General features: G+C 39.4%; 1 protein-coding gene and 1 long non-coding RNA gene across 2 annotated transcripts; one reads left to right on the top strand and one right to left on the bottom strand.

The window, feature by feature from the left end:
* Positions 1-58369: 58369 nt before the first annotated feature.
* HERPUD2 (HERPUD family member 2) lies at positions 58370-104634 on the bottom strand. Its single transcript, XM_061165378.1, has 9 exons — positions 104333-104634; positions 103722-104132; positions 79953-80030; positions 76519-76632; positions 73857-74011; positions 63786-63908; positions 60511-60834; positions 59703-59820; positions 58370-59241 (listed from the first exon to the last, which is right to left on the bottom strand). Exons 2-9 carry the CDS (start codon positions 103866-103868, stop codon positions 59080-59082), a joined length of 1221 nt encoding a protein of 406 aa, XP_061021361.1. The 5' UTR covers positions 103869-104132; positions 104333-104634; the 3' UTR covers positions 58370-59079.
* Positions 104635-104726: 92 nt separating this feature from the next.
* Positions 104727-136396, top strand: LOC133072286 (uncharacterized). Its single transcript, XR_009696682.1, has 3 exons — positions 104727-105050; positions 136040-136238; positions 136316-136396. It is a non-coding gene; the product is annotated as an uncharacterized LOC133072286 (long non-coding RNA).
* Positions 136397-144179: the final 7783 nt, after the last annotated feature.

Below are 144179 nucleotides of genomic sequence, written 5' to 3'. Positions count from 1 at the left end.
ATTCCCAGCCTGGAGAATTCCATGGACAGAGGAGCCTGGCAGGCTACAGTTCAGGAGGTCGGAAAGAGTTGGACACGACTGAGTGGCTTGCACTTTCACTTTCTGGTCACCTCAAGGTCTATAAGCATTTCTCCCTTTTGCCTGGAGCCATCATGTACCACTGCTGAAGAGCATTGTAAGACAAGAGGCAGGTTAAGAATGAGGAAATTGTGCATTATATAATAGCCAAGTGCATAGAAGGCAAACACCTGATATTGGGCTGAGAGAGTAGCCTCCTGCCCTCTGGCTTCAAGTTTCCATGTGAAGGACATGACTCTTGGCCTCTCCTTCACTCCCCAGCCTGAGAAGAGCAGTGAACTATTGGACTGTTTAATTTGGATTGAACACTTGTCTGCGATTGCATCTGTGCAGAGCTCTGTAGAAGTCACCAACAGCAGAAGGCACTGCTTCTCTTCTAGGTTTCCTGGAGAAACAGAGCGTTGGCTGACAATTTCTGTGAGGCACCTGGATGAGCTCCACTTTGCACAAAATAAATTTACAATGGTAGTCTTTATATGCACCAAGAATTGACTTCCATTGGCAAATATACTGTGTGCCCAGGATTTGATTTTGCCCAGAAAAGATTGACAATAACAAGCACACATTAACTGAATGGGATTTGGAATACTGAAGGAGCCAGGGGAGAAATATTCAGAAGGTATTCAAGCCTTTCTCTGTGCTGGGCCTTGAATCTTATGTACATTAAGACCATCTCATCTTCACAATAATTCCATTTGACAGTTAGGGAAATAGTGTCAGATTAGGCAACTTGCCATGATGGCACAGGTGAAAAGAGGCAGAACCTGCATTTGAATGCCTCAGGTCTGTCGAATTCCAAAGTTCAATTGCTCAACCAGTCAGCTGCACTGCCAAATGGTGAGTAATTTGTTTCCTGCATTTTCTATTTGCTTATAGTTCAGCCCTATGTCAGAGCAGAGAACCCATTGTCAAGGAATAGCAGAAATGTTTGAGTTTTTACTTAGGAGTTCAGAAAATTCATAGGATCTGGTAGGATACTTTTATCTATTGCTCTGTCTAAGGAAGATTTTCCTGAAATCAAAGCTGTTGCTGCTTAGGGAAGTGGCAAGGACATGGGCTTTGAGCAAGACAGTCCAGAGTTAGAATCCTAGCTCTGCCTCTTATTAACTGAGTGACACTAAGCAAGATTGCTTTACTTCAGAGTCTTAGTTTCCTCGTTTGGAAAATGGGGCTGATGATGCCATGCCGGGCTTAGTCACTTCAGTCATATCCAACTCCTTTGCCATCGCATAGACTGTAGCCCACCAGCCTCCTCTGCCTATGGGATTTTTCAGGCAAGAATACTGGGGTGAGTTGCCATGCCCTCTTCCAGAGGACCTTCCCAACCCAGGGATCAAACTCATGTCTCCTGCATTGCAGGCAGATTCTTTACCACTGAGCCATCAAGGAAGCCCATATAAAATACCTACATGGTGTGGTATATACCTACATGCTATAGTATGCTCACATGTTGTAATATACCACAGACTGTATACTATAGTCTGCCTTCATAATGTTGGTTCTCTTCCTTACTTCAAGTTGTGAAAATTATAGAAAGCGATCACAATGATATAGCTTGCATTCCAAAAACAGAAATTAAGAGTGTTGTTCAGTCACTAAGTCCTGTCCCACTCCTTGCAACCCCATGGACTGCAGCACACCAGGCTTCCCGGTCCTTCACTATCTGCCGAAGTTTGCTCAAACTCATGTTCATTGAATCGGTGATGCCATCCAACCATCTCATCCTCTATCGCCCCTTTCTCCTCCTGCCCTCAATCTTTCCCAGCATCAAGGTTTTTTTCCAATGAGTCGGTTTTTTGCATCAGGTAGCTAAAGTACTAGAGCTTCAGCTTCAGCTGAATAATTACTTCCAATAAAATATTCAGGTTGATTTCCTTTAGGATTGACTGATTTGATCTCCTTGCTGCCCAAGAGACTCTCAAGAGTCTTCTCTGGCACCACAATTCAAAAGTATCAATTCTTTGTTGCTCAAACTTTTTCATGGTCCAGCACTCACATCGGTACATGACTACTGGAAAAACCATAACTTTGACTTAAATAGATCTTTGTTGGCAAAGTGGTGTCTCTGCGTTTTAATATGCTGTCTAGGTTTGGCATAGCTTTCCTTCCAAGGAGCAAGAGTCTTCTAATTTCATGGCTACAGTCACCATTTGCAGTCATTTTTGGAGCCCAAGAGAATAAAATCTGTCACTGTTTCCACTTTTCCCTCTTCTATTTGACATGAAGTGATGGGACCAGTCATGTCCAACTCTTCGCAACCCCACAAACTATAGCCTGCCAGGCTCCTCTGTCTTTGGGACTTTTCCAGGTAAGAACACTGGAGTAAACTGCCATTTCCTACTCGAGGGGATCTTTCTGATCCAGGGATCAAACTTTCATTTCCTGCACTGACAGGTGGATTCTTTACCACTAGCACCACGTGGGAAGCCCTTGAGAGAGGATACTAACAATTCAGAACTGTCCAGAGGACCTAAAGCCAGGCTTCTTTCCATTCACATCCCAATGAGTATCAGTTCCTTATCAACTACTCAGGAAAATTTACAAAACCCAAACCTCACTGGAGGCATTAAGCATGATAGACAGTTTCCTGAGATGGGTCACAGTGATCCCTATCTCCAGGTATTCATACCCTTGTGTAATCCTCTCCCCTTGAGTATGGGCTGAACTTGGTGCTCACTTCTAAAGAATAGCAAACCACAAAAGCAATAGGATGTCATCTCTGAGATTAGGTTAAGAAACTGCAACTTCCATCTCCCTATTTTTCCTTTTCCCTTTCCTTCAATGTCTATTCCTTCTTCCCTTTGGCAAATATGTTTTGGCCATGTCAAGCACAAATCACAAACATCTCTCCAGTTTTGCCTCTCCTGGCTCTAACAAAGCTCGTGGATAGAGCAGGCAAAAAAAAATTGTTTGCCTTACAGAGTGGGTTACAGAGGAGACAGTGAACACTCAGGATGAATATCTGACCCTGCTGCACCCAGGGATGGGCTTGGGCTGCTCCCCAAACAAGCACAAACTCCATGGCTTGTGTGCTTCAGCATAAAAGAACATCAGATCCTTAGAGAAGTTAATGCTGCCAGTGGACAATCTGGAGGTGTTAACCGCCATGTCTAGAGAAATTAGATCCCCTGGACTAAAATTTTCCACTGAGAACTTTTTATAGTTTCTATTTCCATTTGTAATTATATTTGGGAAGGGTGGACTTAACAGATACTTTTGAGCTAGAGATGTTTTACTTGCTCATGAATTAAATAAGGGTTTTATCCTACAGCCAAATTATTAAAAAATGTCTCAGGCAGGAAGAAAGCCAAGTTCTACCAAGACAGAATTTCTCAAGGTCTTGGAAGCCAGTGTCTGGTTGAAAATTTGCTACAGCCTCATTTGGGGCATTCAGATAACTCTGACTATACCCTGATAGGCTGTTTGAGTCATTATCTCCCCTAAGAAGATCCAGTTCCAAGAGCAGGAAATTAAATAGCTTATTTTAGCCAAGAAGACTGCCGCAAATTAGCTAACTCCATTAGTTTCATTGCAGTGCTTATCTCACTCTGAAGGACAGCCTTGGGGCGGCAAAGCAGCTCTTAACTGCTGAGAATGGGGGTGGGGACTCCCGCTGCATTAAGGCACAGACTCAGGAGTGTCTGCAGAAAGGACAGTGCCATTAGGTGTCCTAAATGCCACCACTTTGGGTTCAAACAGGATTCTCTCTGATAATCTTTAACAAATCCATGAGCTCTGTGAGGACGAGGATATTATCCTTTATCTCTGAGTATATTCTAAGGTGTCCTGTTTTCAACTAAAGCCAAATTTTCTAACCTCTGAAAAGGGGGTGACAATAATCACACACTAGAAGCTGCAGAGAACATTATAAGTTATGCGCCCAGAGTCCCTAACATGGTTCCTGGCATAAGTAACCACTCAATAGTCATATACTTAAATTAATGAATAAGTGAATATTGCATAAGCTATCATGGAGATAAAATTAACCTTAAAGAAATCTTTATTTTTGTGTGTGCTATCTGTGAGACACCATTTTTAATGGACAGAGAGCATCAAAATATGTAGCAGAGAAGAACAATGTTTTTGCAACCTGCTCTACTAATATAAAATTTAATAAAGTAAAAATAACTTCTTATCATTATGGCCACTTTACAGGTGAGCAAAATGAGTATTTCAGGGGTTAAGTAATTTGCTGAAGCTATTCACAAGTATACAATAAGGTTTTCATAATTACATGAGTATCTGTTGAGTATATACTATTTGCCAAATACTTTACATACATTAGCTCTTTTCCTATCTCAGCAGCCTCATCTTGTGCTATGGGCTATTAACGCCACATGACAAAGGAAGAAGCAGAGGCTCGGAGGAGTAAAATGTTTATGATCTGTTAGTGGCAGAGCAGGGACTCACACCAGATGGTCCTGGTGGCAAAGTCCATGTGCTTCATCCCAACATTGAGCCATTAAAGCATATACACCTTCTACCATAGGATAAGAACTCCCTGTGAGGGTGTCAGTCTCAGGAAACAGGATGGGTCATATTCAGTTTCATGTCCTTCTCAGGGCTGGCACAGTGCATGTCTACAAATAAGAATTTGAAAAATATGGCACCTATTCTCTGCTCATGCTTGGGAAATGCTCTGCAAGTCTCTTATATAAGGTAGCTGGCATCTGTTGAGGAAGTGTATTAGAGTTCTCCAGAAAAACAGAATCAATCAAATGTGTGTGTGTGTGGAAACAGATCTATTTTTAGAAATTGACTCATACAATTATGGTGACAGGCAAGGTGAAAATGTACAGGATGAGCCAACAGGTTAGGGACCCAGGAAGGGCCAGTCAGTCCTCAGATCCAGTCCCAAGGCCATCTGCTGGCAGAATTCTCTTTTTGCTTGGAAAAGTACAGTCTTTTGTTCATTCAGGGCTTCACCTGATTGGGTGCAGCCCATCCACATTATGGAGGAATATCTACATTACTCAAAGTCCACTGATTTAAATGTTAATCTCATCCAAAAACACCCTCACAGAAACATCTAGAATGTTTGACTACATGGCTGGGCACCATGGCTCAGCCAAGTGGACACATAAAATTACCAATCATAAGAAGTTAGACAAAAACATTTAAAAATATGCACATGGATCCATAGCTCTGCCTTCAAGAGACAAGCAGAGGACATACCATACTCTCTGACTGGCAGAGTCCACTTATGTACCAGATACTACTTTTATTGGCAATGTTTTGTGATGAAATGTACTGAGAGTAACTGATAAAGGTACTGAGAAATCATGCAGGGTTCCAGACTGGACAGTGACCCTATGGCAGGGAAGCCCAAGGAGAAGCAGTTAGATGTCTCCTAGGAAGAAATTCAAATGATGAGGCAGGTCATGAGTCTGTGTGGGTGGGCCCCAAGAGGTCACACACAGGTGACATCCACTAACTCACAGGATGTACCCAGTCTGGAGTCTGACATGGGTTCATAAGCTTATTGCTTTTTCAGAACACTAGAGAGGTTCATCTTCTCAAGCAGCACACATAAACTAAGTTCAAGAGACCAATGTGAAAACAGGAAAGTTTTTCTTTTTTTTTTTTTTTTTTTTAATTTTTTTTAATTATTATTATTTTTTTTTTTCCAGTGGGTTTTGTCATACATTGATATGAATCAGCCATGGATTTACATGTATTCCCAATCCCGATCCCCCCTCCCACCTCCCTCTCCACCCGATTCCTCTGGGTCTTCCCAGTGCACCAGGCCGGAGCACTTGTCTCATGCATCCCACCTGGGCTGGTGATCTGTTTCACCATAGATAGTATACATGCTGTTCTTTTGAAATATCCCACCCTCACATTCTCCCACAAAGTTCAAAAGTCTGTTCTGTATTTCTGTGTCTCTTTTTCTGTTTTGCATATGGGGTTATCGTTACCATCTTTCTAAATTCCATATATATGTGTTAGTATGCTGTAATGTTCTTTATCTTTCTGGCTTACTTCACTCTGTATAATGGGCTCCAGCTTCATCCATCTCATTAGGACTGGTTCAAATGAATTCTTTTTCATGGCTGAGTAATATTCCATGGTGTATATGTACCACAGCTTCCTTATCCATTCATCTGCTGATGGGCATCTAGGTTGCTTCCATGTCCTGGCTATTATAAACAGTGCTGCGATGAACATTGGGGTGCACGTGTCTCTTTCAGATCTGGTTTCCTCAGTGTGTATGCCCAGAAGTGGGATTGCTGGGTCATATGGCAGTTCTATTTCCAGTTTTTTAAGAAATCTCCACACTGTTTTCCATAGCGGCTGTACTAGTTTGCATTCCCACCAAGAGTGTAAGAAGGTTCCCTTTTCTCCACACCCTCTCCAGCATTTATTGCTTGTAGACTTTTGGATAGCAGCCATCCTGACTGGCGTGTAATGGTACCTCATTGTGGTTTTGATTTGCATTTCTCTAACAATGAGTGATGTTGAGCATCTTTTCATGTGTTTGTTAGCCATCTGTATGTCTTCTTTGGAGAAATGTCTGTTTAGTTTTTTGGCCCATTTTTTGATTGGGTCATTTATTTTTCTGGAATTGAGCTTCAGGAGTTGCTTGTATATTTTTGAGATTAATCCTTTGTCTGTTGCTTCATTTGCTATTATTTTCTCCCAATCTGAGGGCTGTCTTTTCACCTTGCTTATAGTTTCCTTTGTAGTGCAAAAGCTTTTAAGTTTCATTAGGTCCCATTTGTTTAGTTTTGCTTTTATTTCCAATATTCTGGGAGGTGGGTCATAGAGGATCTTGCTGTGATTTATGTCGGAGAGTGTTTTGCCTATGTTCTCCTCTAGGAGTTTTATAGTTTCTGGTCTTACATTTAGATCTTTAATCCATTTTGAGTTTATTTTTGTGTATGGTGTTAGAAAGTGTTCTAGTTTCATTCTTTTACAAGTGGTTGACCAGTTTTCCCAGCACCACTTGTTAAAGAGGTTGTCTTTTTTCCATTGTATATCCTTGCCTCCTTTGTCAAAGATAAGGTGTCCATAGGTTCGTGGATTTATCTCTGGGCTTTCTATTCTGTTCCATTGATCTATATTTCTGTCTTTGTGCCAGTACCATACTGTCTTGATGACTGTGGCTTTGTAGTAGAGTCTGAAGTCAGGCAGGTTGATTCCTCCAGTTCCATTCTTCTTTCTCAAGATTACTTTGGCTATTCGAGGTTTTTTGTATTTCCATACAAATTGTGAAATTCTTTGGTCTAGTTCTGAAAGTTTTTCTTAAACTCCATTTCTTAAACTCCAGTTAATAACTGCCATGAGCCAGGTTGATCTTCTGCAAGTAAATCAAATGACCCTGTTCAAAACCTTCAAATAAATTAAAGTCAAGGAAGTCTTTGCACTGCAAGTTCTGAATCTGGATTCTACCTCTGTTTCTGACCTCATTCCCTAACACCTGCCAGCCACTTTGTACGTGTACTCAAGCCAATATGGCTTCTTGCTATTCTTTCATCATGTTATCCTTCTGCATCCCCTCCGCAGGGCAATTGCCTCCTTGCTGACCAGCCCTTTCCTTCTTTCAGCAGGTTTATAGATCAAGGAACTAAGTATGGCCTCCAGTCAATAACCATGGACAAACTGAGGTCCGCACTCCAGCATCCTATAAAAGGAATCAAATTCTACCATCAACCATGTGGGTGAGCTGGGAAGGGCACCCTGTTCCAGCTGGGCCTTGAAAGGACAGCAGCCCTGGAGACACCTTGTTTGCAACTTTATGAGAGACCCTGAGCTAGAGGACCCAGGTAAGGCATGTCCAGATTCCTGACCTGCAGAAACCATGAGATGATATATGGGTTGTTTTAAGCTGGCCAAGTTTTGGAGTAATTTATTACAAAGCAATAGATAGCTAATATATCAAGTGATTTAAGTGCTGCACAGTTTTTCATGTGAGTAAATATGGTCCAGAAAACAGAAATAATTAAAATCAGTTCCAAGCTTTACTAATATTTTGTAAAGAAAATGAAGGCAGGAGAAAAGACCACAGAAATGATGTTATAAAGGAGAAGAAGCATAAACATTTCTTGTATTAGTCACGGTAAGCTAATCTGAGAACAAACAACCCTGAATTATCTTGTTTTTAAAAGTCTTGTTTTTCCTCCTGCTAAGTCCAGTAGTTAATGACTATCTTCCAAGAGTAGGATGGCTAATCATTCTAGTTTTCTCAGAACTCGAGGGCTTCACAGGACATGAATGCTCTGTGCTAAAACCAGAAAAGCCTCAGGCAAACCAGGATGAGTTGGTCACCTATCCAAAAATGACTCCTTGAGCCAGCTCAGGTTCTTCATTGATTCTTCCACATTTATTCACACTCCATTAGTGAGAACTAATCACATGGCCCCACCACAGACTTCCTGATGGAACAGTAGATAAGAATCCACCTGCCAATGCAGGGAACATGGGTTTGATCCCATCCGGGAAGATTCCACATACCTCAGAGCAACTAAGCCCATGTGCCACACCTGCTGAGCCTGGGCTCTAGAGACTGTGAGCTGCAACTACTGAGCCCTCGTGTAGCAACCTCTAAAAAAAAGCCCACGTTCCTGCAGCCCATGCTCTGCAACAAGAGAAGCCACAGCAATAAAAGCCTGTGCACCACAATAAAGAGTAGCCCTCACTCACGACAACTAGAGAAAGCCGCGTGCAGCAACGAAGACCAGCACAACCAAAAATGAAAATAAATAAATAATAGTCACATGGCCCCACCAGATGCAAAGAAGCTGGCAGTGTTGTTTAGCTGGGTCTCTGGAAAGAAAAAATGGGTTGATGAGCATGTCACCAGTCTTTTTCCAGTGCCCCAGCTTCCTGTGGAGTCTCAAGGGTGTTCTGAGAATGCATATTTGCAGTTAAACTTCCTCTCACTTAGTAGGCCACCTTGACATCATGGAGTGGCCATTAGTATAGTCGGTCAGTTATCAGAGATAAAGATTCTCTAATGAGGGAAGCCAGCTACAATAAGAAGGAACCATAAAACAAAGAAGGAATAAAGGAAGAAAAAGGGATAAGCTGACCAAATCTCTTTTCAAGTCAAAGAATCAAAAAGCGATGACTTACAGTTCTTGCCCCTCTCCTGAAAATTAAATCTATATGCCTATGTATGTGTATAACAATTCCTAGGTGTAGAATAATACTTGTTAGTGGTAAAGGGAAGGTTTACATTCTCAGATGATAGAAGTCTTGCATTAAGAAATACTACTGCACAATTGAGACACATTTTTTTAAAAATAATTAAAGTTTAAGATTGAATTTTATATAGTTTTCCAGAAGAATCTCTTGCCTGGGTTATGTAAAAATTTTCCTCCAAGATGGGAGATGCTGCTTAATACAGTTTCGCCTGGTTCCCCCTGATGGGACAGTGTTAGTCCCCATCAAAGAGTTTTGACAACAAAGGTATTAATATTACCAGAAGCTAAAGTAAAGACCAGTTAAGAATCTAGAATCCAGAGAAAAATTCTATCAGCAAAGGTCTTTGGGTAACTGTTGTTGCCAGATTGAACTGGTTACATGATATGTGACCGAAAGTATCATGGTTCTTTGAGCTCAGGACAAAGTTCTTGAGGTCATATCAGAAGGGGTTAAGGTTGAAAGAGGTTTCAAAGATCAGGGACAGAGGAATAAGAAGACTAACAATTATAAGACTAGTAACTACTATACATTTGCTACCATGTGATGGTTTTCCTGCTAATGTTTGCCTACCTACTATACACTCACTTCAGTCTGTGGTTTATCCAAATTATTGTGTCTTTGGCCTCCTCCAGCTTAACTATCTTGGGGAAACTAAGGTGACACAGTGGTAATTAAACAGCTGTGAGGAAATCAGTTCCTGCTGTCATGGGGTAAAGATGCCCCAAAACACTGCTTTGGTTTCTGGGGTATACTCAGTTCAGTTCAGTTCAAGCCCAAATGTGGAAAGAAGCAGTAGCAGAATGCTGGAAAGATCAAGCTCTTTTCACAGTGGAAGCTTCAGTGGCTGGTTAGCACAATTCAGCAAAGTGAGATGATAAGGAAGGGGCAGTCAATGCAGATGAATAAATGACTCCTTCCATGCAACCCTTTATCTGAATTTGTCAAAAAAAAAAAAAAAATACTTGACAGGAAATACATAACTCTAAAGTAGTAGCCTGATACATTTATTAACTATAACTGAGTTTTCTAAAGACACAGCAGAGTTAATTCAGTGTTCATGCTTAGAGGAAGACTTAAATGGCTGTCCCCTTCTACTATTTAAAATTTAGAAAACCAGAATGTTCCTGATGAGAATCAGATAGCTATATCTCTTGAAGAAACACAACTAGAAATATGACACTAAATGTCTACCTGACCCTGTTTGGGTACCATTTTGCAAATGGTGAGTCAGGTAAATATAGCTAGTCCATGTGAAGGCACTAGAGGTAAAAATTCTCAATATCTAGTGCCCAAACATGAGCAAAGATGGTGAGACCTGGTGTGTAATTTGTCTGCTAGTTCAGACCTCTCTTCTAAATAAGTTTTAAACTTGATTAAGATACCTGAAATACATACTATACAAAGAACTATATACACATTTATCTCTTTATCAACTATCTATGTATTTATCTATCTATGTATCTATCCATGTTATTGTAGGTTAACTTAAGCACAAATACATACAATTACAAAGTCAAATAGTATACAAGTCTAATGGCATCATACTTCTGGAATTATCTACCAGTCCTTATCACTAGGAAATGTTGCCAGGCTGAACTGGTTTTCAGCTATTACCCTCTGGAGACAACTGACAATGTTTGAAGACATTTTTTACCATTACAGGTTGGGGGTGCAGTGTCACTGGCATTTCGCGTGTAGAGGCCAGGGATGCTGCTAAATACTCTGTAGTGCGGGTTCTTAGTTGCAAACTACAGAATCAACTCTACTTAGTTTAAACAGGAAATGAATCTTTTCAAGGCTATCAAGCAGCTCACAGTATTTCCAGGGGAGTCAGAGAGTCAGTCTTAGAGCGAAACAGCTGGAGTCGTGCCCAAACACCAGTGCAACAAAGACACCACAGACACAGCATGGGTGCTTTGCCACCACCTTCACCAAAAGATTGAGTCTAGCCAGCCCTGCTTTCTCTTATTGATTACTTCTGAATCGGAATTTCACACGGTATGCCTAGTTGACAGAAATTGAAGTAATGCCTTGCAATACATGATGGGGCTATGGAAAGGATGGAAAAGCAGCTAATTTGTGGATGCATGACATGATAGCCAGTTTTTAAAAAGCATAGCGAGTAGCACAGCTGTGAGACTGAAAGCCAAAGGAATTCATGATCACCTTACTGTAACTGAAATAATGATTTATTATAAAGAAACACCACATTTAATTATTTATAACAAATATATATTAAATAAAGTGTCTATAAACAGAGACACTCATAAACCAAGGTTTTGTATTGAGCAGTTGATGAAAATGTGATGAGAGGCTTGCAAGAGTCCCACTCTGTATTTCCGCTGGAAGCAGTGATTCCTTATTCACTAGTTCAGTATTTGTGGCAACTTTAATCACTGCAGGTGGTGATTGCAGCCATGAAATTAAAAGACGCTTACTCCTTGGAAGGAAAGTTATGACCAACCTAGATAGCATATTAAAAAGCAGAGACAGTACTTTGCCAACAAAGGTCTGTCTGGTCAAGGCTATGGTTTTTCCAGTGGTCATGTATGGATGTGAGAGTTGGACTGTGAGGAAAGCTGAGAGCCGAAAAATTGATGCTTTTGAACTGTGGTGTTGGAGAAGACTCTTGAGAGTCCCTTGGACAGCAAGGAGATGCAACCAGTCCATCCTAAAGGAGATCAGTCCTGGGTGTTCATTGGAAGGACTGAAGCTGAAGCTGAAACTCCAATACTTTGGCCACCTCATGCGAAGAGTTGACTCATTGGAAAAGACCCTGATGCTGGGAGGGATTTGGGGCAGGAGGAGAAGGGGACGACAGAGGATGAGATGGTTGGATGGCATCACTGACTCTATGGGCATGAGTTTGCATGAACTCCGGGAGTTGGTGATGGACAGGGAGGCCTGGCGTGCTGCGATTCATGGGGTCGCAAAGAGTCAGACACGACTGAGCAACTGAACTGAACTGAAATAAGGCCATAACTACTGCAGATAATGAGAACCACTGCACCGTAGGAAGAACCACTCAGAATCAGCTTCACCCTAAAGTATATTTTCCTGATGGTATGTAGTTTTCTGAAGGCACATCCAAAAGGCTTACTGAGTGTCTGGTGGGAGGGTCGCTGTAGAGGAAGAGAGGAAGTTCCCGAGAAAGGGCATGTGGGAGGAACAGACAAGCTCCTCCCACTCCCCAGGAAATTATGATTCAACGCAGAGGCTCCTGGAGTAGAAACCCAGTGAATGATATGCCAAAGATCAGAGAGCTCAGTGACCATGATGCTTATTCCTCTGATTCAGTTCTGACTTCAGCTCTGTCTTGTTTGCACTTGCCCCACAGTTACAGAAAGCTTTCCTTGTGACAACCTTTTGCAGTCAACAATAAGGTATATGTTCCTCATGCCACGGTTACACTAGCCATGTCAACTAGCCATCAACTGTAACTCCTGGAAAGGACTAGCACCACACAATGTGATTCAGCCTGAGAATATTTTAGAAAATGGCCAGGCTGACAGGCAAGCAAATTTCTGCCAGCCAATCGGCCGCTCTAGAGTTTACAGCCTTTACAGACTCACTCAACAAAGAACAACATTTCTCAGTCCCAGAAAATATACACAGAGTATATGTCTGGTAATATTAATGTCAAGGAAACAGCAATATTTATTGAGCACTTCCTCTGTAACAAGCAATGGTATCAGTACTTAACTTGCTATAATTTGTAGAGCTTAGTGTACATCAAAGTCAAGTTAATTAGAACAGCATTTGGAAGAAATGATCTCTTTGGGCATAGAAGTTTCTTCCATATTGATGTAAATTTAGGCAGTGTTATTTCTGATCTCAAATTAGATGTGTGTCATGGCAATAGATAACCACTGAGGGTTTAGCAATGATTGTATTACATTATATTTGTTCATGGAATAAATATTTCTTAAGTGCCTGTTTTGAGAAAGAGGGAAGGTTGGGTCCTGAGCACACCAAGTAGAACAGGGTCTCTGCCCACAGGAATTTACAGCTGACAGAGAAAAGGATCGCAAAGTAAAATGACTGAAAAGAAAGCATCGTACCTGTGAGAAGTGAACTGTAGACATGTTGCTATAGAGGTTCAGAATAGGGCAGTTTCTCCTGCAGAGGAGGCACTGGGATGGCTGTCAGAGGAGGGGATGTCTGAACTATATGTGAAGAGAGGGCAAGGAGGTGGTAGAATGGGAGAGAGGGAGCAGGGCTCAGAAGGCAGGCAGCTTCTGGGGAGAGTCTGTCATGGAGCAGAAAGCCACACAGCACAGGAGGAAAAGAGAGTGTCCAGCATTTGTTATGTTTCAGACCCTGGGTTAGGACTAGGATGCAGAGATAAGGCTCCTGTCCTCAAGCGGCTCATGCTCTAAGTGGTGCTTCTTGAAGTGCATCCTCAGTGAGATAAGAAGCATTGTCTGCAACAAAAAGCAACATGTCGATTCCTTATTAAGTCTGGATAGGCAACAAGTGAGCTATATAATGAAGGAATTTGACTTACATGACCAGCAGCAGGCATGCCGTACTTGGAGCTGTGCTTCTCTAGAACAACAGCCTGCAACATGAGGCTCGGGCAAGAAGACATATGGGCAGAGAAAGAGAATATTTAAATGTCCTCTTATATAGAGCTGCAGTCTCTAACTGACATCTTTGGGGCCAGATGTACTTTGGATTTTCCTTTGGATGTCTTAGAGGCAAAATGGTGCACATAGACTAAGTATAACATAACACAAGCCATTAGGGCAACACCCGCTCATCAGACACATGAACATTCCTGTAGCAAAATTCATGACTGATCCTCAAACAGCATAAACAGTGACTCTAAAGTCTTTCATCAGCAGGGGTCGGGTTTTGCTGCTGTTGGAAGACAATTTTCCTCAGATATCTTGGCATTTCTGCACAATCCAAGTCTTCTGAACAAAGTCATTGGTGAGCTATGCTCAGAGATGACTAAAACAGCAAACATGCTTTGGGAGCTGGAGACAGTGAGTGCATTTGATAAGGAGAATGTCTTCCTCCCTGAAGACATTCCAGGATTGTCAAGCTTCCTCAGAAATGTCCCAGGGCAGTAAAGATATTGTCTTCCTCAGGGACTCCCGAGAGAGGCAGGCGCCATCCTTACTATACTCCCCATTCCTAGAACTTGGGCTCAGCAAAGTTAACTAACCTGGCAGTCCCACTACCAAAAAGCAGTGGAGCTGGGTTGGAACAAGATTCTGCAGGGTTCAGTCAGATGCCCTGCTTTGCTCTCATGCACTGTGCTTAGATGAGGACATGCCAAAAGCATCGCCTGCCGTGGAACCTTATTTAAGGCAAATCTCTTAACTGCTCTGACCCTTTTTCCTTATCTGTAATACATTTTCACTTCTGAAAAGTATGAGAATTTGGCAAAATGATCTTGAGATGGTGCACAGTGAGATATTCTAAAAATTAAAAGGTGATATAAAATGTAAGAGATTATAATTCATGTCACTACAACCATTGTGGTCCTAAAACACACAAAATGGGAATGAGTAAAGTGACTTCTAGCCTCGCCACTACCTCCCATAGTGGCCTGCAGAGGCCCAGCAATACCCAGGAGCCCTGCCTCGGTGGGGTACCAGCCTTGTCCCACAGCACCCCCAGGGCGTGGCCAAGAGACAAGGGAAAGGAAGCTTTGGCCTTGCAGAAGCAGAACTCGACCTGCTTCCCGCTTCCTTCATTTTAAAATAGTGAAGCTCTCCCTGAGTGTGAAAGGGAATGCTGTGGAGCTGCTGTGCTTTGATTTTACCCAGAAATTAACGAGGAGAAGAGCAGTTCCAGAGCCTCTCTGGGTAGGAATGAGGACTGCACACTTAATTCCCCTGACTTAGCTAAACAATCCCCGTGGCCAACCTCATGGAATTTAGAAAGAGTAAATATTTTTTAGAGGTCAAGCAAACGATTTTGTTTTCTAAATACATGCTGACATGGGGTCTGGGGAAGAGAAATACAGGTTCAGATTAGATCTAAGGAACAGAAACTCACATTTAAGCCCCAGCCATGCATCAGACACAGACAGAGCTGGGCATGCACACTGTTGTCTCCTTACTTCTCTCTGTAGCCCAGGAAAGAATGACCATCACCCTCATTTATTATAGATGAGAGAGGAAAAGCTCATAGAGGTTAACAGATCTGTCACAGACATGTGGATGGCAAGTAACAGACCTGGGGTCTAAACCCATCTTGCCCATCTCCAATACTCATGCTGTTTCCTGGTCACTCTGCTCAGCTGACTTTTTAAGATCACTGATGACGAAAAGAATAAACACACTGTCATGCTGGTGCTTCTTCATGTTTGGACAAAGCTTCTTTTCCTTTGGCTGATTAGAAAATTAGCTCCTTAAGATAATAACATGGTGCTATTGACTTTCCCGTCTCCCCCTCAGATACTAATGAGCAATGCCTTTAGAAGTTGACATAGATGTCCCTGCTTTGCTATCTTTATTCACCACTCAGTTGCTATATTCAGTCTGCACCTACAGTGCTGCTGAAAAGTGGAGGATGAACTGAATTTAAAGTGAAAGTGTTAGTCACTCAGTCATGTCCGACTCTGTGACCCTGTGGACTGTAGTCTGCCAGGCTCCTCTGTACATGGAATTTTTCAGGCAAGTATACTGGAGTGGGTGGCCATTCCCACTCAGAGGATCTTCCCAACTCAGGGATCTAACTCAGGTCTCCTGCATTGCAGACTTATTTTTTACCATCTGAGCAACCAGGGAAGCCCAGAGCAGATCAGTCAGTTATCAGAAGCAGCACCCTTGAACCAGGGTCCAGCTTTGGTGACAAGTCAGAGCCCCCAGGAGGAAGCTGGGCTCCTTCAGTGACAGTGGTGGCTCACTGGCCTCCAGTCCCATAACTCAGAAAGTGACAGGCTTCCTCCTATTCATGGCCATATATACCTCTGTTCACTGACCACCCCCCGCCTCAGATTTTTGTTGCTGGGACTTGTGTTGTAAACCAGCATTAAAGGTACAGAGTCTAGTTTAGGCTTGAAATTGAAAGGGAGATTTGAAAAAGGTCTGAAAAAAAATATTAAATATTATTAAAGCATTCAAAAACTGAAAAAGAAAGAGGTTGGGTAGAGCAGAGGAAGAGAGAGAGAAGGAGAGTGAATGGTCACTGTCTAGAGAAAGGGGATGCTGTTGAAACACAAACTCTTTATTTTTGGATGTATTTTTGTTGCAGAAAATCCAAGAAGACATAACCTTTTTATATCATTGGACATTTACTATACAGTGGGCACTGGTTTGGCACTCTACCTACATTATCTGGAATGAGGTCTCCTTATAGTAAACCCAAACTGCACACCCGTTGATGCCTTTCGAGAGAAAAGAGAGAAATGCAAATGAGGAGGAAGAGTGGGGAAGGGAGGGAGAAAAAGAATGGGCTAGGCAGGTAGCTGTGAGCATGCGTGCTCTAGTACTGTGTTACACAGGGAACTGACGTCATAGCACCTTGGCCTCACATCCACTCTGCAAACGGAAAAGTAGGCATGAGTCTTCCCCTTTAAGAGATGGGGAAACTACAGTCCAGATAGAGTCACGTGGCTAACAACTAGCTCTCAAACTAAGATTCCAGAGCTGAATGGACACAAAAGAATTCTGATAGGGCAACCAAGGGAATTACATTTCTTTCCTTATAAAATAACCATGACACTATGGCAACATTGAAGTTTTACTAAATAATTAGGATTGTTGTTGTTCAGTCACTCAGTCATGTCCGACTCTTTGCTACCCCACGGACTGCAGCACACCAGTCTTCCCTGTCCTTCACCATCTCCCAGACTGTGCACAAACTCATGCCCATCGAGTCGATGATGCCATCCAACCATCTTATCCTCTGTTGTCCCCTTCTCCTCCTGCCTTCAATCTTTCCCAGCATCAGGGTCTGTTCCAGTAAGTCAGCTCTTTGCATCAGGTGGTCAAAGTATTGGAGCTTCAGCTTCAGCTTCAGTATCAGTCCTTCCAATGAATATTCAGGATTGATTTCCCTTAGGATTAACTGGTTTGATCTCCTTGCAGTCTAAGGGACTCTCAGGAGTCTTCTCCAACACCACGCTTCAAAAGCATCAGTTCTTCAGTGCTCAGCCTTCTTTATGGTCCAACTCTCACATCCTTACATGACTACTGGAAAAACGATTGCTTTGTTGTTAAAGTAATGTCTCTGCTTTTTAATATACTGTCTATGTTTGTCATAGCTTTTCTTCTAAGGAGCAAGTGTCTTTTAATTTCATAGGTGCAGTTACTGTCTGCAGTGATTTTTGGAGCCCAGGAAAATAAAGTCTGTCACTGTTTCCATTGTTTCCCCATCTATTTGCCATGAAGTGATGGGACCAGATGCCATGATCTTAGCTTTTTGAATGTTGAGTTTTAAGCCAGCTTTTTCACTCTCTTCTTTCACTTTTATCAAGAGGCTCTTTAGTTCCTCTTTGCTTTCTGCATTAAGGTGATGTCATCTGCATATCTGAGGTTATTGATATTTATCTTGATTCCAGCTTGTGCTTCATCCAGCCCAGCACTTTGCATATTGTATTCTGCGTGTAAGTTAAATAAGCAGGGTGACAATATACAGCCATGATCTACTTCTTTCCCAGTTTTGAACCAGTCCATTGTTCCATGTCCAGTTCTAACTGTTGCTTCTTGACCTGCATACAGGTTTCTCAGGAGGCAGGTAAGGTTGTCTGGTAGATCATTAGGATGCTTGCCTTCATTATGAACTCTATACTCATATTCAGTATAGACAGTTCTATGTTTTGATTCCAGTGTACATGGAACAATTACCATGTACTGTAGTACCAGTTCTAGTCACCTCATACCTATTAATTTGCATATTTTATTAAAGTTTAAGAAACTCAGATCATGTGCTATCAAATGGGAGCTGGCAACTGATCCTCAGGGCCAAGGAGACCTTGAACAGGGTTGTATAGTTTGGAGGATGAATATCAAAATGCTTCCTGGAGGAGGTGCCAAGACCGTATTAAGTCTACTCTCTTGGCCAAAAAACCTTAAGAACCAAGATCTAGAACCAAAAATGGGAGGAGAGCTCAGGAACCAGGAGAACTAAGAGCTGTCTGGAAGTATTCTCTGATTAATAGATGAAGGATAAATTTGCATCCTTCTGACCTTTATTTAACCTGTTCCAAGTACACATGGGATGAGTAGACCATCTCTGACACATTTTAGCCTGTTGAAGATCATGTTTTTCATCATACATTACTAATTTACCACTTTGGCTTCTGTCCAGATCTCAGTGCTATGCCTGGCATATGGTAAGCTCTCAATAAATACTATATGAATAAACAACTTTTTAGTGTGCCCAGGGATTGATGTTTCTAAATTTACAAACCCTGTCCCCCACCTGAGTGGAGGCCACCTGAGTGGCCAGCTGGCATTTCAAGATGACACCTCTGTCTCTGTTAACCAACAAGACCCCCAGTTTGAAAAACATAGACTTCCCTAACCAGGAAGTCATGTCTGCATCAGCACAGGATAGCTGGGCTCTCCTTTTAGAGAAAGTAGAAATCTCAACAAATGGCTCCCGAGACCTCATCCTTTATTTTCAGGGAGAAAAATCTCTTTCACAAAAGTAAAAGCCTGTGGCCAAGCTGTAACCTCACGGAGGTCATCAATGAGACAGCTCACCCTAGAACTTAGTCTGCAGTTCTGAGCTCGGGGTATGGAGAGGCACTCATGGAATTCAGCCCAGATATGCATTTCCTTTTATACTGATTCCCTCTAACTGCTGTAAACCAGGTTCCCAAGTTTTATGCACCAATCTTTCAAAGCAGATTCCCTCAAAAATTTCTAGTGAAAAAAAAGAAAAGAAAATTCTAGTGGTGAAAACAAAGGAAAGACTAGAAACCTGAGAAGGAAAGAGAAAATCCTGCATGAGTAAATCAGAAACATGGTCAGAAACCAAAACCATCCAGAAACTGCAAATATGAAAAAATATTTCCTCTACATTTTTAAAACTACTCTTTGCCTATTTATTTAGATCTTACCTTCTTCCAACAGACAAACTTAAGTCACGTACACATACATATTTGCTTCATGAAAATAATAATGAGGTAGAAATATGTATTGTGTTTAAAGACTGCCTGGGTTCATATTCTGACCAGTGCTTTAATCAGCTATGTGACCTTGGGTTGATGCCTCTGGCCTCAGTTTCCTCACTTTTAAAATAGAGATGGTAAAATAGCTACCTTGTAAGAATGTTGTATGGACTGATCCCATTTGAGGCCCAAGAGAAAATATATTTACCTATATGACTACCTATTAAGTACCAAGATTGTAGTAGGTATTTTTTCATACTTTAATATATCTCACAATAGCTTATAAAGCTTATTATTATTCATATTTCATAGATAAAATACTAGAAGCTCAGAGAGTTTGAGTAATTTGACCAAAACAACATAGATATTAAGGGCAAGGCAGATATTTGAATCCAGGTCTTCCTGACAGCAAAACTTCAAAGTTGTAGACAAGGTAGCTTCCTAGGTCCCCAGACATCATGTAGCAGTTCCTTGTTCTCATAGTTATAGGTGATCAGCCTTCCCCCAAATGCTCAACAACCCCCTCCTATGAACTCTCACAATGCAGAGACTATTATACATGTGGGAGAGAACATTTAAATCTAATGCCTGAGTCTGAGTTCTCTTCACTTAAGATATTAAAAAATATACCACATTGGTAAAAGCAGACTTTATACAATGCCAGAAGATCACAAATATCACTGAAAATACCTTCCTTTCACAATGCTTAGGGTTTGCTTGTATGACTCAGCCTGCATTCCAAAAGCTTTGGTTTGTTGCACTGAAATAATTCATAGGCTAATACAGTGCAAGATCATGTAACAGTACTCAAATGTACTCAGTAAATGACACATTTTACTATTGATTCACTTTATCTTCAAAACAACATTATGAGATATTTGTTATCTGCATTTTATAGATGAAGAAACCAAAGCTTGGACAATAAAGCAACTAAATAGCTATATTGATTGCTGCATAAGAAATTTCCCCAAAAACTTAGTAGCTTAACACAGCAATAAACATTAATTTATCTTCCACTGTCTTTGAAGGTCAGGAGTTAGGAAATAGCTTGGATAGGGGTACTTCTGGCTTAGGATTTCTCATAAGTTTTCAGTCAAGCTGTTAGCTAGGACAGGCTGACAGAACTGGAGGATTTGTTTCCAAGGGGGCTCACACCCTGGTGCTGGTGTTGGTGGAAAGCCTTAGTCCCTCCCAGTGTGGGGCTCTTCATGGGCTGACTGAGTGCCCTCATGACATGGCGATTGGCTTCCTCAGAGCGAGCTATATCAATCACCTCAGATATACAGATGACACCACACTTATGGCAGAAAGTGAAGAAGAACTAAAGAGCCTCTTGATGGAAGTGAAAGAGGAGAGTGAAAAAGTTGGTTTAGAACTCAACATCCAGAAAACTAAGCTCATGGCATCCGGTCCCATCACTTCATGGCAAATAGATGGGAAGCAATGGAAACACTGACAGACTTTATTTTGGGGGGCTCCAAAATCACTGCAGATGGTGAGTGCAGCCATGAAATTAAAAGACGCTTGATCCTTGGAAGAAAAGTCATAACCAACCTAGACAGCATGTTAAAAAGCAGAAACATTACTTCACCAACAAAGGTCCATCTAGTCAAAGCTATGGTTTTTCCAGTAGTCATGTATGGATGTGAGAGTTGGACTATAAAGAAAACTGAGTGCCAACGAATTGATGTTTTTGAACTGTGGTATTGGAGAAGACTCTTGAGAGTCCCTTGGACAGCAAGGAGATCCAACCAGTCCATCCTAAAGGAAATTGGTCCTGAGTATTCATTGCAAGGACTGATGCCGAAGCTGAAACTCCAAATCTTTGGCCACCTGATGCGAAGAACTGACTCATAGGAAAAGACCCTGATGCTGGGAAAGATTGAAAGCTGGAGAAGGGGATGACAGAGGAAGAGATGGTTGGATGGCATCACTGACTCAATGGACATGAGTTTGAGTAAACTCCAGGAGTTGGTGATGGGAAGCCTGGCGTGCTGCAGTCCATGGGGTCACAAAAAGTCAGACATGACTGAGCGACTGAACTGAACTGAACTGAGAGGGCATTCCAAAATGCAGAGGGCAAAATGGAAGCTATCCATTTGGTTACTCACAGCATCACTTCAACCACATTCTGTTTGTTAGTGGCAAATCTCTGAGTTCAACCCACATTCATCGAAGGGAGAAAGAAACTCCATTTTTTTAGAGGAAGTATGTCAAAGAATCTATGATATATTCTAAAGTCACCGCAGAGGCAGAACTGGAATTCTCATTTATCCCTTTCTGACTTTACAACTCCAGCTCTTTTTCTGATAGCCAAGGTAAACAGACACCATGAATGTTTCCACGGCTTACCTCCTCATCCATGATAGACATCATAAGCAATCCCAGTACTCATACTGCTGAAGCTCAGCTTGGCCTAAGTATCTCTCTCACACCATGTGCCAGGAAATCACCACTGATCATTTCAGAGTAAGCACACAAGTAGAAATGAACTCCATTCCTGTCCTTCCCTGTCCTACCATACTTACATAGGAAAACCTCACAGGTGTTGTAGGTTTGAGCTATCTTAGAGTCCCTAATCTTGAGGATCACCTCTTGGACTCTCTCTGAAACAAGATTTTTAATAATGAACCCCTCTCACAAAAGTGCTTGAAGGAGGAAAATGCTTTAGGAAGCCTCATTTATTCTAAGCTTTAGAAAATCCTCCAAATTCCGTAACTTTACTGAAACTGTGCAGACACACCCCAGTAATGCATTTATTCTCTAATGGCAGGAGGAGAGGATTATATTCAATATCTACAGTGTTCTTTACTTAATACAGGTGCTCTCACCCACAGGTGCACATTGTAATCACCAGAGCCAGGACCTGGCCCCAATCTCAAGAGATTCCGCTATGATTGATCTGGGGTGCAGCCTGAGATCTGGGGACTTTTCATAACTCCCCATGTGATCCTAATGTTCAGTCAGTTCTGAGAATAACTGATTTAACACTTCATTCTCATTGCCAAATAAGTGTTCCCACTGTGTATGCATTAAGGCATGCCACTTTGTAATGACTAAATGAACATATTAAAAGAATTTGGAGTGATTGGCCCCAGGCAATATTCAAAATTTACCACCATTTTTCAAAATAGCAATCTCAGTTTTTGAGTTTAGATTGTCTTCCTTCTGTAGTTTTTCCTATCTGTATTAAATGGACAAACCCACCTGATTCAATAAAAAATCCAATTATTTTACACTTTTATGTGACTTTAACATTTTTCATAAGCATCTCCCAAACCCCCTTTTCCTCACCCAGTGCTCACTTCCAATCCATAATTCTTCCCAATGTATCAAAAATATGAGATCACCTTAGAGCAAATGTAAAATTCTGTTGATATGGGATTTTATGATTTGTTGTTGTTCAGTCACTCAGTCACGTCTGACTCTTTGCGACCCCTTGGACTGCAGCATGCCAGGCTTCTCTGTCTTTCACTATCTCCCCAAGTTTGCTCAAACTCACATCCATTGAGTCGATGATGCCATTCAACCATCTCATCCTCTGTCACCCATTTCTCCTGCCCTCAGTCTCTCCCAGCATCAGAGATATCATGGTAGTTTTAGTAAATACTTTTCTCTTCCTCATACAGTCAACTCTTACTTTCCTAGATTAACAAAGCGAGAGAGATTAGCCAGATAATCTAAAAATACCATTTTCCTCTCAAATATCACATCTATCCTAAAAAAGATATATTTTTAACTGAGACATTTTCATTTTTACATCTTAGCCAAGACAAGGACCAACGATCACCATAAGATGTTGAAAGATTCTGGGAATGAGGGCATGCCAGCAATCCCCTGAATACAGTTTCTACACTTTATTTCACATTAAAATCCCACGCCAGGCTGCATCCCATAGAGCTAAGTTAGAATCACTGAAGGTAAAAGTCAGGCATTTGTACAGTTTGTAAAAATTTCCCAGGTGATTCTAATGTGCAACAAAGTTTGGGAACTACTGTCTTAACACCTTACTGCTTAATCTTTATGGGTCTGTGAGCAAAATAAATGTTCTACATTTTTAAGCTACTTTCAAGGGAAAAACACCTACTCAGATGGGAGATATTTGTGTACCAAAGTTTATGTACTGAGCTAAAAACTGTGTAACACAGTGAAGAACTTGAAAAATCCAAATGTCTCTTCATTTAGCAAGATCTAAAATTCAAGCAGAACATATTATTTCAATAAAGTATTACCTATTGGATTTGGAAGCTAAATAAAAGTGTAGTTTATCAGTGTGTTCCTTTTTCTACCTTTACTGTAACTGACTATCTAAATGTGGCATAACATTCACAACTAAAGGTCAAATTAAAATTGATACCAAGAACTGGGTTTTTAATCATAGAAATAAATTGTGTTTATATTGTACAGGATAGCCATTTATTAGCTTAGCACAAAATTACATCTATACCACTTTTTTCCTTTCTTAATCTTATACTACTTCCTTGTGATGTCATTTATTAGCCAGTTTAGATCATTAATTTTTTCCAGTTTTTTTGAAAATAATTGACATACATCTCTGTATAGGTTGAAGGTATACAGCATGGTAGTTTGATTTACAAACATTGTCAGATGATTACCAAAATAGGCTCAGCTCATTAATTCTTATATGGCATCCTTATTTTTTAATGTCTTAACAGGGATTTTAAGATCCCTTAGGAGAAGGGATCATGTAAATCAAGTAATATTTATTGAGCATGTACTATGTGGCAAGAGCTATATTAGCCCATCAACAGGTTTTTGTGTCTCCTATAGCTATGTTTTTGTGTCCCCTATAGCTATGACAGAGGATGAGATGGTTGAATGGCATCACCAACTCAATGGATATGAGTTTGGGTAAACTCTGGGAGTTGGTGATGGACAGGGAGGCCTGGCATGCTGCGGTTCATGGGGTTGCAAAGAGTCGGACACAACTGAGCAACTGAACTGAACTGACTCATAGCTATGTTATTTAATTTGCAGTTTACAGTCAATAGTAAGACCAACTTAGTGGTCTGGCCATCTTTTTATTAATGACAGTATAAAACAGAAGCAAATAAAAAGAAATAGCAAATGACAGCATATTAAGGATATACTCTCATATTAAGGATAAGTTTACAGTAAATGAAATCTTCAGTTGTGTGTGTGTGTGTGTGTGTGTGTGTGTGTGTGTGTGTGTGTTGAGTCTCAAAGCAGAATATTTTCTCCATTAGAGAGATTCGAAATATATTGGGATAGAACAGTGTTTTGTGCATCATAGTGTTCCGTAAATAGTTCTCGATTAAGTAAATAAAGTCAAAAGTTCTAGAAATGGGGTTTTGGTTTGTTTTTGTTTTGTTCTAACCTGTTAGAAGTTCCTCTGGCTGAAAACAGAAATCACCTTGTAACTTTGGTATTCTTTTGGCTCTGAGCACTGAAGGGGCCTCTTTTTCATTTGTAAATATAATGGACTGAGGCCCCTGCAGGTAGAGGAGCAGGCAGGATGTCTGTGGCCTGGATGGCTCATTCCCTCAAACCCTTTTGGTATGCAGAGATGGTTTCTGGACCATGGACTTCTTTGTCTAGTGTCAAGAAGACTCCTGGGAAAATAAGAAATGAACACATGACTCTGTCCATTTGAGCTTCAAAAGACATGGAATGGTCCCAGCCAAGGTCCATGGCTAGCAAAGGAGAACTCTCCATGAGGCAAGAGGCGTCTGGACAGGTTTGGAGCCCCCAGGATAGAGAGGACCTCCAGCACAGCCAAATGGAGGAGATTTTGACATGAAGAAAATGTGCTTTCTGCAAAAAGAAGCTGATGGAACCTTAGAAAAACAAGCAGAAAAATAATGAAGATATTAATATCCCAAAATGATCTTTTAAAATGCATACTAGTGATTTGCAGGGTAAAGCTCTGGCACTTTTAACTCACTAATAGCCACTAATTGTCTTCCACACTCTGCATCCCTGATGATTGTGATTAATGAGGTCATTTATTCTTGTTGTTATCCATATGACAGAAATAACATATACAGCCCATTTATACTCTGAATTCCTTCAATGGCTTCACTTCACTGAGATGAGAGGAATGTGGCCATATTCAGAGATGGCCAAGAATTCTACATAGTGGTTAGGTCAGATGAACCACAGTATTTCACTGCAATGTATATAAGTTTGAAGGCTGGAAAGACACATATAAATTGAATCACTTAGTAAATATCTGGGTGCTTACCATATGCTAAGCACAAGAAAATAAAATATAATTTTTTTTTCATTTATTTGTATTAGTTGGAGGCTAATTACTTCACAACATTGCAGTGGGTTTTGTCATACAAAAATATAATTTTTTATACCATGAAATTATAATAAAGTTCTACCCACATTGAAAGTGAAAGTTGCTCAGTCATGTCCAACTCTGTGTGACCCCATGAACTGTAGCCTGCAAGGCCCCTCTGTCCATTCAGTTCTCCAGGCTAGAATACTGGAGTGGGTAGCCATTCCCTTCTCCAGGGGATCTCCCCAACCCAGGGATCAAACCTAGGTCTCCTGCATTGTAGGCAGATTCTTTACCCTGTGAGCCACCAGAGAAGCCCAAGAAAACTGGAGTGGGTAGCCTATCCCTTCTCCAGTGGATCGTCCCAGCCCAGGAATTGAACCAGGGTCTCCTGCATTGCAGGCAGACTCTCTACCCACATTAGTGGTACAACTAAGGAGGCCACTAGTTGCCATATGGCTTCAAAATGGTGAAATTCAGAGCAGACATTAAGATAACGTGAACAAATTTTAAAATGTTACTTGAAAACACAAAATATCACAAAACGAGAAAAATCTCTAAAGACAGACTTAAGAATAAGCCACCAACATACTTGACTCATATCAAGACAACAGACCTCAGACAGAGGTTATCTGAGCAACCACTTATATGAGTGTTTTGATGGATAAAATTTATAGAAATGGGTAATCATATATCTCTTATGTTTCATTCACAAAATATGTAGAGGCGGAAGGTAATATCTGACATCCTTGCTTCTGAATTGGGTCATTACAACATCTCCACATAATTTTCTTTCCAAATCAGTGTTTACATATGTTTTAATAAGACAACCTGTGTTCTTCATAGTTTAAATTGCAGTGTGGATGTTCAGTGGCCTCCCTTTAAGCAAGAGGCAGTAATCTGACAGAAGGCTTTTCTCACTGCAAAAGGAAGAAAAGTGTCTTTGTGGAATGTTTTTCTCATTCATTATCCTCCCCCTCTGCAAACTACCATTTGCCAGGCCTGTAGACTTTCTGTGATAAGCAGGAGTGCTGTCGTCAGAAATAGGCTCCACAGGACTGAAAAATAGCTTTCTTGTGAAGGAATAACTTCTTGCTTTTACAGATCTGAAGAAGGGTTAGGAGAAAGATTTGATGAACACTTTTTAGGCTAAATTCCACTTGGAAAAACCAACTTTGGCTTAGATCTTTGTTCCTCAAAAGATGGAAGGTTTTATTCTTGTACAGTATAAATTGTGGTCTTTCATCTTCTCCAGGGAAACCAAGTACACATTGAACTATTTTATTTTTATTTGTTCATATATCTTAAGGTTTCAGTTTCTTTGAGAGTTTTTATTTCTCATGGCTATTATCTTTTTGTTCTGGTTATAATAATTAGAGATACTTTCAATATTTTGTGATTTCAGTTTGACTTGAGATCCATATAAACTATACTCAAAGTTCTTCACATCATTTCAGTGTACATGAGAAAAGGCCTAGGACTGGAGACCAGGCGACCTGCATTCTAGTTCAGCTCTGTCTCTAGCTGTCTGTATGATCCTGAGCAAGTCGTTTAGCCTCTCTGGGCCTGAGTTGTCTCATCTACAAAACAAAAAACTTAGAGGAGGTGTTTTCTCCTCCTTTGGATGTTTAGTTAAACCTCCTTTAGAACTAATTTTAGGGCTAAAATTGTATGATTTTGGTTTTTAAGTGTCTCCCCTGCAAGACCTTTGTGCTAAAAGTTGCACATTAGCTATTCACCAAGTATTCATAGCCCCCTTCTTGCATGCTTTCCTCAGTCATGGGCTGAAAATCTAATATTCTTGATATTCAAACTCCTTCGTGCTTAAATGGAATGGACATGTAGGCAGGTTCTGGTCTATGATGTTAGTCAAAGTCTCTAGAGGGAAGTTCCAGAAAAGCTTTTTTAAAAGAATAGGTTTAGCTTTAATGTCCCCACCCCTTTTCACTCCCGCTTCTATCTTCCTGCTTGTGATGTTGACAAGAACCTGTAACTGCAGCCTGTGACTGTGAGGCACAAATACAAGGACAAAGGCTATACACTAATGCTAGTGGAGGAAAAAAATGAGAAGAGTCTGGTTTACAAATGCATCCCTGAACTATCACACCACACCTAGCTGACCTGCATTACACTTCTTGTTGCTTGAAACAAATAAATCCTCTCCTATTTAGAGCACTGTTAACTGGGCTTTCTATAAGCTGTAAATGAATGCAGTCATAATAAACCTTAAAACTAATCAGTTCAGAAAAGTAGGGATTTTAGAACATACCTCGGTAACTTTAGAGTTAATCCTCCTTCTTAGAATCAGTTTCCACTTTGTAATGACTTTTCTTTGCCTTTGCTTAGCACTTCTATAACTCTTCCTCAGCATCTGGATCCTCTACCCATCCCCTTCTCCCTCTATGATGTGCTCCCTGCCTCTTCCCAATAAAGCAGATCACAGACTCCTCTATGCCACCACCATCCCTGGCACTTTCCTCTATTTTTGCCCATATCTCATTTTTCTGGAACTTATTTAGTCAAGCTTTCTCTCTTATTAAAACCAGATGTCTCTAGAGGGTAGTCAGCATGTCTTCAGTTCAGTTCAGTTCAGTCACTCAGTTGTGTCCGACTCTTTGCGACCCCATTAACCGCGGCACACCAGGGCTCCCTGTCCAACACCAACTCCCGGAGTTTGCCCAAACTCATGTCCATTGAGTCGGTGATGCCATCCAACCACCTCATGCTCTGTCATCCCCTTCTCCTCCTGCCCTCAATCTTTCCCAGCATCAGGGTCTTTTCCAATGAGTCAGCTCTTCGTATCAGGTGGCCAAAGTATTGGAGTTTCAGCTTCAACATCAGTCCTTCCAATGAACACTCAGGACTGATCTCCTTTAGGATGGACTGGTTGGATCTCCTTGCAGTCCAAGGGACTCTCAAGTCTTCTCCAACACCACACTTCAAAAGCATCAATTCTTCAGCGTTCAGCTTTCTTTATATTCCAACTCTCACATCCATACATGACCACTGAAAAAAAACCATAGCCTTGACTAGATGGACCTTTGTGGGCAAAGTAATGTCTCTGCTTTTTAATATGCTATCTAGGTTGGTCATAACTTTCCTTCCAAAGAGTAAGCGCCTTTTAATTTCATGGCTGCAATCACCATCTGCAGTGATTTTCAAGCCCAAAAAAAGTCAGCCACTGTTTCCACTGTTTTCCCATCTATTTGCCACGAAGTGATGGGACCGGATGCCATGATCTTAGTTTTCTGAATGTTGAGCTTTAAGCCAACTTTTTCACTCTCCTCTTTCACTTTCATCAAGAGGCTTTTTAGTTCCCCTTCACTTTCTGCCATAAGGGTGGTGTCATCTGCATATCTGAGGTTATTGATATTTCTCCCAGCAATCTTGATTCCAGCTTGTGCTTCCTCCAGCCCAGCATTTCTCATGATGTACTCTGCATGTAAGTTAAATAAGCAGGGTGACAATATACAGCCTTGACGTACTCCTTTTCCTATTTGGAACCAGTCTGTTGTTCCATGTCCAGTTCTAACTGCTGCTCCCTGACTTGCATACCTTACACAGCCCTGTTTATCCCAAGTATGGCTTTGAACCTGGTACATAATAAATGTTCAGTAAATGGCAATTTGGTTATTCCATTTTGACTGAGTGTGTTAATTTATTAATCTTATAATCATTTGACAGACTCACTGCTTATGTGGAAGTAGCTGAGGACCACTGGATTTCATGACGATTGTTCTATATGGAGACTGTATAATTCTTGATAATTCTGTCTGGACTGCATAATTGACACTGTCATTTACCTCTAAATGCATTATACACTGAACTTTCAAAAGGGGTTTCTTTGCAACAGCAAATCTGTGTCTAACTCAGCCAACTCTCCCCCCTTTTCTGATGCAGCAATAGAACTGACCATGAATTTATTAATTTAAGGGAATCAAAATATGTTATTAAGGTCCTAAAACTCATGGAAATTAAAAACAGGGAGCTTTTCACAAGCAGTGCTTAGTAAACATTTTTTATGCCTGGAAAACACGCATTGTGCCTTTCCTGGGACAGTGTTTTTACAAATGGAAGACATGACAAGATATCAATTCATTCTGATCTATTGATTTCCTTGGCATAGCACAGAAAGAAGACATTCAGAACTACAGATTGTATGTGTGTGTTTAAGTCAAGAACTGACCTAAAGGAAAAAAAAAAAAAAAAAGAAATGACCTAAAAAGGTCAAAAAAGTAACTGGGATATAATAGGATTGTGTGAGATTACATTAAAGCCTACAGTTACTCAGTTTATTACAGTTTGCTACGAACCACTAAAATGTCTATCTATCTAGGCAAATTGAAGCTAATTCAGTTATGCTTAAGAATGCTCAGATAATTAATATTTTAGTGGCCCTCATTCACTGAAGCTATGGATAAAACATGTCTTCTCAAGGGAAGTGAGTTTCCCAGTGAAAAGCAACATGGTTGAGAAGAGTGTTCTGAGACTAATAATTCACATACCAAATTCACAATTTGGGCTACAGTTTTTACCTGTATTATTATAAAATTAATGAACCAGTTGGTTTTTTTTGGGAAATTTAATCACCTTCCTTTTCTACATAAGTAAATTTATTTTAAAAAGAATTGCAAATCTCTATTATACCACAAATTTAAATAAATAAATAAATGACAGATGAGGGAAAGCTTGCCCAGCTTTGGACTCTATATTTATGTATATTAGGGATACTATTCTCTACTAGGCTCTAAGTCAGAGGCCTGTTGTTTCTTTTTTAAAGTGAGATAAAATATTATGGGCTTCCCCAGTGCCTTAGTAGTAAAGAGGCCACCTGACAATGCAGGTGATGCAGGAGACACGGGCTCGATCCCTGGGTCGGGAAGATCCCCTGGAGAAGGGGATCTGCAGTATTCTTGCCTGGAGAATTCCATGGACAGAGGAACCTGGCAGGCTGCAGTCCATGGGGTTGCAAAGAGCTAGACATGACTGAGCACATACGCATTTGCAGGGAAATGTTACAGAGGTGAGAGGTGTTAGAAACACACTGGTATTAACCTGAGAAATTTTCATTAACATAACAGTAAAGATAATTAAAAAGGGAAAATTTTTCTTTTTTTTTTTTTTTTGAAATTTTTCTTATAATGTTATTTTACATTAGGTCCACGTGCCATGTAAAGTCCTTTAAAATACCATCTGATAAGTACATCCTGTTAGTGTTAGTCGCTCAGTTGTTCCACCTCTTTTTGACCCTGTGGATTGTAGCCCAAAAGGCTCCTCTGTAAAACATGCATAACAAAGTACCACAATGGCATCCAGTTAGAGAACAGAATGTCATAATTTTTTTTAAATGCACACTGAAGTGTGAAGATATCTGTGGTTTTTTATGTTTTTAAACAATTCAACTCGGCTAGGCTGAACCATATCTCCCAGAATTCCCAGAAATATTTCTGGTTAAGGCACATCTCAATAGATACTTTATGTGAGATTTGGAGGGTTAAAATGAAGCAGCAGCCATTTTTATTTTTATGCCCAGACTATTATAGGAAAACTAGATAAAACTAATGGAATTGCTTCTACCCGAGAAAATAGTGATTCAAAAGTAGTATCTCATTCCTGGAGACATTACAGAGAGTACCACATAGGAGCACTTGAAAGATGCAAAGGTGGTGATTCCTGCCCATCCATCCTCAATCATCCCCATTCAGCTCGCTGATTTGGCCTGTGCAGTAGAAGAATGACAGTGGATTAGCATAAACTTAATCAGGTGGTGACTGCAATTGCAGCTGCTATTCCAAATATAGTGTTATTACTGGAGCAAATCAACAAATCCCTTCATACCTGATCAGCTGTATTGGTCTGGCAAATGCGTTCATTTTTCTCTTTACCTGTTAGTCAAGACCACTAAAAGTAGCTTGCTTTCAGCTGAGAAGGCCAGTAATTTTCTTTCACTCTCCTATTTCAGAGGTATCAACTCTCCAGCCCTAGTCTATAGGGATCTTGGTCACCATTCCCACTCTGCATGATATCATTCTGGTCCGTTGCATTGACAATATTTATGCTAACTGGATCTGTTGAGAGGAAGTAGTGACTACTCTAGACCTGTTGATAAGATACTTGCATGCCAGAAATAGGAAATAAGTCCCCCTGAAAATCAGAACCCTTCGACCTCAGTGAAAAATTGAGGGGTCCAGTGGTCTGAGGCATGTCGGTATATCCCTTCCAAGGTATATCCCTTCCAGGATGAAGGGCATATTGCTGCATCTGTTCCTTCCTACCACAAAGAAAAAAACACAATCCCTAGTAAGTCTCTTTGGGTTTAATGTATACCTCATTTGGTCATGGTCATGTTATTCCATCCCATTTACCCAGTGATCTGAAAGGCTCCCAGTTTTTAGTGTGTTCCGGAACAACAGGAGGCACTACCATAGGTCCAGGCTGCCCTGCAGGCTCCCACAGGCGTGGATGGTACTTGAGTGTGCTGCAGCACCCCATCGTCAAAGGGAGGCCGTCTATTTGAGATGGCTCTCCAGCAGGTCCTAGAGGCCCTAGTGTTCCACGAGAAATAGTGTCCCCTACCCCCACCCCATTGCTTTCTCTCTCTCCCCCCACCCCATTGCTTTCTCTCTCTCTCAACCCACCCATATGGCCTCATTAACAGCATATGCTTCCCTACACCAATCAGTGGGTCCTTGTCAATTCAGCATGGCTTTTCTGGGTCCTGATGGCTGATTCTGGAGGTCAGGGCACCCTGAGAGTACTCCAGCTTCCTTCACTTCTTTTTATCAGAGCTGAGTTTGTCAGTGGATTTACATTTTTCCTGAATCAAAGGGATAAGCTTTTTACCAACAAAAGTGTATCTCCTGCCAGACAGCCAACTTTTAGCTGAATAAAAATTTCCAAATGAGTTCTATGTAAAAGTATATGAAACATCTATGAAAAATCTGACCATGGCTACACATGTTACTGACCCCCAGAGAGTTGAAGGAAGTCAGAGCCTGACCTCAGGCCACCAGATATCATAGTCACCTCCCTGCTCACCTTCCTGAGGATAACTTTCAAGGAAGAGTGTCTCAGAGGGCCATGGCCCAATATGGCCTGGAGCCCAGCCCCAAGAGTTCCCTTGTAGCCACGGCTCCACCAGGCACTTGACAGGCTCCCCACAGCACTTGACAGGGCTTCCCCAAGTGCTCTGCCAGGAACTGAAACCAGCAAAGAACAAGGGGACACAAGGAGAAGGGAGGACAAATTGAATAAAGAATTCACAGGTAATGTCTTGCTAGGAAATTTTGTAAGTCTCTGTCCTTAGTCTTTCCAGTCTTATAAATCCAACTGCTGACTCAGCTCTCCACGTGGCTAATAAGCACCCCACATGTAACAGAAATCTTGATTCACATCTCCTTTCCCCAGACCTGCCCCACCCCTGTCTTCCTATTCTTAGGAAACAGCAGTTCAGCATGAAAACCTTGGAGTCAAAATCACTACCATGGGGCGCTTGTGACACAACTGTGACTTGGGGGTGGGGGGGTAGACCTAGAACAAGAGGGGATGTGCGAGCATGGACGAGTGTGTACTCTAGAGTCGGACGACCTGCATTCACACTGGCTAGCTCACTCACGAGATTTGTGCATGTGGGCTTTGTACTAACTTGCCACATCTAACCATATCTAACCTAACACTCTACCACATCTAACCTTCAGGTTTTTCCCGTGAAACATCAAGATCACCATAGTATCAACCACCAAGGTTGTTGTGAGAATTACACAACCTCAGCGTGGCAGTTGTCCAAGGTCAGCTCACCTATGGCACTAGAAAGTGAGCCAGTTTCTGCTAGTTCACTGTCTCCTCCCTAGAGTCACGGAGGCAAGACAGAATTAGAGCTACATGATTAGCCACCTACAATGAGTTGAGTAGCATCAGCAGGAGAAATGGCACCCTGGGGGTACCCTAGAAGGTCCCTCTATAATTATACTTGGATTTATAAACTTGTATAGATGTGAGAGTTGGACTATAAAGAAAGCTGAGCACCCAAAAATTGATGTTTTTGAACTGTGGTGTTGGAGAAGACTCTTGAGAGTCCCTTGGAGAGCAAGGAGATCCAACCAGTCAATCCTAAAGGAGATCAGTCCTGGGTGTTCATTGGAAGGACTGATGTTGAAATTCCAATACTTTGGCCACCTGATGGGAAGAACTGACTCATTGGAAAAGACCCTGATGCTGGGAAACATTGAAGGCAGGAGGAGAAAGGGATGACAGAGGATGAGAGGGTTGGATGGCATCACCGACTCAATGGACATGAGTTTGAATAAGCTCCGGGAGTTGGTGATGGACAGGGAGCCTGAAGTGCTGGAGTCATGGGGTCGCAAAGAGTCAGACACGACTGAGCAACTGAACTGAACTGAACCAAACCCCAAACGTTCATTTGTTTATTCTGTCTTCTAACTGTCACGTTTCCAACTACAGCTCCTCTCAGAGTGGTGCACACCCGAGCTCTCCACAGTGCTGTCCCCTTCCAGCTCACAATAGGTTTCTACACCCTCCTCTTTGTTCACCATGTCACTCAGATATGGATCCTCATTTAGGGTCCTTGACTCCTTCTATACCTCTCCTGGGGCCTTTGTAGTTTCCTAAATGGATGTGATTTGATTGATTGCTTATTAAAATCATTGTATTCAGATGATAAATCCAAAATTATTATGACTTCTGGCTTACTCCCAACAGTGAAAGAATTGTATGTGTGTGTGTGTGTGTGTGTGTGTGTGTGTATTCTTTTTTTACTTATTTTTTTTTCCATTTATTTTTATTAGTTGGAGGCTAATTACTTTACAATATTGTAGTGGTTTTTGCCATACACTGACATGAATCAGCCATGGATTTACATGTGTTCCCCATCCTGATCCCCCCTCCCACCTCCCTTCCCATCCCATCCCTCTGGGTCTTCCCAGTGCACCAGCCCTGAGCACTCATGCATCCAGCCTGGGCTGGCGATCTGTTTCACCCTTGATAATATACATGTTTTGATGCTATTCTCTCAGATCATCCCACCCTCACCTTCTCCCATAGAGTCCAAAAGTCTGTTCTATACATCTATGTCTCTTTTTCTGTCTTGCATATAGGGTTATCATTACCATCTTTCTAAATTCCATATATATGCGTTAGTATACTGTATTGGTGTTTATCTTTCTGCCTTACTTCACTCTGTATAATGGGCTTCAGTTTCATCTATATATTCATTTTTAAAATATTCTTTTCCATTATGGTTTATCATAGAATATTGAATACACTTCTCTGTGCTATACAGTAGGACCTTGTTGTTTATTCATTCTATGTATAAAAGCTTATATCTACTAACCCCAGCCCCCAACTTCATCCGTCCCCCAATCCCCTCTCCCTTGGCAACGACCAGTCTATTCTCTATGTCGGTAATTCTGTTCGTGTTTTATAGATAGATTCACTTGTGTCATATTTTAGATTCCACATATAAGTGATATCATATGGTATTTATTTTTCTCTTTCTGACTTACTTCACTTAGTATGATAATCTCTAGTTGCATCCATGTCACTGCAAATGGTAGTATTTCATTCTTTTTTACAACTGAGTCGTATTCCGTTGTATATATATACCACATCTTTCTTATCCATTCATCTGATGATGGACATTTAGTTTGTTTTCATGTCTTGGCTATTGAAAACAGAGCTGCTATGAACACAGGGATGCATGAATCTTCTTGACATATAGTTTTGTCTGGAAATGTGCCCAGGAGTGGAATTGCTGTGTCATAGGGTAATTCTATTTTTAGTTTTCTGAGAAAGCTCCACACTGTTTTTCGCAATTTACATTTCCAATTTACATTTCCACCAACAGTGTAGGAGGGTTCCCTTTTCTCCACACTCTCTCTAGCATTTGTTATTTGTAAGGTTTTTAATGATGGCTATTCTGACTGAAGCAGGGCAAAGGCTAATAGAGTTTTGCCAAGAGAACGAACTGGTCATAGCAAACACCCTCTTCCAACAACACAAGAGAAGACTCTACACATGGACATCACCAGATGGTCAACACCAAAATCAGATTGATTATAGTCTTTGCAGCCAAAGATGGACAAGCTCTATACAGTCAGCAAAAACAAGACCAGGAGCTGACTGTGGCTCAGATCATGAACTCCTTATTGCCACATTCAGACTTAAATTGAAGAAAGTATGGAAAACCACTAGACCATTCAGGTATGACCTAAATCAAATCCCTTATGACTATACAGTGGAAGTGAGAAATAGATTTAAGGGACTAGATCTGATAGAGTGCCTGATGAACTATGGACGGAGGTTCGTGACATTGTACAGGAGACAGGAATCAAGACCATCCCCATGGAAAAGAAATGCAAAAAGGCAAAATGGTTGGCTGAGGAGGCCTTACAAGTAGCTGTGAAAAGAAGAGAAGCGAAAAGCAAAGGAGAAAAGGAAAGATATTCCCATTTGAATGCAGAGTTCCAAAGAATAGCCAGGAGAGATAAGAAAGCCTTCCTCAGCGATCAATGCAAAGAAATAGAGGAAAACAACAGAATGGGAAAGACTAGAAATCTCTTCAAGAAAATTAGAGATGCCAAGGGAACATTTCATGCAAAGATGTGTTCGATAAAGGACAGAAATGGTATGGACCTAACAGAAGCAGAGGATATTAAGAAGAGGTGGCAAGAATACACAGAAGAACTGTACAAAAAAGATCTTCACGACCCAGATAATCACGATGGTGTGATCACTCACCTAGAGCCAGACATCCTGGAATGTGAAGTCAAGTGGGCCTTAGAAAGCATCACTATGAACAAAGCTAGTGGAGGTGATGGAATTCCAGTTGAGCTATTTCAAATCCTGAAAGATGATGCTGTGAAAGTGCTGCACTCAATATGCCAGCAAATTTGGAAAACTCAGCAGTGGCCACAGGACTGGAAAAGGTCAGTTTTCATTCCAATCCCAAAGAAATACAATGCCAAAGAATGCTCAAACTACCGCACAATTGCACTTATCTCACATGCTAGTAAAGTAATGCTCAAAATTCTCCAAGCCAGGCTTCAGCAATACGTGAACCATGAACTTCCAGATGTTCAAGCTGGTTTTAGAAAAGGCAGAGGAACCAGAGATCAAATTGCCAACATCCACTGGATCATCGAAAAAGCAAGAGAGTTCCAGAAAAACATCTGTTTCTGCTTTATTGACTACGCCAAAGCCTTCGACTGTGTGGATCACAATAAACTGTGGAAAATTCTGAAAGAGATGGGAATACCAGACCACCTGACCTGCCTCTGGAGAAACCTATATGCAGGTCAGGAACCAACAGTTAGAACTGGACATGGAACAACAGACTGGTTCCAAATAGGAAAAGGAGTACGTCAAGGCTGTATATTGTCACCCTGCTTATTTAACTTACATGCAGAGAACATCATGAGAAATGCTGGGCCGGATGAAGCACAAACTGGAATCAAGATTGCTGGGAGAAATATTAATAACCTCAGATATGCAGATGACACCACCCTTATGGCAGAAAGTGAAGAAGAACTAAAGAGCCTCTTGATGAAAGTGAAAGAGGAGAGTGAAAAAGTTGGCTTAAAGCTCAACATTCAGAAAACTAAGATCATGGCATCTTGTCCCATCACTTCATGGCAAATAGATGGGGAGACAGTGGAAACAGTGTCAGACTTTATTTTTGGGGGCTCCAAAATCACTGCAGATGGTGATTGCAGCCATGAAATTAAAAGGTGCTTATTCCTTGGAAGGAAAGTTATGACCAACCTAGATAGCATATTAAAAAGCAGAGACATAACTTTGCCAACAAAGGTTCATCTAGTCAAGGCTGTGGTTTTTCCAGTAGTCATGTACGGTTGTGAGAGTTGGACTGTGAAGAAAGCTGAGCACCGAAAAATTGATGCTTTTGAACTGTGGTGTTGGAGAAGACTCTTGAGAGTCCAACCAGTCCATCCCCTAAAGGAGATCAGTCCTGGGTGTTCATTGGAAGGACTGAAGCTGAAGCTGAAACTCCAATACTTTGGTCACCTCGTGCGAGGAGTTGCCTCATTGGAAAAGACCCTGATGCTAGGAGGGTGGGGGCAGGAGGAGAAGGGGACGACAGAGGATGAGATAGTTGGATGGTATCACCGACTCGATGGACATGGGTTTGAGTAAACTCCGGGAGTTGGTGACGGACAGGGAGGCCTGGCGTGCTGCAATTCATGGGGTCGCAAAGAGTTGGACACGACTGAGCGACTGAACTGAACTGATTCTGACTGGTATGAGGTGGTACCACATTGCCGTTTTGATTTGCATTTCTCTAATGCAAGTGAAAGTGAAATAATTAGTGATGTTGAGCATCTTTTCATGTGCCTGTTGGCCATCTGAATTTCTCTTTGGAGAAATGTTTATTTAGGTCTTCAGCACATTTTCTGATTAGGTTTTTTGTTTTTTTTCTGGTTGAGTTGTAAAGTTGTTTGTATATTTTGGAAGTTAAATCCTTGTCAATTATTTGTAAATATTTTGCAAATATTTGAAAATATTTCCTCCAATTCTGTAGGTTGTATTTTCATTTTGTCTAGAAATATGTTTTCCAATTTGATAAAGTGTCAGAAATAGATGTACTATCATTTAAGGATCAAGTTCTTCCATGCCATGTCACCCATTGATGAAATAATCATTTAAATATATGTGAATGATGGAAAAATATTTAATGATAGGTCCAATATAATATATACATTGTTTTGAAATGTATTAGTAGGTTAATTATATTTTAAAGCTATAGTTAAAATATTTATATTTATTATTATAAATGTGTATATATCCAAACATAGTCATGAAGGGTTATTAGTAAATCTTTCACTGAAAATTGCTACATAAATTGAGTAAAACTAGAAGAAGTTTTTCCTGTAAAAAAATGACTGAATATTCAATAGAATCTGTGCTCCTTACAGTATTACATTTATCTACACACTATCTTTACTCCAAAGGCCCCAAGGAATTAATTAAGATCACTAGCTAAGAGGGAATTAATACTATAGTAAATACTCCTTACTTTTCCAACATAAGTACAACTAGAGAAATGGAGGAGTCTGTGATTAGACTAAAACAATGGGACAAGACCTGGATCCCTAGAGCAGACCCACCTGGACTTCAGGACATGTTTTTCTGGCCTGCATTTAGTCACCTGCCAGCTTCTTATAAAGCCTAATTTTTTCTTTCATAATTGCCTATATCCCACTTGACTGGGACATCGCATACAGAGACAACCATTGTGTCATGCACAATCACTATCATGTCAGATCATTCAACAATGCACCCCACAATCAAAGGAGCAAGAAGTACTGACTTGTCCAAGTGCAAATGATACTCTCTGGACAACCTCCTGACAAGCAGAATCTCAGTAATGGTGAGAATCTCAACATCACAGATTAATGTCCTGTGACCTAACTTTATCTGCCCTTGACCAAAATTGAGAATTAGAGGGAAAAAAATCTCTGAAAGCCATCAGCTGTCACTAATGGCACAACCCTGATGTTCTACTAAAGATACAATTTCACAGAACACCAACGTTAGATGCGGTCACTCTGGGACCATGATCAGTTCAGTTCAGTCGCTTAGTCGTGTCCGACTCTTTGCGACCCCATGAATTGCAGCACGCCAGGCCTCCCTGTCCATGATAGAGCGAGCCAAAAGTGAGACTCCTCTGAAATTATGTCGGAGTACAAAAGCAAGGATACTGAAACATGCAAATAATCAAATGTCTCCCTCTTTCAGCCAACATGAATGACCACTGCCTTTTTGCTAATTATACCTGTAGTTCCACTCCCTTTCTCTCTCATCTCCCAGGTAAAAATTATTGCTATCTAAGCACAGATTTAATATTACTTCCTGACAGTATCCAATCCAGAGAAGTCCCCTGCTTCTTTAAACACTCCACAAAATCACCTGACACAAGTTTAAATCCCGAGTTACTTCCTGGTGTGGGCTTCTTTGTTGTAGTGAGTAACACAGGCAAATTCATTCCACTACAGACATGCTCTTTGGGAGCTGTGGGTAACATTAACTAATACCAAGAAATACTTTGAGTTCTTTGATCCAAAAATGATCAAATGTCCAGGGAAAACAGAAGAAATTACAAGAGGAAATAACAATTATTGCTCACTAGACATGCGCTTGGAGAAGGCAATGGCAACCCACTCCAGTACTGGATTTTCCAGCCTGGAAAATCCCATGGACGGAGGAGCCTGGTAGGCTGCAGTCCATGGGGTCGCGAAGAGTCGCACACGACTGAGTGACTTCACTATTACTTTTCACTTTTATGTGTTGGAGCAGGAAATGGCAACCCACTCTAGTGTTCTTGACTGGAGAATCCCAGGGACGGCGGAGCCTGGTGGGCTGCCGTCTCTGGGGTCACACAGAGTCGGACACGACTGAAGCGACTTAGGAGCAGCAGCAGACATGTGCTGGAAGGCATTTACACATGGTGGCCTTTATCTCATACTGTGACTCTGATTTTCTGCATTCCCTCACAGCCCCCATTGCAATCCATCAGCAGGCCCTCTGAGCTCTAACTCACAGAACACCTCAAATCTGACCACTTCTCATCCTCATACTGCACACAGGCAGCCCAGCCTTCCTCAGCCACCACTTGCACTATTGCCATAGCCTGTGGAGGGATCTCTGGACCTCCGTTCTGGCCCTGAGTCCCCTCCCACTGTCCATTTGTCTCACCACCGCCAGAGCGAGTTTTACAAACAGGAACTACATATATCTATTTATATGTGTGTGTGTGTGTAATATTGAGTTTATGAAAAGATGTTTAATCTCAACAAGCAACTAAACATTTTGAAGTTAAAATAGCACATTGTACAATACAGTACTTGGCACAAAGTGACTACTCAAGGAATATTTATTGTATACCTGAAGAAGTTTTTCATCTAACAATTGGCAAAGATTTAAAAATAAAATTCATAGTTATTGGCAAGAGCTCACAGAAAGGGCACTCTGTATACTTCTGGAGATATTGTGCATTTTATCAGGAAATTTGTCTCTGAAATGTCCATATCCTTTGAGCAAACACTTTCATATTTAAGTTTCTTATTTAAGGATTTAGTTAAGGATGTGCACAAAAAAAGCTCTATTTACAGTAGTCCAGGCATTTTAAGTAGCAGTTTAATCTTTAATGTTCAAGAAGGATGTTCTTTAGGTTATAAAAATTTATCATGGAATAGAAAGGGCTATTTTGTTGTTGAGGGTTATATTTGTTCCCTATTGTTGCTGTAACAGTTTGCCACAAACAACACAAATTTATTATCTTAACAGTTCTGGGTCCCAGAAATGGGTCTTATTGGGCTAAAATCAAGGTGTCAGCAGGACTATGTTCCTTCAGGAGACTCTAGGAGAGAATCCAGTTCCTTGCCTTTTCTAGCTTCTGTGTTTCTTGGCTCACAGATTTTTCCTCTATCTTCAAATCCAATAGCATATCATCTTCAAATCTCTAACTCTGACCTGCTCATCTGCCTCCCTCTTCTGTGTGTGTGTGTGTGTGTGTGTGTGTGTGTGTGTGTGTGCTCAGTCACTCAGTCGTATCTGACTCTTTGCGATCCCATAGACTGTAACCTGCCAGGCTCCTCTGTCCATGGAATTTTCCAGGCAAGGATACTGTAGTGGGTTGCCATTTCCTTCTCCAGGGGGTCTTCCCAACCCAGAGATCACATCCAGGTCTCTTGCATCTCCTGCATTGGCAAGCGCATTCTTTGGCACTAGCATCACCTGGGAAGCCCCTTCCTCTTTAAAGGACACTTGTAGTTGCATAGGCCTACCTCTATAATCCAAAATAATATCCTGATTTTAAGATCATTTGATTTAGCAGCTTAATTCTTTCTATAACCTTAATTACCTCTTGCCAGGTAACATAACATAGAGGTTCTAGGGATTCTAATGTAAACATTTTTGTATTACCATTACTGTGTCTATCACATGGAATATGAAAATTTTGATCTCCTTCCTAAGCAAATCATGACCCTTCCAATCTATAGATGAGTCCTCAAACTTCAGAGGAAGGCTAGAGACTGTGGTCTCAGACTGCAGACAAGGAACAAGACTGTGCAGCACATCCAGAGTACCTTCATCACAACCATAATCATGGCGGGTGGATCGGCATTGTTCTTACTGTTTGAAATCCAAATATTCAGGCAGTTATGGTGGCCTGACCTGAGCCCAAGTAGACCTCTGATGCTCAGACCCTAGGTTGATATACTTGAAGCAATCAGGAGGGGGAACAAATCAGACAAGTTCCTAGACCATCAGAGAGTCAAAGTTGGAGAAACAAAGTTCAAACATAAAGTTTGTCCAGCAAAAGTAGGGCTGATGCTGTGAGACCAACCAATAGCAGAAGCCAAGTATAATAGAGATGGAACTAGAATTTAGCATCAAGAAAGCGAGCGCATTGAGCTAAAGTACCCACAGTGACTATTTGCCAGTTGCCTTCACTGGCAAGTCAGACTAGCTTAAAAGTACAGGTTTGGTTGACATCATTTTTATCAGATGATGTCTCATTTTTCTCATTTTTCAGAGAAGAAATGTAAGCTACGTCATTGTTTTGAATTATTTTCATTTTATTCCCACAAATTGAAGACTTTCAGTGGTTAGAAGATGAAACTTTGGCCTTATGCCAAATAGTAATAGTACTCCTAATGTAGAGGCAGCTTTTAAAGCTATGGGTCACCTCCCCTACCTCACCCCCAGCTTCTTTGCAGATTACTTATTTGTAGTGTGTACAAAACAAAGGTAAATGAGATGGAAGCCTGCATCTTTATGCACACCGCCCACACATTTCCAAGAATGTGTACTGCACTGATCCCCCTTCCATCCAGGTAGCAACATCTTTTTTTTTTTTTTTTTTTTGCTGCAATAATGGGATTACAGTGATGAAGGAAACAGAATACCATCAGAGTGATGCATGAAACCTCTAGTTTATTTCACTGTAGCTCAGAGAAAAGAGCTTTAGTGTTCAGCCTTCTAACCAGTATGCTTCCTAGATTCGAATGAGTGAAGAAAACAAAGAACTACAGCTAACTTTAGGCTAAAATGTGGAGGGTGGGAAAGACTGTATAGACTAAAGGAAGAAAAGCACCTTGGCAAATTGTTTTTCCCAAAAAAGGATCAAGCAAACAAAGCCCACATTTTTATTGTAAATGATAACTTGGTACCTGAATACTAAAATTCTTAAGACTTAAGAGGCAAGAACCACAAGTTACTAATAAGCTAAAAGAAAGCAGGGCATGGTGGAACCACCTCAAGACTCAGTTGCAGACATTAGTCTCCTTTTCCCTACCTGCGAACATGTGTTCGGTTGGTATGAAAAAAATAAATTCTCTTAAGTCTGACCACAAGCTAAGTTAACAGAAGAAACATTTCTTTTGGCCTCAGCCCTCTGCCTCATCCCAGTGCTTGCATTTCTCACTCAAAGCTAAACTCAAGGGCAAGACTTCTTCTTGTACCACGTCAAGGAAGCAGTGTTGAAAGCAAAGTATTTGATTTTAAGAAAGGAAGGCCTGTTCTCAAGGCCTAAACATTCAGCTGTAAAATGTGTAAACCGTGTCATGGAATTCTGGCTGTGGTATGTGTCAAGCTAAGAAAACAACATGCCGTCTCACCACTCTACATAACACGGAAGTACGGAGAGGCTGAGATAGATAAATACATACACATGTAGTTACTCATGATATTAAAATATGGGAGCTGCTGGGGAAACTTGGCTGCTGAAGAATTAAAGCTGCCATTGTATAAAAACTATGCAAATGTTGGCTTGATATCATCATCTATTGAGCAGTGGTTATAAAAATATGTTTACTGGGAATTATCAAGTTAAAGGAATATCTTGTTTTTCCATGAGACAGGCTTCAGAAGTAGATGTTTGTAAATGAAGTCGTATTAGGCATCAGTTCAGTTCAGTTCAGTCGCTCAGTCGTGTCTGACTCTTTGCGACCGCATGATTCGCAGCCCTCCAGGCCTCCCTGTCCATCACCATGGTCCCATTTAAAAAGCTTTTGTAGCACTCGTCGCCTTCTACCGTGGTCTATAATTTACTTATTTGTTACGCTTATCGTTTATTGACTCTCCATCTCACTGCACCATGTAGATCTTTGCATATGGTGGCTGCTACCACCACTACTACTGCCCCTGGCCCAGAACGCAGCTGAAACTTCAACCCTGAGGTTTCCTATTCCGTATCTGCAGCTCTCTCCTCTCTACCACGCCACGCTCAGGCCCAGTGTGCTAACTCTACCACTCGGTACCCTAACGGTGTGACAGGGCTATTTGGTTCCCAAACAGGGAAGAAGTTCTCCCTCTCACCAACTTCACTGCATAACTTCAGCTCCTACTTGGTGCCCATATAGACATGCCCTGATTTACTCTTTCAACCTGAAAATTCCTCAACAGCTAATACCTCCTGGGCACTTACTATGTGCCAGCCACTGTCCTGGGTACTTGGGATACAAAGATAGACAAAAACTTCTGAATTAATTCAGCTTACATTTCTTCAGTGTCCATTGAAACTGATCCTGTATCCAATGCCTCTCTATAAATTTACTGTTTAGCTACATTTAGAATAAGCCCCACATTGAAATGTCAACCTGACACCAATTTTTGGTGGTTGCCTTTTAAGATACGCAGGCAATAGAGCCTGTAGCACTCCAGCTCTCTGGGGTTTATATTATATCTTACTTTACATTTGCTACAAATGCAAGTGCTCCCCTCCCCTAGGTCCCTGAGAAAAGGATCATTGAGTGCAAGTGTCACAGGTTCTACAAATTCCGTTGTCATTTCAATGAGACTTCTTTTGCACTGCTGGAGTAACCCAAATGCCAAATTGAATTATTACAGAATTCTGAAATAAATCTCTTAATCCTTTCAGAAATTTCTGTCAATCTGCTTCCATCTGACCATACTGGTCCATGATCCAGCCCTGTGGAAACTCTTGCCCAGGCAAAGCATTGGAGGTTTTTAGTTGGAGTGTAATTAATGTGCCAAGTCATAACTATCATGAAAATATTTCAAAAGGTCAATATAATGATAAGCTTTCCCTTGTCTCTTTCTTGAAATTCTTCTCCCGCTTAAACCAATTGCCTAAGTCACTTAGAGACCTTTAAACAAAATGAAATCCTAATGATGTCTCTGCCATGAATAATTAATTGTTCATGTACAATCTTCTCAACAAAATCCATCCTCATTAGATTAGAGGTTTCCTCAAGATATGTGAGTTCATTATGAACATTTTTACCTCCTCCTTGTGTCTTTCTTTCTTTGTCCATTTTATCTGTGTCTGTGATCTGAGATTCCATCACCCTGGCAAGCCTCCAAAGAGAAATAGTTGTCAGGCAATTAAGGACCTTTGAGAAGTGGTAGAATCTCTTACTATTTTAAAACATGGTGGCTTAATTGAGAGAGTAACAACAGAGAAGGACTGAACTTACTCTGGAGGTAAGGGCAGTTTGTTCTTTTCAGAGGGAAGAGAAAAGGAGAGTAAGGAAGGTATGTTTGTCCACCTTCTTAGGAACTGACATTTTATCCATGAGTCTTCTGTCTTTCTGACAAAGCTTTGATGACTGGAAAGCCTTGAGAAGAAATTGGCATTGTAACAATAAAACATCTTGTACTTTCTCTTTAGATGATGAAATGCAAGGTCATAGACACAATGGGAGAAATTTTAGGGGTCATCTCGCGTTCATTTGACAACTATGAATTCTGCTCTCTGTCACAGTTCAGCCACTGAGCCAAAAGGAATCTTGTCCCCATCCCATTCATAGCCCTGCCTTTTCAATCTTCCCTCTTCACCCATAAATGTGTACAATTCTTCCAACTGTATTTCTGAATTGTCATATTTATTACAAGTGTGTCTCAATGTTTAAAACTAATCTAAATGAAGAAAAGGATATCATCTATAATTCAAGCATGTTTTCTGTTTATGTATTTATACATTTCTATTGTACATTATGTCTAAATTATTTCTCTTTTTCAAAGTAATGGTCTAAAGAACACTTAGGGATAAGATGAACTTGGCAAATGCTGGATAAAGCTTTTTGTTTCACATTTCTTTTCACATAGCTATACAGTAGACAAAATTTTGTATTCCCTATTTTTATCTAGCCTACCATATGCGTTTTTGAGATTAAACATAGTTCTTACAACCATCATTTGGAAAAGCTGCTTGAGAGTCCATTGGTGGACATATGCTACTTTAACAAACCAGTTAATAATACTGCAATGAGCATCTTTCTGCATGCTTTTTTAATATCTAGGATTATTTCCATAGGTTCAACTCTTAGAAGTAGGACTACTAAATCAAAGGATAATATTTAGATTGTTGAGATATATCGTGAAAACTTTCCCAAAACACTGTTCCAATTTCTAATCCTACATATCTTATTCAATTAACAGGATTAATTAACTTTCAATTTAGTGTGGGCATAATGTACAGAAGAAGGTGACTGTTTATTGTGAAATATATCATATGTACACAAAAGTATATAAAATTTATGCAGTTAAAGAGTAACAATAAATTAACACCTATGTACCCATTCCCTGTTTAAGAAATAGAATGTTATGAATATTTTAGAAGCCTCTATAGTATTACTATATTGTAGCAGCTACAGATAGATCTCATAACTTCATTAGCTTAAAACACATGCATACACATCTCATACACATTTATACCTTCTTTACATTATCGTCCATACACTCCAGGGAACTCTCCTTGACACCTCCAGCAATAACTTAAGACTTTAGGTTGTTTCTATCTTGTAATTCTACTGTCTCAGAAGTCACAGAGATGGTCGTAAGACAGCAGGGATCTTGAAATTTTGTTATCAGCATATTGTGGCTGCCTTCTCTATCTGTAAAATGCCTACCATCCTAGGAACTTCCTTCATCCTACCATCCTAGGAACTTCCCGGTGGACTCCCTTCACCTCTCTCTGATATTGACTCTCCTCTCTCTGCTGTTGATTCCAGTATCCCACGGCTTCCTTTTGTTTGTTTATTTTTTTTTCTAATTCTTCAAACTTAGTAAGTATAGTTAATTAAAGCCTGTACCTCTTAACTCCAGTATCTGGAATCCTGAGGGTCTTTCCAATTCTGGTTTGTTTGTTTTTTTTTCTTTTTCTGAAGAAACACATCCTTCAGCAGCTTCTTAATAAAGGATGTAGGAGAGGTCAATTTTCTAGAAAATCCAAATGCTTTTTTGAGGTGAAAACACAGTCTTTACAACCATCATTTAGAAATGCTGTCTGACATTCCATCAAGTAAATACGCCCTTGTTTTGTTAAAACAAGGTTTGTTAACCATGCCCTTTTTAGACATTCATATTGTTTCCCATTTTTACTACTATTAGCAATGCTGCAGGAAGCATCTTTCTGCATCTGGACACCTACTGAGGACCAGGTACCTCATGGGCACAGTAGAGAGCCGGGCACAGTAGAGAACCAGGCACAGTCTAGTGTGTGCAAAACAAGAGGAGCAGCAAAGGGAAGCAAGGTGTATACATGTGCTTCATTGCAAAACAGGTGATTATTTCCCTAAGAATCTGAGATACAAAACAGCCTACTGCAGTATATACCTTTCTCTGCAGTCTTTATCCCAACTTAAGTGCAATTTTGCAATTTTAATACATATTAATCTTTGGTTTTGACATTAAGGTTGTAACCTTTTAAATTACTTACCAGCAATCTTTCTGTGGCACCCATTTCAGTTAACACATCTCTGTGTATATCCCCACATCCACATCCTGCCCAACCCAGCTCTCAAATTTCAGTCTTGCCAACTGAAAGTGCTCCCAATGGCCAAGGCTGGGACAGTCTTAGCAACAAAATAAAGAAGTTTTGGATTAAAACCCAAAGAAGTTGTGCTGTGTATATATATGTGTGTGTGTGTGTGTGTGTATATATGTATATAATGGAATATTACTCAGCCATTAAAAAGAATGAAATAATAACACTTGTAGCAACATAGATGGACCTAGAGATTGTCATACTGAGTGAAGTAAATCAAACAGAGAAAGAGAAATATCATATGATAGCCATTATATATGGAATCTAAAAAGAAATGATCCAAAATGAACTTACTTACAAAACAGATACAGACTTAGAACGAACTTACAGTTGCCAGAGGAAAGATGGGGAGAAGGGATAGTTAGGGAGTTTAGAATGGACGTGTACACACTGCTATACTTAAAATGGATAACCAACAAGGAGGTATTGTATAGCACATGGAACTCTGCTCAATGTTATATGGCAATCTGGGTGGGAGAGGAGTTTGGGGGAGAAGGTATACACATACATGAAAGACGAGTCCCTTCGCTATTCACCTAAAACTATCACATCATTAATCAGCTACACCCCAAAACAAAATAAAAAGGTTTAAAAAAATCCAAAGTATAAAATACATAAGTATTCATGAATTCATACTGACATATAAATGGTTGAAAGAAATAAGCAGGCGAGAAGAGACAAATCTCCCATGCAGAAAAATTCTAAATAGTATATGTAGGTACTCCACTCTCATGGTGGTGGAGCCAAACCCCCAGCTCCTTAACTGTGGGCTTCACACAGTGACTTCTCTTCAAAGAGCACAGAATAGAAAGGGAGGAGATAAGAGTAAATTTATAACAGGGAAATATGAACCTCAGCCAGGTGACCATGATCAACCACAAGAGTGACAGGTCATGTTGATAGTGTGTGCTTTTTATACGATGTGATGAAAATGTCACTTTACCTCTGTGTCTGTTTTTAAAAAATACTGGACTCCAATCTAAATATGAGAAAAATATCAGACGACTCCCAAAGGAGGAACATCCTACAAAATACCTGATCAGTACTCCTCAGAACTGTCAAGGTCATCAAAAAGTTACAAAAATCATCTAAGGAATAGTCACAGCCCAGAGCAGTTTAGGTAGACATGAAAACTAAATTTACTGTGATAGCCTAGAGAGGATTCTGGAATAGAAAAGGGACATGAGGTAAAGATTAAGGAGATAAAATATGGGCTTCAGTTAATAACATATATATCGATACTGATTCATTTCTTGCAACAAATTTACCATACCAATGTAAAGGGTTAATAATAAGGGAAATTGGCTGCAAGGTATGTGGGAACTCTTTGTACTTTCTTTGCATTTTTCTCTGTAAATCTAAAACTTCTTTTTTTTTTTTTTTAAATCTAAAACTTCTAAAAGTTTATTTTTTTTAAGTTAAAGGTCAGGGCTTCCCTGGTGGCTCACTGGCAAAGAATCCACCTGCCAATGCAGGAGACACAGATTCGATCCCTGATCCAGGAGGAGCCCACATGCCACGGAGCAACTAAGCCTGTGCTCTGGAGTCCAGGAGCCACACCACTGAAGCCCAAGCGCCATAGAGCCCAGGTTCCCCAACAAGAAGCCACAGCAATAAGCCCACGCACCACAGCTAGAGAGTAGCCCCTGCTTGCAGCCAACTAGAGAAAAGCGCACCCAGAAACAACGACCTAGCACAGCCAAAAATAAATAAATTTTAAATATTTTAAGTTAAACGTCAGTGAAACATTAAGGAATGGAGGCCGTTTTCATGTATATGTTTTAGTTTCAGCCACTAATGATGATATCCCTGGAGAATCCCATGGACAGAGGAGCGGGTCTACAGTCATGGGGCTACAGTCCATAGGGTCACTAAGAGTCAGATACTACTCAGCAACTGAGCACACAGGCGCAATAAAAGATGAGGACTGAAGAAAAATATTTCCCGAGAGAATTACTAAGTAAGACTTAAGGCATAAGGTGCCACCTCATTATCAAATACTGTCGTCTCATCATTTTCTGCTAAAGCATCCTGAAGTAGAGACCGTCAAAAAGTTTCCCTGGTGCCTCAGGGAATGCAGGAGACCTGGGTTTGATTCCTGGGTCAGGAAGATTCCGTGGAGAAGGGAATGGCTACATGTTCCAGTATTCTTGCCTGGAGAATTCCATGAACAGAGGAGCCTAGCAGGCTGTGGTCCGTGGGGTCGCAAAGAGTCAAACATGCCTGAGAGACTAACAGTTTCACTGCCTGAAAGATAGTGATCTGATTCAAATCACCAGGAGCCAACTGTGCATATAGACAGACAGGATGACCACGATGCTCAACTCCTTCAGGATCCACTCATGTGTGTGTTGCCCCCAACACACACATGCAGCACACCCTTGAATCACCTATACAAGTGGTTATTTTTATCCTCTGTATTTTTCTGTATGTTTCAAATATTCTATAATAGTGTTAAGGTAATGTTTTCATATTAATAATTTTTTCCTATTGACCTTTCAGACTCAATAATTTCAGACTTGACAAACAGTTACAAAATAATGCAAGAATTCCTGTACACCATTCACCCCACTTCCCCAAATGTTAACATTTTACATAGCCATGGTACAGTAATCAAAACCAAGAAACTAACTTGAAGCAAAAGTGAAAGTGTTAGTCACTCAATCATGTCTGACTCTCTGTGACCCCATGGACTGTAGCCAGCCAGGCTTCTCCCACCATGGAATTCTCCAGGCAAGAATACTGGAGTGGGTTGCCATTTCTTTCTCCAGAGGATCTTCCCAACCCAGGGACCAAACCCAGGTCTTCGGCATTACAGTCAGATTCTTTGCTATCTGAGCCACCATCATTAACTAATCTACGGACTATATTCAAATGTCACCAGTTGTCCCACTGATGTCTTTTTTCTGGTCCAGAATCACAATCCAAGATCCTACATTACATTTAGTTGCCATGTCTCCAATGCGAGGCAGTTCCTTAGTCTATCTCTGCTTTTGATGCCCTTAACGCTTTTGCAGGGTCAAAGGAAAACAGTTAAACCCATCCAATTTATGACTATCTCCCCAAAAGAATTTTATTAAAGAAAGATCTCCAGATAGTTAGTTGCCAGACATTAGGGAAGAGCCTTGAAATAGGCTCTAACCCTAGATGACTCTGTAACCTCAAGCAAGTCCACAGAAGGGGCAGGAGGAGGGTAGGAGAGTGGTTGAGCAGGGGCAGACTATACCCCAGTAGGATCACTGAGTTTTTGGACCTGCAGTTTTATAAACATCTATGGAAGTGCCAAAGTTCTTAGATGCCCAGAGACCTCTCCTCACTGGCAGGAACATCTGAGATAGGGAAGTTCTTAGATGCCCAGAAACCTCTCCTCACTGGCAGGAACTTCTGAGATAGGGGAGCCCATTGTGAATGAGATTACGTGCCCAAGTCCACTCACCAGGGCTTGGTGAAGCGAAAAGTTCAACTCAAGACTGTCTGAAAAAAGCCCGGGCTGTCAGTACTACATATCCTGAAGCTGACTGAGGGTCACACTCTCCAGCCTTCTCAGAGTTTAGCATTAAGGATCAGAATGTGAAGGCCAAGAGAAAGATTCCTTTTTTCTATTCTTTCTCTTGCTACTTTGAAGTAGCCTGGTGCCCCCAGTCTCTGAAATCCTCCAGGCCCACAGCAGAAGAGATATGTGGTATTACACCTCCATCTAGTGGTAAAAGCAGTAAAGTGCAACACCACCGTCCCTGCCGCGCCAGTCACACTTCTGACGGTGTAACAAGTCATTTAGCAGAGGTTGACAACCTTGAAGAAGCAACTCACCAAGATCTAATCAATGTACTGTGACTTCTTGCCTAGAGAATACCGCGAGCAGGCAAGCCTGGCGGGCGACAGTACATACGGTTGCAAGCAGTCAGACGCGACGGAAGCAACTTAACAAGCACACACGTGCTCTAACTTCATAGTGTTAGAAGTCACAAGAACAAGCCAATGTGGTTTATTTGAAAGAGGCGATGGAGACAAATGGACCAAATAGAAACCCTTCCCTGCTCTTACTTAAAGTGACTTTGTTAAGTCTCTGACATGTCTCTGAACATTAGTTTTCTCATATTAAAATGGGGGCTCATAATATCTACATGTAAGTTAGTTATACCTTGATGAGTCCTGGGTTCACAGTAAATCCCAGATAAACATGTATTCCTTCTCACACTCCTCTCTACCTCCTTGTGAACAATTTCCATGACAACCTGGAGTCATCAAAATGAAAGAGACAATTCATGAGAGGTTCAATAATGTTTTTCCAAAACGTTGGACAGACTGTAAATTTCAGAGTCCATATTGCATAGAATTTAGGCCAGGGACTCTGGCACTGGGGCTGCCTTGTTTTGAATACCAACTCTGCCAGTTGCTTGGTTTTCCATCTGTAAAATAGAAATATTAATAAAGATACCTACCCCCTAGGGTTGTTGTGAGGATTAAATAAGTTAATATCTGCAAAGCACTTAGAACAATATGCATTTGATGTGTGGATCGATTATCAGTAACATTTCATAATGATCTGCTTGTGTGCGTGGGTAGTCTCTTCAATTGAGACCGACTCTTTGCGACACTATGGACTGTAGCCCACCAGGCTCCTCTGTGCATGGGATTCTCCAGGCAAAGATACTGGAATGGGTTGCCCATGCCCTCCTCCAGGAGATCTTCCCAACCCAGGAATCAAACCGGAATCTCTTACACCTCCTGCCTTGGCAGGAGGCTTCTGTACCACTAGCGCCACCTGCTGACCCCAAATAGCAGGGGTGAGGCTGGGTAGGCTCCAAGTCAGTTTATTTGATTTGTAAAAGAAAATGATACACGTTCCACATTTCTCATCCTTTTGAATGTTACTACTCTATCTCTTGTGTTTTCCCCAAAATACACACACACAGACACACACATTCTATCTTCAGATACTTATAATTTGATGCCTCTTGACTAAGCTAGCTTCCTGGTCCATCACTAAGCTGGTGCAAAGCCTTTCTGAGTGGCAAAATGCCTGAGTGACTGCATACCCTCTTACTCTATTAATGCTTCTTACCCTTGAGTCTGCTTTGGATACTAAGCACACCCATTTTCTGTTTGTTAATACTTGCATGAGAAGTCTTTTTCCATCTTTTTACTTTCAACCTTACTTTCAGCTATCCTTCAGTTCAGTCCAGTCGCTCAGTCGTGTCCAACTCTTTCCAACCCCATGGACTGCAGCATGCCAGGCCTCCCTGTCCATCACAAACTCCCAGAGTTTACCCAAACTCATGTCCATTGAGTCGGTGATGCCATCCAACCATCTCATCCTCTGTCATCCTCTTCTCCTCCTGCCCCCAATCCCTCCCAGCATCAGGGTCTTTTCCAATGAGTCAACTCTTCGCATGAGGTGGCCAAAGTATTGGCGTTTCAGCTATCCTTACATTGTATTTAAGGCATGTTGTTTTCAAGTCTCATAGAATTGGGTTTTGTTCTTCTTGTAGTTGACTTCTAATCTCATCATAAAACATATTCAGAGTAATGATAGTAAAGATGATCCAATACTTCCGAAAAAGAATGGAAGCACAGATCAAGAAGATACTAGAAACATTAAACACATCAATATTTGTATTATAGGGGTCCAAAAAGGAGAAGACAGAGGAAAAGGACCTGAGAAAATATTTAAAGATACAATGGCTGAAAATCTCCCTAAGGTGGGAAGTGAAACAGTCACCCTAGTCCAGAAAGTGCAGAGTTGCAGGCAGGATAAACCCAAGGAGAAACACGCTGAGACACATAGTGATCGATGGCTTCTCTCATTGCTCAGTAGAGAATCTGCCTGCAGTGCAGGAGACCCGGGTTTGATTCCTGGGTGAGGAAGATACCCTGGAGAAGAAAATGGCAACCCACTCCAGTATTCTTTCCTGGAGAAGTCCATGGACAGAGGAGCCCACCTGGCCACAGTCCATGGACTCACAAGAGTCAGACACGACTTAGCGACTAAACCACCACAAAGACAAAACAATATTAAAATCAACAAGAGAGAAGCAACAAATAACACACAAAGGAATCCCCAGGTTTTGTCTTTAAGTTGTAATATTTAGTCCATTCATGCTTGATGTATCGACACATTTGGATTTAAATCTACCTTCCTGATTTTTTGTTTTCTGTTTGCTCCCATCTCCTTTTTTTCCTCCATTCTTGCCTTCATTTGAATTTAAATTTCATATTCCTTTTCTACTGTCCTGTTAGTTTTACATTCTTTTATTGGTTTTAGAAAATATCATAGAAATTGAAACACGCACCCTGCTTCATTCATTTCTCATATAAATTAGTGTCTTGATCATTTCCATTTCCAAGACAATTCAAGGACCTCAGGATACTCAATCCTGTTTACCTCCCATCAGTTATATGCTATTTTTGTCATGTATTTTAACTCTTCATACATGTAAGACCCCATAAAGCATAAATGGATTATTTTATGGCGATATCCTTTTAGATTTATGAACGGATTTACCTTTCCAATGCTTTTCTGTTTTTTTCTGCACCTCCAAGCCATGATATGTGATAATTTCCCTTCTACCCAAAAATCCATTAGTATTTCCCTTTAGTACTTTTCAATGGTGACAAATTCTGTTTTCATTTGCTTAAAAATGTCTTTCAAAGGATATTTTTGCTGCACATTATCTTCCATATTGGCTATTATTTTCTATGAGCTCTTTGAAAATATCACTTACTAGGCTTCCTTACTGTTGCTCCTTTGGAAATGAGCTACACTTTCCTCTGGCTACTTTTAAAGTTTGTTTCTGAGCAGTTTTACTCTGTAGTAATTTGTCATGATTTTCTTTGTATTTATTCTGCTTGGAAGCCGATAATATTTCTACTGTCTATGGCTCAGTGTCTTTCATCAGTTTTGAAAATTTCTTAGCCATTATCTCTTCAAGTGTTGTCTGCCCTATTCTCCCCCCAGCATCATTCTGGATAATTTTTTTACCTTCCAGTTCACTAATTCTCTCTTAAACTGTGACTATCAAAGCGATCTACTGATTTCTTAACTTCAGTCACATTATTTTTAAGTTCTAGAATTTTATTTTTATATAATTTCCAATTGCCTCCTGAAGTTTCTCCATTTTGTCCTGTAAATCCTTTAACATTTTGATCACAGTTATTATAAGGTCTCTATCAGATAATGCTAAATATCTTAATTTTCTGAGGTTTATCTGTTTCATTCTCTCCTTTTGGGTCAAATCTTAATGTGTTTGTATTGCTAGTTATTTTTTTATTGGGATTAACAGACTTTGAACAATTATAGAGACAATCTGAGAAACTGCATGATGTTATCGTTCTTCAGAGGGGTTTATTTTGCTTCTGGCTGTCCACTAGGTTTGGGACCAGTTGCCTCATTCAGTTAGGGACTGAGATCACTTGAGGCTGGGCTTCAGTCCTTGTGAGTATAGAATCAATTTCCAGTTCTCCTTCACTCAAGGGGTAGGCCCTTTGGGGATCCAATATGAAAGCCTAGGATGTTTAAAGGACATTTCTTCTTGGTGCAATCAGAGCTCTAAATTTTGTTTCCTATGAGTCTACCAAAAATTTTGCTGTTTCTCTCACTTGTTCTTGAATTACAAAGTGCTTCTAAGAGTAAAACGTGGCACCAAACATAGGTCTCATCTGTGTGGAGTATCGGCCCCTGCTTTCTTGATAGCTCTCTGATGCTTTAATAGATATCTATATCCTAACCGTTTTAGTTTTCTCAGCAGAGGGGTTGGGGCAAAACAAGCTAATCACCCATTACTGGAAGCTGAAGTCTCTATGTGCTTTATTTGAAAAATTACTTTTAGAAAATTCAAGTTCTGAAGTAAAATAGACTTGATTCTGTCACTTACTAGCTATATGACTTGAAGTGAATTATTTAATATGAGTCTTCATTACCTTATCTGAAAAATGGAACTAACAATAGCACTTACCTTGAGTTGCTTTAAATATTTTCTCAATGCAGGTATAGTATTCAGCACAGAGCCAGAAATATAACAAATGTTCCGATGTTAGTAATAGCAGTTTTTAAAACATTATAATGGTTTTTATTAATTATATAAATTAACACATAATGATAGCCTCTCTCCATGCACCCTCTGTGAGGAATGATAACTGGTAAAGATGCTATATAGATCTTAATTTTTCCAACTTTCCTATGGCTTGGGAATAGCTGGGCAAAATGGCTTACTGCACCACATGAAATAGTTTATGTAGCCATCAATATTTTCACTTTGGAAAACAGATCAATTGGAGTAAAAGAGTTAGAATGTAGCAGCAGGATCCAAGTAAGCTTTGGCAAGAAGGCTCTTGAAACTAGCACCCTATACTGGGGCCTCCAGGGCTTGTCCCCCAAGTGTGATGTGAGACAGTAACCACTGAGATGTGCTCTGGAAGGAGTCAGATCTCCTGCTGTCCTCCCTATTTGGGCTGAGGCCCCATGATGCTGGAAAAAGCCTTCCACTTACTAAGACTCTTGGACAGTCGAGAAGCTCCAGGTGCTCTGGAACAGGAACCCTAATTATTCTGGGCTCTTTTTGTAAGAAAAACTTTTATTTCAAAGATGCCATGGTATTTTACTTTAAAAAGGCTTGCATTGCTCCCCGACACTTCTATTCAAGAAGTATCATTCTTCTTCTTTGTTTTTACGTGTCTTATTTAGATGTTCTTAAATGCTACTATTATACACTTAAACATCTGTTGACAGTAGACTTCATGGTAAACATTCTTGTCAAAATTTTTCAAATTCAAAAAAAAATTATTTTTTTAATGTTTAAATATTGTAACAACCAAAATATCATTTATGTGTAAGATATAAGTGAAGTGAAAGTGAAGTGAAAGTCACTCAGTCGTGTCCGACTCTTAGCCCACCAGGCTCCTCTGTCCATGGAATTCTCTAGGCAAGATTACTGGAGTAGGTAGCCATTCCCTTTTCCAGATCTTCCCAACCCAGGAATCGAACCCAGGTCTTTTGTATTGCAGCGGGACTCTTTAGCATCTGAGCCACCAGGGAAGCCCAAGAATACTGGAGTGGGTAGCCTATCCCTGCTGCAGGGGATCTTCCTGACCCAAGAACTGAACCACGGTCTGGTGCATTGCGGGCGGATTCTTTACCCGCTGAGTTACCAGGGAAGTCCTCATAAGATATAAAATACAATATATATGTTTTATACCCACCATGCAGCCCGTTTCCCAGGTTGCAGTGAGTGTGTGTGATGCCATTTGGGGGGTGTCAGCTAGCCACATCAGGACTCTCAGGAAAGATTAGTTGGGAATATCACATTCCATCCATCAACATAACTCCAGATACAACAGGCCTCAGGGTCTGCCACACACCAGACGTACAGAGAGCCGACAACAGAGCAGCACACCTTAGTCTTTTCTCAGGGAAGGAAAGCACGCCACAGGGACTACACTAGTGAGGCTCCAAACTTGGCCTTGCCTCCCCTACTCTGAAAAGCTAAATTTCAATAGGGATGATGGAGCCAGAGGAACTAATTAGAATGATGATAGGTGGTAGCATCAAACTATGGTGAAAATAGTTCCAATTCTTCAGCCCTCAGGATCACTCTTTCCTTTTACCCAGCTAATGAAAACCAACCCTTTCACACATACTGCTTGACCTGGTGCCTCAAATGGTAAAGAATCTGAGGAGACCCAGAATCTCCGCAGATGGTAAAGAATGAGGGAGACCCAGCTTCGATCCCTGGGTCAGGAAGATCCCCTAGAAAAGGGAATGGCTACCCACTCCAGTATTCTTGCCTGGGAAATCCCACGGACAGAGGAGCCTGGCGGGCTAGAGTCCATGCGGTCATGAAGAGTCAGACACGACTGAGCGACCAACACTAGACGAGACACAGAAAGTCTAGTCTTTGCCTGGGAAGTGTTTCAGTCCCAACCTGATTGTTGCTAGTCACCATTTAGCCTGGAGACCAGCATCTGGGTTTCTGTGTGGCTCTTTTTCCATCTGGAAACCATCTTCATGCTACAACTGCCTTCTAAGCACCATCTGGCCCCAGCATGGGCACAGCTCCTCCCTTAATCATCCAAACCATAGCTGACACTGGGTTGTAGTTTCTGACAAAGACTTACTAGAAGTAAGACTAATATGAGGGAATTAACAATGTAGGGAAAATAATTAAAATAGAGTAGTATAATACATTTCATCTTTATTAGAATGCTTAGCCACAGCCTTTCACAGGGGGTCTACGACCAGCATCCTTCTCCTTAGGGCCCAACCTGCAGTTAGGATGCAGAGACCCGCTCATTCCCTTCAGATGGGTGTCCCCCACAATAATGCTCCCCTCTATGAATTCTGCAGCTCCAGCTCTCCCCTGTCCAACTCCCAACTGAAGATACGAGACTGAGACTGCTCAATCTCATAATTACATCTGTGTTCATACTCTACCCACCGACTCTATTTTTAGGATCTGATCTATGGAACATTTCTTTCAACTCTGACAGTTTATTTATTTAGTTCCCAGGTTAAAATCCAGACGCTCCCTCTGAATGCAATGATTATATCAGCCCTGAAACAAGCCATCCTTAACCATGAACCCCAACGATGTACAAATGTAGCATAGCTCAGCCTGGTGGACAGCAATCGTATATTACTGTAACAGTATTATATACACTTTTATAATACATTTCACATGAGTTAAGGTTCTTCCATAGTAAGTTCTCCTATCTGCATTTATTCAATTTTAATTAGCTACCCTATAAGAGACTTACTCCTTTCTTAAGAAAGATCAAATCGACTTTCACAGGGATTTTTAAATAAACTAAAGAGTGAATCAGACTACCTGAGAACTAAAAGATATCCATCTGGAATAAAAAGAGGTGAAAATGACCTTGAAGACTTCAGCAACCCCAGAACTACTGAAATTTACATAGATTTTTGTATGGAGAGAGTATAATATGGAACAGTTTGAATAAATATACCACAAGACAGTTTTACCATAATTGACCTTTTATTTTAAAAAAATTACAGGGAGTGATTTCCAGAATCTTATTTTATAAAAGTACTGCCTATATCAAACACTTTATATCACTATTAATTCCATTGAAGAGCTGCCTTTTTTTTTTTTTTTTAAGTACTAATTCCAATTGATGGGATACATGCCCTTAAAATAGAAAGTTTCCATTTATTCAAATGTCAAAATGAAGATTATTGAGAAGTTTATTGCTTTATGGCTGGGCAAGATGCTACTAGCACATTTTAGGTAATTAATCTTCTTCATTAAAAACTATGAGGTCATTCTGTTTAAAACTTTTAGGATAATTCACAGAAAATAGATATATTTATTCAAATTATACATTGAAGGGCTGGGCTATAAGCTATAGACATTTATATGTGAAGCAGCTCTTTAAAGAAGTAAGACACACAAGTGTGTCTTGATATAATATACATAATTGAAATTAATAAAACCTGGAAGACCAATATTGTTAAGCTATGTTCTGTTAGGATCTTAAAAAAAAAAAACCACACATTTAGTAGTCTATTTGTGCTTAAAATATTCATATGCATAAGAAGTTTAAAGAAAAAACACCTCTGTACATGATGATGAAAAGAAAGTAATAAATTTTTTTGAAATTGCACTGTTATTTAAAACACTTTCCTCAATTCAGACCCTCCTTTGCAGCTGGCACAGTTTTTCAAGTCTAATTGGCAACCTGGGGAGGCCCCTCTGGTATTAGTGAAGTAAAGAATGTGGTGATGAAAGACCAGGCTGACGCCATTAATCCAGGCCTTTGAATCGCACTGGCATCTTCACCTGCATCTTCTCCACTCTCATCTTCAAGCCCATCATCCATAAGACGCTCCTTTCAAACAAAACAAGAAACATATTCCTAAGTGATCTTAACAGCTACCATGAACTCATTACAAAAAAAGGAGAGAGTTAAATTCTTCCCAAAGAAGGAATATGAGTATATAATAAGGAAGTAGAACTATCTGATCATTAGAGATCTTCCTTAAGTCCAAAACTGATGAACTCCTCCTTGTTCAAGTTCAAAGAAATAACTGCCAGTTTAATACAATAATTTCTCATTGTGAGCATAACTTTCTTTCTAGGCTATTTTTAGAAAGAATGATGTTAGTTCTTTCCAATTAATTCTAATATATGACTGACTCAGTATTATAGGTTCTCTGGGATTAAACCACACATTTACATGTTAACCTTTCTTCAATACTATGAAATACCCGAGATTCTTTTATTATATTGGTCTCTTACAGTGCTGAAGAAACACCTATATTTAAGTATATGAAAACCTCATGAGCATACCATTTCTTCAAGTTCTAGATTGTTTGCATTCTGTACATCATTGTTAACTTCGGCATTATTGTTGGGAGCCTGTTGCTGAACTCCTTCTTGCCTAAAAGGAAACCATCCAGCTTGGTGTCTGCTCAGTAAAATAAAGAGAAAAGAAAATAAGTCACAACTGTTTTTACTCGTAACACTATGAAATATTAGGGTCCTACAAGAGCAAAATGATTGGAACATTTTCATTCATGGGTTGAACGGTGATAAATGAAAAAGCCAAATTTCCTTCTTCAGGTCAAGAACTACCCCTCTCAAAGCAATGACAGGAAAACAGGAAAGCAGGAATCAATTTTAAGTCTATCCTGAGCTAGTAAGACATATCAGGAGTCCTAAAAGCATTTTTTTATATTTTTCAAAATGAAATTCAACTAGATATTTTTTGCTTCCTGAGAAAAAAGGGGAGCAAGGGACAGTCTACTTAAGAAAAAAAATCTGACCTATATCTAACAGACTTACTATTGATAACTATAATTAGTTAAAAAGAAACTCCTCTGCAAGACTGCATCATGTACTCAAGTTCTAAATGATTTACTAGAGCATACCTAACTGAACTAACCATTTTTATAAAAAGTAGTAAAGGGAAAAAATCTTGCTTCTAGACAATTCTCATAAACGTTCTTACAAAACATAACTTGCTTTGCTCTTGATGCTAGGTATCTGAAGCCCAACATTCATATTCCTCCACTCAACATTCACAACAGACTACCACATGCCAGATTCCATGCTTAACAGTTTTAGAAAGTAATCATAAGGAATGAACACCACTCACAAATAAACCAGCAGCATGGCTCCCATTACCATGATAAAGCGACTAAACGAAGAATAGAAGTATACGATGCTAAGCAGGATGGCCGCCCGTGAGAAGGTGTACATCCAGTCTAGCCAGTCTCGATTGAAGTCTTCCTCGTTTAGCACTGGCCCTCCCTGTGCATTCATTTGAACATTTTCATTCATGGGTCGATTTTCTTGGGCCACAAGGTTTGGAGCTGGTGGGGGTTCTTCTCCAGGCACATGTGCCAAATTTAGAGGCTGTGTAGCAGCAGGCTGGGCTGGGTTAGCATTTGACGTGGCCTGAGCTGAAACTGCAGCTTGACTGATATAGTCACCAAAATAAGTATTAAAAAGAAAAAGAAAAACATTTATCATACAACATTATATTTTTCAGAACTTCCCGGGAAGCCATATGTATTTTTCATAAACCTTACATGGAATATCACAACTCCTATACCACATTTCCTAGGTAAGTATAATTCCCAGTGCAAAAGTAGAGCCAACATGGATAGTAGGAATGATTCAGCAGGAAAGGATGTTCTCCCAGCCTGGTAGTCTAGGACAGCAGGGGAGAGGTGGAAGAGATTAAAAATAGCCATGTTATCACTATTTGGTTCTTTCAGTAAATTATAAGGCTGTAACCAAATCTTTTTCCCAAAATTTTCCTTAATTGCCTCTTTTGCTATTCTACATAGGATAAATACCACTTGCCCCACCACGCGCACACCACCACCTCTCCCTCAAACAAATCTTTTAAAAGATTTGTCTAAGTAAGTACATTAATCATTACCCTGTGTGTACACTCTCAATAATAAATGACTTGTATTGGTATTTTCAAATTTAACCAGGTCCCAGACAACAATCCCTCAATCCCAATCCTGACTTTTGGGAACTCCACCTGGACAACACTGGTGTAGATCCTCATCAAGTTACGAAGATGTGTGGTCCTGAAGTTTGCTTATAATTTGACTGCTTAAGAGTCAAAATAAATTTTCCTGTAAAAGACTACCAGTAAAGTGATAATATATCTGAAATTTGCTTTAAATTATTCAGCAAAGAGGGGAAAGTTGTAGAATCAGACAGTCATGAATTGATAAATGTTTAAAAGCTGGGTGGTGAGAACACAAGGGTTCATTTTATTTATTCTGTCTTTATATATGTTGAATTTTCTCTACAACAAAGTTTTAAAATCAAGATAGCAAAATGAAATAGAAGTTTTCCATGGTACAAAAGCTTATTTAAGCTAGTATGCTGATACACTGTATCTGTAGTGAAAGTTGCTCAGTTGTATCCGACTCTTTGCAACCCCATGGACTACACAGTTCATGGAATTCTCCAACTCAGAATACTGGAGTGGGTAGCTATTCCCTTCTCCAGGGGATCTTCCCAACCCAGGAATCGAACCCAGGTCTCCCTCATTGCAGGCGGATTCTTTACCAGCTGAGCCACAAGGGAAGCCCCGTATTCATTTCCAGACTACTTCCTACCTCGTGGACATTCTGATTCATAAGTGAGTTATTTCATTAAAGGTGAAAACTTAAGTCTCTGAAGTTAAATGATGCACATTAAGATTATATGATTCAGTAGCTAACTCCAATAAGCCCCACTTATCTTACACAGTTCCCGTGATGTAAACAAGACAAGAGATGTAAAGATATAGTGTAATACTAAGGCTTCCCCAGGTGGCGCTAATGGTAAAGAGCCCAATAAGAGACTCAGGTTCAATCCCTGGGTCAGGAAGATCCTCTAGAGAAGGGCATGGCAACCCACTCCAGTATTCTTGCCTGGAGAATCCCATGAACAGAGGAGCCTGGCGGGCTACAGCCCATAGGGCACAAAGAATTGGACACAACCGAAGTGACTAATTATGATAATGATTACCATGACAACAGGTAAGGTATAAAGAGCCTGCCTGGAGCCAAGAGATTACACAGGACAGCATGAGGATATGAAGTTAATAAAGCAGGTTAGCTTTATGGGTAAGGTCTAGAGGAAGAATAAGGATACAGAGTTCACACTGTAGGCAAGAGGGCCATCTGATATTTTAGGGAATGGAGAATGATGGACTCAATTATGTGTTAAGTTAACCTGGCAAGTACTACAATGAAATACAGTCAAGGGCCTAAAAGGAGGAAAAGTGACTGCATTAAAGTGGGTCTAATATTAGAAAGATCTAGGCAAAACATTAGAAGTAAAACATAGGGAAGGACAGAAGCTAGAAACAACACACTAATTCATCTTGGTAAGTTGTTGAGTTCAGGGATAACAGAAGCTAGAATCAAAGCTGATTAATGTTAAGAGCTTGGAGGATGACTAAGAGACAGTATCAGTGACAAGGAAGTCAAGAAGCAGAATGCACGTAACAAGATGATGCAGTCAAAGTTCAGACCTAACTGAATTTAAGGGAAAGGCAAATTTCTCTATGGAAATCTCCAACAATTAAGTGGCGACACAAGATGAGGCACAGGAGATGAAGAACTGGGAGCCATCACACAGAGCTAACAACTAAGGCCACAGAAAAAGGAAATCCAAGAGGACTGGCCGGGGGCTGAATCCTATCTTCCCTACCAGACTGTGTATTGCAAGGCACATGGTAAGTATACAAATACTTAACTGAACAAGAAATGTCACCATTTAGAAAAAGGGAAAGTAACAGGCTATCAAAGGATACAAAATGAGTAATCAGAAAGAGAAAAAGAGTGAACAGGATAACAGAATCACAGAAACAAGGAGAGGAGAACACTAAAGAGAAGCTAGAAATGTTAGATGAATACATAGAAGTCCAGCACAAAGAACACCAAAAAGCTATTCCATGCTGAGACTGTTTCATGCCGAGCAGAAGCAAAACTTACTAAAACACAGAGAAGTCCAGAAGGCATATTAGCCACAAGTGAAGGCAACATCAGTACCAGCGTCCTTGATGTATGATTCTTTCTATTCCCTTTTTTAGTTGACATCCTATCTTCATTTAGATTTGTTGCCTTCCAGTGAAACTTTCCTGTTTTCCCCTCTTAAATAGATAAAATGTTCTCTTAAAGAAAGCACCTGAATACTGTCAAATATAACTAAGGGAGAGGGGAAGAAGCAGAGAATAGGTTTAGTTGATGTGAACAGGATGTGTACCCTTTTTCTTTTAGCCAAATAATTTAAAATAATTTTTAAAAACCAATTATATACATCAGTAAATGAAATCCCAAATCAACTCACTTAGGATGAAAAAGAAAATAAAGCAGATAACACAATGTGTAAAAAAATCAACTCAAACTGACTTACTATTGCATATAATACTGATGAGCATACATCTGTTGCCACCACAACATTTGCAGTGGGTTGAAAGCAGGATACACTGGGAATCCAGCCGGAACAGCCTGCCCAGGAAGCTGGTTGTCTATATTTCTGCAATAGAGTAATAAAAAAACTGTCTTTTAATGCTCCAGAAGTTGAAAGCATTTCTCTACATTTTTATTTCCGAACTACGTCATCCATTGACAAAACACACTAAAACTTACCGAAAAAAAATACTTATTTTCAACATTCCTCAAGTAAGACACTGTGTATCTGTGTTAGTCCCTCAGTCATGTGCGACTCTTTGCAACCCCATGGACTGTAGCTCTCCAGGCTCCTCTATCCATAGAATTCTCCAGGCAAGAATACTGGAGTGGGTTGCCATTCCCTTCTCCAGATCTTCCTCACCCAGGAATCAAACCCAGGTCTCCTGCATTGCAGGCAGACTCTTTATCATCTGAGCCACCAGGAAAGCCCCAAGTAAGACATTACAGCTTATCTAAGATGATCCTGATCCCACAAATACAGAACAACTAACATCACAGCCTAGAATCAGACTACTACATGAGTAAGAAACAAACTTCTATGATGTTAAGATTCTAAAATTTTTAGTTACGTTGTTAATTGTTAGTCAATTGTCAAAATGTTTTGTAAAAGTGATTTAATAAATATCACATTTTCCACATAAGCTTAAGTTAAATAAAAATTAAAAGCTGAACTTTGGGCTTCCATGGTGACATAGCAGTAAAGAATCTGCCTGCCAATGCAAGAGATATGGGTTCTACCCTTGATCCAGGAGAATCCCACATGCCATGGAGCAGCTAAGCCAGTGTGCCACAACTAAAGCCTGTGCTCCAGAGCCTGTGAGCCGCAAATACTGAAACCCATTTGCCCTAGAGCCTGTGCTCTGCAACAAGAGAAGCCATCGCAACAAGAAGCTAGCACATTATAACTAGAGTAGCTCCCGCTGCTGCAACTAAAGAAAAGCCCACACAGCAACAAAGATCCAGCACAGCCAAAAATAAATAAAATTATTTTTTAAAGAGCTGAACTTTAATCAGGTCCTAGATCTAACTACCAGTTTACAGGCAATCTATGAAAACAGAGGAAAATATTAATGACACCACATGGATGTAGTGAGTTGAATCTAGACTACTAAGGGAAATTAGAACATAGAACAATAGAAAGAGCATAAAGTAAAAAAAGATAGGGATAGGGATTGGATTAAAAGAGCCTTAAGAAACATCAACCAAATGCAGTAAGTCAATCTCTGAATACTGATCCAATCAAAACCACCATAAAAAGACATTTGGGACAATCTGGGAAAATGGAACACGAACTGAGTATTCAGTTCAGTTCAGTTGCTCAGTCATGTCCGACTCTTTGTGACCCCATGAATCCCAGCACGCCAGGCCTCCCTGTCCATCACCAACACCCGGAGTTTACCCAAACTCATGTCCACCAAGTCGTTGATGCTATCCAGCCATCTCATCCTGTGTCATCCCCTTCTCCTCCTGCCCCCAATCCCTCCCAGCATCAGGGTCTTTTCCAATGAGTCAACTCTTTGCATGAGGTGGCCAAAGGATTGGTGTTTCAGCCTCAGCATCAATCCTTCCAAGGAACACCCAGAATTGATCTCCTTTAGGATGGACTGGTTGGATCTCCTTGCAGTCCAAGGGACTCTCAAGTGTCTCAAGTGTCTTCTCCAACACCACAATTCAAAAGCATCAATTTTTCGGCACTCAGCTTTCTTCACAGTCCAACTCTTAACATCCATACATGACCACTGGGAAAACCATAGCCTTGACTAGATGGACCTTTGTGGGCAAAGTAATGTCTCTCCTTTTTAATATGCTATCTAGGTTGGTCATAACTTTCCTTCCAAGGAGTAAGCGCCGTTTAATTTCATGGCTGCAATCACCATCTGCAGTGATTTTGGAGCCCCCCAAAAATAAAGTCTGACACTGTTTCCATTGTTTCCCCATCTATTTGCCATGAAGTGATGGGACCGGATGCCATGATCTTAGTTTTCTGAATGTTGAGCTTTAAGCCAACTTTTTCACTCTCCTCTTTCACTTTCATCAAGAGGCTTTTTAGTTCCTCTTCACTTTCTGCCATAGGGGTGGTGTCATCTGCATATCTGAGGTTATTGATATTTCTCCCAGCAATCTTGATTCCAGCTTGTGCTTCTTCCAGCCCAGTATTTCTCATGATGTACTCTGCATATAAGTTAAATAAGCAGGGTGACAATATACAGCTTTGACGTACTCCTTTTCCTATTTGGAACCAGTCTGTTGTTCCATGTCCAGTTCTAACTGTTGCTTCCTGACCTGCATACAGGTTTCTCAAGAGGCGGGTCAGGTGATCTGGTATTCCCATCTCTTTCAGAATTTTCCACAGTTTATTGTGATCCACACAGTTGAAGGCTTTGGCATAGTCAAGAAAGCAGAAATAGATGTTTTTCTGGAACTCTCTTGCTTTTTCGATGATCCAGCAGATGTTGGCAATTTGATCTCTGGTTCCTCTGCCTTTTCTAAAACCAGCTTGAACATCTGGAAGTTCACGGCTCACATACTGCTGAAGCCTGGCTTGGAGAATTTTGAGCATGTGAGATGAGTGCGATTGTGCACTATACCTTACTAGTGTGTGAGATGAGTGCAATTGTGCAGTAGTTTGAGCATTCTTTGGCATTGTATTTCTTTGGGATTGGAATGATAACTGACCTTTTCCAGTCCTGTGGCCACTGCTGAGTTTTCCAAATTTGCTGGCATATTGAGTGCAGCACTTTCACAGCATCATCTTTCAGGATTTGAAATAGCTCAACTGGAATTCCATCACCTCCACTAGCTTTGTTCATAGTGATGCTTTCTAAGGCCCACCTGACTTCACATTCCAGGATGTCTGGCTCCAGGTGAGTGATCACACCATCGTGATTTTCTGGGTCATGAAGATCTTTTTTGTACAGTTCTTCTGTGTATTCCTGCTGCCTCTTCTTAATATCTTCTGCTTCTGTTAGGTCCATACCATTTCTGTCCTTTATCGAGCCCATCTTTGCATGAAACGTTCCCTTGGTATCTCTAATGTACTTGAAGAGATCTCCAGTCTTTCCCATTCTGTTGTTTTCCTCTATTTCTTTGCATTGATCGCTGAGGAAGGCTTTCTTATCTCTCCTTGCTATTCTTTGGAACTCTGCTTTCAAATGGGTATATCTTTCCTTTTCTCCTTTGCTTGTCACTTCTCTTCTTTTCACAGCTATTAGTAAGGCCTCTTCAGACAGCCATTTTGCTTTTTTGCATTTCTTTTCCATGGGGATGGTCTTGATCCCTGTCTCCTGTACAATGTCACGAACCTCCGTCCATAGTTCATCAGGCACTCCATCAGATCCAGTGCCTTAAATCTATTTCTCACTTTCACTGTATAATCATAAGGGATTTGATTTAGGTCATACCTGAGTGGTCTAGTGGTTTTCCCTACTTTCTTCAATTTAAGTCTGAATGTGGCAATAAAGAATTCATGATCTGAGCCACAGTCAGCTCCCGGTCTTGTTTTTGCTGACTGTATAGAGCTTGTCCATCTTTGGCTGCAAAGAATATAATCAATCTGATTTCAGTGTTGAGCATCTTGTGATGTCCATGTGTACAGTCTTCTCTTGTGTTTTGAATTGAGTATTAAATGATATTAAAGAATTTTTAATTCTGTTGCATGTTCTAATGGTATGTGATTCTTACAGTCCATATCTGTCATATCTGTTACAGATACACAGTATTTACAGATGAAGGGATATGATGTCTAAGATTACTTTAAAAATACTTCAGCCCAAGTGAAAAAAAAAAGAGGAACAAGGGACAGGTTGAAGAGCTGCTGTCTATTCACTGTTGCTGAAGCTGGATGATAGGTAAGAGAGATAGAGATTCATTAGTATGCTTTTAAAGTTAAGAATTATAAAGGAGAGGAGATGAGCTGCAAACTTCAACAATCAGAAACAAATTCTTTCAAAGAAAACCTGCATGGAATTCCCACTTTATTTTCAGAATATGCCTTTTCAAGACTCTCCACACTACTTTGTTCTCCCTTGCTGAACCTCCCTTGATCAGCCCCAGTGTTACCGGCTATGAAGCTCTCCCACCTCCTGCAAGCACACAGTCACTCCCTCCTCCAGGCTCCTGCAGAACTTTGTCAAAGCCATAGAAGCACATCAGCGAATGGTAATGTATTTGCCAATCTGACCTACTTCCATTGAGGGCAACTACATAACTCATTTTCCTGTCTTCAGTGCCCAGCTACCGCAAATTCTAAGTAAACCTTTCCTGAAGAAAGCCACATGATCCTTATATGACAAATTTGCTTATTCAGTCAGGTTGCTTCAAATCTGACCAATAGATCTGACTAGAGAGAAGTTTTAAATGGGAGAGTAGAGGGGAGAGAACCACCATTATAAATGAAATCAAAATACAAATGGTAACACAGAAAAATATACTGAAACAAATGATAAAATATTCACTTCAACAAGACAGTTAACAAACACAGACTTTCTAGTCAGATGTGGATTTGAATTCTAGCCCTGCTACTGACTGCTGAAGTAAGGCAGGCTACGTACCTTTTAGCCTCCTTCTCCTCATTCATAAATTGGGAGAGAACAGTACCTAGGCCACAGAGTTGGTATAAAGTTCAATGAAATAAAGCATGTATAAGTGCTTAATACAGTGCTGAGCTTATGGTAAGTAATTATTAATACTAAACAAATAATACTCAATAGTATCAATTAGTAATATTCTTTTACATAAAGAACTGTCACAAATGAACTTTTTAAAATGCCAACATGCCAACAAATAAGCAGTTCACAAAACAGAATAAAAAGAATGTCTCTTTATCATGTCTAAACTAAAACAAGGGCATTCCAACTTACTGCACTGGGATGTATGAATTTGTAATGGTATGGTGAATCAGGCTCTTAACAACTGTTACTGAAAGATACACTATAGGGGATCGGGATGGGGAATACATGTAACTCCATGGCTGATTCATGTCAGTGTATGACAAAACCCACTGCAATGTTGTGAAGTAATTAGCCTGCAACTAATAAAAATTAAAAAATGAAAAAAATAAAAATAAAAAATAAAAAGCAGAAACATTACTCTGCCAAAAAAAAAAAAAAAAAAAGAAAGAAAGAAAGATACACTGTAACTTTTCTTTTTATGGCTGAATAGTATTCCATTGTGTATAAATGTACCATGAGCTCTTTATCCATTTTCTCCCTAGGGACACTGAAGTTGCTTCCTTATGGTTATTATAGATAATGCTGCAGTGAACATGTGAGTACATTTATCTCTTCAAATTAAGTATTTTCATTTTCTTCAGATACTTAGAACTGGACCTGATGGATCACATGCTAGTTCTGTTGTTAATTTTTTTAGGAAACTCCATAATGTTTTCCATAGTGGGTGTACCAATTTACACTGCCAGCAACAGTACACAAGGGTTCCCTTTTCTCCACAATCCTGACCAACACTTATTAATTGTTGTCTTTTTAATAACAGCCATTCTGACAGGTGTGAGGTATCTCACTGTGCTTTTGACCTGCATTGGTCTGATGATTAGTGATGTTGAGCATCTTTTCATATAACTGCTGGCCATCTGTATGCCTTCTTGGAAGAAAGTCTATTCAGGTCCTCTGCCCATTTTTAAACTGGATTATTTGGTTTTCTGCTATTGTATGAGTTCTTTATATATTTTATATATAACCCCTCATCAGGCATATGATTTGTAAATACTTTATCCTATTCAGTGGGTTGCCTTTTCATTTTGTTGATGATTTCTTTTACTGTGCAAAAGCTTTTTAGTCTAATGTAATTCCATTTATTTAGTTTTGTTTTCATTGTCAAATCTAAAAAATCATCACCAGGTCCAGTGTCAAGGAGCTTTATTTTGTTCTAGGATTTTAATGGTTTCAAGCCTTATATTCAAATCAAATTCATTTTGAGTTAACTTTTTCTTTTTTGGCCATGCTGTGTGGCTTGCAGGACCTTAGTTTCCTAATCAGGGATTGAACCTGCACCCTCAGCAGTGAAAGTACCTAGTCCTTACCACTGGACTGCCAGGGAATTCTTATTTTGAGTTAATTTTATGTAGGATATAAAATAGTAGTCTAGCTTAATTTTGTTGCAGTTTTTCCAACACCATATATTGAAGAGACTGTCCTTTCATAATTGCATAGTCTTGCTTCTTGTCATAAATTAATTGATTATATATGTATGGGTTTATTTCTGGGTTCTCTATTCTGTTCCACCAATCTGTTTTTATGGCAATACCATATTGTTTTAATTACTATTACTCCATAGTATAGTTTGAAATCAGGGAGTGTGATGCCTTTAGCTTTGTTCTTCTTTTCAAGGTTGCTATGGCTATTTAGGATCTTGTGGTTCTGTACAAATTTTAGGATTGTTCACTTTTGTGAAAAATATTTGCAATTTTGACAGATACTGACTGAATCTATAGATTGCTTTGAGAGTATGGACATTTTAACACTAATTCTTCTAACTCATGAGCATTTGTGTCTTCAATTTCTTTCATTATAATTTTCAGTGCATAGGCCTTTGAGGTAATTGCTAATGCAAACTTTAAATGTTGTAGATCTATATTTGATCTGGAAATATGTCCAGACTACATTCTGCTTTTTTAAAAGATTTATAAAATAAAATAGTATGATGTTTCTATTTTAAAAGTATACTTAGAAAAGTATTTAGAAGGATACTACAAAAATGTTAGTAACACTTATTTCTGGGTGGTGGGTTATAAGCAGTTTTTGATATTAAAAAAATCAAATAACAGAAGAGTACAATGAGTAGGTTTTCAGTTTTATTAATTATAAAACAAGGCTGCTACTATTTCAGGCAGGGAAATTAAGTGTACAAAACAGTGGGCAATTTTTTATGAACCAGTCAGCAATGTTTAGAGTTAAATAAACATGACAGCATAACACACTGTGAGTCCAAAACAGTCACAATTTATAAATGTGACATTATAAATGGACAGCCAATGTGGTGATGCACATGTACTGTTTGGTCTTCTCATTGTTTCCTCAAGAGCTTACTGGGCAAATAATCACCTGCATTAGGATGTCTTGACAAGTTAGGCTCCCAGAATGCTGTTAAGTTGGCAGAGTCCTAAACACTACCCCGAACCTAGTGATTCAAAAACTCAAGGAACAGTGATGAGAATTTAGCAATTTTAAAGACTGAGAGTACTAACCTACATGGTGGAAAACACATGTGACTAGCTAAATATAAGCTGTGCTGGAGTCTAAAAATGATGTGGAGAGATTATATTTTGTTGGTGAATTCTTCAAGGTCACCAAATTACTGCTCTTGCACATTTAAGGCAAGGCTATATTAAATAAAATTTACATAAAGACAGATGTAAAGTCTTCATTAGTAAAAGATTACAACTATAAGATTAGGTTAAATCACATTCATTGTTAAGCCGAATAACCTACTTATTGAACTTTCACTTAAATTGCTTTGTAAATCACAAAGTGCTCTTTCCAAATACAGCCTTATTTTTCAGCACCTGGTACTGGCACTCATTCAGACGTGTCAGCGTGTCAGACTCACCAATGCCTATAAATATGTCTGCTGAATGAACATACAGCATTCACTTATAAGTATGAATGAATTTATAAATAATTGCTAACGTATCACTCAACTCTTTACATACATGAACTCTTAATCCACACAGAAATCCTGTATAATAAGTACTATTATCTCCAGATCATGAGCAAACTGAAGCAAAGAAGAGAAGAGACTTGCCCAAGCTACTCAGTGGATAGGGCTAGGATTCAAACCAGGGAAGGCTGACTCCTGAATCTGTACATCCACTAAGCTATACTGCTCTCCTGATTTAAAACTAAATATTATTAAGGATTTTACCTCTTTTCATCTTAATACTCATTTTTAGCAAAATAAACACTATTTCAGATTTTTCTAATCTGTTTTATATACTTCTAAGAGCTAAATGCGTTTGCTCCAAAGTCTGTTGATTTTCTCAACAGACTATGTTTCCAAGATATCCATGGTCTTATTCTGAAAACATGCAACTTTATATACTTTATTACAGAGTATATATTCACTGTGTAGGTACTTAATGCTAGTGAACTGTGCACTTTAAAAATGCTTTAAAAGGTTTATTTTATGCATATTTTACCTTAATTTAATAAATCAAGAGTTAAAATATATATATTAATATATTCACTGTAAGTATGAGAAAGAGTTAAAAATATTATTGTGCAGATATAACTATTGTCAACATATCATTATATATTCTTCAAGGTTTATTATATCCATTCTCACTTTCCATCACTACCACCATATTTGGTAAAATATTAGTAACAGCACTCTGTATATATTGAGAGGAACTGAACTGTCTTATTCTGCAAAAAAGACAGAAAAGGGATCACTGTCATAAGACAAACTATTTTAAGCCACTATTCTACCATGTAAATCGTGATAATACTTTTTTTACAAATAACAAAGTTCTGGTTTGTAATAATCATTTTCTGAAAACAAAAATAGTTTCATGAGGTGCTTTATAAAAGTCTACAATCGGCCTCACTAAACACTTATTTTTAGAAGAAAAACTCAAGAATATGAGACAAATGAGTCTTATTATTTGTCTATATACTCAGCTTTGTTTTTCTACATTAAGAATTGAATTAAGTTTATAAAGTTCTAAGTAAAAAGTACCCATATGTTATTACATCCTCTTTGGCTTAAGAGTTAGTGGCTACTCCTTGGTTACATCACTTACTACCATTTTGGGGGGGTCCCAGGCATTTGCTTATTTCCAGCCTCACCATCATAGATCTGGAGCACTGTCACACACTGCAGTCCCACAGCACAATATGCAATGCAAAACAACTATCAGTAACTATTATTCCTGTTTCCTTTACTTCAAAAGTACTCCAGTTTCAGACAGACCCAGATCTAAACTGTATTCCCCAAGATCCTCCTCTCTGAGCTGTCCACAGCTGCTGTGGCTGTTGGCTGCATTCCCCCTTGAACTGCCTAACCCAAAAGGCCTATTGTACTTCCTAAATATAATGTAGCCATAGCAAGCTTCTTGAGTAAACTCCTCTTAAGAAAGTCTCTGGATAACACGCAATGGTTAGCATATCTTCATAATACATCACCATAATACTTATCACAATACTCGGTCTTAGTTGTTACCAAGCCTGGCTGATCATAAACACCAGTAGAACTTTTAAAAAAGAGATTACTAGGCTCTATACTCTTCCAAGAACACTCTTATTCACCCATCTTTTCTCCAGAAGACTAACTTGAGTAGATCTATAGTGAGACTGGGGCTTCCCTGATGGCTTAGTGGTAAAGAATCTGCCTGCCAATGCCCAAGATGTAGGAGACACAGGTTCAATCCCTGGGTAGGGAAGATACCCTGGAGGAGGAAATGGCAGCCTATTCTTGCCTGTAAAATCCCATGGACAGAAGAGCCTGGTGGGCTATTGTCCTTAGGGTCACAAAGTTGGACACGACTGAGCATGACACAGTGAGATTGAGTAAAAACAAAAATTTTAGTTACCTAGATCCTTACTATTCAAACTATAGTCAAAGCATCAGAAGCATCAGCATCACAGCAGAGCTCACTGGAAATACAGAATCTCAGGCCCTGTTAGACCAACTGAATCAGAACCTGCATGTTAACAACATCTCCAGGTGATTAGCACCAACATTAAAGACTGAAAGGTACTGCCCCAGACAATTCTAATGTACAACCAGCTTTCAAAAGCACTGCTCCAAAGAATTCGGGGGCAGTCCAGTGCTCTCACTGCAGAGGGCCCAGGTTCAGTCCCTGGTCAGGGAACTAAAATCCCACAAACCACACAGGACAGCCCCCAAAAAACTGCCGCACCTAACCCTCTAATTCGCCAAACATATAATCAGGTATATGAATAAATTTCAAATGTACTTTGACTAGTGAAGGGGGCTACCATGAAAGTCTGGAGTCATAGATTTTTAAGAGGACCAAAGCTATCAGAGTTTCACTCACCCTTGCATTACATATGGGACCTGATGACTCTGTGCTGCGTCAGTTTGTGCTTGTGGAAGGGTACGTTGCCTCAATCCTTCTGAGGAAGAACTGGTAGCTAAAGTCAAGGTTTCTTGACTGGATGATGGAGTTGATGATCCTGACTGATCTGAACTCTACAAACAAAAATGTAATTATTTTTTTCAAGGAGATTTAACTCATTATAATCACAATATTTTAGACACATTACTAAAAATGTATCTGTGAAATCCCTCCGCAAAGAGTGAATTCTAGAAATTTACTGATTTGACTTGTGTGCCCAGCATAATAGGTATATTTATTTATTTATATATATAGGTATAAATAATTTAATTCTCATGAGACTAAAGAGTTTAGAAAATAAAAATCCATTAATTATACAATAATAGTCCATTTCTCAACTATAAAAGGCTGAGTAGTCATTATATACCAAAAATAGCATACAAAATTTGTGAAAATTAATGCATGCAAAGCTCTTTTCATGATGCTTAACACATAAGGCAGTGTTCAATAATGGTACTAATAACTGGATCACTTAAACAGTTACTATGTACCAGCTACTGTATAACATGCTATTAGTCATATACTGGTTTAAAACATTGAAGAGCATGCTAGAATTTGGTGTTATCTCTGACATTAACAAGGAACATAACCTTACAATTCACTTAACCCCCTAAGTCACAGCTTTCCTATAAGAAATGAGAATGAACTAGATTTTCACGATTCCTTTCAGTCCTAAAATCCTATTAGTTTAAAGATACTACCAACAAATACTGTTTTTTTTTTTAACAAAATGAACAAGATACCAAACAGAATTTTAAAATTCTCATGCATTAATGGTGTCAGTAACTTACAGATTCAACAACTTCAATCAATATAACCCCTTGAAGACCACCTCAATTTGTTGCTGTTTATTGAAAATAGTTTGTCAAGTGTTTTATGTAAATTTAAAACACAATTACAGTTTCTATAAATTACCTACTTTAAAAAACTGGATACAAGATAATTTCAACATCCTTCCAAGTTTGTTAAAATCACATTTACTGGTACTGCCTTCCTATTTACAGCATGTCTTTTTGCATGTCTACCTTCCTTACTCCTGCCATGTGAAAGGTCCTAAGGACCTTTGAAAAATTAACAAAAGCTTTAGAATGTCATTCCATACCAAACAGACACCAAATATCTACTAGGGAGGCTGATTATTAGGTACACAACCTGCAAAGTCTTCTTTTTTGGCAAGATTTCATATTAAATGGGTCATCAAAATATGGTATTCACTAAAAAAAATTAATAGAAGAAAGGCCTAGCCATTTGGCAGCACACCCTAATTTCTCTAGAACTAATTATTCCTGACCTTATTAGGTAACTTTCATGAACAGATTTTTAAGACATTATCAAGTCCCACTGAAATTTATCAGCCATAAAAAAATTAAGAGGAATTCAATTTCATTCTCCTTTGATACTGCTTAGATTTTTTATAACACACCTCTGAAAAACTGAACGTATATTCTAAAGAAATGAAATCATGGCTGAGGAACCACTAAAAAAGGGAAAAGAAAGTTCTCTGTCAACAGAAACAGGAGTAACACAACTGTTCAAAGACTATAAACAGAATTCTATGCCAGTACCAGGGTTTTGTCCCTTCTTATGCAAGGTAGGAAACATAGAAAGACCCTTAGTTAGGTTTATCAACAAAACAAATTTCAGTTTAGTGAAAGCTGAATTCCCATGGCTAGTATGAGAAAATACTTACCATTGAGGCTATGCTAATTAAAGAGAGCAACTACAAGATCTAGTTTCTTAAAGAAGCAGTTAACAATCAGTCTCTCGTTATCACCCCTGCCATTCCGTCCCCTCCTCCGAATTTCGGCTGGATTCCTGACAAGAAGGAAAGCACACTCAGCAGTACAAAAGCTCCCTACCCAGGAAGCTGTACACAAGCTTCCCACTCAGCCAGTCCTTTTCTTGCGCCTCCAAAGGTGTCCCATAAAGCTTTTACAGGAAACCAAAAATAATTTAATATAAAAGAATTTGGACAGTGTAAAAAATGTCTAAGTTGAAAAGTTCAACTAGTTTTTTAAATTTCCAAAACAATTTTAGGCAGATGGAAAAATAAGGAGGGAAAAATGAATACTCAGGTCTGAAAGAACTGGGTACATCAAGTAATTATTCCTCTCATAGTTGGAATATATATTCAAATCCAGTCATTTTAAAAAACAATTATTGACCAAGCAATCTTCTTCAAGAAGATTTAGCAAACTTAAAGTTTAAATAATTTAATCTACCTTGATTAAATATAATATATAAAATACCTTAAACATTTCTGAAATATTGGCTGTAGAGTTTATATTATATAACCATATCATAATTCTGTCTCTTTAGTATTTCAGTAAATACTAAACCCCTGAAGATTGGCTCTATTACTGACCTGCCATATAGCAAATTATAACTCATGGGGAACAGGCTTCAAGGGATTACATTGTGTATTGGATCTCTAAAAATGAAGTTTAAATGATTAACTTAAGCTGTTCACAACACAGTCTCACCACCCACAAGATCCAGTTGTTCTGTTTTCCACTTAGTTTTTAGAGGCAAGAAGGGATAATCAGAAAACTTCAGCATTTCTCTGCCCAAAACAACTCACAGAATTGCTGTTGGATGCCAGTGCTTCATGACTTTCTCTATTGGTGCTGGATTTTGGAGAACTGGGAGGAGTCCGAGAAGTACATACTAGATGAACCATATGATACTCATCTTGCTAAAATTAAAGAAAATTACATTTAAAGGGTGGTACTGGAAAGTACACAGCTCAAAAATGTCAGTAGCTAAGCAGAAATACTTAACTCAAAACTTAAGTTTCTTCCTACCACAGCCATTTTCTTAGTAATAAATTGTTGTCACCCGCACATAAATTGGGACCCTTCTGAATTCAGTATTTCCTCCATGCTTAGAAAATGGTCTCAACACTCAGGAACTACTATATGAAAAAAATTATTATTTTGTTTACCAAGGGATTTTGAAGCAAACACTGCTGTAAAGTTGTGTCAATGCAATCTATGATTTCAGTATAAAAATACTACACACATTAATCAGTACTGTGACAGTCACACTGAGGCTGAGGCCTACAAACTTTGAATAGCAAATGTTTTCATTATTTGAAAACTTACAGTGATAAGGAAACTCAAATAACCTCACTATAATCTCATCTGTCTGAATTTTAGCAACAGTATTTTATTTCTTAAGTCAAAAACTGGTTTTATCTCTAACACTGATACACAGACGTAGAGCATCTATTTGACCTATATTCTGTAAATATTCCAAATGAGTCTCCATAAATCTACCAACTAGGAGTGAAGGAAAATACTCTAATGATAATTGACATTTTAGCTTAATAATTTCATGAGTATATTTATCATAGGCATAAAGCAAGTAAATAAGGTAGAGTAAGGAAAGGCAGAGAAGAACAAAGGATGGCGCAGCACTTTTAAAAAGTCAGAAAATGATTTTTTTTAAGGTGGGGGGGGAGGGGGGGCGTGCGGCCAGAAATAAAGAAAAGATGCCCAGTTGTGAGAAAGAGAAACAAAGCTCTAGGAATTCATCATCTTCCATAAACAAGAATTGTGCTTAATTCTGAGGTGAATCCAAGAGAGGGCAGGAGTCAGTCCCTCCCCTAAAGAGACTCATGATGTTGTTAAAAGAACAGACTAGGGCTTCCCTGGTGGCTCAGTGGTAAACAATCTGCCTGCCAGTGCAGGAGACACAGGTTTGATCCCTGATCTGGGCAGATCCCACATACAGCAACTAAGCCCATGCGCCGCAACTATTGAGACTGTGTGCTAGAGCCCGAGAGCTGCATTTACTGAAGCCCGCGCGCCCTAGAGCCTGTGCTTAGCAACCAGACAAGTCACCGCAGTGAGAAGCCCGCACGCTGCAACTGGAGAGTAGCTCCCACTCTCCAACTGGAGAAAAGTTGGCATAGCAATGAAGACCCAGCAGCCAAAAACAAATAAATAAATAAATAAATTTTTAAAAGAACAGACTGGCACATTAGAGCACAATTAGAGAAATACATAAATCAGTCTTTTGCACAAAACTGAGACGCATGAACTATAACTGTTTTACAGGTTTACAGGAAGAAGTTAATAGGAGTTAGAATACTAAATAAAGAAAGGCATTCCCAGAAACAGCATTACATGAGGTACACCAAGCAAAGCAGGTAGAAAGGATGCCTGATTTAAAATGTCCCCTTAGCTTGGGAATACAGAACAGTAAAAAAACATCCAAGTGTAAGGTGTTCATCCATACAAACCTAGTTTCAAAGATCATATTAACCACAATTACCTCATAGTATTTATTCACCTTTGGGAAATGTTTCTATAAAACATTTTATAACTAAACAGGTAAAGTTAATGACAGCATTTAACTGAAAGAAGTAAAGGGTTATACAGTTCAGTGATCTGCTCAAATTGCAAAGATACTGTTCAAAATGTTCTATGATAAGGGACACAACAGTCCTTTGACTGAAACTGGGTGGTTTTTGTTTGTTGTTTTTTTTGGGGGGGGCAGGGGGGTGGCCATAGAGAGGCCCATGTGGGATCTTAGTTCCCTGATCAGGGATTGAACCCGAGCGCCCTGCAGTGATAACGCAGGGTCTTAACCATTGGACCACCACGGAAATCCCAAAGCATTTTAAGTATTCTGGCTGGAAATGATTTTTGGCAGCAAAACCCTTTTTAGAAGTATGCATGTTCAGACTCTAGCTATCCTTGGGTTAAAATAATACATCTATATTTCAAAGAGCATATAGTAAAAAAAGTTTTTAAGGATAAAACTAGGAAAGAAAATGAAGAGGTGGAACATAGTGGATTTGGGGGGTAGTGAATATTCTGTACAATATTATAAGGTGGATACCTGTCATTATACATTTATTAAAGCCTACAGAAAGTACACCACCAAGAGTGAACCCTAATGTAAACTATGGGTTTGGGGTGACGATGTCAATGCAGGCTTCAACTCTAACTACTGTAGCACTCTAATGTAGACTGATGTAGAATGCTGTTAGTGGGAGTAGCTGTGTATGTGTGGAGGCAGAAGTTATATGGGTAATCTTTATACCCTCTGCCCAATTTTGCTATGAACCTAAAACTACTCTAAAAAATAAAGTCTATTAAGAAAAGAAAGAGGGGAGGATATATGCTTAAAAAGCCAGTATTTTTGAGAGAGAGGGAGAAGCAGAGAGAGAGAGACAGTGAGAGATGTTATTAAACCACTTTGGCAACCTGAAACTACATAATTAAAATGAAAATGACAGTAGGAAGTCACACTAGCAAAGCTAAAATGTCAACTATCTAAACAGAAGGAATACACCAGTGTAAGGTTTTTTAAAATTTCCCACAGGTGATCATAAACATACACAAGAGCATAAAGAGATTAGGGATATCTGGAAAACACTGAGTTAAGTCAAAAATCTAAAGTGAAACCTAACAGTTATATATTCAATTCTGCTACATTCACAAGCAAAAAGAATCTCAAATGCATAAAAATTCTAAAAGTATAAATTCCACAAATAAACATGAGCTAAAAGCTGCCATTAAAGTAACTAGCATTTTATCTATAAAAAAATTATATTAAAATATATTTAACTCTGAGTACCAGGATTCAAAGTTTGCTGATGGACCAAGTGGGCTTCCTTCTGTAATATTTGATGTCCCAAAATTAAACTACTAACTCAAGTTAACTTGTATTAAAATGTCATGTAGTTTCATCAAAAACGGATTTAAGAGAGGGGGCTGTTACCAGCCTACTTGAGCACTCTACTCCTGCATTAGTGGTAAGTTGATATGGCTTTCTTCCACAAGATAACAAACCCCTGAACACAAATATGTAATGCTATTTCAGATTTAGCTATCAGATGGATATATAAAACTGTTAACTAATCACAATCACCTATTATGCTACCCAAAAGGGTTGATTTTAGGTGTCTAAGAACTAAATTGGTTGGATATCAAAAGAAAGTTCAGAACATATTTCCTCTGGCACTCTGAGTAATTGGTATTGAATAGTGGTGGAAAAGCTTACTTTTCTGAGAATGTCTTTCAGCTGCAGATGATCGGGAAGCAGTCTGCCCGAATACACCAATCTCTGATCCTTCGTCAACTAAGAAATGGGATAAAGAAAAAAATTCAACTTTTTCTAATTATACAAATAGAAGGTTGGGAATAAGATGCCTTATGGCATGGGTAAAGTAAAATTCCCCTTAGGCACAAATAAGCAGAAAACTGACATAATTTAAGAATTTGGTTTTTCCAAATTCCATTTAAGACATTAAAAGTTCAGCAAATGGTAACATATCTACTGTAGATATAATAAAATACAGATAATTACCAAATTATCTTTAAAACAGGGGGAAAACAGGTAAATTGGAAGTCAGTCTTTCAGCCATAATACAATGCATGTGTGACTATCATTAAAAACCTTCAAGACTATTAATGAGAAGGTGGCTGGCTTTCTATTTAACAGTCCACAATGGGATAAAATTCCAAGGTCACCAGTGTTACTTTGCATTATTTTGTCAGTATTTTTAATCAAAAGTATACATAAAATTTATTTTCTTCTTCAGTAACATCATGCAGGGTAATTTATCAGTTTTAAATTAAAAGCCATTTGGATATAGTTTACAGTCTTAGATAACTATTCTAGTTTTTATTATTCTTGCCATTCTCGTGAATACCTTTGTACATTTTTCAAAAACACAGACTAAAGAAAAACAAGCTCAAGTGCATGGAGATCCAAGAGCCATCTCCATATACAACCCAAAATATAGAATAAATTCTGGTTATCTCTGCCTTATTTTGTACTTCTAATAAATCTGCTAAGTGCTCACACTACAAGCATTAGGTATTTAAAATAAAAACATTTATGTACAGTCCCCATAAGACCTCCTATTTCATAATGGAGAAACAGGCAAGTGTTCCTTGAACTCTATTGAAACAAATATTGGCTATACTGACAACTACTAAACATGCCAAATCCAAGCAATAACTATAACAATTTTCAAACAGTCTATATATGCAACATGGCTACTAAAAAAGAGTCTACATTAAAATTAACCACAGTAAAAAGAGCCATTCTGTAGTTAAGATCTGTGGTTCAGGGTATCTTAGATACCAAAGATCAAGAGAAGGTATAGTTGTCCTTCCAAGATACTTAGCTTTTAGGTGTAATTTAATTTCCCCAGAAGTATTTTTGAGTGCACCATTCCAAAAATGCACATATATAAATTCTTATATATAAACAACCAAATACAACACAGGATTTTTTTAAAAAACTACATATCACAAGTCTTGAAACTTTAATCAATACAAATAAACACTGAATGGGGCACAATAGTAAATTATATAACATAAGTTAAATGCTAAGCAGATAAAGACTGATTTAAGCCCTGAAGAAATGAATTAGATAATGCTTTATAAGTTTCTACAATATACTTATTACTTCAGCTGCAACCTAAAGAAGTTCCTTTGATAAATACTATAGCCATCATAAACTATCAGCTCCAACATTTAATAGGTACTCCTATGTCATATCATTTGATATAAAAAAATCAGTCTTTTCTTATGAACTTTTTTACTTTACTATTAAAATTATCAAACACAAAGTGGAGAGAATAAAATGAAGCCCCTTACCATCTTTAGAATTCCCAAATATCCAGCTCCAACAATTATCAACATTTTGCTATTCTTGTTTCATTTACCCACCCCCATTTCATTTTTGGCAAGGAAGAGTTTTAAGACAAACACCCCATATCATTTCTTTTCACGTGTTAAAAAATAGCATGTATCTGGAGCAGTTGTTTTTGCAACTAACCACAATATTACCACCTTCAATAAAATAAACATTAATTTCTTATTAAGTAATATCCAGTACAGTTCAATTTTCCCCACTTGCTCAAAAACGTCTTTTTAGGGATGTGTGCTGTGCTGTGCTGAGTCGCTCAGTTGTGTCCGACTCTGTGATCCCATGGACTGCAGCCCCTGTCAGGCTCCTCTGTCCATGGGGATTCTCCAGGCAAGAATACTGGAGTAGGTTGCCATGCCCTTCTCCAGGGGTCACCCCAACCCAGGGATCGAACCCAGGTCTTCCGCATTGCAGGCAGATTCTTTACCATCTGATGGTTTGTCTAAATCAGAATCAAACAAGGTTCACACATGGAATTGGGATGTTATGTCTCTTTTAATCTTTTAACAGCTTCCACTTCTTTCAAAATTTTCCCTAGCTATTTGTTGAAGAAAACATGTTGCAGTCTGGATGTTAAGTGACTGTGTTCTTCTGGTATAGTATAGTTTGTCCTATAGTCTCTGTAAATGCAGTTAGATCTGGAGGGTTGATTAACTTCAGGTTCTTTTTTGTTTGACAAGAAAACTTCCTGTTATATCACATCATTATTCGCACACGCAGATTGGGTGACCTACTTTTAGTCATGTTAAGATCAATCAGTGTATTTAAATATTGTCAGCCTGATTCATCCCCTATGAAGTCTGCCATCAAACATTCACCTTATTAATAACTTAGATCAAACTGCCTAGATCCATTATTTCATTGGGGTAGAAAATAATTTTGACCTCTGTAGTCTGTAAGAGCTTCCTTGCTTTCGGGCACATAAGGTTCACTTTCCACATTTCTTTTGCCAGGCCTGGAAACAGCCACAGTTCCAGGGGCTTTGATTCCTTTTAATAGGAAATGGCATCTAAAGACAAAATCTGGGGTCTAAGGGTACTTATGGTCACTTGCTATTATTTCTAAGATTCTTCAAGAGAGATACCAAATACATATTTTTGAAAAGGAGAAACTTAAACCCTGAGTGAATATTCATTTTTCTGATTTTAACTGAATGGTATATGGTTTTTTAATTTTATTTATACATCTGTCACCCTGAAAATGTTTTTTACTAATGATATTAACAAAATTATGCCATTAGCAAAAGTACTTATGTGCTTTATCCTACTATGTATAATCTCAATAATACTGGATGAGGTTTAAGATTTCTTGTCACTTTTCCAGTCCTTAGATCTATCCTTCTAGAGATATGAAGTCAAAATACTGTTTCAAAATTACTTGTAATAATTCTTCTTGTAATTTTGTTAACATCGTGACACTGTTAAATTGTTTTATTACCATCTAGGATTTTTTTTGCTATTTAATTTTTAAAATTATATATAAAATACACAGAAACAAAGGAAAAATTATAGAATAACGTACAAAGAGGTTTAGCTTCTGTCCCCTATCCTCTTCCTCTGTAATTCTGAATTACCCTTCCATGGTTTTTTAACAACATAAAAAATCTGGATATAAGCACACTTGTGTATCCCTTCTTTTCTCACATAAAAGGTAGAACATGATACTCACTCTTTAGTATTTTGTTTTCTCTTATTTTACCCTGGCAGGTACTCCTTAGCAGTATAAAGATGTCTTCCCCACTCTTTTTGAATGCTCCATTACACAGAAATACTAAAGTTTACAACATGGGTATTTGAATGTTTCTAGGTTTTTGTTATATACTCATAGTGTCCTTCTTTCACACTATTCTATTTATTTCTCTATATCCCCCACCATATCCTGCAACATAGAGCTCCCTGGTGACTTTGATAAAAGCAATCTTGGTGGAACAGTAGGGTAAAAGCTTTACTGGGATGTATTTAAGAGAAAAGGATAGGAATACAGTTACAAATAATGAATATTCAGAATTTATAAGGAGTTGTGCACTACAAACAGAACGGGAATAAAGGTAATAGCTGGAAGGGAAGTGGGAGTCAAAAGAGGGTCTTGTTTGTTTTACTGTTTTGTGTTTTTATTTTTTTTTTGAGGAAAGAGAAATAACATGTTTGTATGCCAATAGAAATAACCCATCCTCAGGATGATTCCAAAGTGATGATGCAGGAGAGAAAAACAGAAAATTTCAAGAGCAATGTTCTTGAGTAACTCATAAGGGGTAAAATCTTGTGTGAAGGAGTTGAACTTAGAGAAGACTATGGCAGAGATAGGCGAAGAAATGTTAAGAAACTTGTACACAATCCCACTACCACCACTCTTTGCTTCAGTTTTCTTATTTAAAAAATGAGGGCAATAATAGTACCTATTTCACAAGGTTGAATTTTCACAACAATAAAAATGCACACAAACCTCTAACAACAGAGCAGAACACTTAGAAAACATTCAATGAGCACTTGACACTAATCTCTAACAACTGCTTCTCTGACATCATGCAGTTTCATGAAGATCTAATGAGAGATTTTGTGACAGTACTGATAAGTTGTGTGACCAGTAGCAGACTACCTTTGTTCATTATGTATAAGAACATGATTAGGATACTGCTAAATAGGTTTGGTTAAAGTTGCAATAACTATCAATTTGATGACTAAAAAAGCAAGCCCTAATCCATGTTTGAAGAGCTTTCAGGAATCAGTTTAAAATGACGTTTATAAATAACAAAAAGAAAACTTTTAATTCATTTCACCTCTACATAGAAAAATATTTGAAATTTGTAAAAAAAAAAAAAAGTCAAGTCTATGTGCAAAGCATAAATTACTTACCTTCAGATTTTTAGTGAAAGGATGTACTGAATGGATGGGATGAAAGAAGGATGCAAGAAGTATTTATCAACTACTTCAAAATGTAAGAAAATATGTATTAGCTACTTTCTACATAGGTAATCTCCATTTTACTATTAAACTGTAGCAGTAACGGAATTAACCATGTACTTTATCACAAGTATCATTTTTAAGCAAGATGGGACATAAAAGTATGCTAGAATACTCAATATTCTGGACTACTGACATGTATATATATAAATTAAGTACAATGGCAATCCAACTTAGTTTACTCTCATGATTATTTAGTAGATAGGTTTAAAACAATTATTTCACAGAAACAATACAGACCACTATCAGTCAGCAACCTCATAGACTCCAAAAGCCCATGCTTGAAAAACTTAGCCATATAAATTAAACACATTTAGGAAAATCACTTAGTTTAGAATATAGGTACTAAAATCTCATGAGAGTCAGCTATAAAGTATTCATTCAATTATCTATAATGATAATTCTTATGTGAAAATTAAAAACTCCAAATTAAAGATTTTAAGAACTCCTAGGGGAGGAGCCAAGATGGCGGAGGAATAGGACGCGGAGATCACTTTCTCCCCTACAAATTCATCGAAAGAACAATTGAACGCAGAGCAAACTTCACAAAACAACTTCTGATCGCTAGCTGAGGACATCAGGCGCCCAGAAAAGCAGCCCATTGTCTTCGAAAGGAGGTAGGACAAAATATAAAAGATAAAAAAAAGAGACAAAAGAGCTAGGGACGGACACCCGTCCCGGGAAGGGAGTCTTAATAGAGGAAGTTTCCTAACACCAGGAAACCCTCTCACTGGCGGGTCTGGGGGAAGTTTTCGAATCTCGGAGGGCAACCTAACTGGGAGGAAAAATAAATAAAACCCACAGATTACGTGCCTAAAAGCAACTCCCAGCAGAAAAGTACCTCAGACGCCCGCATCTGCCACCAGCAAGTGGGGGTGGAACGGAGAGGAGCGGGCAGCATTGCTTAGGGTAAGGACCGGGCCTGAGTGCCCTGAGGACAATCGGAAGGAGCTTTTGTGAGATAGCAACTTAAACTGTGGGACAGCAAAAGAGAGAGAAAATTAACCAGCCCGAACACACTGTCGGCCGTTCACAGAACAAAGGGACCAAGCAAGTCCAGAGGAGCTAGCCGGCGGCGGACCGGCCCAGCCCCGCCGGAGGCAGGAGGCAGGGGTAGGGGAAAGGGGCAAACTCAGCCCCAAAGACGGCATCCCCTACCACACTGCAAACAGGCCTCCAGTTTCTAACCAAAGACTTCCTGAGATTCTGGATGGTTGACATCCGCTGGGAGGGTTGCAGCTAAACACAAGGCGCACGCACCCGACCAGTGCGGGCGGAAACTGAGGCTGGGGCCGCGGAGGGGAGAAGGCGTGCAGCACCCCGGGAGAGTGCGCCCATCAAGCTCCTGGCTGCCTGAGCTGCTCGGGCCGGGGAAGGCACAAAACGCAGGTGCAACTGAGTCCGCACTTTTGTGGAGTACCCGAAAACTGGAACCGCACGCAACGCAGGGAACGCTCCATATAGAGCAGCCGGGAGCCTGAGCAGCATAGACAGGGAAAGCAGCACCCCTCCCTCCCCGCAGCATGACGGAACTAGCGAACCTGAACAAGAGACCACCTCCGCCCGCCTGTGTCAGGGCGGAAATTAGGCACTGAAGAGACCGGCAAACAGAAGCCAAATAAACAAAGGGAACCGCTTCAGAAGGGACTGGTGCAACAGATTAAAATCCCTGTAGATAACACCGACTACACCGGAAGGGGCCCATGGATATCGAGAAGTGTGAGCTGGAACGAGGAGCTATCTGAAACTGAACTGAACCCACACTGACCTCAACAGCTCCAGTGAAATTCCTAGATATATTTTTACCCTTTTTTTATTTAAATTTTTTTAATTTAAAAAATTAAAAAAAATTTTTTAGATTTTTAAAAAATTTAAATTTAAAAAATTAAATTTTTTTTTAAATTTTTAAAAAAATTTAAATTTAAAAAATTAAAAAATTTTTTTCTTTTTTTATTTTTTCTCTTTTATTTTCTTTTAAAATTCCCTATTACTCCCCCATTACTCCTTAACTTTCATTTTCATATATTTTTACGATTTTTTTAATTAGGAAAAAAAATTTTTTTTCTTTTTTTTTTTTTTTTTTATTTTCTTTTAAAGTCCTCTATTACTCCTCTACTACTCCTTAATTTTAATTTTCATTTCACTATAACCTTGCAAAAAAAAAAGAGAAGCCCTATTTGTAAACCGAACTTCATATATATTTATAAAATTTTTTGTTTTTTGTTTTTGATTTTAATATTGTATTTTTAAGAGTCTAACCTCTACTCTAGATTTTTAATCTTTGTTTTTCAGTATGTGATATAAATTTTGGACATTTAAGAAGCCAATATTCAGTTCCCATTTTTATTCAGGAGTGTGTTGATTACTCTCTCCCACTTTTGACTCTCCATTTTCTACCTCAGAACACCTCTATTTCCTCCTTTCCCCTTCTCTTCCCAATCCAATTCTGTGAATCTTTGTGGGTGTCTGGGCTACGGAGAACACTTTGGGAACAGAGAACTGCGTAGATCTGTCTCTCTCCTCTTGAGTCCCCCCTTTTCTCCTCCTGCTCATCTCTATCTCCCTCCTCCCTCTCCTCTTTTTCATGTAACTCTGTGAACCTCTCTGGGTGTCCCTCACGGTGGAGAATCTTTTCACCATTAATCTAGAAGTTTTACTATCAGTGCTGTATAGTTGGAGAAGCCTTGAGACTACTGGAAGAATAAAACTGAAATCCAGAGGCAGGAGACTTAAGCCCAAAACCTGAGAACACCAGAAAACTCCTGACTACACGGAACATTAAGTAATAAGAGACCATCCAAAAGCCTCCATACCTACAATGAAGCCAACCACCACCCAAGAGCCAGTAAGTTTCAGAGCAAGACATACCACGCAAATTCTCCAGCAATGCAGGAACATAGCCCTGAACATCAACATACAGGCTGCCCAAAGTCACACCTAACACATAGACCCATCTCGAAACTCATTACTGGGCACTCCATTGCACTCCAGAGAGAAGAAATCCAGTTCCACGCACCAGAACACCGACGCAAGCTTCCCTAACCAGGAAACCTTGACAAGCCAATTGTCCAACCCCACCCATCGGGTGAAACCTCCACAATAAAAAGGAACCACAGACTTCCAGAATACAGAAAGCCCACTCCAGACACAGCAATCTAAACAAGATGAAAAGGCAGAGAAATACCCAACAGGTAAAGGAACATGAAAAATGCCCACCAAGTCAAACAAAAGAGGAGGAGATAGGGAATCTACCTGAAAAAGAATTTAGAATAATGATAATAAAAATGATCCAAAATCTTGAAAACAAAATGGAGTTACAGATAAATAACCTGGAGACAAAGATTGAGAAGATGCAAGAAATGTTTAATAAAGACCTAGAAGAAATAAAAAAGAGTCAATTAAAAATGAATAATGCAATAAATGAGATCAAAAACACTCTGGAGGGAACCAAGAGTAGAATAACGGAGAAAAAAGATAGGATAAGTGAGGTAGAAGATAAAATGGTGGAAATAAATGAAGCAGAGAGGAAAAAAGAAAAAAGAATCAAAAGAAATGAGAACAACCTCAGGGACCTCTGGGACAATGTGAAACGCCCCAACATTCGAATCATAGGAGTCCCAGAAGAAGATAAAAAGAAAGGCCATGAGAAAATACTTGAGGAGATAATAGCTGAAAACTTCCCTAAAATGGGGAAGGAAATAGCCGCCCAAGTCCAAGAAACCCAGAGAGTCCCAAACAGGATAAACCCAAGGCGAAACACCCCAAGACACATATTAATCAAATTAACAAAGATCAAACACAAAGAACAAATATTAAAAGCAGCAAGGAAGAAACAACAAATAACACAGAAAGGGATTCCCATAAGGATAACAGCTGATCTATCAATAGAAACCCTCCAGGCCAGAAGGGCATGGCAGGACATACTTAAAGTAATGAAAGAGAATAACCTACAACCTAGATTTCTGTACCCAGCAAGGATCTCATTCAGATATGAAGGAGAATTCAAAAGCTCTACAGACAAGCAAAAGCTGAGAGAATTCAGCACCACCAAATCAGCTCTTCAACAAATGCTAAAGGATCTTCTCTCGACAGGAAACACAGAAAGGTTGTATAAACGTGAACCCAAAACAACAAAGTAAATGGCAACGGGACCATACCTATCAATAATTACCTTAAATGTAAATGGGTTGAATACCCCAACCAAAAGACAGAGACTGGCTGAGTGGATACAAAAACAAGACCCCTATATATGCTGTCTACAAGAGACCCACCTCAATATCAGATAAAATAGACTTTCAAATAAAGGCTGTGAAAAGAGACAAAGAAGGACACTACATAATGATCAAAGGATCAATCCAAGAAGATATAACAATTATAAATATATATGCACCCAACACAGGAGCACCACAATATGTAAGGCAAACGCTAACGAGTATGAAAGAGGAAATTAATAGTAACACAATAATAGTGGGAGACTTTAATACCCCACTCACAACTATGGATAGATCAACTAAACAGAAAATTAACAAGGAAACACAAACTTTAAATGACACAATGGACCAGCTAGACCTAATTGATATCTATAGGACATTTCACCCCAAAACAATCAACTTCACCTTTTTCTCAAGTGCACACAGAACCTTCTCCAGAATAGATCACATCCTGGGCCATAAATCTAGTCTTGGTAAATTCAAAAAAACTGAAATCATTCCAGTCATCTTTTCTGACCACAGTACAATAAGATTAGATCTCAATTACAGGGAAAAAATTGTTAAAAATTCAAACATATGGAGGCTAAATAACACGCTTCTGAATAACCAACAAATCATAGAAGAAATCAAAAAAGAAATCAAAATATGCATAGAAATGAATGAAAATGAAAACACAACAACCCAAAACCTATGGGACACTGTAAAAGCAGTGCTAAGGGGAAGGTTCATAGCATTACAGGCTTACCTCAAGTAACAAGAAAAAAGTCAAATAAATAACCTAACTCTATACCTAAAGCAACTAGAGAAGGAAGAAATGAAGAACCCCAGGGTTAGTAGAAGGAAAGAAATCTTAAAAATTAGGGCAGAAATAAATGCAAAAGAAACTAAAGAGACCACAGCAAAAATCAACTAAGCTAAAAGCTGGTTTTTTGAAAAAATAAACAAAATTGACAAACCATTAGCAAGACTCATTAAGAAACAAAGGGAGAAGAACCAAACTAACAAAATTAGAAATGAAAATGGAGAGATCACAACAGACAACACTGAAATACAAAGGATCATAAGAGACTACTACCAGCAGCTCTATATCAATAAAATGGACAACTTGGAAGAAATGGACAAATTCTTAGAAAAGTCTAACTTTCCAAAACTGAACCAGGAAGAAATAGAAGATCTTAACAGACCCATCATAAGCAAGGAAATCGAAACTGTAATCAGAAATCTTACAGCAAACAAAAGCCCAGGACCTGATGGCTTCACAGCTGAATTCTACCAAAAATTTAGAGAAGAGCTAACACCTATCTTACTCAAACTCTTCCAGAAAATTGCAGAAGGTAAATTTCCAAACTCATTCTATGAGGTCACCATCACCCTAATTCCAAAACCAGACAAAGATGCCACAAAAAAAGAAAACTACAGGCCAATATCACTGATGAACATAGATGCAAAAATCCTTAACAAAATTCTAGCAAACAGAATCCAACAACATATTAAAAAAATCATACACCATGACCAAGTGGCCTTTATCCCAGGAATGCAAGGATTCTTTAATATCTGCAAATCAATCAATGTAATACACCACATTAACAAATTGAAAGATAAAAACCATATGATTATCTCAATAGATGCAGAGAAAGCCTTTGACAAAATTCAACACCCATTTATGATTAAAACTCTCCAGAAAGCAGGAATAGAAGGAACATACCTCAACATAATAAAAGCTATATATGACAAACCCACAGCAAGCATTACCCTCAATGGTGAAAAATTGAAAGCATTTCCCCTAAAATCAGGAACAAGACAAGGCTGCCAACTCTCACCACTACTATTCAATATAGTTTTGGAAGTTTTGGCCACAGCAATCAGAGCAGAAAAAGAAGTGAAAGGAATCCAGATAGGAAAAGAAGAAGTGAAACTCTCGCTGTTTGCAGATGACATGATCCTCTACATAGAAAACCCTAAAGACTCTACCAGAAAATTACTAGAGCTAATCAACGAATATAGTAAAGTTGCAGGATATAAAATTAACACACAGAAATCCCTTGCACTCTTATACACTAACAATGAGAAAACAGAAAGAGAAATTAAGGAAACAATACCATTCACCATTGCAACAAAAAGAATAAAATACTTAGGAGTATATCTACCTAAAGAAACAAAAGACCTATACATAGAAAACTATCAAACACTGATGAAAGAAATCAAAGAGGACACAAACAGATGGAGAAACATACCGTGTTCATGGATTGGAAGAATCAATATTGTCAAAATGGCTATACTACCCAAAGCAATCTATAGATTCAATGCAATCCCTATCAAGCTACCAACGATATTTTTCACAGAACTAGAACAAATAATTTCACAATTTGTATGGAAATACAAAAAAACCTCGAATAGCCAAAGTAATCTTAAGAAAGAAGAATGGAACTGGAGGAATCAACCTGCCTGACTTCAGACTCTACTACAAAGCCACAGTCATCAAGACAGTATGGTACTGGCACAAAGACAGAAATATAGATCAATGGAACAGAATAGAAAGCCCAGAGATAAATCCATGAACCTATGGACACCTTGTCTTCGACAAAGGAGGCAAGGATATACAATGGAAAAAAGACAACCTCTTTAACAAGTGGTGCTGGGAAAACTGGTCAACCACTTGTAAAAGAATGAAACTAGAACACTTTCTAACACCATACACAAAAATAAACTCAAAATGGATTAAAGATCTAAATGTAAGACCAGAAACTATAAAACTCCTAGCAGAGAACATAGGCAAAACACTCTCTGACATAAATCACAGCAGGATCCTCTATGACCCACCTCCCAGAATATTGTAAATAAAAGCAAAAATAAACAAATGGGACCTAATGAAACTTAAAAGCTTTTGCACAACAAAGGAAACTATAAGCAAGGTGAAAAGACAGCCCTCAGATTGGGAGAAAATAATAGCAAATGAAGCAACAGACAAAGGATTAATCTCAAAAATATACAAGCAACTCCTGCAGCTCAATTCCAGAAAAATAAATGACCCAATCAAAAAATGGGCCAAAGAACTAAACAGACATTTCTCCAAAGAAGACATACAGAGGGCTAACAAACACATGAAAAGATGCTCAACATCACTCATTATCAGAGAAATGCAAATCAAAACCACAATGAGGTACCATTACACGCCAGTCAGGATGGCTGCTATCCAAAAGTCTACAAGCAATAAATGCTGGAGAGGGTGTGGAGAAAAGGGAACCCTCTTACACTGTTGGTGGGAATGCAAACTAGTACAGCCGCTATGGAGAACAGTGTGGAGATTTCTTAAAAAACTGGAATTAGAACTGCCATATGACCCAGCAATCCCAATGCTGGGCACACACACTGAGGAAACCAGATCTGAAAGAGACACGTGCACCCCAGTGTTCATCGCAGCACTGTTTATAATAGCCAGGACATGGAAGCAACCTAGATGCCCATCAGCAGACGAATGAATAAGGAAGCTATGGTACATATACACCATGGAATATTACTCAGCCATTAAAAAGAATTCATTTGAATCAGTTCTAATGAGATGGATGAAACTGGAGCCCATTATACAGAGTGAAGTAAGCCAGAAAGATAAAGAACATTACAGCATACTAACACATATATATGGAATTTAGAAAGATGGTAATGATAACCCTATATGCAAAACGGAAAAAGAGACACAGATGTACAGAACAGACTTTTGGACTCTGTGGGAGAAGGCGAGGGTGGGATGTTTCGAGAGAACAGCATCGAAACATGTATATTATCTAGGGTGAAACAGATCACCAGCCCAGGTTGGATGCATGAGACAAGTGCTCGGGCCTGGTGCACTGGGAAGACCCAGAGGGACTGGGTAGAGAGAGAGGTGGGAGGGGGGATCGGGATGGGGAATACATGTAACTCCATGGCTGATTCATGTCAATGTATGACAAAACCCACTACAATATGGTAAAGTAATTAGCCTCCAACTAATAAAAATAAATGAAAAAAAAAAGAACTCCTAGTCCCAAAACTATGAGTCCCAGTTTCAGAAATACATACAAATACTCATCAAACTTTCAAACCTAACAGCACATAATCTATTTAACCCAAAATATAGCTGACTGAAATAGCACTACTAGAAGCCCAGGGACTGATAATCCCTTATCCCCAAGTCCTATTTTTTTAAAGCCTATTCCCATGGGCTTCCCTAGGGGCTCCGATGGTAAAAAACGTCTGCCTGCAATGCTGGAGACCCAGGTTCAATCCCTGGGTCAGGGAGATCCCCTGGAGAAGGAAATGGCAACCCACTCCAGTACTCTTGCCTGGAAAATTCCATGGATGGAGGAGCCTGGCGGGCTACAGTCCATGGGGCCACAGAGTCGGACACGACTGAGCAACTTCACTTTCTTTCTTTCATACCCACTGAACAGAAAGGCTGGGTAATGGCCAAGCAAGTCCCTCAGCAGGATGAGGAATAGCATGGCCAAAAGTGCCTAGCAAAAGGTTCTGACATTTGCAAGGAGAAAAGACCATGGCGTTCACCATTTGTACCTCTGGAAGAGCAATCAAAGTTTAGAAAATCCATTAAAAGGCATTTGTATATTTCATTCATATCACTGGTCACTGTCCCTCCAGAGTCCTTTGCTAAATTTTCCATCCAATTCTAAAAGTTAAGAAAGCTTCTTCAGCTGAGATGCAAATTTGCTTCTCTATCCAAGGCCTTTCTCTCCTTCTCAGACCCAGATCCATATACCCAACCATTTATTAGACATCTAACACCTTCAGATACCTTTAGAGTTTGTTTTTTTGTTTGTTTGTTTGGTTTTTTTTTTTTTTTTTTTTTTTTGCCTTTGGCCACACCAGGCAGCATGTGGGATCTTAGTTCTAGGACCAGGGATCAAACTCATGCCCCCTGCAGCAGATATGCAGAATCTTAACCACTGGACCACAAGGGAAGTCCCCACCTTCAGGTATCTTAGTAAGCAACTCAAAGTCAAAACATCTTCAACAGTTCTCAGTTCCCAATTCTCCAGATCTTTCCCCTTACTTGTTCCCTATTTCTTAAACAACTTGCCACCAGCTGTTTAAGTCAAAACTCTGGGCATTATCCTCAATTTTTCTCTCACCTTGTCTAACATATCTAACCATCAGCAAATCTCACGGACTCTATCTCCAGAAGCCCCTCTCAGTCCATTTCTTTCCATTTCCACTGTCATTAAACTAAATCATTACCTCTTGCCTGAACTTCTGTAATATTAATAGCATCTTTAATTGGTCTTCACACATTCTGGTCTGCAGTCAGTAAACAGTGATCTTTTAAAAATGTCAATCACTCCTGTCACTCTCTAGTAGATCTCTACCAGTCTGGATTTAATTCTAATTCCTTACCATAACCAGATGGTCCCAGCAGATCTGCTTTCTGTCTCTTTCCCACATCCTCTGATTTTATTCTTTCCTCCTCTCTCATTAGCCAAATGGGCAATCACTTAGATCTCCAAATATGCTAACCTCGTCACCAACTCAGACACCATACCTGTAGTATTCTCTCCCAGCTCTTGCAGACCTAACTCCCTTAATCATCTTTTGGGTCTTAACTTTAAAATGACCTTCTCAAAAAAAAATCAAAAAATTTTTTTTAAAAATGACCTTCTCAGAGAGGCCTTACCTGATTTACAACCTTAAAGAAGAGTATTCACTTTTACACACCCAGTTTGTTTTCTTCATAACACAAACCATAATCTCTAATTATGTGCATGAGTTTATTTCCCTAAGTGGGATATGACTATCAAGAACAAAAGAGGGTCCATGTCTGTCTAGTTCATCCCTTTGCTCCCACAGCCTAGCCATGTGTCCTGCAGAGTAGATGCTAAATGCCACTCTATTAAATGAAGTGTTATGAGTCCAAAAGTGCTTACATAGATTTGGAAGACATAACTAATTTGAAATTCATTGTATCAGTTATTTTACATGTAATCATTAAGAATGAAAATGAAGTGTTTAGTATTCAGTCTATGAATCACAATACTAGCTTAAAATACTTGCTGGTGCTAAATTCATCTGGTTCATTTCTGCAAATGGTACTGATATTAGCATATTATTATCAAGGAACAATCATGTATTGGTATCTTAGCATTAACTTTTCTCTAAATAAATGGTCAACGTCAAATAAACTTTTATCTTTCCACAGCAAGGGACCATCAATTTTCAAAAAAGCAGAACATAACAAAATTACATTGTACCCTGAAAAAAATACATGAAGCAAAAACAAGTAAGGATGAGAATGTGAAGAAAGTAGAACCCTTGTACATTACTAGTGGGAATATAAAATGGCATGGCCTCTTTAAAAGCTTGGCAGTTCCTCAGAAAGCTACCATAGGGTTCAGTATACATCCACTCCATTCCTAGGTATATACCAAAGAGAAGTGAAAACCCACATCCACACAAAAGCCTGTGAGAGAAAATGCACAGCAGAAAAAAGTAGAAACAGCTCAAACGCCTATCAACTGATGAATGGACAAACAAAATGTGACATCTATGAATACATACAATGAAATATTATTTGGTCATAAAAAGTAATGAAGAACTGATACATGTTATAACATGAATGAATCGTGTAAACATGCTAAATGAAAGATAAGACATAAAAGATCATATAAATTATAGTTCCATTTGTGTGAAACTTTCAGAATAGGTGAACACATAAGAGACAAAAAGCAGATTAGCGGTTACCAAGGACTGAGCAGAGAACGAGGAGAGATGGCTAGTGAGTATGCAGTGATGAAAATGTTCTGGACATTAGAACATCAGACAGTGGCGATGACTGTACAACTTTGTGAAGTATTAAAAGCCACTGAATTGTACGTGTTAAAGGGTTAATTTTATATCTCAATTTTTATATTATATCTCATTTTTTTATATTATATCTCATTTAATTATATCTCAACTTTTAAAACTGTTGCTCTAAATGGAATATTCAAATACATTCAGGTAATCAGAAGTAAAAGGAAAAAGAATTCTTTAATTTTACTGTGGTTGAAAATAGATAAAAAGTTTTCAGATGCATAAATTAAATAAGACTTGAGATTTTCTCCACTAAAAAAAATACTGAAAAAATTCAGTTTAAATATCAGTAATTTAATTTAAATATCTGGAAAATCAGTGCTTAGACACAGTAACAAACCATACATCAACTGAATTTTCAGTTGGTTTGGATTATAAACTACAGTATTAGGAAAAGAACGGATTTTGAGATCTCAATTCAAACTCAGTTTAACTTGTAAAAGTGACACAATTTTATTTATCCAGACCTACTAATGACAGTATTTTTTACTTTGATTAAAAATTCATTTCTGTATTAGTTAGGGTAAGTAATGCTAACTGCTATAACAAACCTCAAGATCTCAGTAGCTTAGCACAACAGAAGTTCATTTTTCTCTCAATTAAAACAACATTACATGGTATCCTTTAAATATAATAATTCATAAGACTCAGGGTTGGTAAATATAAAACAAAGTACTAGTGAAATTGTCAATTAAAAATTTCTTCTGTTAAGATACTGTCTACATAGAGTAACATGTAAATACACTTGACTACCTCTGTTAACAGCACCATCATTCTTCCTTCTGCTCACACCCTACATCCAATAGTCAGCAAATCCTAACAGGTATACTATTAATAGTGCTTCCCAGGTGACTCTAGTGGTAAAGGACCCGCCTGCCAATGCAGGTTAGATGTAAGAGACACAGGTTCGATCCCTGGGTCGGGAAGATCCCCTGGAGGAGGGCACAGCAACCCACTCCAATATTCTTGCCTGGAGAATTCCAAGGACAGAGGAGCCTGGCAGGCTGAAGTCCTTAGGGTCACACAGAGTTGGACACGACTGAAGTGACTTAGTACTGCTGCTGCTGCTGCTAAGTCACTTCAGTAGTGTCCGACTCTGTGCGACCCCATCCCTGGGATTCTCCAGGCAAGAACACTGGAGTGTGTTGCCATTTCCTTCTCCAATGCATAAAAGTGAAAAGTGAAAGTGAAATCACTCAGCTACAGTCACCTACCAGGCTCCTCCGTCCATGGGATTTTCCAGGCAAGAGTACTGGAGTGGGGTGCCATTGCCTTCTCTGGACTTAGTACTACATACTGTTAATACTCTCACCATCTCCACTGCTCCACCCTAGATGAAGCCTGGCGACATATGGCAGAGCAGAGGCAGCTAAATTACCAAGCTGGAAACATCCTGTTGGCACTCTGAGTAGCCCAGAGACAGAAATATACCACTCCAAATAAACAGCTGCTTAAGCAGCTGGCCCCAAAACTTAGCCACCTACTTAACAGAGATTGCTAAAAACCAAGGTGAGGAAAGCTCATCTGCTAGTATAATATGCAAAAATCAATCCTAAACTGGGAAAAGATGTTTTCTTTCTGAAAGGTTTACATATATTTTATCGGAAGTGTCTGACTTTTTAATGTTTAACTCGATAGCAAAATGAAATACCATGTATCCCTAATGCATTTAAAATACTCACAAGAGTCTAACATGAGTTTACTAAGGGAACAACACTTTTTTATTTCTGGAAAGTCATGTGGTTGCTTGCTCATCAGTCACTAGGTCATGTCTGACTCTTTGCAACCCTATGGCCTGTAGCCCGCCAGGCTTCTCTGTCCATGAGATTTTCCAGACAAGACTAATGGAGTGCATTGCCATTTCCTTCTCCAGGGGATCTCCCCAACCCAGGGATCAAACCTGCGTCTCCTGCATTCGCAGGCAGATTCTTTACCACTGAGCCACCTGGGAAGCCCAGAAAGTCATGTAGTTGGTATCAAAAGATTAGATTTTTTATGTGAAGGACTCAATGGGTCTCTCATGATTATGTATGGCTTAAAAAAATCATGTCCTTAGTATATCCAACTTCAACATAATCAAACAGCTCAGTAAATGCAACAGTCAACTTACATGTTGGTTCAAAAACTACAGTCCAATTTCTTTGAAAATAGTTAATTATTAACATTTCAGTACTTACATATAATTCAGCTACAAATGTCAAACAGCCTTAAAGAACTAGTTCCCAGGAAGTGCACAAAATATCATTTTCTATGGGAAATGAATTCTGTGAATTCATACTGAAATGTATCTCCCTCTTATTTCCACTAGATCCACCCAATCTAATGCTTCAGGAAATTTAGAGACTGTAAATGGAAGCACAGCTTAACCAAACTGCCTCTACCTCTTATCCTCTTACAACATAGTAAACAAAATAGGCTCACAGAGCTTAAACAATAATTTCCTCTAGAACTCCAAAGGGACATTCTCTGCTTAGCTGTTTCTACTCACAGGCCAAATTTTGTGTACGTACAACAGAGATGCCAGAATGTGTGACTGTTGTGGTTCATAAAAGTCTTAAGACTTTGAAGTCTTAAGATACTATGGTCCCATACCTTCTTTATAATTTATCAAAATAACAAAAATAACCACAGTCTAACCTGATACATTAGAACAGTATTAAAACTATGTTTACCCATTCACCTGTAGTCTTTAGATGATAAACCATCTGAACACACACGTCTTTTTACAGTTTACTTACTTCTTTTTAACTTGCAAGTATGTAACTGGTAGAGCCAAGCCCTAAATGCCTTTCTTCATGTTATTATATATAACCACATATGTTTAAGATCTGAGGCTTGCAAGTCAGACCAGACCAACCTAAATACAAATTCTGATTCTACTTAAAGTTCTATGACCTTGGGCAAAAAAAATAACCAAGGCTCAGCTTCCTCATCTATAACAGAGAGCTGATAATAAAACTTACAGCATAACCTATTAGGAATAAATGTGATAAATATATAAAATGCTTAGTAGAATGACTGGTATACATAACAACCACTTAGTAAATGTCAGTTTAAAATCAGAGCACCAAATATGACAGTTAAGTAAAAGCATTCAAGACCATCAAATCTGTATTATTATGTATGGGAATTCCATGGCAGTCCAGTGGTTAGGACTCCATGCTGTCACTGCTGAGGGCCAATTTCAATTCCCGATCAAAGAACTAAAATCCCACAACCAGCATAGTGCTGCAACCCACCCCCGCCCCCCAAACACACACACACCAAAAAATTATTATGTAAAGGAAAGGAATAAAGTTCTAGAAAAATTCTATTTTTAAAAGCACTAATGAATGATGAAACAAAACATCACCTTCACAGTACTGTTATTTTCCAAAAAGGACATTAGAAAAAGGCTACAAGAGGAGCTGCATAAAACAAACTTTAGTCAGCACTCATTCAAAACTTTTAACTTCCCATCAACCTTTGATAAAAATCTTATAAAACAAAAATTAGTGTGGATTATAGCCCCTTTAAATCAATAGTTCTGAGGTGATTAAGCAAGCAGATTTTAAAAATGACCTGTCTAGTTATGATAAGTGAAATAAGTCAGAAAAAGAAAGATAAATACTATAGGATATCACTTATATGTGCAATCTAAAAAATATAGCAAACTAGTGAATATAACAAATATAGCTAGTGAATACAACAAAAAAGAAACATACTCACAGATAGAACAAACGTGTTTACCAGTGAAGAGAGGGAAGGGGGAAGGTAATAAAGGGTAGGGGACTAAGAGATACAAACTATAATGTATAAAATTTAAGTTATAAGGATATATTGCACAACACAGGGAATATAGCCAATATTTTACAAGTTTTTTTTAAAAAATGACCTTCCTAAATAAGGTAATAGGGAATTACAAAAATAAGAGAGATATAAACCTCAAATTGTATTATAAAAGCTACTTCTACTGACAATGAAGTCAGACTCCTATCTGAACTCTAGGCAATTTGATTATGCAATGTTATATTCTCAGAATACAATCTATACAACTAGTTCTATTCCAATTTCTTTAATTCTAAAAGAATCAGAGCAAAGGCACAATTTGAAAAGGCAGCAAGAGAGGGGAAATCTATCCAGAACTGAGGGACATGCTCAACAGGCACTCTGAGTTCAAGACTGAAAAAGGGGGAAGCAAAAGGATACAAGTCCCTTCAAAACTGACTTCAAGGGTAAGTCACGTTCATCTTAGTTTGTGTATAAGAGCAAATAGTAAGAAACTAGATAATGAAAAAGGTGCCTAATTGGATTTACAGATTGTAATTTTTTATTTCCCATTTTTAAAGTTTTCTCTAGGATAGTCCATTCTACTGAATAACATTAAGTTCAACAATTTTGATATTTACATACCTGGTCTAAACTAGATCAAAGTCTGAAACTGCTCAAGTAAAAGTAGTCCTCTTGATAGGTTATCTTCACCCACTAGTAGCAATTACCTAAATTTCAGAATAATTATTTCACACTACAGGCCAAGTTTAAGAACTGAAAACCTAAAATCATTAAGTGACGAAAAATGTCATATTAGAATATGATTCACAGTTATATACACTATCAACATGAACTGCTGCCCTGCTGCTGCTAAGTCGCTTCAGTCGTGTCCGACTCTGTGCGACCCCATAGAGGGGCTCCGTCCCTGGGATTCTCCAGGTAAGAGCACTGGAGTGGGAACTGATGCACTAACCAGCTCTTAAACCATGTTCTAAACCAAGTATCAACACCAAAGTTAGATAAATCTCCACCAGAGCTCAATTTCAGATCTGAGGTTTTCTATAATGACTGTTTAAACTTCTGCATAAATGTAGCAACTGCCTTGCTTCCTAACTGGAAAACACTCCCCCCCCCCCCCCCCCCCCGCCCGGCAGCCCATTATAGATCTATAATCTTTTAACACAGTACTATACTACCAAGTACTAGATAATATAAAGCATTCAAAATCATCAGGGCAACAAGAGCTCTGAAAGAACAGTTAAAAAAAGAAACTATCATCTTACCTCCTTAAAACTGTTATCAATTCCTTAAGAAAAATGTTTCTGTGAATCTTTTCTAAAACAGCTTCACATTCCCTTATCTCGGCTCGAGTGGACTGCTCCCTTCCCGTGTTCCTACAGCATTCAGTACAGCCCTCTTGTATGACACCAGTCACATGATATTGTAAGTCTGTATCCCCCGCTAGACCCGAGCTACCTAAGAGCAAAGGATTCCTATCACCTTTTTGCTTAGTATATACATAGACCTTCACATGCTAGATCAGTAAATCCTGGTTAAATAAACAAATGAAACCCAAGAGTATGTGCTTTGGAAGGAGGAGTATATTTGTTGTGGGTTGGGTTTATTGAGGGAAGGAGAGGTTGAATTAAATGAAGTCAGTCTCTGACCACAAAACTAAAATCTTAAGATTTTACACACTGTTGCAAAGTTTAGCCAGAATTCCATTAACAGCATGTAGAGATCCTAAAAGAACAACTTCAAATCTCCATTCTTCTCCTTCCAACAGCTCTCATTTATTTTCATAGAAGCCACTGCTCACAGGGACCAAGGCCCTCTACTTTACCTGACCCACCAGACCCAATAAGAGCAGTAATGACGAGAGTTACAAGCTTTTCTACTTCTTGCTATAAAACAGCTGCTTCTACCAGGCACTGAACTCTTCTCTGCTTTGAAGTCCACCCACCTCCACCAGGCAGAGATGCAAAGAATTAGGCATGAGAAATGATCTGTTAAACACCAACTAGCACTTAAGACACTTTGAAACAGAATCAATGTTAAGTAGTCATTGTGGGTGGTCCTAAGAACCTAAGCTTCCTTTATATTAAATCATTAATATAATATTGTTTATATTGTTAAATTTCTCTGTTCTAAATAACAACTTTACAAGTAAACTTTAAGAACTCCAGTTCCTATGCTGAGGACTCCCTATGGCTTTGGAGTATCATTAAACAGTTGGTCTGTTCAACAACTGTGATACTTCAAATCAGGTCTAGGTGATAAAAAAGTCAGAATGTTAAGTGTGTCAAATCTAATAACCTTACGAATTTTCAGTGAAGTTCTATGAAAATAAACATATGTACACCATCCCCACTCTCGTTAACCTAGAAATAAACTTCAGATATTTTCACTTGGAGAAAACCTGCTGGAGGAGAAAAAAAGGTTTGCCACAAGGCTAGGTAATTAATAGGCTGCATATTATTTGGTACAGCTTCCAAAAGTGCCTCCAGCGTGTCCTAGAAGCAAGCGGGTTAGGAGGGTGGGGTGTAGAGAAGTTTGCAGCTTATCTATCCTCCAGCAGCTGACTGATCCAGATGGGCACTGACAGCCCTCCACTGGAGATTAGTGCTAAGAGGGCAGAACTTCTGGCAAAAACAGACTTATCTCAGGTTCAGGTTAAGACAAATGTGTTTCACACTCCTCTCTTATATACTTCTTTAAAAAGAAAAAGTTTCAGAAAAGTGATAACTCTTGTTCTATCACAGTACAAATCAAGTCCCTTTTGGTTTACTCACATAAAGATCCTCACGTAAGTATATACTTGAGCACCTATCTTAGGCAAGTACTTAAGATACATGCTCAATAATGGCTCTGTTATGAACAGTACTATGGACATCCATGACTTTCAATTCCAACTACCCTAAAAAGCTATTTTCTACTTCATCATATGCAATAGGAAATCTTTTGCAAAACAGAAATTTTTAAAAAGAAATTGTTACCCCTGTGTAAATCTTTGCTTTCAAGACAAGATGTGAATGAATTAGAGTTCCAACAATTTTGTTCCAAGCACTTAAATACATCAGGGTTTTTACTTTTCCTTCTAAGAATATTTGTATGAAAAAATACTGACAAACATCTAATGCCAACTAACAGTTGTTTTTCTACATCTCCTGTTTTTGCAATAACCGCCCTATTTCTATAGTTGTTCTAGAAACCTAAATGCCTAACTAAACTTAATACTGTAACACCAAAACAGTACTAATTCATTAATACCTTAATATAGATCAAGTGTCTTCCTTACTTGTGTGCATAAAACAAGTGGTAAGTAAAACCTGGAAAGCACAGTTGCCTTCCAACACATCCTTACTGCTGGCTTAAATTTGCCAGATGCCAAAAATATCTGCCACCCTAAAAATCCAAGCCTCTTCATTAATTTAAAAAAGAAAAAAAAAAAAGGTTTAGTAATCACTGAAAACTACTTATTCAGGGATGAAATTTATACACAGTGGAGAACAAGAAAGCCTCACTTTCACACACTGTACATGACATACTTCTCTAAATTATTCCAAGACTTAATTATCAACTATGTTGATAACTTTCAAATCTAACTTTCAGAACAGATGGAGGTGTACTGTTTTATTATGTTTGCAATATCCAGATATGATTCAGAATGGAAAACACTGCCACACTGATTTACAAATGGCTATATGAACAGAATGAAATGATGTACCAAATGGTGGGGGGGTGGAAGGACTGTTCTCTTCTAAATTAAGAAAATTTCTGTGTCCTCTACAAGAGAAAAATGAGAGAGGGAGGGGCAGGAGAAAGTCAAACTAAAAACTCTTTGCTTCTTAAAACATATATACTAGTGTGGAAACTATAACTTTTATAGAGGTCACATGCTTATTTCCAAGAAAAAATTTACTCTTCAGCAGAGAGTAAATTTCTGGGCCAGGTGTTGAAAGTAAAAAGGAATTTTAGTCTAATAAGTAATAAAAGCTTTAATATGGGTTGTAGTGCTTATCTCTCTTATTTTTTTTAAGGATGCATCTGTCATTCTCACATTAGGTTGATGACTTTGAGTACAAGGAAAACAGTCCTACTGTATGCCTGCCAATTCTCACGTCCCTTGATATTTCTGTATACTCTTTACTAATTAACTGAACCTCATCAGGAAGACATTAATGATGGTTCATACACTCAAGAGAGACACATAACCTCGGGATGCAAAATACCTCACAATTAAAAAGAGACCTATTTGACTCAAGAGGGGAGGGGATAAGCAGGGGTTAAGGCAGTACAGGGCACGAAAAGCTGCTGGCCAGAGCAGCTGTGCCCAGCTTTTAGACACTTACTGGTTTGCTAGGGTACACGTTAGACAGATGCGTTTTTAGTTTCCCCACGGTCCAGTTCAAGAAGCAGCTAATAGTCTGGTCACTGTATTTCTGATTCGGTGCTTTAATGATGAGGGTCACAGGAATCTCCATCCCATTTTGGTCCATGGTGCCCCCGAAGTCTTACAGAGTCAAGAGGAGCAGCAGTTAAGCCCAAATGAGCCGAGATTGTTACTGCCAGCGCAGCTGGGATGGGGACGCAAGCGAGTGTGTTCTTAATATTCCTTGTCCAAGTCAGTCATCGGGCGATACAAAGGCCATTGCAGGTACCGAGGATGATGGGCAGCGGCGGCGGCGAGGTCTGGGGGCCCGGCTGTGAGTGCAGTTTTCCCCGCCAGGTCCGGGCTCTGCCGGGCTCCGCCGGGCTCCGGACTGCAGAAGGAGGCCCGGGTGAGAGAGAAAGCCGTGAGAAGGGAGGGAGGGGTGAGGGCGAGACAGCCCGAGCCACCGCCCCGCCCCCGCCGCGACCCCCAACCTGAAACGCAACAAGGCCCCTACGCGATGGTCCCTCCACGCGGGTTGGAGAAGGGGACGGGCCGCTCAGGGCGGCCAGCCGCGACAGGCAAGGCTACCTGAGAGATGGCCGCGGGTCCCGCCACCGCTGCCCTCCGCGCCCAAGCACGGCCACCGATCGCACAGTCTGGCCGGGCGTCCTCCGCGGCGGCCGCACCCTTCCTGCTGATCCGCGGCGCCCAGGGTCCGGCCCCGGGTCTCGCGAGGCGGCGCGGTGGCAGCTGGAGAAGTTGGCCGAAGGGCGCGGTCCGCTCTCCACCCGACCCCTCGAGCAGGGGAGCCGCGGCTCACTGCCGGGTGCGGCCGAGGAGGCGGCAGGTGGCAGGAGGGCGGGGACTAGAGTCGGGGCGCCGGCCGCGAGCGCGCTGGTTTTGTTGTTGTTGTGAAGAAGGTCCGGGTCCCTTTAATCCGGAAAACGCAGGGCGGAAGTGCGTCACGGGCGGCTTGCCCCGGCACGCGGCACTCCAGGTCCTGTCAGCGCCGCCCGCCGCCCGCCGTGGCTGGCTCCCGACATTTTGGGCCAAATTTTGGGTCGCCCGGAAGCCACTTGGGTGTGTCGAGCCCTCAACGGCAGACCATTCCCTCCGCCCAGCTTCTCCAGCAGCAACTTGGGCCTTAGCACTAGCACATTCTGTTTTGGCCACACCCCGAAGACTTGGGAAGTGTTGCTCCATCCTTAGAGTTGTCGAATGCTGAATCAAACCTCTGCCCAAAATTTCTTGTGTCGACTGTGTGCAAGGCACGGTACCTGGATCTTTAGTGGAGGAGAGACTATGGGTACGTTGCTTATGGGGAAGGCTTTCAGTTAAACCTAAAGTCTGCCTGTAATTTCCTTGTGATCCAGGTTGACTTTTCTGAACCTCAGTTTGTTTCTCTGAATGGGGAGGATGATGCCTACCTGACTGCGTGCTGTTGAGTAAATGAGCTATGTAAACCATTTGGTACAGTGTTGGCGTATGGCAGTCTCTCAACTAAACATTAATTTCCATGTCCTTCCTCTTCATCTTCTCAGAAGTTGACAAGTATTTGTTTACTGAGCAGGTATCTTGTGTTCAGTAAGAGATGAAGACCGATGGCAGTGTTATTTTTCTGTTTTATGCCTGAGACGTGGGACCGCGAAGGTTCAGGCTACTGCCCCAAGCTGGCTGACTCTCTATTCTCTGTACAGGTTTAGGAGTCAGTGCAGTAAGTTAAGTTTGTTAAGTTAAGTAAGTTAAGTTAATACAAGCAGATACTGCAGGGGGCTTTAGAGACCTGGTCTCTAATCCTCTCAGCTTCCTAAGACTTTCAGGAAAGTTAGTGACCAAGAGGAGATTCTTCCTCTCAACAGCTGATGCAGCAGGATCCCTTACATCCTCTCCTCCACCTCTTTCTTTGTGACCATATCTTAGCTATAAACCCATAATGCGCTTCTGAAGTAAGAGTGAAGTTTCCTTTATTTCTTGTCATGGAATGAGAACAACTTGCTAGGACTTGTATTTTCTGTAGCAGGTCTTTTTCTAGTCATTTTAATAGAACCTTAACTTAATTCTAGCTTCAAACACTTTTTCAGACTCCCTTTCATCTAGCAGCAGCCTTTTGACACAATTATAGCCCATAAGAAGAAAGGTGAAGTTGCTACTGGGGCTTCTAGGAGAGTGTTCAAATGAACGTGTTCTGTAGACTAGAGCTCATCCTTGCCCTACACCTGTCTTTCTTCCTGGAGGAATATGATGCCAGTGGTGGGGCAGCCACAGCTCAGTCATGAAGCAACAGATAGAACAAAGGCCTATAAACACAAAGATGGCAGACCAGAACAATTGAAAGAGACTGGATCCTTTATGGCATAATTAGCCACCATTTAAGTCCCAAGTGACTGCTGTAAGAATTCTTTGATGTCCAACTCCTTTTTAAGCCAGGAAGTCTTCCCGACCTGCAACTGCTTGGACACCACCAACCAACCCTGCAGCTCATATCACTAATGCTCCTGACTCACACTTCCGGGAATCCTTTAGAATAATGTGGTCATCTCACTTGGCTCGCTGAAGTGTACATTATTAGTGAAATATACCTTAATTATTAAGACAGATTGTACATTTTACTGATAGACACTAAAGTAGGGTTCATCAAAGATTCAGTAACATGGACAAAATCATTTTAAAATGTAATGAACATTCAAGAGATTGAAATATGAGTATTTGACAGAAAAGATTTTTTTTTTTTGCTTTACAGCCACCTAAATTAAATACCTGAAAATGCTTTTGATGCTGTTGAACTTGGCCACAATAAAAGCAGTATGTAAATATGATCCCATTTTTGTTAAATTATGTGTATATGTGATGTGTGTAGAACAGTGTATGAAAGGTTCAGGTCAGTTCAGTCACTCAGTTGTGTCCAACTCTTTGCGACCCCGTGGACTGCAGCACGCCAGGCTTCCCTGTCCATCACCAATTCCCAGAGCTTGCTCAAACTCATGTCCACAACTTTGGTGATGCCATCCAACCATCTCGTCCTCTGTCATCCCCTTTTCCTGCCTTCAGTCTTGCCCAGCATCAGGGTCTTTACCATGAGTTAGTGGCCAAAGTATTGGCGCTTCAGCATTAGTCCTTCCAATGAATATTCAGGATGGATTTCCCTTACGATTGACTGGTTGGATCTCCTTGCAGTCCGAGGGACTCTCAAGAATCTACTCCAATGCCACAGTTCAAAAGCATCAATTCTTTGGCACTCAGCTTTCTTTATGGTCCAGTTCTCACATCCATACATGACTACTGGAAAAACCATAGCTTTGACTATATGGATTGTTGTTGGCAAAGTAATGCCTCTGCTTTTTAATATACTGTCTGAGTTTGTCATAGCTTTTCTTCCAAGGAGCAAGCATCTTTTAATTTCACAGCTGCAGTCACCATCTGCAGTGATTTGGAGCCCAAGAAAATAAAGTCTGTCACTGTTTCCATTGTTTCCCCCATCTGTTTGCCATGAAGTGATGGGACTGGATGCCATGATCTTAGTTTTCTGAATGTTGAGTTTCAAGACAGCTTTTTCCATCTCCTCTTTCACTTTCATCCAGAGGCTATTCGGTTCCTCTTCGATTTCTGCCATAGGGGTGGTGTCATCTGTATATCTGAGGTTATTGATATTTCTCCTGGCAATCTTGATTCCAGCTTGTGCTTCATTCAGCCTGGCATTTTGCATGATGTACTCTGCATAAAAGTTAAATAAGCAGGGTGACATTATATAGCCCTGATGTACTCCTTTCCCAATTTGGAATGTCTGTTGTTCCATGTCCGGTTCTAACTGTTGCTTCTTGACCTGTATACAGATTTCTCAGGAGGCAGTTAAGGTAGTCTGGCATTCCCATCTCTTTAAGAATTTTCCACAGTTTGTTGTGATCCACATAGTCAAAGGCTTTGACATAGTCAATAAAGCAGAAGTAGATGTTTTTCTAGAAGTCTCTTGCTTTTTCGATGATCAAATAGATCAGTTTGATCTCTGGTTCCTCTGCCTTTTTCTAAATCCAGCTTGAACATCTGGAAGTTCTTGGTTCACATACTGTTGAGGCCTCACTTGGAGAATTTTGAGCATTACTTTGCTAGCATGTGAGATAAGTGAAATTGTGTGGTAGTTCGAACATTGTTTTGCATTGCCTTTCTTTAGGATTGGAATGAAAACTGACCTTTTCCAGTCCTGTGGCCACAGCTGAGTTTTCCAAATTTGCTGGCATATTGAGTGCAGCACTTTCACAACATCATCTTTTAGGTCTTGAAATAGCTCAGCTGGAATTCCATCACCTCCACTAGCTTTGTTTGCAGTGATGCTTCCTAAGGCCCACTTGACTTCAGGATGTCTGGCTCTAGGTGAGTGATCACCATCATGGTTATCTGGGTCATTAAGATCTCTTTTGTATAGTTCTTCTGTGTATTCTTGCCACCTCTTAATATCTTTTGCTTCTGTTAGGTCCATACTGTTTCTGTCCTTTGTTTTACCCATCTTTGCATGAAATGTTCCCTTGGTGTCTCTAATTTTCTTGAAGAAATATCTAGTCCTTCCCATTCTATTGTTTTTCTCTATTTCTTTTCATTGATCAGTGAAAGGTTAGTCCCCAGAATATTGGTTGGTGGTGTTTAACTTGGTATTTGGGATAGGAAAAATATTTAGCATGTAGTGTATACAAGTCAGCAGTTATTTAGAGGCCACTATGAGCTGTTTGTTCCTTGTCCATGTTGCAGATATGAAAGGGAAATGTGAAAGAACTACACATTTCACTTACCATTTGCTAAAGACAGTGTGCAATGAGAGTGTTTATGTACTACTTGTTGTTCAGTTGATAGGTCATGTCAGCCTCTTTACAACGCCATGGACTGCAGTACAACAGGCTCCTCTGTCCTCCAGTATCTCCCAGAGTTTGCTCAAATTCATGTCTATTGAGTCAGTGATGCCATCTAACTGTCCCATCCTCTGCCACCCCCTTCTCCTTTTGCCTTCTTTGATCTTTCCCAGTGTCACAGTCTTTCCCAGTGAATCAGCTCTTCAAATCAAGTGGCCCAAGTATTAGAGCTTCAGTTTCAGCAACAGTCTTTCCAATGAATATTCAGGGTTTATTTCCTTTAGGATTAACTGATTTGATCTCCCTGCAGTCCAGGGGACTCTCAAGAGTCTTCTCTAGCACATTCAAAAGCATCAGGTTTTTGGCGCTCCGCCTTCTTTATGGTCCAACTCTCACATCCATACATGACTACTGGAAAAACCATAACTTTGACTAGACAGACCTTTGTTAGCAAAGTGATATGTCTGCTTTTTAATACTGTATCTAGGTTTGTCATAGCTTTTCTTCCAAGGAACAAGTGTCTTTTAATTTCATGACTGCAGTCACTGTCTTCAGTTATTTTTGGAGCCCAAGAAAATAAAACCTGTCACTGTTTCCACTTTTTCCCCTTCTAATTGCCATGAAGTGATGGGACTAGATTCCATGATCTTAGTTTTTCTCAGTGTTGAGTTTTAAGCCAGCTTTTTCATTCTCATTCACCCTCATCAAGAGGCTCTTCAGTTCCTCTTTGCTTTCTGCCGTTAGGGTGATTCTTGTGCTTAATTGCTCAGTTGTTTCCAACTCTTTGCAACCCCTAGGCTGTAGCCCGCCAGGCTCCTCTGTCCCTGTGGATTCCCCAGGCAAGAATACTGCAGTGGGTTGCCATGCCCTCCTCCAGGGGATCTTCCCAACCTAGGAATTGAACCCAGGTCTCCTGCTTTGCAGGCGGATTCTTTACCTACTGAGACTTTAGAGTGATATCATCTGCATATCTGAGGTTGTTGATATTTCTCCTGGCAGTCTTGATTCCAGCGTGTGATTCATTCTGCCTGGCGTTTTGCATGATGTACTCTGCATAGAAGTTAAATAAGCTGGGTGACAATATACAGCCTTGTCATACTCCTTTCCCAAATTTGAGCCAGTCAGTCTTTCCACTTTCAGGTGCTTAAGGGTGGGATACTAATAGGTAATACTGGATTTATGATTTTTTAAAACCAAATCCACTTTAATAATATTAACTATTTGTTCAATAGACATAACCTTAGTAATTAGTTCAGTAATTCAGGATGATTTCTGCCCATGGAGTAATTTTATTTGTTGAAAAGCAAAACACTTAAATAAAATTATTTGCAAGTAATAAAATTAATTTCCAGTATTTGTGAGATATTTACTTCCAATTCTTTTCATTGAGAAGGAGGGCAACTTGAGAGGCTTATATGGACTCCTGTGAGGTTCCACTTTCTTTTAAAATTTTAAAGAAAAGTGCTTATTACCAAGTTTTTCTTACTTAAACTTGGAATACCTTTCTGGAAGTTAACATATTTTCTGATGTTGAATAATGTAGTTTTCAGTGTTTTGGTTTTTTATTTTTGATAACTGTCTTGGGAGGAAAGTTAAGTGATGATCTTGCAGTTGCAGATTTCAAAAATGGTATTGGCCATCTGGCTTCCGATTCCTTCTATTTCTTCTTATACCAAACTTGTCTTTTTCCTTAAGATGCTGTGCCACAAAGCATCTAATCAAATCTCAATCAAATTTATTGTTTAAAAACAAGTGAAATCCTACACTTGAAGCCTAGGAAAATTAGCTCATTTCAATATTGCACTTTCAAAATCTTAATTGGTTCCAGATGTTTGATTATAAGCCATATTGTAGAAAATGGAAGGAAGAAAACCACACATGCATTAAATGCCAAATGGGTGATTTGAGTGATGGGTCATTTAATGAATTTTCAGAACAGCCCTGAGAGGTAGTGAGGGCAGTGAAGCTCAGAAAGGCTAAGTGTCTTGCCCAAAGTCACACAGCTAGTAACTTCCAAATAGAATTCTGATTCCTCTGTAATGCACACTCTTTCCACTCCACTGAACTGTCTTATTTAAAGATATTCATATATAACAAGACACATTCAGGAAGAAAAGCCTTTCAGGAACAACATATTAGAGGTCCTCTAGATCAACTTTCCATGTACTGCCAGAATCACTTTTCTTAATATTTTTGAAAGGCAATCAGCCAACTTTGGCTTAAACCCTTCCAGGCAGAAGGGGCACCACTGTTTTTACTACTGTATGACATGTTGTTAAAAAGCCATGATTATTGTGAATTTAAAATTTATAAAAATTGCTGTAATTTGTCATAGGCCACTTTTCTCATCTTGACTAATCCAGAATATTTTTTTTTCGTTCCATATCTACCCTTTAAATGGTTAAATGCTGTCTGCATCTTCTCCAGACTAAATATTCCCAGATCCGTCAACCATCTTTAAGAATAGTTTCCAGATCACTTGAAATATTGACGCACCCTTGAACACACTAGTTTGCATAACCCTCCTCAATTACGTGATCATAATGAACATTTTCACATGTGATTTCCCTAGAATAGTCTTCATAAGGACACATCTGTATTTCTACTAATTTCTGTATTAATATAAAACTTCATAAGCTACTTTAGCAGTTGGATTTCCTGCTCTTCAGAAACTTATGTGTGCTCAGGCCTGGTGCACTGGGAAGACCCAGAGGAATCGGGTGGAGAGGGAGGTGGGAGGGGGGATCAAGATGGGGAATACGTGTAAATCTATTGCTGATTCATGTCAATGTATGACAAAACCCACTGAAAAAATAAATAAATAAATAAATAAAAGAAACTTATGTGTCTAGTTAATTCTTAGAGCAACCATTTGGCTATGACTGAAGTCTAATTTCTCTGATAATTTAATCCATTGATTGATTTATGATAATGCTTGGAGAAAATTATAGCAAATGGCATCTCACTGGCCTCTTCTAGGTGACCAGAGGAAGGAAGGAAGGAGGGGGAAACCCCTTATATTTTTCACCCTCTAAAGAATTTTGACCTAAATGCATGTATTAGTTTTCTATTGCTGCAAAACAAGTTGTCCCCAAAACCGTGGGCCAGAATTTTGGGAACGTCTTTGCTGTTGGTTCTGGTTTTGAGTCTCTTGTGAAGTTGCAGTCAGGATTTCAGCTGGCATTCAGTCATCTGAAAGCTCAGTTGGGACTGGAGGACCTAATTCCAGGGCGGCAAGTTGGGCTGGTTTTTGGTGTGAAGTCTCAGTTCCTCCTCATGTGGGTCTCTCCACAGGACTGGTTTTGAATATCTCTGCAATGGACAGCTGGATTCCTCCAAAATTAGAGAGACTAGAGACCAAGACTTAAGCAGCAATACCTTTTGTAACTTAATTTCTGAAACCATAAACTGTCACCTACATGATGCTCTATTTGGTCACAAAGATCAGCTCTGAGTTGTAGGAGGAGAGTAGATAGGAGCATGAATACCAGGAGATAAGGATCACCTGTCATACTGGAGACCAGTTACAATAATGTACCTTACCAAAGCATAGCAGGTCATAAATGGATACCCTGTTCTTTCTATATGCAGCTATCCAAGTCCAAATCCCAATAACCTGGCAATTGTTTTACAACTGCTTACCTTTCCTCTGACCCCTCACTTCTCAGAGCTCTTTCACCAATTTCCTCTCCTCAAAATCACAACTATCTAATTCTACTGGCTGGGCTTCCCAGGTGACACTAGTGGTAAAGAATCTGTCTACCAATACAGGAGAAGTAAGACATGTGGGTTCAATCCCTGGGTCGGGAAAATCCCTTGGAGGAGGACGTGGCAACCACTCCAGTATTCTTGCCTGGGAAATTCCCTGGATAGAGGAGCTTGGCGGGCTACAGTCCTTGGGGTCACAAAGAGTCAGACATGACAGCGCACACACACACAGCTGTATTGGCTTATTTATCAAATGTTTATACATGTTTTTTGCTAAATGCAAATATAGTTTAACTGAGTTTGGGAATATTAACTTTGCTATACTACATTCAAATAACTTTAAGAATAATTACTAAAGTGAACATGGAGAGTAGTCATTGGCCTAACTCTGGGGTTCTTAATCTGAGTCTAGAGATGTACCCTGAATTATCTGTAGCACTGTGTACATGTGCATTTATTCAGAGGGAGAGTCCACAGTTTTTATCAGCTTCTTGAAGGGGCCCTTTGTAACATCTTTCAGAACCACCACAAAATTTAGTCTCATTGTAAGGTTTTTCCAATCAAAGGAAATGGCTTATTGAACCAGTTACCAAGTTATTGCCTCAAGGGCCCCAAACACTCTTCATTGACTGTTTTAAGATAATAGAAGTGTTCCTGCTCAGCATGTCTTATTTTTCCTTTCCCAGCTCTCATCGTACTAAGCTTTGTCAGCACAGGGCACTGGAGGGAAGAGGTTTCTCTGCCTGTGTGGTGTAGTGTGCTCCTTTAGACAGGCTCTGACAGCGTGGGTGGCTTCTGCAGCCCTCAGTTCCAGCAATGTCCTGTGGCCAGAAGTGTGTAGCATATCCCATGAACAGCTTCTCCAGGAACCCTCTCAGGCAACTTTTCAGGCAACAGCCATTCAGGCAACAGCTTTCCCTGGAACCCCATCAAATGGCTTCACATGGAGTACCACCAGTAGAAAGCTGTCCTTGAACAGCTTCCCCTCAGACCCCTTAGGCAGCTTTGCATCCTCAGCAAACTTCTCTGAGGTGAAATGAGCCACAGTTACTGCTCTTCTTCAAGGAGGGTCTATCTCGGCCCTAAGGGCAGTAGATCATCACTATATCTGATTTTCCTGTAATCTTTAGAATTCTCTTAATTCCTTACTGGCCATCTCCTTATCAGTTCAATTCCCTGTTATAAGTGGTGATTCTTTATATTTAACCTTCTGTGTTCAAAATATTGTTTGATTTCTGTCCCTTGAATGTACCCTAACTGATACAGAATTGGTATCAGTAGTGATCCCAGGAGATAAACACACAAAGAATTTGAGGGTTGCTTTGGTCATGTCCTTTGGCTGGGTTCCTCCCTGTTGAGAAGTAAGATGAGGGCATTACAAGTAATCAGACTTTCAGTTGTGGTTAATCTTGAAGCAAATGATTGCCCAAATAGTTGCTACACTTGACTGTTAGTGGCAGTTAATATGTCTGTAAGGACAATGATATGGGGTAAAGTCTTCTGAGTGTCCTTTAGCACTTAGAGAAAGAAAATGACAAGCTCATGTCTTTCAACTCTCAGGGCAAGTCACAGTCTAAGACCAGAAAGCCTTTGTGATAACTATAAAGAATCATTTGGTTCTTTCAGACATAGGGGTGATATTGTAAAAAATCAAGCGAAAATTTTATTTTAAGGATTGCTGAATTGTAATGATAGTTGTACTCACGGACCCATCAAATTTTTCACATGACAAATCAGTGGTTTCCAGTGGGGAGCTGGGGAGTGGGAGGTACAAACTATTGGCTGTAAGATCAGCTACAGGGATGTATAATACAGTATGGGGAATATAGCCAATATTTTGTAATAAGTGTAAATGGAGTGTAAACTTTAAAAATTATATAAAAAATTTAAAAAGGAAAAAACAGGAAAAAATGAACAGAGAAGAAAGACCAGGATTACAGAGAAAAACAAAATATACTGGGCATAAAGAAAAAGGATACTAAGAAAGAGGAAGGAAAACCAAAAGTGGATGCAACCTGCATTTTTTAAATGTTATTATCATCATCATTATTATTATTACTAAAATAAAGTGGCTAATTTTTAAGTGTTTACCTAAAAGTTAAAGCACTCAATGGGAAACAACAGGATTCTGAAAATTGGCATGGGTCAGCTGCTTTATTAGAGATAAAGCCGATCATCTTGAAACTACAAGTCCCTCTAAGCTCCCTGTATTCAAGAAAGACATTTGCCCTCCAGAGACTAGCCTTCCTTTGCTTAAAAACCCTGTGATAACTTTACCCGGGGAAGAGGCCTTAAAAGGGCCTCTTATTCTCCACAAGACACACCATCAGTTCAGTTCAGTTCAGTCGCTCAGTCGTGTCTGACTCTTTGCGACCCGATGAATCGCAGCATGCCAGGCCTCCCTGTCCATCACAAACTCCCAGAGTTTACTCAAACTCATGTCCATCAAGTCGATGATGCCATCCAGCCATCTCATCCTCTGTCGTCCCCTTCTCCTCCTGCCCCCAATCCCTCCCAGCATCAGGGTCTTTTCCAATGAGTCAACTCTTTGCGTGAGGTGGCCAAAGTATTGGAGTTTCAGCATCAGCATCAGTCTTTCCAATGAACACCCAGGACTGATCTCCTTTAGGATGGACTGGTTGGATTTCCTTGCAGTCCAGGGGACTCTCAAGAATCTTCTCCAACGCCACAGTTCAAAAGCATCAATTTTTCGGCACTCAGCTTTCTTCACAGTCCAACTGTCACATCCATCCATGACCACTGGAAAAACCATAGCCGTGAACAGACGGACCTTTGTTGGCAAAGTAATGTCTCTGCTTTTTAATATGCTATCTAGGTTGGTCATAACTTTCCTTCCAAGGAGTAAGCGTCTTTTAATTTCATGACTGCGATCACCATCTGCAGTGATTTTGGAGCCCCCCAAAATAAAGTCTGACACTGTTTCAACTGTTTCCCCACCTATTTCCCATGAAGCGATGGGATCAGATGCCATGATCTTAGTTTTCTGAATTGTTGAGCTTTAAGCCAACTTTTCCACTTTCCTCTTTCACTTTCATCAAGAGACTTTTTAGTTCCTCTTCACTTTCTGCCATAAGGGTGGTGAACCACCCCCTATTGCCCCTAGACCTATAACAGGTTAGATCTCAGCCTGCTTCACAGGGACAGGAACACTCATTGACCCAGGAAGAAATAGCTTACACACCAAAGTAATCGCAAGACTTAACTAATCTAGATCAGTAGAAACAGGAAGTATATCCTAAGGGTGTTAGATCCCAGAGGGTGAAATATAACACTAGATTAAGCCAAATTTTGGATATAAGTGCACTTTGTAGAGATTCTAGGTTTAATGTGTTAGTTAATGAAGCTGAAGGGAGCTCTCACAATTTACTTATTGGTTGACTGAAACCTGGACTCAACCTACATTTAATGCAGCTGAGATACCAGAGCCACCTACATCATGTAAATAAAGGAATCCAATGGCCTAGGAAGATAGGAATGTTAAACTGTATCATGAGTTACCTGAACACCCCACCTGCCCCCTTCAGCTTTCCATTAGAAGACCCAGAAGACGCTCATTTCCCTAAGGCATTGAGAAATACATGAGAGGGGAGTCCCCACATCCTTGTAAAGCTTTCTGTTCCTCTTTTTGTAGACCAGGCCTGACTAAAGGAGACACTGCCACTGAGATGAACTCCTAGTCATAGTGCCATTTGGAAGACACTCCCCTGAAAGGATGAGGATCTGTTTTGTAGGATCAGAGACCACTGTATGCAGATAAATACCAGTTCTTAGCTCAAATGCAAAAATATTTACTGTTCACCATTTGCAATAATATTTGTGTTACTATTACAGAGGACACAAGGAATTGTAAGATGTACTTGCCTTCAAGGAGTTTACAACTTAGAAGAAAGTAAGACAGACTCACAACTATAAAACAAAACAGAGTAAGGGAAGTAGGCCCTTCCACAATCCAGCCAGTTTATTTCTCAGCCAAAAAAAAAAAAAGAGGAAAGTGAGGAAGAGTTTATGATCTGCTGTATTAAAGTGGGCTGAGGGCAAGAGGCAAACAGTAATTTGACATGATTCTTCCTTTCCTCAGCTTTTCTCAACTTTTTCTCACATTTCCTGCAGCTTATATGTTCATTGAAACCAATCCACTGCCTTATCTCAGGCCCAGCTGAGACTGTAAGTTCAGAGAGGCCCAGCTATGCCCCAGAAAGTAAGATGGACCTCTCACTACCAGGCATGTATGTCCACTTCCCCCTTATTAAGGCCTGTTTTTCACTGTGCCATTCTTTTTTTTTTTTTTTTCCATTTATTTTATTAGTTGGCAGCTAATTACTTTACAATATTGTAGTGGTTTTGTCATACATTGACGTGAATCAGCCATGGATTAACATGTATTCCCCATCCCGATCCCCCGTCCCACCTCCCTCTCCACGCGATCCCTCTGGGTCTTCCCAGTGCACCAGGCTCGAGCACTTGTTTCATGCATCCAACCTGTGCACACTTGCCATTCTTAAGGACAACCTCATCCTTTTTCATCACCCTCTCTACCATCCCTCCCATTTCACTTCCAGTAACTACAGCAATTTCTCTATTTTGGTAGTGGTATCCCAAGTAGTTGTGTTAAGATTCAGAGGCCAGATCAGGGATCAGCAGGATAACTGATTTAACTGACATGGATAAGGAAAGGGAATGACAGCTAGGTCAAGTACTTCAATTACTGTGTGCTAGAAACCCACTTCATTCATTCAAAGTGTTTCACATTGCAGAGGTTTTGTACTTTTTGTCTTATCTTGAAAAATGTTTCCAAAAACATGCATAACAGTTTTTAAATAGTTTCATAATTGGTCAATAGAAAAGGTCAAAGTTCTTGGGAAAAATCTTGTCTTTGAGTTCACATTTTTTTTTTCTCCTTCTTAAGTTTCTTTCTTTGTGTCGTGACTCCCTGGGGTTTGTAAACAAGGCTGAGTCTTTGAAACAGCAAACTAGCTTTGACTAAGAAAATTTGTTAAATTCCAGGTTTTAGAGAGTAATAAGACAGCTTCTTGTGTGTAGTCTTTGTAATGCTCATTCTTAAAGAATGCCTGATTTTATCTCCCTGAAAGAATTTATGTTTCACAACTTTGATGTTGCCCAGTACAAAATGCTCAGCTCTGTTGCAAGAATTTGTAACTAAGGTCACTCCAGAATGAGGACAGCAAATTAATCAAGTATTTCTTACAAATGTGGGGTATGCTCGGTGCATTTATATAGTGATCTCTTTAGTGATCTCTTTGAATCCCTTCAAGATAAACCCTGAGCCCTCACTTTCAAACTTTCCCTGTCCCATCCTTAGATAGTTTGTCTGTGCTTCCATGAGAAATCTGTTGCGCTTACCATGCGATAATTATCTCTTGATATTTATCATCTGTGAGCTCCCTGAGGCTAGATATTATGCCTTAAATTTTTTAATCACTATTGCCTAGCACAACCCCTTTTTCTTTAATAACAATGAATGTTATTGACTAAATTATAATACTCATTTTACAGAAAATGTAAATGAATTAAGTAATTTGCTCTAGGTGACTCAATTAATAATTGATAAAGTTTTTTATTGATACAAAAGCCCGTGAATTTTATGGTGTCTCCTATTTGTTTCTATTTAACACCACTTCTGGCTTTCATATTTGTAGGATTTGGGGTAACCGTCTATGTCCTCTTTCATGTATGCAATAGCAGATAGTAGAGTGTCTAAGAGAACTACAGGGCAAAAATCTGGGCCAAATTGAGATGTCCCATGAGGTCAACAAAAGGATTACAGAATCGTCACAGGGACAAAGTTCCTAAGTGATGGGAGGACATCACTCTTCAGATATCTGCTAGGAATCCCAGGGAGCCAAAAGCAACCTTTCTGATAAACTGTAAGCATGCTTGCTTGTTATCTGCCCAGAAAAAGAAAAACCACAGAAATTTCAACATTGTACTAATTCTTATCTCTTATACACTTTCCTCTGTCATTTAATGATTAGCCATACCACAGGCCTTTTCCTACTAACTTCTCTGCCAAACTCAGGATTTTAATCGATTTTTTTTTTTTTTACTGCACATATGACTATAGTCTCCTATAATTACTATATACTTGTAGCATTTTATTTTGTATGTATGAGAGAAAATAAGCTTAAAGAAGGAAAACAAAGCTCAGTGTAAATTAGTACTTTTTCTCAGGTTCATATGAGAGATGGTCTTCTTTGCTCCCCACCATTTACATCTTGGTTCTCCAGGTTTATTTTTCGTTGTTGTTGTTTTTCAAAATTTATTTAGAAACCTCCATTTTGGATATGGGTCTCTCCTGACACAGGGATCAAACCCACATCTCTTGAGTCTCCTGCATTGGAAGATGGGTTCTTGAGTACTGCACCACCTGGGAAGCCACATATGGGTCTTATTTTGTCCTGTTAGCAACATAAACCTTTTTTTAAAAAATTATTTTATAGGGTATTTATCAGCTTCAATTTTCTTTTATTTAAAACATTTGTTAACTTTATAAGAAATCCTAGTCTAATTTGTATGCCCTCACCATCCTAAGTTAGCAACTATCATTATTTTTTATTTCCTCTGATTTCCACTATCTCTGAGTGCATATTTATAATTAATTCATATGTACAGAGTTTTATAAAGGTGTAATAGTATACACACGCAATTTTAGAAATTCCTTTTTTCACTTGTTTTTATAAGTTTCTAAATTTCTATTTGATCATTTTTTATTTCTACATAGCCATATTTATTAGTGCTAAAGTTTCAAAATACTGTATCAACACGCCATAATTTTTTTTAATCATTTCTCAAGTCTTAGATATGTAGATTCATAGTTTTTCATTATTAAAAAGAATGCTTCTGTAAACATCCTGGTTTGCTTAGCCCTATACTTAAAATATAGTCCCATAAGAATGATTACTAAGTCAAGGGATCTGAACTCTTGATATACATTGGCCCATTATATTTTTAAATCAATTGAAAATAAATCTAAATGTAAGTAAGAATTGCGGGTGGATTCTTTACCAGCTGCGCCACAGGGAAGCCCGTGAATTTGGTATTGTTTAACTTGCTTTAGAAAAATCCTGCTGTTAGTATATCATGTGGGGTCATCGAACATTTTAAAATATGTCAAAAATACATCACTTAGTCCATTTTGTGGCAAGTGATAATAGTCTATCAAAAAGGCATGAATAGATTCAGGAATCATCTTTCCCATTCTTCATTTATTTCCCATTGATATTATCCGTATCATTCCTTGTTGGGCTTTCTCCACAGTAGGAAAGATGGCCAGCTGAGATCTCAAGGGCTTCCCTGGTGGCTCAGACGGTAAAGAATCCACCTGCAATGCAGCAGACCTGGGTTCAATCCCTGGGCTGGGAAGACCCCCTGGAGGAGGGCATGGCAAACCCACTCCAGTATTCTTGCCTGGAGAATCCCCGTGGACAGAGGAGCCTGGCGGGCTACAGTCCACCAGGTCACAGAGAGTCAGACATGACTGAGTATAACACACAACACAGAGATCTCGTCTATTTATGTAGGACTTGTGCTTTCACACACCAGATCTCATTAAAGGATTCTGATTATCCTTGCTTGGCTCTGATGCCCACCCTGGATTAATCCTTTTGTCCGTGGGGACTTCCCTGGCCGTCCAGTGGTTAAGACTTTGCCCTTGTAATGCAGAGGGCACAGGTTCCATCCCTGGTCAGGGAACTAAGATCCCACATACTGTGCAGTGCAGCCAAAAAAAAAAAAAGAAGAAAACACTAAGGAATCATCTTGTCCTTGAAGACATAGTACTCTGAATGGCCCATCTTGGTCACATGATGACCATGTGGGGTAGAAGGCAGGGCATCGTGATTGACAGTCCTGAAAGAACCATGGACTTGGAAAGAGGTAAGGGGTCTTAGATGGGCTATTAGCAGACAAAAACAATGTATCTATCATACATGGTATTTTATATTGTTTCTAAACTCCTTCACATTTATAAGTGTAAATGTAGACTTGACCCTATTTGAGACTGTGAAGTAAGAAGTTCTACTTTCTTGCTCTCTTATCTCCCCTTTTCTGCATCCTTCTCCTTTTCTCCCAGACCTACCATGATTGTCCAGTGACCTACGGTTTTCTCTAATCTGTTTCCCATCAAAACTTACTTTTCAGCTAACAGGAGTTGAAAAGAATCCAGAAAAATCAAACTAAGATTCAGGATTCAAATTACTATCCTCCATAGAACTGATTAGTTTTTCTTCAAGGACAATCTTATAAGACTAAGTAAGGTAAAATTTGCAGGGGAAGGAGACATCTAAGCACCTTCAAATAATCCCCTTCTACTAGGAATTCATTTTCTCCCCCTTCAATTGCTAGTAATATCTTTAGTGGAAAGGATGTAAGAAATGACTAGGACCCAGGATCTTTAACTTAAATCCTATCTATTTAGCATTCCCTGTGTGGCTCAGATGGTAAAGAACCCGCCTGCTATGTGGAAGACCTGGGTTCGATCCCTGGGTTGGTAAGATCCATGGAGTTGCAAAAAGTTGAACATGACTGAACGACTAACACTTTCATCGTAGGAAATAGGCTTCTTCAGTGGCTCAGACGGTAAAGAATCAGCCTGCAATCCAAGAGACTCAGGAGTCGCAGGTTCCATCCCTGGGTTGGAAAGATCCCCTGGAGAAGGACATGGCAACCCACTTCAGTATTCTTGCCTGGAGAATCCCATGCACAGAGGAGCCTGGTGGGCCACAGTCCATAGGGTTGCAGAGTGTGACTTATCAACTGAGAACACACGCACCATAGGAAATCACATGTAAACTCAAGGCTAGCCAATGCACTGGTGAGGCTTTTGCCCAAACCCCACTATTTAAAAAAATAGAAACAGTCAAAAGCATAAGCTCTAGAATCAGCCCAACGTGTGCTCAAAAGTGGCTCTGTCATTTATTACCAGGAGTCTTAGTACCTTGACTATAAGATGGGGATAGTAATTTCTACCTCATGGGGTGCTGTTAGAATTTTTTTTAAGTAATGTATACAGACTGCTTAGTTCAGTGACTGGCACATAGTAATCCCTCAATAAGTGAGAATCATTTGATGATGATGAAGGATGAAAAGGAGGTAGAAGAGAGGAAAAGGAGGGGGAGGAGAACAGGGAAGAGGATGAAGAGGAGAAAGAAGAAGGCAATCACAAAGGAAACTTCACTTGGCTGCAAGTTGGTCTTAGGACCTAAGATAATGGTCTTCAAAAAGTGTTGTCCTTATACCTCTGAAATAATTTTTTAAACTATGAACCTCCTCCTCTACTTTAAATTGACATCTGAAGGTTTTCTTTCGAGTTTAAATAGTTAGAAAGGATATTCCTGCATTTTACAAATAGTGGCCTTTTCAAATAAAACTTTTATGTCACTTTCAGCTAGTTGTTACTGTCATTCACTCTCTTAATATCCAGGGTTCCCAAGCCTATAACAAGGTATCAAAATTTTAATTACACCTCTTTTTCTTTTACTTGGCAGTAACTTATTTAATCTTCTAGGGTCAGAAAAGGAAATTTTAAGTTTGTTAATTTCACTACACTTTTGCCATTACCATATGTTTAAAATATATTTTCATGAAAATCTCAGAGCTACAGATATCACTCGTTTTGTTCATGGCCCATATCTATTATATAATTTAATTACAAAGCCATCATAATTTTTTTCTCTAGAAAAGTGAAGGGAAATGAATTCTGAGTAAAAGACTATATACATACATACACATATACATATATCAGGTATCTATACCCAGTTGACCCTTGAACAACATGGGTTTGGACAGCAGGTCCACTTACACTTGGATTTTTTTCAGTAACTACACACTTCAGTGATACACGATCAGACTTCCCTGGTGGTCCAGTGGTTGGAAATCCACCTGCCAATGCAGGGAACAGGGGTTTGATTCCTGGACCAGGAAGCTTCCACATGCCACGGATCAGCTAAGCGTGTGTGCCATGACTACTGAAACCTGCATCTTCTAGAGCCTATAAGCTGCAACTACTGAGCCCAAGTGCTGCGACTACTGAAGTCCCCCACCCTAGAACCCGTGCTGTGCAACAGGAGAGGCCACCACCGTGAGGAGCCCGTGCGGGGCAACCAGAGAGGAGCTCCAGAGACGCAGCAACAAAGACCCAGTGCAACCAAAAATAAATAAATAAAATTTAAAGAAATACACAATCCCCAGTCCCTGGCTGGTTGAATCCAAGGATGCAGAAGTGTGGATACTAAGAACCAACGGCAAATTGAAGTGGATTTTCCACTGCGTGGGGTGGGGGCTGGGGAGCAGCACTCTAAATCACCACCCCCCACTCCTACTTCAAGGGTCAGTTGTACATTCATACAGATAGTTTGGAGAACCAAGTCCCATACCAATAAAAGTAGGCTGCACTGCTTTTCCTTCCCAGGCCCTTTTCCTATTCCCCACACCCCTTTCTCCTTAAACCCACATCAAAGTCCAGCGCTGCATCAGTCTAAACACTGAGATCATCTACCCGAAAAAAAGGACAAGGAACTGAGAAAACAGCCCAATTCTGTACTAATGAGACCCGAGGGTGTCTCACTTTTGTTGGACACTTGCTGGCATGGGTAGAGCTTCCCTTACAGGTCAGTATTGGCCAAAATGCCTACAACTGTGTGAAATATCAGTCACAGTGAACTGAAATTCAAAACTGAATTATATTTTCAAATACTGTTTGTGAATCAAAAGTACAGTTTTAGTACTGCTGACATGTCATTTGATGTAATTCAACAATATTTTTCTATTAAGTCCATGAACCAACAGACTGCAGTTACCCCTCAATCCTTCTCAGATGGACACCTAAGGGGAAAGGGACAATTTGATGATGCTTGTCAGAATCTTAAAAGAGGACTGTAGTTGGGAAGGGATGAGGATGTGTCTGGGGGCCAGTAATGTTCTTTTTCTTGACTTGGATACACTGTTACTTACTTTATAACTGTTAAAAGTATTCCTCTAAGTATACTGCAGAATTTCAAAACTATTGCAAAGTATACCTACTAGATTATTCACTTAAAATAGTTCTCCTCAAATTTAAAAAAATATGTAGGAGTAATTTTATATTATTATATATAATAGTAAAAAGGCTAAATACCTGATAGTGAAGGTTAGGTTAAATAAAGCATAGTATAGCCATACATTGGAATATTATACTGCTTTTTAAAAATTATATACAGGTAAATAAGTATGGAAATAGAATGACATTAAGTGAAAACCAAATTGCAAAAACTATGTTCAGTAATATCCCATTTCACTTACATAGTCCATATGTAAAGAAGACTTTCTGGAAATATATAAACCAGAGGATTAATAGTCAAATTGTGGTGAGAGTTTTATTTCTTTTTGCTTACTTTTATTTTCTAATCTTTCTAAATAAACTTGTTTTACTATTTTGATAAGAAAAATTATTTTTAATTTTTAAAATCTCATCGTTTGAGCCAGCAGAAAGCCCTGTTGGCATTATTCTCAGTTTTGACTTTTTAAATTTTTTAAATAAACATTTTAAAAGGATGATCAGTTCTCTTCATAAACCCTTTTGACTTTTAAAATTTTTTAAATAAACAAGCATTTTAAAAGGATGATCAGTTCTCTTCATAAACCCTTATACTTTTAAATATGAATGAGTGGAATTAGGCACTTTTAAGTGTTAAGGTAATTTCATGTTTTAAGTTTTAATTTCTATAAGGAATCTTTTCTGAAATCAAAATTGGTACTGAAAAAAAAAACTATTTTGATGTTTTTAGAAACTGTAGTTTTAAAAAGTATTTTAGACAGGATTAGATAATATTTTTCTTTTATTCTATTTTTTAAAATTTTGCTCACAGATTCTTCAGTCTTTTAGATAAAAGCCTCATTTGAGAGTGATAGTCAAGTTATGAGCTTCATCTTTACTATTACACTTTTAAATTTCTTCTTAGAGGTGCTTAGTGCCATATTTTTCAAGAGGAAATACACTTATTTGTAAAACAGGAAACTGACGAAATGCACCGTGAAATGCTCTATTGCTGCGGTTAACCGCATTAGCCACTGGGTGGCTCCACTGTTTCGTTCATTCACTGTCTCTGATGATGGAAGTTTCCAATGAAAACATGAGATGAAGAGCAGGGCTTTATTTGCAGAATACTTAATTAGGAACTGATGCAGCATTTACATTCTAGACATTTTATTTAGAAACAGTTCTGCTCATGTATGCAATATTTTCTTGTGTCCTTTGATAACTGGGCATTTAACTTGCCAAGGAGGGGAAAGGAAAATTGTATTTTTTTTCCCTTAGTATTGCGTCATTTCCTATTCCATTTTTTTAAATCAGAATCAAGAATTCTTCATTGATGACATCTTGTCTATTTTCATAGGTATCATTTTCAGAGTCCTATAATAAAATAATAATAAATAGAGCCCTATAATAAAATAATTTGAGGGAAAACAAGAAATTACCACTAGACCAGGAGTATATTATGTTCTCCTTTTGGAAAGGTAGAAAGCTACATTGCTGATAGCTTCCATCTCTAAGAGATGTCAGTGTGTTTCAGTAAGAGCTGGTGAATAGAAAAAATAGATAGAAATAACCCACAAAGATGTAGAATTGTAGAAGGAATCGCTACAGCTAACTCTTCCTGGGGTCACAGATCTACACCTTGGGACTGATCACAATTTAAAAACTTGACCTCAATTTGTGTTTCTAGATGCCATTATGTTTGCATTTTGTGCATTCATGATAAACTTTTTCTCCATCCTGTCTTCTTTTAGTCTAATTTTTCTAGCCCAAACCTATTACTTTCTTTTGTGTTCTTGGCTCCTTTTGTGATTTCCTATCCCTATTTATCTTTTTTTTTTTCCAACGTCCCTTTTCATTTGCGAGATTGAATGCATAATTTTTGAATGACAGTTACTGTTTAAAAATTCTGCTTTAGACCTAAATCATTCCTTTAGAGGAAAGAAATTCCAGAAATCTAACATAAATGGCTCAGACATTCAAATATGAATACAATTAAATATTTGAGCTAGTAATCACTATTTTTTAATAACTTAGCTGTATAACTAATTTCCTTATGTCCTTGGGGGAAACTCATGAATGGTAGGATCAGATGAAAAACATTTGAATTCAATCAACAGTGAAATTAGAGAGAGCATGTTTTTGATTGTAAACTATAAATAGAGTAACTAAAACCAGAACTTGGTGTAGATGACAGAAAATAGAATTTAAAGTGAGTAGAATTTAAATATCAAGTTCACCATATCAGAAAAAAATACAGTCATGAGTTACAGAATACATCATTTAAAATATATTCAAATAGATGAAGAAGAAGTAAGGTAAGGTCTTAGATCCTAGGTTTCTGAATTAATATCATGAAATTCACAGAGTTTTCTGCAGAAGAGGGAAGTAAAGAATCTGACTGCTGATTCAGGAGAGAGGATGAATCTCAACTATCCTCCTACCAGAAGACAAATCCACACAAAAACCTACAAGCCCAGTCATGCGTCAAAGCCCTTTTCTGGCTATCATATACATCAATTGTACTATCTCTCCTGTTGAAAACAAGAATATTTCCAGAGTGTGAGAGCCAAACAGCAGTAGCCATTTCCACCCCGAGGCTTCATTATCTCCCAAGGCTTCTGGGATTAGACTTAGGCTTTGTTGAATCAGGCTCTGCAGTGGCTGGGCCCCATGAAACATCAGTTTTTATTTGAGTCACATAACTTTTGAATGAGACTAAATCTGTAAAATTCTTCATCTGTAAATAAACTTGTATAGATAAAGATTTAGATTAAAAACAAATATTCTTAAACGTCTAATGTATTGGTGCAAATTATGCCATCCCCTCTTGCTGAAACCTGAGTCCATCATTTTTTCCTTCTTTTTATTTTGATAATGAGGTGTTTCCAAAATACAGAAAATTATAAAGAGTCATATAATAAATTTCCAGGTACCCATTATCAAGCCACATCTAATTTTAACATTTCCCTTATTTGCCTGATGTCTTTACCTAGAATCTTTACAAAAAAAAAAAAATTTAAACATTTCAGATACAAATGAAAGCCCTAGTAATATCCCTGCCAAGCCTTCTCTCCATCATCCTGCCCAAAAACTAACCACTACCATGAATTTGCTGTTTATCATCCCATGCATGTTTTTATATTTTACAGTGTTTGTATGTATTCCTAAAAAAAAAATATGTATATGAATGTTTTAACCTTTTATAAAAATAGCACCACACTGTATATAACCTACAATTTGATTTATTTATTTAATGTCATATTTTTAAGATTTATCTATTATGGTACATTGACCATCAATCTTTGCCTTAATTTAGACCAATAGCTCAGTTTTCTCTGCTTTTGCTCAAATCACTGGACAATTTGTCCGTATAGAAGTTTACCATCTAGTGGAAAAAGTGAATAACTTTTTGAAATAGACAACTTTTTGAAACATAGCCATGATTTTAATCCCATCTGTTTACCGTGGAGAAACTAAGGAAAAAAATGTGTATTTTCAGACTTTCTCATATAGTCTGGACTGAGCTATTCAAGTCATTTCCCAACAGTTCTTCTATGTGTTATGAAGACCAATAAATATATCACTGAGCTGTTCGGCTAACAGATAAAAGTGGAGAGATCTTGTCCTAGGAGTTAGTAGTCCTACAGTACCTTTCACAATTTATTTAACTTCTCTGGACTCTAGTTTCTCTCATATACGAAATCAATCAGTTGAACCAGAGAATCTGGTGCTAATTTTCAATGACCTATGAAATAGTTAAATAAAAATTACAAAGGCTTAAAATTCTTGTCATATGCTTTAGTAGAATTTCATTTTCTGTATGAAATAAATTTTCTTATAATTCTTTGATAAGGAAAGTACATAATGTATGAATACCCAATCTTTAGGGACATGGACTATATTTAGGTATTAAATTATTATATAAATGTATAGTTCTAATTTTGCTTTCATCACACATTTTGTTCACATCTTTAATCTATTTACTTCTGAGTCCTTGGTGATAAGCCCCTGTCCCAAGTGTGACGTTGCTCTTATGGGGAAATAGGATCCACTTCCATGATGCATTTCATCATGTGGACTCAGGAGCACTTTGTAGGAACACTCTGTGTAGGCAGATTATAAGGGCTACAAATGTGCGCATATGGTATTAGAATTACCCTCAGATTATATGGCAGTTTTGGTTAGTATTTCTGGGCCCTTCAAATACAAGGATAGAGCTCTTAAAGCTGCAGCCTACAGAACCCTCCCTCAATTTTTTATCCGAAAAACAAAATCATTCATTTTAGAGGATTTTTAAATTCCTAATTGCAGATGTAAATAACAGTTTGGAAAATGGCTGAATATAATAAAAAGTATAATCTTCCCCATAAAACTAGAAGCTTTATAGTAACCACAAAGATGCTCTCCTTCTACTTCCATCCTCCTCCTCCTACCTACCAACTCTGACATACAAACTGCCACCTACCAACTCCTGTCCACAATACAAAAGAGACAATAGAAAATCCTTTTAAACCATCATTTACCTTGAAGTAAACCTAAAAGTGTGATCAGGAATATAAACAACATAGGTGCTAAAAAGCTATGAAAATAAATTTTGAAGATTGCCCAAATATCTAATAGCTTTTTCACCAATACTCTGCTTAAAAAATATAAATTCACATAAATAATGGATTATAATGATTATTTGCCTTTGAATAGCCTGTTTTCCCCTAATTGATTGCTATAGGTAATTGCCCTATTTTGCCTTATTTTTAGAAAAAAAAAATCTACTTTTTGTGGAAAGCCATCTTCATCATGTATCCTTTTAGTCCATTGTTTCTTAAGATTTTTGCATTCATAAACACTAGTTTTATCATCTTTTAGGGATATGATAAAATTATGTTAAAAACTTGTATTAAAGCTATAGACTTCCATTAGTGCTGTATATAACAGCCTTATCCCCATTAGGCTTTGCAAATTATATTTAAGGAATTGAAGAACTTCCTTCATTAATTTTATTCTCATTAATTCTTCTAGGACATTTATTCATTAAACAAGATGGTTATTAAACTATGTCCATTAAGTGTGTAAGGCATGTTACTAGTCAAACATCAAGGCTCTAAGTCGGTAGGATTTCATGATTAAGTATAGCTCTCTTAATACTCAACGATATTGTTCTCACATTCCCCACCACCACAGTCTTTCATTTCACTGCTATATGTTCTTACTTACTCCTACTAGTAACTCCACTTAGATCCTCTTATCCCACCTCCTTTCCCATAATTCGTTGCTCACAATTTCATTTTTCCCACTTAGGTTCAGTCACATCTGCTCTAATCTGTAGTCACATTTTGCCTTAAAACCTAGGCAGACGAACAGAGGCAATACTATCAACCTGCCCAAGAGCACTGCAGTTGTAAAGGGTAGATAGGCAGGGGTAATGCGCATTCACATGAATCTGGGCCAGGCCTGGGGACGTGCTGAGTTAGCCAGCTCAGAGGCAGCAACGAGAAGGCAACAGGAACAGGAGGCATCACCTTTACTTTAAGTTCCTAGAGCAGAAACAAAGAAGGTGCTCCTCCTTGGACATCAAAGGAGAAAGATTTCTCAAGGAAAAAGTAGGAAACCAAGATTGAAATCCCAGAAAGATCAAGTTCCAGTGCTACGTCCAAAAAGTTGAAGGAAGGCCCAAAAGTCAGTGCGGTAGGGCCAAGAGTTTATCTTGTGGTTTGGCTTTATCAGTATGTGGGTGCACGTAAGTGCTATCAGCTAAGCTGATAGTTGCCAAGAGAGGCAAGCAAGAGTGTCAGAGAAAATATGATGGCAGAAGAAGACACCACAGGAGTTGCTGAGGCCTGCGTTAGGAAGTAGACTGCAAAACAGGCAGAGGCTGCTGGGCCTAATCAGGCACCAGGAATGACAGAGAGGCCAACACAGGTTAGTCATGTGACCGCTGGGCATGACAGACCAGATTGGCCAGTACCGTAGCTGAGGCCATGTGGGCTTTGACTCAGGGACTTAGAAAAGTTGGGGCACTTAGGAGAATGTAGAAGAGATGTGATAGATAAGCTAAAGTAGTGAGTGGTCAGGATGAATAAAGACAGGCCAGGCCAGATGGCTTTCTTAGTGTGTGTTCAACTTTCCAGCTGCGATCAAATAACCAAATTAAAATAAGTCAATTTATGCCAAGATCAATTTTAATTCTGTTTTGCTGGTAATACAGGATCATTGACTATATCAGTAATGCCATGCTAAACCCATTTTGAAATGGAAGCAATTGTGTCCCTTATTATTGGTCTGAATATGTTCAACAAAAAGGAGAGGATGAAGGCAAGACCATGCAACTTTTTTAAAAAAAATTAATGCAGTCTAATAAGGTCTAGGGAATCTTAAGAAGATTTAACAGACAAAGTTGAGATTGATATAACTATGTTGCAAACTCATTTTCCAGAAATAATTTATTTCAATTAGTCATATTTTAATCTTCCACTAAAGTATAATTTTAATTTAATGAAAAAACTACCATTTAAATACTAATGTAGTCTTTTTCTTTATACAACACATAAAAATTGTTTTTGTATTTGTGAAGACTGAACATTAAACTTGGGTTCAAGTCTTTGGCTAAGAACAATTAATTAGCAAATTCATAAGTTAAAATTTGTAATTCCACTGTGAAATTGAGTAACTGGTTAGTATAGATAAGGTTGTCAGCACATAAAAAAAGGGTAATCTTGTCTCAGTTGTACCTATAGATTGCAAATTTTGTGTCAGTTCAAATTTTTGACAACAGATGCTAATGACTTTACCGAAAGCAGAAGATAATTAGAATGGAAATGTAAATATAACCCCAGTTGATTAGTGTGCTCATTGTACTTCCTTATTATGATACTAGCAGATATCTGGTCTTTAAGTTGACCTGCAATATATTGAACAGTGTCATGGGAGCATAATTTTTCACATGGTTTTTCCAAAGTTTCTATCAATTCATCCTAGCAACAGAGCCAAGTGTTAGAGTTATTGCTGCCTGAGTTATAACAGCTGCCCTGGGAATCTTATCCAAACAGCAAGTTAACTGCTATTCACAGTAATATCTGGTCTTTCCCACCCCTAAACATACACAAAAGATTTTTGTCATTCTTGGCACCGGGCAATAGAAGTAGCAAGACATGCCAGGAGAACTCTAAAGGCAAAATGTCCTTCCACCTGTTTTATTCTGTAAGACAGACTTCCAAGTGCGAGGCGGTGTGGAGGGCTGTTTCCTTGAATGGCAGCTGAATGTGCCAGCAGGATCTTTGGCAGCAATGCCCAGGCACTGAAGCTGGGCATTCAGGAGAACTAAATGGAGAAAAGAAACTTGAGCACAGGGCTTCCTGGAACATTGAGAACCTGAATGGGAGATTCAGAAGTACCAGATTCTCTCTCTTCTTGCACCAGCCAAGGTCAGATTTCCAAGCTCCTGTTTATTCTAATCATTCCCCAAGAAAGTGCTATTGCAATTTATGAAGGTAATAAAAACACTCTTTTCTTCTTTTAGAACATAGTGTTACTTACTGTTGTAGTATGCTCTGACTTGAGAACTTTTTCCCCATCCTAATGTAAAAGCTTCATACCACAAATGTAGCAAGACCATGGTGAAGAGGTTCAAGGAAGACAAGTGACTTAGTCTATACCTCAAATGGACAACTCCTTAGGTGAGGGGAATGGATAGGACAGCTTGCTTGTTGACCATCCTTTGATGTCTTGTCAACAGAAGGCTGGAGTTGAAGTCTGGCCTCTGCCTGCTTGGCAGACAGAAATCTCATCACTCAGCAGGACATCTACGTGGGCAGAACCTTAGGCAGATATGCATGCGTGCATGCTCAGTCACTTCAGTCATGTCTGACTCTGTGACCCCATGGACCATAGCCCACCAGGCTACTCTGTCCATGGGATTTTCTAGCCAAGAATACTGGAGTGGGTTGCCATTTCCTCCTCCAGGGAATCTTCCTGATCAATCTTCCCAGGCACTGAACCTGTGTCTCTTATGACTTCTGTATTGGTAGGCTGGTTTTTACCACTGCCATCATAAAGCACTCATTACAAGTAAGGAGGGTAAATCAATAGCAAAAGACCTAGAAGTCACAGGCCTTTGTTAAATGGGTGCTGTCTACCTGGTGTCCTCCAGAACCTAGCTTCAAACCTAGAAACCTCGCCGTTTAGGAAAATAATAAGCACCATCTAAGGGGGCAAGGAAGAATTTCTTTAGCTATTTTCATTTGTCAAGAAGCTTAACATTTTGTTTACTCAAAATCAAGCCTCAAGGATGACTTAGTTAGCAGGGGCGGGGGGGAAGCTTGACTTTTTGGTTTCCTCTTGGGAAGATAAATTTATTATTATTTAACAAATGTGTTTGCTTATAAACAAATTCTTTCAACAGGGATTTTGTGGAGGAAATCATATTAAAAGGGGTTTTCCAAGAGGAAGATATTAGAAAACACCATGCTGGTGAAAACTGTTTAAGGGATGTTATTTTTCAAATTGTTTTCATAAAAATTTGCAGACAGTGGCTAACTTCCCATTATACTTTGCATCTGATTCAATCAAAGCTTAAAGATTTTAGAAGATTGTTAGAGGAGTGGCTGTGGGAAATTCCAGAGCTGCTGCCGCCTGCGGAGACTTCCTTTACTGAGTGTCTCAGATCCCAGACACTGCCTTATTTGCCAGAGCTGCAAGGAAATGGTAGAAATTCCGTAAAAGAAGGTCTTGCTTAAGCCAGGGAGCCTTCTCATAGAGTTACAGATTCTTCAAAAACATTTTGCCAGAGCAGAGGCAAAGCATGCATAGGCTTCTACAGATTAAAGAAATGTAGACAGCAATGTCTATTATTAGTCCTCCTCTCATTTACTCAGCAAGAACAGAATCCATTGTTTTCAACTGACACAGAAGCAGGTTTATTTATTAAATCATCAGGCATTGCTCATGTACCTTTCATATGCTGGGTTTCATGCTAAGTGATGGAGGTATAAAGTTGAAAAAGACTTGAGGTGCAACAGTCAGGACTGGCCAAAACTGACCTAGGTGACTCATTCTGGGTTGCCTGGGTTCATCACCTCCTCCTCGAAGGAGGGGATCTGTCTTATACAGTGCTTCCCAGCTTCAGTAAAACTACTTGGAACAATGCCAAAATCACCTGTTCCGGAACAAATCCTGTACTACAACAAAAAGGGTTTCATTTTCAGTTCTGCTGGGGTTTCTGGCCAAGGGAGGAAGTGGAAAGCTGTCTGCTGCCCTTCCTAGCTGACAAATGCAGAGGTTGCTCAGGTAAAGTGCCTGTCTTAAACCTCCCTCCACTACTATTTGTTTGGATGGATTGTAGAGATATTTGTTCATTTGTTTAGTTACTTTATCAAAGCTGTTTCAAGACTTAAGAGAGACAATGGCCTGAAAAGTACCTTGAGAGAATATAAAGTTCTATTTAGGTACCATCATTTAAATATCAAAGGTGTATTTACTATAGATTATCAGTCCCATTCTCTTTTTAAGTTAGGAACTTATTCTCCAGATAAAGGCTTATTGTGAAGCCTAAAATATAAAATAGATATACAATGACCTGCTGTGACTGAAGTCAGATAGAAAGGGAGAATTACAAGGGTTCCAAGGAGCACAGTTTAAAAAGAAGCAATGCAAAAGATGAAGAGCTTAGCAGCTTCTTTTAAAAATAAATCTCCCCCCCAAAAAATAAATAAATAAATAAATAAATAAATTCCAGTTGTCTGTAGCATGATGGTGGTGGTGAATATGCAAGCCTACACATGCGATTAGAGTACATAGAACAAACTATGCACATATACAAACACATACATGTACAACTGGTGAGATCTGAATAAGATTGGTGGATTATATCAATGTCAATTTCCTGACTATATTGTTTTAATGCTACAGCCTTGGAAGTTGTTACAGCTGGGGAAAACTGGGTGAAGAATACACAGAATTTCCATTATTTCTGCCAACTGCTTAATATAAGTCTACAATTACCTTAAAATAAAAATCTTCATTAAAAAATAAATAAAAATCACAGTGTAGATTTCTTTTCCTGTTGTTTTCCTCCTCCCAAGATCTCAGAAAGGTCTAATAAAAACCTACCTATGACCAAGAGCTGAGATTCTTTATCGTCCATATTAATGGACATAGACAGGTGTATCAGGAAACCTTCAGGTTTAAGTAGCAGATAATGCATGCTGACCCAACTGATTTTAGCAATAAGGAAAATATGGTGCATTATATCATGAGAAGTCTTGAGTAAGGTAGTCCTAGGTCAATTGACTGACCAACTAAACATCATCATCAAGGGCCCACATTCCCTGTCATTTGCAGCAAATATTAATAAATTTTGTCCTCAGGCTAACTTTGTCACAGTTGCAAGCTGGTTGTTATCATGCCATATTCCCCATGCAGATGCAGAAATTATTTCTTTTCACAAGTCTCATTTTCAGAGCAAGGAAAACATTTACAAGTCTTTCTAGTTATTCTCTTTGCCCACTTATTTTTATTTACCAGAATCACGTCACAAGCACTTCCCTAGGTCGATCACTGGCCAGTGTGACAGGATTGCCATTATCCTTGGATGGAATCCCTGGGAGTGGGAGATGGTTACATCTGAAAAAATCAACACTTAGACAGTGAGTAAGAGCCAAGGACAGACAGGGTGATGAATAGGCAATCCATTACCAAGGAGCCGTAATAATGTGGAATGAGAGTTGTTCTAAGAAGGTTCCCAGACATTTCTTTCAGCAGTACAGCCATGGAGTCTCCCAGAAAGTTTTGACACAAGCTCAGAAAGTGATGAAGGTGGAATAGGTGCTAGACCCCACAGAACAAATGAAAGGAACACTTTTACAGCCAGTTCCTGATTCCACACCATGGAGCCATAGAGAATGGCTCTCCCCACACGCCTTGGAGACAGAACTAGGAGGAGAGCAGGGGATAGAGGTTGCTATAGCAGAAGCCCTGCTCATAAAGTTTTTTTTTTTTAATTTACCCCAAATGTCTGACCTTCAAGCACAGCACCCAGTACAGCATTGTCATTGATTCTTTTCTTAAGGAATCACTTGTCTTTGATTCCTTGTTGTATACGATATAACTCCTTGGAACAGGAGGAAGGGACTTAGGGTTTTGGAGACCAGACCAGGGACAAAGAAAGCCTCTTATTCTGATGCCAGGTGAGGGGAGAGTCCAGGAGGGAACAGGAGTCAGAATGTGTTGGAAGATGTGAACATATTGCTGAGGGTGGGGGGTACAAAATATGATGCAAAGGCAGAATTTTTACTTCCTCCCTCTCTGCAGTGTCAACCTAAGGAGGCAGGGACTCTGACATCTTCTCCCATACCTATCTGTATCCCCAGTGCGTCATTTTGTACATGTAAATATTGATTTAATTAAAACTTTCTGTTTCTACTCCTATATTATAAAAACCTAGAAGGCCGTGTTCTTGCTGGACCATAGCCTCAAGAAGAAGGGAAGGAAACTAAATGTATTGCTCTTTCAAAGAATACAAAGATAGTCTTTATATCTGTCATACTCCTTATTTATGTGGTCCTCTACCAGGACCTAAGCCCAGTGGAGACAGCAGCTCACAGAACCCCAGTCCCAGGGCAGCATATAATGGACAAGAAGATACCTTCCTATCAGGGAAAGCCTTCTTCATCCTTGTGCTTGAGTAAGGGTGGAGGTGCTGGGTTTGGGGGCACAACTATTATTCCCTGGTCTAAATCTTACTGCTAAATTTAGACCTGAGTGCTACATCTGCAAGCTTAAAGGGCCTGGTGTCCACAGGCCAAAGGTTGTTCTGCCCAGAGTCTGGGCAGTGGGAAGCTGTGAGAACTGATGAATGAGCTCATCTAAATTTCAAAAGGATGGAAGAAAATGCTGTTCCTCTCCACTTTCCCACCCCACCCCCTTACCCCAAACTTTACAAAGGACCTTACAAATTCCCCCTCAAAGCTACAGAACCAAAACTTTACAGTCCTCTCCTCTATTTGCTCCTTTTCCTCCTTTCTTTTCTTTCTCCATTTCTTCTCTCCCTTTCCCTTCCTCTCTATTTCTTTTTGTCACTCCCTCTTTTCCCCCTGCTTCCTCAACTCTTCTTCCTCCTCCCTCGTAAGGGGGGTACTTTGGAACTAAAAGTATACTTTACTGTTTAATGAAAGCAATTATTTTTTTTTCATAGTGTTTTCTGATCCTTCATAGAAAATGACTCTTCTCTCCTAAATTGGCTTTCATAATAATTACCTGAAGATTAAAGGATTGTATATGTGTGAATTTAGTATATTAAAAGGAAAAAAATATATTTAAAGACTAACATTTAAGCATTCTGGCCTCTATCATTTTAAAATGAGAGTTTAACTTGATGCCATTCATATTGGAATTCCTAAAATTACAACCATCATCTGTGTTTTACAGGCTTCCCTTATCTATCCAGACATTTCCTGTTCTGTTTTCTTTTTCCCCAGAGACCCATAACAACTTACTTATTGTTGGTTTGAGGTTTCATTGGGGAAAGAGAGGGACATGAAGGCTTTTTAAACTAACATGAATCCAGACTCTCCAGGAGAGGTGGAGGAAGGCATGAGATGTTGGCCCTGACCTAGGCTAGCATGTTTAATTTTGCCTGACTGAGTTCAGTTCAGAATGTAAACGTCTTCCTGCTTAATTAATTTTAAATTTCTCAAATTTGTTTTTCAGAATTCAGTGTGCCCTTGTGCAATTATGTATTGCCACATTTGTGCATAATATCACCAGTTCTCAAAAACCCAAGCCCACACACAGATCTGAGGCCAGCAAAAATGCCAGTTAAAGCTCATATAGAACTTCCCACGTGCCAGGCATTATATGAAGTTCTTCAGATCTACCAACTCATTTAATTCTTCGACAACCTTACAAGGTAGGTGACTGAGTCTGCTGGGGCTGCCATAACAAAATACCACAGACTGGCTCAAACAGACATTTATATTTTCACAGTTTTAAAGACGCAAAGTCCAAAGGCCAAGGTGCCAACGGCAGCGTCGGTGTTGTGAGCTGTCCCTTCATGCGGCAGTCACTGGAAGGTGGCAGCCCTTCCAGCTGGGTGCTCCCGTGGCCTTTCCTTCGTGCTTGTGTATAGAGGAAAGGTGAGCAATCTTCCTAGTGTCCTTTATTAAAAGACACTAATCGTACCTCATTAGGGCCCCACCCTTGGGATTTCATTTAACCTTAATTATGTTCTTAGAGGTCCCATGTCTAAATACTACTCTGGAGTTTAGGACTTCAGTGTATGAATTTGTGGGGAACCCAAGCATGCTATCCATAGCAGTAAGATAATGTTCTCCATATTTTTCAGATTAGGAAACTGAGGTCCAGACAGGTTGAGTAACCTGCCCAAGGTCACAGAGGTAGCAAAGGGCAACACTGGGATCTGAACTTCAGCATCATGCCCTTAGCCACTGTGCTATGCTGTCTCTCATCACCTAGCATGAGTCTTAATGTACCATCTAACAACACCAACCCCTAGTAGAACTTTAAACCTGTCCTATAGTGACCACAGTTTTGCTATGCCTTCTAAAAAAGCTTCCTGGAAGGGAAATAATCCCTCACTATGGAAGAAGAGAGTGAAAAAGCTGGCTTAAAACTCAGCATTCAAAAAACTAAGATCATGACATCCAGTCCCATCACTTCATGGCAGATAGATGGGGAAACAATGGAAATAGTGACAGACTTTATTTTCTTGGCCATCAAAATCACTGCAGTTGGTGATTGCAACTATGAAATTAAAAGATGCTTGCTGCTTGGAAGAAAAGCTAGGACTAACATAGACAGTATATTAAAAAGCAGAGACATTACTTTGCCAACAACAGTCATTATATTATAGTCAAAGCTATGTTTTTTCCAGTAGTCATGTATGGATGTGAGAGTTGGACCATAAAGAAAGTTGAGTACCAAAGAATTGATGCTTTTGAAGTGTAGTGTTGGAGAAGACTCTTGAGAGTCCTTTGGACTGCAAGGAGATCCAACCAGTCCATCTTCAAGGAGATCAGTCTTGGGTATTCATTGGAAGGACTGATGCTGAAACTGAAATTCCAATACATTGGCAACCTGATGCAAAGAACTGACTCATTAGAAAAGACCCTGATGCTGGGAAAGATTAAAGGTGGGAGGAGAAGGGAATGACAGAGGATTAGATGGTTGGATGGCATCACCGACTCAATGGTTATGAGTTTGAGTAAGCTCCGGGAGTTGGTGATGGACAGGGAAGTCTGGCATGCTACAGTCCGTGGAGTCACAAAGAGTCAGACACGACTGAGTGACTGAACTAAACTGATTATTATTTTCTTATAAATAGATTTCTTTATTATCAAATTTATAGAAATAACATATAGTTACTACAATCTAGTTCTTTAAAATGCTTGTACATCTTAGTGAAGCATCTAGTGAAGTCTTCCTGTTTGTTTATATTCATACAAACTGATTATAAACATAATCGGTTGTAGCGTTTTAAAGATTCCATTACTTTTTAAGAACTTAAAGCTTTTTAATCCAAATTTCTATGCAGAAAACTGGAACATTGTAATTTGTTGAGACTACTCTGGCAATTCTTACCAATCAGTGAAGAAACTACCTTACACTAACTTACAGACTTTGCTTGTTCAATTCAAATATGTATTGAGGGGAATCTGATTACCTTATTGGCAACAGTCCTGGGGTTTTTAATGGAAGTTGAGAGGGAGAGACACAATGTGTTGGATAAGAGCTAAGATTCTATTATAGAATCTGGCTATCCAGGTCTGAATCCTAACTCTGCTGTGTGAGCTCTGCTGTGTCCTCAGTTTCACTTTCCTTATTTGTAAAATAAAGCTAATAGTAGCTTTTACCTTATATGAGGATTAAGTGAGAGAATCCATAAATGTAACTTAACAGTGTCTGGCTCACTAAAAAATCCATTTCCCCCACATTACTGAGGTATAATTGACATATAACATTGTATAAGTTTAAAATATACTGTATAATGATTGTATATGTTTATATTGCAGTATGATTACCACAAGGTTAGTTAACACTTCTGTCACCTCGCATGGTAACAATTATGTACGTGTGCACTTGGTAAGAGCTTTTAAAATAAAGTATCATTGACCCTAGTCACCATGCTGTACATTACAGCCCCAGAACATATTCATCTTACATTTGGAAGTTTGTACCCTTTCACCACCTGCTTCCATTTCTCTTCTACCCCTCACCCCCAATCCTGACAACCACCAGTCTACTCTGCTTCTATGAGCTCGTTACTTTTTTTTTAATCCTGCATATAAGCAAGATCATATGGTATTTATCTTTGTCTGACCTATTTCACTTAGCACAAGGACCTCAAAAACAAACTTCTTTTAAATTTTAAACTTTTAAAAAGAATGTTTTATACTTTTCAAAAAATTCCCCAAATCCTCTAGCAGGAAGAGATGTAATGAGGGTTAAATGAAAGAATTATAAATGTCTTGAGAGCTCAATATCCCACCAAGACCATTCTCAGTATCACTAGTTTCACCAGGAAATAGTAGAAGCCTCCTGCTAGGGTAAACCAGGGCCTCACACAGGCAAGAGCCTTCTCGACCACAAAGCTTGCTCGTGAACCGCAGCTGCTTACCCCAGCCTCACGTGAGCCTTGGGGAGGAGCTCTTGCTTGGTCCCCATGATAAACAGGCCCGCACCTGTGTAACTCTTGTGAATTTTTTGACATAAATGTGCATGTGTGCTCAGTCTTTTTTGGAGAAGACATTGTGATGTGGGGCATTTATCTTCAAGATCTGCTTGAAACTAGTTATTTCAGTTATGAGAGTGAATTAAAACTACTAAACCCTATATAAAATATATTTTGGCCAGCTGAGCCTAATTTTAGATTGTTGGTATTGATACCCATCAGCACACTTACCACCCCCGCAGACTCTATAGCATCTGTTTGCCTCTATTAATATGGGCAGAAGTTTTTTGTGTGTGACTTGAGAGCAGACCCCAGTGGTGTTGCTGGGACAGGCAGAACCATGAAGGTTTGAGGGGTGGTACAGATTGTTTCCCCCACCTAGATCTTTGAACTTGGTTTTAAGCCCCAGGGTTTAGAAAGATGAAATTCAGAAACTGAGAAAACTATTCACAAGAAATGTTTATGATTCTCAGTCCAGAGCACCGCTCATTCAGATCCCAGGTCACAAAGCAGAGCACAGAACTGGAGGGAAGAGGCCATTTTCCCTGCTTGCTCAGGAAATATCATTCTGCTCTGACAACTCAAAGGCTGGCTGACTTGGCAGCACTGGGAGAGACTGTGGACTTGGCACCATCAATGCTGATTTCATGATGGGCAGTGACAGTACTGATACTTTCTAAGTGGCCCTGCAGGAAGCAGACCTGGAGGAGCCAGAGCAGAAGAGAAAGGACCAGGTGGACCTGTGTGGTTTCAGCAGCTGGTTTGTAAGCACGAATGACACATCCTGTTGGGGACGCCCAGAAAGAGCTGCAGGACACTGAAGTCAAGCTGAGATCCTGTTGTTACCTTTGTAATTTGGACATCAAAAGGAAACATAACCTGATTTTACATAGTCTGGGAGACCTGAACAGGCTGTAATGAAACTGTAATTGCAATTAATAGACTACTTTATAAGTAACTTAATTTCATGGAATAATTAGTGGCTTATGCTAAAATGAGATCGGTGACTTATCAGTACAATAAAGCAAGGAAATTATAGCCATTTACAAAATGTTTATGAATTGGAAAAATTGAGACACAAGCGAAAAATCTGAATTAGGTTAAACAAAAAGAGAAAAACACAGAGCTTAGCAAGAATGAGACTTGTTTCATGAACATAAGCAGCTTTTTTACCATAAGTTCCAGCATTCCATTTCAAGAAGAGTTCAGAAGTAGAAATTTGAATAGAAGATGGACTGAGCACTTGTCTTGGACATTTGCATGCCACTATATTTAAGACTGAGAAAATATCGGTTGTTCCCATCAAAGGGTGAGGGGTTGATGGACATGGGTACCTTTGTTACCACTGCTGACCTCAGGGCATCCTTAGCTTTTGAGCCACTTCCAAACCCACCTTGTAACCACCAGCGGACACGTGGCATTGGTTTCCTCTCCTCCAGGTGAGAACCACCTGGTGTGCAGACAGTGAACCCAGTAGGAGGCGTGGCTGCAGCAGTAGACCAGCCCTGTAGAACCTCCACACACTTCCTATTGACTGGCATCCCACTTTGAGTTCCAATGCAAAACACCTTCTAGCAAACTCTGTTGTTAAAGCAGCTTCCCTAGAACAGGAACCAAGCCAGCACTCAGTGGTAGCCCAGCTTGACCATCTCATATTATCTCCTTACCTCTAGCAACTGAGCTTTAACTACTTATCCTTCAGCTCTCAGCTGGTAAGTCACTTCCTCAGAGAAGCCCTCCCTGACTAGGTTAGAACTTTCATTGCCCTCTTTACTTTTTTGTAATTAATTAGTACTGACATAATTCTGTATGTAATTACTGCAGATAATATGAACAAGGATCATGGCTATATTGTTCACTCATGGACCCTCAATGCTGGCACACAGTAAATAAAAAATACTTGTTGCATGAATGAATCTGATCTGCAAGTGTCATCTGCAAGACTTCCCCTACATGGCTTAAGGATTCAGCTAAAGCTCTTGGTGTTTTGCCTCATTCGCCCCACTCCTATTATTTATATTTTTAATTATTTGTTTTTAATATTAGATATGCAATAGGTGAAAACATGGTCATTGTAAAAAATATCTAATTAGCACATATACACACTTACGAAAGTTATGTGTTAGTCACTCAGTCGTGTCTGACTCTTTGTGACCCCATGGACTGTAGCCCACCAGGCTCCTCTGTCCAAAGGAGTTTTCTAGGCAAGAATACTGGAGTCAGTTGCCATTTCGTCCTCCAGAGGATCTTCCTGACCCAGGGATAGAACCCAGGCTTCCCACATTGAAGGCAGATTCTTTATCATCTGGGCCACTGGGGAAGCCCTCTATATATGTAAGTTATGCCACAATAAATAAATAAATAAATAAATAATTTTTTTTAAACTACCATTCAGCTTCACAATTCCATACCAACCCAGCCTTATTCCTTTTCCCAGTCATAAAAGCACTGTTCAGTTTCATGCGCAGACTTTCAGATCTTCTTCTGTATTTTTTCATACATACATGTGTCTTCATACATGTGTGTGGTTTCATACACATATATTCATATAGATATTCATATATTCATGTATATATACAACATATTCATACATTGAGAGTATTTTAGTCAAAGTCGAAAATACTCTCTAGAGGCCAACCTAGGTATTGCAGAGGGACTTTAAATAGGTGATGGAAGAGTTGAGAGGCCAGAGAACAGCGGGAAGCCACTATCAACTCTGGGGCTAGAGGGATGAAGAGAGAAGGCAGTTATGGGAACCCTGGTTCTGGGACTGCTTGGGAGAACTGTGAACCATGACAGCACTTCCAGGATAAATCAGGAACTATGGAGAGAGGGTTGTACAGCAGGCTCTGGAGACATGGACATGATGTTGCCAGACACACAGATCTGAAGCAGAGGAAAGGGCAACCAGGCTTTCCCCCTCTTATTTTCTGGGGTTCCATCACTGGCTCTCTTTGGCCAGGTCCATAAGCAAGCCTGAGACAAGTAACTCCAAGGGATGCAAAACTCAAAATTGAGGATGGTAGAGAATAGATCTGAGAGCAAACAGACAAAAGACCAGCATGCATAGCTTAAAATAAAATACATAAATAGCATCATGGTATGTGCGGTGTTCTAAATTTATCATATCATTTTTATAGGGACAAAACCTGGATGAAATGAACATTGAGAGCAGGCTTGATCCACGAGATCGAGGATACAGCAGTAGAGCACAGAGTTAGGTGGCAGAAGACAGATGTGCTGTTACCGGAGAAATGCACTCTCAGCTAAAGGAAAGGTCTGTCACAAACAGCAGCTCCAAGGACTGGTGTGTGGGTGGGTGCAGGTCTTGTTCCAAAGTAACCAGGTCTGACCTGCTCTGCAGAGAGTAGAAAGAAGGCAGGGTTATAGACTGCTTCTTGTCCATGAGTAGGCTCCAGATTCAGAGATTTCACAGCCTGGAGGGAGCTTAGGTCTCCCATCTCAACTCATAATTGCTGCAGAATAAGGAATTGAAAAAGCAGAGAAGAGGAGTGATGGGCCCAGGCAGGCCAAAAGATCACAAGCCTATTTTTTGTCATTTTGGGGCTTGAAGGGCATGATATGGGGGAGGTGCTGAGGGCCAGTTTAGCACACATGCCTCCTCTTCCGGCTGGGAGTCACTGAGCAGTTCAACAGAGAAGGTCTGGCGAAAAACAAGGGGCTGTAGAAGCAATTACTCCAGGATGACCTATTTTTGTAAACAATGCTAGGTACCTGGCATGTCTTATTAAGGAATTCACCAAAAAAAAAAAAAGAGAGAGATTTTCCTTGGAAACTCCTCCAGCCTCCCAAATCTGGTTTTAATTGCCTTTGTCAGAACCTTCAGTCTGTTCTAGGCCCTGTGCTGGATAGATGAATCTAGGTGCCATAATGGATAAAGCATATACTTCTAGGATTTCTGAGTCTCACAGGGGATCAGCAGTGGATAAAAATGATTATGATATGATCTGATAAATTTAATATTATCTGTAGCACAGAAGAGGAAGTGAATAATTGCTGAGGGAGGGGAGCCCAGGGGGGTAGGCAGAGAAGGCTTCACAAAGGTGACATCAGAGAAGGTATAGAAGCAAGAATAGGAGCTCTTCAGACCTCCAACTCCAATTTTATACTAACAGCATTAAATCAACCTTCTCTGAAACACCACTGTTATTTCTTCAAGGATTTACAAAGCAACAGTTCTTGCTCCATCTACCTCTCATTACATAATGAGAAATGAAACCACACACATATATATATACACCATTTTTGAAAGTAAATGATAGATAAAGTGAGTCCACTGGCCCCATCAACCAGGGTCAGCAGGACCAGACTGACCTTCAGAGACGCTGTGCATTGAGAAGTTGACACTCACCACATGTAATCAAATATCCAAGCAATGCCTTCAGTCAAATGCCTGTAAGGCAGTCCAGCAAAGTTTTGACTTTTCCTACAACAACACATTTTATTTGTTTTTGAAAATATCAAATAGCCACTTACTACCATAAAAGTTTTTTCCCCCCATTATTTTGGTGCGTCTGCTTTGAAAGTGAAAGTGAAGTCGCTCAGTCATGTGTAACTCTTTGCGACCCCATGGACTATAGCCCCCCAGGCTCCTCTGTCCATGGGATCTTCCAGGCAGAATACGGCAGTGGGTTGCCATTTCCTTCTCCAGGGAATCTTCCTGACCCAGGGACTGAACCCAGGTCTCCTGCATTGCTGGCAGACTCTTTACCATCTGAGTCCCTGTGCTATTACCCAAACACGTGTTTGGCCTGCCTGTGGGTGATCCTACCCTGAGGAGAGACTTCTTCCACTCTAAGACACCCTAGGTGAGGTCGACCTCATCAAGTTCACATCCCTGTTCTCAACTAAGTGGACCTAAAGCTGTTCTTTCACTTCCTCAAACAGCACATGCATAAAGATTTCGTTCTTCATCTCCTTCTGTCATTAAACATTCACCTTGCAAACTCAGGAAGGCCCAGTGGTCTGGTTAACCAGAAAGAAAGGCTAATGCGAGATGCTATTAGCAGCTCTCAGCCGTTCCTAGCCAAAGGAAGACTGTGTTACAGTGCAGCATTTATGAGCACAGGCTTTTGAAACAGACATGATTGGGTCCAACACTTGCTCTTTCACTTCACCGTGTGATCTTGGGCAGGTTAC

The sequence above is a fragment of the Dama dama genome, chromosome 18 (genome assembly GCF_033118175.1).
Source record: "Dama dama isolate Ldn47 chromosome 18, ASM3311817v1, whole genome shotgun sequence".
Taxonomy (NCBI): Eukaryota; Metazoa; Chordata; class Mammalia; order Artiodactyla; family Cervidae; genus Dama; species Dama dama.
Note: the sequence above shows the minus strand (reverse complement) of the source record. Positions and strands in the feature narration are given on the sequence as shown.

Excerpts from the sequence above, each read along its gene's own strand:
- HERPUD2 (XM_061165378.1), bottom strand. The coding sequence starts at position 103,868 with ATGGACCAAAATGGGATGGAGATTCCTGTGACCCTCATCATTAAAGCA. Across the intron at positions 74,012-76,518 it reads TGGCATCCAACAGCAATTCT|AGTTCAGATCAGTCAGGATC; the intron begins GTGAGTTGTTTT and ends TTTTGTTTGTAG. Across the intron at positions 63,909-73,856 it reads GTCCCATATGTAATGCAAGG|AAATATAGACAACCAGCTTC; the intron begins GTGAGTGAAACT and ends ACTCTATTGCAG.